The sequence below is a fragment of the Dipodomys spectabilis genome, unplaced genomic scaffold, assembly GCF_019054845.1.
Source record: "Dipodomys spectabilis isolate Male_0828 unplaced genomic scaffold, ASM1905484v1 ptg000349l, whole genome shotgun sequence".
Classification (NCBI taxonomy): Eukaryota; Metazoa; Chordata; class Mammalia; order Rodentia; family Heteromyidae; genus Dipodomys; species Dipodomys spectabilis.
Window position 1 is genome coordinate 443,696 of NW_024871026.1, and position 144,179 is coordinate 587,874.

The following is a 144,179-nucleotide window of genomic DNA, read 5'->3' on the forward strand; positions in this document are numbered from 1 at the left end:
ACTCTTTGATTTATGCATTCTTCCCACTGAGACCCAACCAACTGGGGTACTTTGGAAAAAGGGGCCGTTGATGTGGTTACATTCTCATGTTTCCCCCGGAAAGACGCTGGAGTATTACCCTGAGGAGTTAGCGGACTTAGCTCTGCAAGGAGTTCAACACAGTTTACAATTTTTTGGAGTTTATCCGCACTCCATCATTGTTCCCTACAGTGCCTACCAAGTTCAGACTTTATGTGCCACTATTGATAATTGGTCCATTTTGAGATGCATGTTTCCAGGAGATATTGTTAATCATTTGTCCAAAGACCCCCTACTAAGATTTGTAAAGGAACATCCAGTGATTTTTCCAAATGTAACTGCCTGAAAGCCTATTAGAGGGGCTATAAATATTTTTACGGATGGCTCCAAAACGGGATGCGGGGTATACGTTGCAGGTAACCAAGACCCCGTGCAGCATCAATTTGTCCCCGGTAACCCACAGATTGTTGAGTTGATGATTGTAATTGAAGTATTTAAAGCTTTCTCCTGTCCCTTTAATTTAATATCAGATTCAGCCTATGTAATAAATGCTTTAAAAATATTGGAAGCGGTTGGTACAATAAAGGCTACCAGTTCTGTTCTAGCTCCCTTTACCCTGCTACAGTCCCTTATATGGCAACGCAAGGAACCCTTTTTTCCAATGCATATTCGAGCACATATGGGCCTCCCAGGACCACTGACAAAGGGTAATGCCCTAGCTGATGCACACACTCGTGCTGAGTGGGCGCTCCATGCTTCTTCTGTTGACTTAGCAAAAGATTTTCATGCCAAATCTCATGTAAACGCCAGGACTTTACAAAGTCGTTTTATCACGTCAAGTGATAAAGGAGTGTCCCCGATGTATTATTTACCATAAGCCCCCTACGTTTGGAGTTAATCCACGAGGTTTAAGACCCTTACAAGTATGGCAGATGGATGTAACTCATGTACCTGAATTTGGCCGCTTAAAATATCTACATGTTTCTGTTGACACCTTTTCGGGTGTTGTACTTGCCACCCCCCTGCCAGGGGAAAAGGTTACAGATGTAATATCTCACTGCTTGGAAGCGTGGGCGGCCTGGGGAATGCCAAAACAGCTAAAAACTGATAATGGTCCGGCCTATACTGGGCAGCGCTTTGTTTCCTTTTGCACTCAAATGGGTATTACCCTGGTGCATGGACTGCCCTATAACCCTCAAGGACAAGGAATTGTGGAAAGAGCTCATCGCACTATCAAGGAAATGTTACAAAAACAAAAAGGGGGAGCTGGACCCCTGATGGCTACAGCAAGACAAAGAATAGCCATGACACTTTTCACCCTAAATTTTTTGAATTTGAATAACGCTGGTCGCTCAGCGGCGGATAAGCATAACAGTTCCACTCCTTCGGCCTTAGGATCGGCTTTGTGGAAGGATGTGCTCACGGGGCTCTGGAACGGGCCTGACCCCGTGCTGGTACGGGCATGAGGATCTGTTTGTGTTTTTCCTCAGAATCGTTCGGATCCAGTGTGGGTGCCCGAACGACTTGTGCGGCGAGTCCAAGATGAACGGAACCTGGAAGAAACAAAAGATTGCGTTGCTGATCATACAGCTCCTGATGATCCAACAGGGGCAGCCGGTAGCGAGATGGGGAATACTGTCTGCATTCCCGAGGCCCATGCCTGTGAGACATGACACCTCTCTTTTCCCTAGATTTTTCACCACAAATAAGACTCTTAACCTTCCCTTTTACCCAGAGGATAAAATAATGGCAGGGGTTGGTGAAGCTAGAAATATTAGCTTGATGGGCACGCTATGCTTTTGCTTAAGTGATGTGACCCTTAATGGTAGTTGCATAACCTTGACTCGTTCCCCGGCCGCTTATTTTAGATATTGGTATGGGAATCCGGGATCAACTGAGGTTTGGGCAAATGCTACTGGATTTGTTGGTACTGTTTTAGGCAGAGATTATGAAAGCTTAAAGTTAAGCATCGACCCGTGGAGTGTAAAACAACCTAAATGGGCCCCTTTTTGCTTGCCTGACCGTATGGGGAGGCTTGGCCTTGGACAGGTTGCCAATCACGACAAGTTGTTTCGGCTGATGAGTCTAAGCGTTTTTCTTTCTCCCCTAGTGTTTTGTCCAATGCTAGTTTACTATTTAGGGCTGGAATTAATCCCTTTAATAATTGGCTGTTATGTGGTCTTAATGGAAGTTGCTTGCAGGCCGAACCTATAGTTATGCTGCAAGGGGGTCACTTTTTTTATAGCAAACATGACTTGCAATTTGACTAGTACTACCCGTACTGTGGGTGCCAACTGTCATTTTAGTAAAAATTATACGGTATTTAGCTTTCAGCATACCCCCGTGTGTGTGGTTTCCCCTTTTGTGTTTTTGGTAATTAACAACACCTCTGTATGTTCAGATGATGTGTGTGCTTGTACTAATGAAACCTGCTATTATGCTACCTGCTGGAGTTCTCAGTATCCGTTAGCTATAGTTGCACGCATTCCGCGTTGGGTGCCTGTGCCAATAGATGCTTCTCAAGCTGTAACCTTGTTTAGGCATAAGAGAGATTTTGGCATCACTGCGGCCATTGTAACTGCTACAGCTGTGGCTGCCGCGGGTGCGACGGCTGCCGCTGTCGCCATTTCACATACTGTGCAGACGGCTCAGACTTTAAATAACCTGTTGGCTACTACAGCCAGAGCTCTGGATTTACAACAAGTGACCAATGCACAATTAAAAGGAGGACTGATGCTGTTAAATCAAAGGGTTGACCTTGTGCAGGAGCAGGTTGATATCCTGTGGCAGTTGGCTCAGCTGGGATGTGTTCAAAAATATGAAGGGCTTTGTATTACCGCTGTTCAATATTATAACTATACCCAGGCAGCAAATTTGTCTAAACAACTGTCAAGTTATCTTTTAGGCAACTGGACGGGGGAATTCGACCAATTGATGTTACAGCTACGATCGGCCATTGTCGCAGTAAACTCCACCCAGATAGATGATGCCCTGTTACAAGATGTTTCCTCCTGGATTTTGACAGCTGTGGATCATTTGAAGGAGTGGGCGGGAATGGGCTCCCTTATCGGTATCCTGGCATTGGTGATCTTGCTGTGGTGCATATGCCGGATTAGGAGCTCACAGCGCAGGAGTATGGCTATGGTGGTCCAGGCCTTCACTGCCATTGAGGCCGGACAGTCCCCCTACGCGTGGCTTGCCACGTTAAAGGAATAGCACAGGGTGTAAGGCAAACGCACTGCACTTGGGAATCACTTCCCGGCGTGAGCCCAAGAAGAGCATGTTGGGTTGCAAGTGGGTTGATGCCCAAGATCCCACCTCTGCAAAAAAGGCATCGGACAGGCCTGGTCGTCACTGGGGAAGGCGCCCCTCAGGCGAAGACCAGTGCAGGGTCCTCTCATTAATGTTTTAGACAGAGGCCCAACCTCTACTCTTACCTGTCGTGTAATAAATCAAAAAGGGGGAGTTGTGGAGAGCTGCAGGGGCTGCGACCAAAGATGGCGCTGGCTTCCGCCTTCCGCCTTCCCGATGGCGAGTGCTCTCTGTGAAAAACAGCTCCTTATATGGCTATGGCTTGGCTACTGGCTTGCTTCCGTGTTTGCAACCCTATTAGTATATGCCGCGTGGCACCTCGGGATTGGCCATCCAGGAGGCTTATAACCGGAGCGCGGGTGCGGGGCGGGGAGAAGCTTGCAGACAAGGTTCCTGAATAAACTGCTTTGAGAAGAATCCCGGGTCTTGTCTTCCTTGCTGGTCAAGGTGGTCGTGACACACTCCCATTCCCCCCCCTGCAAATCCCGCCTTCCTTCTTGTGTCCCAACCACGCCTCCCCAGCACCAGGCAGGCCATCCCTGACTCTTCCACAAATGCACCCCAGGAGTGGGGGGTTAGGGAGTGGGTGTTACTCTGGGAACTCACCCCCATCCGTAGTGGCCAGTATCCCTGGAAATGGGGAGATGCAGGAATGGGTGAGAAGGGGTCACCACTGAGCCCCTGGCTGGAGCAGTGGGAGTCACACAGTCTCACATCTGCACCCTTCCTCTCCCTGGTCGGACCTGGTGGCTTTAGTCAGAGGTGGGGAACATCACCTCTGCACCTGCCTTATTGGGTCTTTTCCTTTTTTTCTTGGAGTGGGGGATGTTGGAGGCAAAAGATAGGCCTCCTTTGCTGTGTGAGCCCATGTCCTCTGTGTGCAGTCACCCTTTCATCTGAGGAGCGTCCCAGAAAAGCCCACTAGGGAGGTGAGGGAACTGGGGGTCAGATAGTAGGTGAATATATGGGAGGAACACACGCCCTCAGACACACATATACCCGGCCTATCCCCCACCCCAGGGGTCAACAGTACTCACATGGTGATCACATTTCCCACCTCTGTCAGCATCTGCGGGTGCTCCCTGTCCATCTGGTCTCCTTGTCCTCCCCAAGAATCTTCCCAGTTGCCCAGAAGCATCTAGGCTGGAAGTAGGAGTCTGTCCATGTATGTAGCCTTTAGGACCCCATCCATTTCCTCAACACCGCCCCCACCTTGGGTCAGACACCCCCCTTGGGAACCCATGACCCACTGCTTGTTTCAGTCCTGCTCTGAGGAGCCACCTGTATGGGGATTCCTTCACCCAGCGTCCTGGCCTAGGGTTTTGGTGAATGGGGAGTTAAGGCTGGTTGTTCGCAAGGGGAAGGGTCTGGCCCTGGAGAAGGGGAAAGGCAGGGTCGTGCTGTGTCATTAGAGTGGTGCTCCCCTTGTGTGGGAGCCCTTGGTTCGGACAAGGGAACAGAGAATGGGAAGCCGTGTGCTCTGATGAGGAACCAACAAACTTAGGAGAGGTATTACTCTGAGTCTGTATGTGTGTGTGTGTGAGAGAGAGAGAGAGACAGAGAGAGACAGAGAGAGAGACAGAGAGAGAGAGAGAATCTTTCTCCTTCTACAGCCTGACTGTCCTCAGGTGAGTGATCAGGTGGAAAATTGCAGGTGCTGCATGGAAGAGTCATCTGTCACCATTCTGGAGGTGTGTGTGTGTGTGTGTGTGTGTGTGTGTGTGTGTGTGTGTGTGTGTGTGTGTGTGTGTGTGTTGGGAGAGCAGGGAGATGAGAACAATGAAAATATATTTAAGTCACCATGTCTAAAAACAGCAAAAGCATTATATTTCTCTGTCTCTCCTTGTGTGTGTGTGTATTTGTTGTTGTTTTTCTTCATCAATACCAAGCACAAGCCCACCCACAATTTTCGTTTTCTCCTTCACAGTTCCATGTCTCCTTTATGGAAGATTTCAGTAGACATTACTTTCCACCTCTCTCTTCCCCCTTTCCTGTAGCCCACAGTAGCTGCTGGGCCTGAGTGGGCCTCCCCTAGAAGAACTGTGTGAACCCTGGACTTGAGTGGAAGCCTGTCCTTCTATCCCCTGCCAGAAGTTTGGTGAGGCGAATGAGATCACAGCCACATTCTTCCAGCCAGACACTCTGCTCTTGTGTGTTTAGTTGGAGGTAATTCAAGGGTTGCAAATGTGTTTGCCCAACATAATTAGGGAACGAGATGAGGAAAATGATAAGGCAGGGGCTGTTAAGCAATGAGGTTTTGGGGACTGGCGTGTGGTGTGACATGGCAGATGGTTCATGGTGACAATGGATGAGAGGGAAACCATATATAGGGCATTAACGGTCTCTGTGGGCATCCTGGCACAGGGCTGTAGGCCCCAACTGGTGGTGAGGATACCCTCCTGGGGTAGTGCCAGTGTCAGTCCTCCCTTGAGTCCTGCAGAATCCAATCTGTGTCCCACCTGGGCTGTTTCCAGCTGGGCAGTAGTAGGCAAGTCAATTCCCTCTGCTGGAGCCTGCTCGGTATCAGGGGGTGGCAGTTAGCTAGGGCTCGTTGAATGCCAGTTTCTGTAACCTGCTATAGGCTCTGTGGAAGGAAAAGGGGACCACTGACTTTGGAAACCTTTAAGTTTGATTGGGACAAATTAAACACCACATTTTCCAGGTTTTTTTTTAATTCAAACTGGCAATTTCCACTAATGCCTGGGATTATGGATCAAATTAGATGGATGATTTCAGCCATCAAACAATGATGTTCAAAGCGGCACAGGCAGAGTTCCCAAGCCAGATGGTCTCCTGCTTTGAACGTTGTGCCTTGACTGCCTTTCTTCGGCAGCTATTGCATCTCTCTATGGTGACGACCCCACTCGAGGACATTGTGGGGAGCCATGATTGTGACCTCCCATCCCCAGTATGGCAGCATTAAGCAGAGATGATTCCCAGCAACTGTACTGGACTCTGGGAGATTCAGAGAACCCAGGCTGCCTCAAGAATCCTTCCTCTGCAACATGAAATTTAGGGCCCAGATGTGGTGGATGATCCTGGCTGGCCCCAGGGGGAGTACAGGAGTCCCCTTGAGCCAGGCATTCAGCTCACAGCAAACTCATTCACACCTCCATGGGGTATTGAGTGCCACAGAGCTGGTCAAATGCTGGACAGAGATCTTTGAGAAGATGGCATCCCGGAGGCCCTGGAATGTAGCGAGTACATAGTGGCTAACACCCTCAGAGCCAAAACAGTTAAGTGTTGTGGCACCAGGAGTGGGTAAGAGGGAGGAGGGAGAACTGTTGGAGAGCTACATCAGGCTTTGTCCCCACTCCTCAACAGAGGATTCTTACCTGAATCAGATGGGATTTTTCTGTAGTATTGTCATAGACAGATGCTTATTTATTTAACCAACTAACCAATACAGTGTGCACCAGGCTCTTGGGGGTCATAGACAACGAAAAGTTCCAGGACTGGTTCCACAGCCCATGAGGAAACCTTGGATTGATCTGGATGCCAGTGCTTCAAGCCTGTCATCCTACTTACTTAGGAGGCTGAGATCAGAGGATTGAGGCTTTGGCCTGGGCAGGAAAACCTGTAAGACTCTTGTCTTCAATTAACGACCAAAAAAAAAAAAAAAAAAAACACACCAGAAGAGGATGTGTGGCTCAAGACATAGACTGCTAGCCTTGAGTGAAAAGGCTTAGGGACGGCACCTAGGCTTGCAGTACAAGGCCCAGAACTGACACAAAGAAAGTAAAGAGAGAAAGGGGGGAAGGACAGAGGGCAAACAAGAGGAAAGGAAGGAAGAAGGGAGAACATACAAGCCTTGGTTTGGAGTCCCTGGATAAAGGGAGCCAATTATTCACAATCTCTGTGGGGACAGTTTCAGAGCCTAAAGCCAGTATGTACTGACCACTCAGTAACTTTATGCCATCCAGGAGCTGTGTGGTCACCAACTAAAGAGGGAACCAGCCTCGGGTAGATCCTAAGGCTCAGACTGGGTTACCAGGTTTCAATTATGCCCAGCCTCATCGAGTTTATTTTCTGATCAGATAAGAAGATAGTTTCCAAGGGATAGGGAGGTATTAGAGTGAGAGAGTTTCAAGGCTGGGGGATTCAAAGTATAAGTAGGAATTTGAAGAGAGAGAATGATCCTAGGTCACGTGTGTCAAGACATTGGAGCCATGACCTCGCCTGACAACATAGACTAACAGCCTTTGATCCAGCCACACTGCTATTAAAAGTCCTGCCACCTTGGATTCATCATTGACAACCTGGCTGCCATTCACTGCAGGATGCCTGTGCAGTACATCCTTAAGGACTAGGACTTTCCAGGGCTCAATCTGACGATACCACTCCCGGTGTTCATTCCTTCACCAAAGACTGAGATAAGCATGCCACTGCCACAGGACAGCCTGGGAATGAGGGCAAGAAGTGGGTCTCTTGGCTGGCTCACTCTTTATTATAGATGGCAGATCTGGGATTCAGAGAGGGTAGGCTGAAGGTGGGGGAGAGCTGGGTAGAGGCTGGTGGGAAAATCAGAGGCACTGTGGTCTGAGCAGGGTTGTTTCTTTGATAATACAACATAGGAAAATTTCTGGGATAGAGCAGCCCTTTTCACCTCCCCAAGATGGAACTATATCCTCCCAGTCTCAGTCCCTTGACCGGGAATCCCTTTGGCTCCCATATCATGTGGTGGAAAACTAGACCTTACCTCACTGTCCAGTGTTCAGGCAGGACGAGAGACCTGAGTCTTTGATAAGGACAGGGGATCTTCAGTATGAGATTGTACTTCAATGTCCCAACTTGGTGCATGGTCAGTCCCATCTAAGTCTGCCATGATGTAGGACATAGAATCTAGAGAATCAGAGCTGGATGGGGTCTGTTCTGGGAGTCCTGAGTATTATGTGTTAGCTTTGAGCTCCCGTGTGCCCACTTGCTTCCCTGTCTTCGTTGGGTCTATGCTAGAAAAATGTTGAAACTAGGGCGTGGATCTTGTCTTTTATGCTCCTAGATAGCACTCTACCATTTGAATCACAGCTCCACTTCCAGCTTTTTGGGATGTTTAATTGGAGATAAAGAGTTCTCACGAGGTTTGCTGCTAAGGGGCATCCAACTGCAGTCCTCAGATTTCCATCTCCTGAGGGGAGAGGATGACAGGAATGGAAAAGGTTGTTTGGCTGGGTGCCAGTAACTCATGGCATTTATCCTAGGTACTCAGGAGGTGAGATCTGAGGATCACGGGTCAAAGCTAGCCTGGTCAGAAAAGACCCTGTGTCTCTTACCTAAAAGGAATTGCCAGAAAACCAGAAGCTGTGCTGTGGCTCAAGCAATTGAGTGCTTGCCTTAAGCTGAAAAGCTCAGCGACAGCACCCAGGCCCAGAGTTCAAGCCCCACAACATAAAAAAGAAAGAAAGTAAGACATCTTTGCCTGCAAATGATGGTGGTGGTGTGGGGGTGTGGGGAGGCTACTGTGTTTGGGAGACCAAGTGCTGGCCTCACTGTACAGATATTTGTAAGAACTCCCCAAATTTGCTCCAGTTTGAAGCCACAGCTTTAAGAGGAAGTGTCCTGTGACAAGTAGGGAGTGGGCGACGCGGTGCAGGTGTGATTGTTGTGTCTTTATTTTCTCCATTGAAGGATAGATTTGGATGCTGGGTATCAAAATCTGAAGTGAAGGTTTGCAAAAAGTTTGTGGCCTGACGACATGGGTTTCCTCTGTGTATATGAAGGTGGCTGAAGCAGGAAGCCACGCGTGGCTCACAACTCTCACCTAGGTACTCAGAAGGCTGAGATGTGAGGACGGTGGTTACAAGTCATCTTGGGTAGAATAGTCTGTGAGATTTGATGATAGACCACTAGAGAACAGGTAGTGTTGCTTTGGCTCAAGTGGGAGAGTGAACACCTTCAACTGAATTGCTGAGGGACAGCACCTTGACCCTGAGTTCAAACACCTTGACCAACAACAAAAAAAGAGTTGACTAAGTTTTCCACGAAGCAGTGCGTATGATAGGAAATGCCATTATGGTCTATGAGACATTCCAGATATGTGTGATGCTCAATGTTTTGTCTACCGTGGGTCTGATGTCAATACTGCCACCTTCTAGGGCGTGGAATCTGATCCTAATAGAGGGAGTTCATGTTTCTGTTCTCAGGGACTGCTGAATCCTTGGGCAATCATTTGTGTGTGTGTGTGTGTGTGTGTGTGTGTGACTGTGTGTTAGTCGGACTGTCTGTGTCTGTGTCTGCGTGTGTTTGGAGGTAGAAGAACTGGGACTTGAATTCAAGGCCTAGGTGCTGTCCCTGAGATATCTTGCTCAATGCTAGAGCTCTGACACTTGAACCATAGCTCCAACTGTGGCTATTTGGTGGTTCAGTGTAGATAGGAGCCTCACAAACTTTCCTGAGTGGCTGGCTTTGAACAATGATCCTCAGATCTCAGCCTCCTAAATAACTAGGATGACAGACAGGAGCCACCCATGATGGCTCTGTGTGTGTGTGTGTGTGTGTGTGTGTGTGTGTGTGCGTGTGTATAGAAGTTGGTTGTTACAAGGAGTGCTGGACCCTTTGGTAACTTCTAACCTCTGTCTTGGGGGGTGCATGGACTTTGTGTCTGAGGTCTGGGGGCTTGGAAGGGTGAGACGTTTGAAGGGGACTCAGCACCTTTAAATTATAAGAGCAAGGGATCTTTGTATACCCGGAACTGTCTACTAACTTGGGCCTGGTTGGTGGCAGAGGGAGCACGGGAGGACCTGGGGGTGGGGCCCGAAGGAGTTGTCTCCCCAGGGGACAGAGAGTGTGGTCAGCACTTATTAAGGCTGTGGGCCCTGTTAATATGGACCTTATTGGCATGGGTCAGACTCTGGGTCATCTCATCATGACGTCTGATGGGCAAGGCCAACCCTACTTTAAATCTTGACCTGTGATCCTCAGAACTCAGCCTCCTGAGTAGGTAGGGTTATAGGCATGAGCCTCTGGCACCGGGCCTCAGATTCTTTTTGGTATATTGGGGTTTGAAATCAAGAGCTTAGACTTTCCAATCAGGTCTTCTACCATGGGAGCTAAGCTTTTCTGTCTTGGGCATTTCTGAGATAGAGACTCCATATATGCTCAGGCTTGGCAGGATCATGGTCCTCCTGTGACAGGCAGGTGTCACCATGCCTGGTCCTCTGTAGTTGGGATGGTAGATATGTAGCACCATGTTCAGTCATCAGTTTAGATTACTGTCCCAAACTCTTAGTCCACAGCAGCCGATTTTTGACCACAGTTGAAGCTCGGGGTTGGGCCTGGAACCATTGGTCCTCAGTCTCCTCACAGGACAGTTGTGAGGAAACAAGGGATCAATACAAGGGGAACTCTGGGGCAGAGCCAGGCATAATGGCAACGATAATCAGATAAGTCTCTTGGCAATTCTGTGAGCATATAACAAGAAGATAACTGGAAAGAACTTAGAAGGGGCCTGTTATTTATCATGCCACAGGTATGGGATTATGAAACAAAACATGGCTCTCTTTCATCCTTACCCTATCCCCATGAGGAAGGGGATCCTTCACTGTTCAGCTTTGCAGCTGGGGAAAACGAGGCACGGAAAAGCTGGGTGACCTACTCATGATCCCCAGGTGACCAGAAGCTTGGCCTGACTTCTCGGCCATGCTCCCTAGGACAATGGGTGCTATTCAGTCCATTTCTTGTGGTAGGAAGTCCACTTATTGTCAGTCATGGGGCTTGAACTCTGGGCCTGGGCACTGTGCACAAGCTGCTCAGATCAAGTTTACGGCTCAACCAATTGAGCCATAAAACCACTTCTGGTTTTCTGGTGGTTCTTTGGAGATAATCGTCTTACAGACATTCCTGCCTGGGCCAGCTATGAACCATGATCCTCATATCTCAATGTGTAGTTACCATTGTAGGCCTGTGCCACCGGAAGCCTGCTTAAGTGTAATTCTCTCTCTCACTCTCTCTGTCTCTCTCTCTCTGTCTCTCTCTCTGTCTCTGTCTCTGTCTCTATCTCAGTAACTTGTTGAATTTGTCGTGGAGGAGTTGGCTCAGTGTCCCCATGTGGCTGGGACCCATTGCAACCCTCTCATTCTGGAGGTAGGCTGTGTGTCAGGGTCATTCTCGCTTGGACTGTGGAACTAGCTCCCTTTGGTAAGCCCCTCTGTTCCTGGGGTAGACCGTGATGGTTACTCATTGTCAGTCTGTCCGGTGAGTCCTTCCCCACTACCCTCTGCTAAGATAGTTAAAGGAAAGTGGATGAGCAGGCATCTCATTGCCCAACTGCACAGCACTATCCCGAGCCTCTGATCCTCACTGCCACCTATCTGGCCAGACCCTAATTAGAAGAAACTGAATTCACTCTATGTCTACTTCACGATGCTGTAGTGTGTCGTTTTTTGGGGAATAGACTCAGTGTGCAGAGGAAAGACCCCAGGTCCAGCACCTCTTGGGGGACATTTGTTCTGTGACAGCGCAAAGTCATTGCTCTGAATAAGATGGAAGCCGGCATCAGACTGAGCCAAAACAATGCTCAAAGGTAGGTAGTCTGTTGAAGTACCAAACACACCCAGGTCTGCTTCCCACTCACAACAAGGAGGGTGCAATGCAGGTAGCCGAGCACTGGTCCTAGGGAGCTATCAATGGATGGTGATGGTCAGGTGCCAGTGGCTCTCACCTGTCATCTTGGCTATTCGGGAGGCTGAGTTCTGATGGTCATAACTCAGAGCCAGCCCAAGTGGTAGAGTCTGTGAGATATTTTTTTTTTTGGTCCAGTCATGGGTCCTGAACTCTGGGCCTAGGCACTGTCCCTCAGCTCTTCAGCTCAAGGCTAGCACTCTGCCATTTGAGCCACAGCGCCACTTCTGGCTTTTTTTCTTTTTCCTTATGTGGTGCTGAGGAATCGAACCCAGGGCCTCAGGCATTCAAGGCAAGCACTCTGCCACTGAGCTACCTTCCCAGCCGCAAGTCTGAGATTCATATCTGCCATAAGCTAACTCCCCCCCCCCCGAATAATGCCAGTTTTGCTGCTGTGGCTCAAGTGATAGAGCCTCAGCCTTGAGTAAAATAAGCCCAGGGATGACACCGAGTCCCTGAATCCAAGACCTGGGATTCACAAAAAATAAAATAAATGAATAGTGGGCACTAGTTATCTTACTACCAAAAAGGATGGATACATTCTTCTTTCTGGTACTTGTAGCCAAAGGTAAGGGGCTTCCCTTGATGTTTCTCTCAAGCTCTCCTTCTCTCTATTATCACCCTGTCTTCAGTTGCAGGATAGAATTCAGATCATCCCACTTGCTGTAACCTTAAGTACCCTCCCCTCCCTGCCTTTTTTGGGGTGGGGATCCTGGATGTACTCACCACTGGGTGAAAGAAGCACCAGAGAGTTGGAGGTAGGTATCCCTGAAACTTATACTCACACACACACACACACACACACACACACACACACACACACACACTCACCTAGGTCTACTCTGACTAGCGTTTTCCAAAGATATTTTATCTCCTTGGATTAACTGACCTAGGAGAGGAACTTGATCCCCTATAAATTACTATTTTAACTAGGGCTTGCTAGTTGGCACGAGATAAACAGAAGCTCAAAGGAAAGGTTCTGGAGCCTGTCTAGCTCAGGCTCACACTTGAAATCCTGGCTCCTCGGTAGGCAGAGATCTGAGGATCAAAGATCGAAGCCAGCCATAAGCTGGAAGGCTGATAAGACTCTTCTCTGCATGGATCCACCAAAAATCCTGACGTGGAGCTGTGCCTCAAATGGTAGAGTAGCAGCCTTGATTGAGCATGAAAACTCAGGAAGACAGCTCCCAGATCCTCAGTTCAAGCCCACACAAGAACTGGCACAATTTGTTGCCCCCAGACTGCCTGGGCCTCAAGTGCCCTCTCACAGAGTGTGATACCGCACTGGTTCCTGGGTAGTGTATCAGAGCCTTCAGAAATTGGGTGGTGAAAGCCAGGCCTACGCCTTTGTGCACTCTCAACCCACACCAGCTGGAAGGCAGAGCATGACAAGGCCAACATCCTGCAGATTGGAGAAGATCCGCCTCTGCCAGGGTGATTGGAGCGGGCTTCTTAGAGGCAGCAGTTGAAAGGAGATATTCTTAACAAGGAGGATATGACAGGAAGCATAAAGAGAAGAGATCCCATAGATAAAGGACAACATAGCGGAGCGTGTTCTTTTCCAGCCAGGGCTGCTGGTTAGAAACTCAGTAAAGCTGGCAAGACTGTCTGAGACAGGCCCCAGGAGTCACAGAAGAACAGCTATCCAATGTTGGGATTTTGTCTTAGCAGGAGTGGGATCACCTAGCACACAGGAAACCCTGGGTTCCAGTCCTAGGTCCAACATACACAGAAAAAGCCAGAAGTGTTACTGTGGCTTGTGTGGAAGAGTGCTCACATCAAGCAAAAGACGCTCAGGGATAGCGCCTGGATACCAAGTTCAAGCCCCAGCATTGTCAACGTAAAACTGCACTCCAAGGGACCTGGGTGACAGGTGGATGGCTGTGCCCTGTAGCTCTTAGTAGATCCATCCACGCTTTGTGTCTCCTTCTTTGACAAAGAGAATCTGGACACTCCTTCTGCCCTAGGCACCCCTGGACCCAGTTATCAGCAACCTTCCAACGTCTTCCACTGGGACATGGAGCAGCTTGCCCCAGAAATTCTCAGGTACCAGTTGGATGTGGCGGGGGCTACAGGGCAGGCCTAAGAAGTCCTAGTGGGTCTGATATGCCCCAGACAACCAGGCCATCTAGAGGAAGCAGATGGGAGCTTAGAAAGGGGTAGTGATGTGAAGGGGGCCCTTTAATGCCCATGGCTCTCCCCAGATTCTGAGCCTCCCTTTGCTGTCCCTGAGGGAGGTAGAGGAGGGTCTAGGTGGTAGTGTCTAGAGGAAGACTAGTTGGAAATTGTAAAGAATGAGACACAATAGGCCATGCGCTGATGGCTCACGCCTGTCATCCTGGCTACTCGGGAGGCTGAAATCCAGAGGGTCTTGTTTCCCAGCACATCCAGGGGATTGTAGGTCTCTCCTGCCTCTGGTGGCGAGGGTGACTCATGCTGTGTCCTATCTTTTTCTCAGCTAGGACCCTGGCTGCATTACCCAGCATGCTGGTAGTGGTGTGGGGGAAGGGTGGTTGCCAGTGGCTCTGGCCAACTCGACCTTGATAGCTGACTGAAGGCTCCCCATAAAAGGATAATCTGGGGCTACATGCGAGGTGAGCCCATGGTGGCTTGGATGTATTGTTCGATGTCTAGGAAATGTCAACATACGTTATCGTAGGCAAATCTATCTTTTGGCAACAGCTGGGCCTCTCAGGTCCTTCTAGTCAATTCTGGATTCCCAGAATACAGAGGCATATACTTTAGATTCCAGACCCAGGGAACTGGGGGATGAGAGACTGGTATAGTACCTCAATGTTCTGGGGCAGTACTTTTGAGCTGGATGAGCTGAGCTACAACTGGGGGGGCAGTTCTGAGTCATAGTCAAAGTAAACTCTCAAGCCAGATCAAGTGGTTTCTCCCTAAGTCCTTCTTGGGCTGAGGGGTTTGGGCCATGTCAGTAAGTTCCATGGAACCTGCCCCTCGATCTCAACATGGGGCTACAGGATCAAGGGAAGGACACTAGGGTTCCTCCTTGGTTGTCGGCCCATGATTGCAGACCTTCATCTGCCCCCCTTCCCCAAGCACTGGTGAGGAAAGCAGGGCACCGAGTCCTCCGACTCCTGGGATAGTGACTGCTACAAGCAGCAGCCAGTTGGCTGTGGATTCCTGAGCCTACAAAATTTTCATGAGCCCAACTCAACACCTGCCCAAGGTCTGACTGACAAATTTGCACTCTTGTGATACTCGTGTGACTAGACATTATCTGGTATGACATCTTACAGCTCCTGCCCCTCCTGGCCCCAAACTGTGGTCTGAGACAGTGACTTACTGCTCTGATCCACATTGCACCCATGACAGATGCCATTCTGATGAACTTCATGCCCCACGGCTTGATACTTCTCTGAATCTGTGGCCTGCTCTGTAGGCAATGGCCTCCAAACAGGCTTCTATCAAGACTTGTAGGATACCTAGACATTAGGGGACCCTCAGGGGCCCACTGCAAAGAGCTCTGCCTAGAGCTACAGAGTAAGGTCTAAGCAGGCCAGGTGTTGGTCATGGGGCTTGAACTCTGGGCCTGGGCTCTGTCCCCCAGCTCTTCACCTTACCACTTGAGCCACAGAGCAACTTCCGGTTTTCTGTAGGTTCCTTGGAGATCTGAGTCTCCCAGACTTTCCTGCCTTGGCTGGCTTTGAAAGGTAATCCTCACATCTCAGCCTCCTGAGGAGCTAGGAGGACAGGCTGAGCCACCTGTGCCTCGATGATCTGGCCTTACACCGCAGTGGACTAGGAGCTCCTGAAATCTTTTCTTTAATTTTCCTGTGCTAGTATTGGGGCTTGAACTCAAGGTCTGGGCTCTGGTCTCTAAACTTTGTCCTTCAAGGTTACCACTTTACCACTTGAGCCACAGCTCCATTTCTGGATTTTGGTAGTTAATTGGCAAGAAAAGTCTCATTAACTTTCCTCTCCTGAGCTGGCTTGACCCTCAATCTATATCTGAGTCTCCTGAGTAGCTAGGATTTACAGGGGTTGAGCCACTGGTGGCATTGGGCTAGAAGCTTTTCTAAAGCAAGAGTTTTTCTCTGCGTTTGCCCTGACTCCTCCATGCAAAGGAGGCCTGAGGGTCAGGAGTTGTGAAAACAGATTTCAAGCCACAGGAAATAGCTTTGGGTCCCTGGCGAAAAGAAAAGCTAATCTTCCCCCTGGGCGCTATTCTGGGACCCCACCCTCTGCCCTGTGACTCAAGTCAACGCTGACCCAGCCTTGAATATCCTGCCAGACTTTTCTGAAGCCATAAAACCTTCATACCATTCACACCACCTGCACTACAGCACACCTCAGGACCTTTGCCCATGCTCTACTTTCTTCCAGAGGCTCTCTGTCTTGTACCCACATATGCGAACTACTGTGGAATTTTGGCACTGGGTATATCACTTCCTGGAGAAAGTCTTTCCTTCCCTTCTCCATCTTTATTTTTTTTTTAATATTGAGTTGCTAGAAATGGAATTTGTGTAGGTTGACTGGCAAATGCTCTATATTTGTGTGTGTGTGTCTGTGTGTGTGTGTGTGTGTGTGAATGGCAAATGCTCTATATTGGTGTGTGTGTGTGTGTGTGTGTGTGTGTGTGTGTGTGCCAATCCTGGGGTTTGAATTCAGGGCATAGATGCTATCCTATCCCTGAGGTTTTGTGCTGCAGGCTAGCACTGTACTACTTGAACCACAACTATTCTTCTGGCTTTTTGTGTGTTTAATTGGTGAAAAGTTTCTTAAATTGACTTTTCTGCTTGCAATTAGGATCCTTAGATCTCTTCCTCCTGAGTAGCTTACAGGGGTGAGCCACTAGCACTGCCCTCTACCCTATCTCTTACCTATAACCTTGCCCTCCTCTGAGTCCCAGAAGAATATGTCTCACCAGGCTCAATTTTTTTTGCCAGTCTTGGTGCTTGAACTCAAAGCTCATACTTGGGAGAGACTCTAAACATGTGAAGACTGTGACAAATGTTTCCATTTAATTATGTATCATGTTTCAACACTTAACATAATGTTAATGAAAAATGAGTCAATGTCCTAAATTATTGTGTATAATTTTATAATAGATGTGCAAAATATAATATTATGTGTATAATAATACTAAATACAATAATCAATAAATGAATCAAAGAAAAATAAAATACAAAATCAATAATAAAATTTATAATATGAAATCAACATACATATATAAGTATATATCATGTATTACACATTTATAGAAATATTTCTTCTATTGCAGGGCCATCATTGAGGGCCTGAGCACTCTATCCTTAATTTCTTTTTTTTTTAATTTAGTTTTATTTTTTTTTGTAAACATACTCTACAGAGGGGTTACAATTACATGGGCAGGATAATGCGTACATTTCTTATCAAGCATTGCAGCCTCCTCCTTTGTTTACACTTCACATCTCTTCCCAACCTCCCCCCCACCCCCCACCAATCCTCCCCCTTCCCCCCACCCCTCACCAACGTTGTAAAGCTCGTTTTCGACATGACAAATATGGAACGAACCCAGATGCCCCTCAGTAGATGAATGGATCAAGAAAATGTGGTGTATATACACAATGGAATTCTATGCCTCCATCAGAAAGAATGACATTACCCCATTTGTTAGGAATTTGAAAAACTTGGAAAAAATTATATTAAGTGAAATAAGCCAGGCCCATAGAAACATAGGTCCCATGGTTTCCCTTATTTGCAATATCTAGTATATTTATAAGTCAAGCGAAAAATTCAGATAATGTGATGTTAGGAAAATGAACCCTTAGATATCTATTTTAATGCTTTTTTTCTTTCATGCATTTGTTTCTAACGCATTTATAAGATTATCTCTTTGTTGCTTTGTATGTCCCTCCCCCACAGTATAACCCCTACTTTCACTATATTTGATGTCAATATAAGTTGTGGAGGAGATGGGGAAAAACAAGTCCTTTAAGGATACAGGTGGATCTATCCTGAATTTCTTTTCCTCAAGGACAATGGTCTTCGCTTTCACCCATGGTACAAAAGAATTACCTGGACGGTGAGCTCAAAAACTAGCAATGGCAGAAATACTGGCCCCAGTTCCTAGAAAGTGACTTAATTTTTTTGATGGAAGCAGTTATGATTATTCAGTTCTATACTGAACATTAAAAAAAGCAGTGTAGAATTTTGGACAGCTATTCAAACATCCTTCCCTTACTTCCAAAGTGCTTCTCTGAGAACCGCATTGTTTCTCTCTTTTTTTTGTATGTTTTTTATTGTAAAAATGTTCTACAGAGGGGTTACAGTTCCAGGAGCAACGTAATGAGTACATTTCCTATTGAGCATTGTTTACTCCTCCTGTGTTTTCCCCCTACCATCCCTTCCCTCCCGTCTCCACAACTACCTCCTCCTGCTGAGGTCAGTGACATAGTTTTTCATTTTTGGTTGGCACGGGGTTTGAACTCAAGTAATGGCAACACTTCGCTCACATTGCTACAGATTTACCAAGACCCTGAGTTCAAATCCTAGGCTAGAAACGAAAACTTGCAGAAATTCCAAACCAGTGAGCTTTATTTTTTTTAATTTAGTTAAATAATTATACATATATATATATATATACATATATATATATATATATATATATATATATATATATATATATATATATTGATTTTGGCCAAGCATGTGGCTTGAACACAGGTCGTGGAAATTCTAATTCAGCTTGAATCTCCCTTTGCTGGGGTGTAGTCTCTGGACCCATAGCCGATCCTGGGATCTTGGGCCAAGAGGGCTTTAAGGAAGAAAAAACCGTTGGAAAGCACAAAAAGTGGTAAGCTGCAGAGAGCTGGGGTTTTACGATTTTTTCCTTTGGACAGTGACCATCCTGGGTCTGAATGACAAAGCTGCAATGTGGACCTGACCTGCCATTGCTGGTGGCTGGTGGGCTATCAGTGAAGCCATAGGCCAACCTGTCAACATAGGCCCGGGGTTGAAATCGCAGTTCGGACAGCAATCCCAGGAGATCAAAAGAGCCTCATTCCTATGCATAGGAATACTGATTGAAAGAGTAGTTTATACATCGGTCTACTCTAAAGTTGGATGCAGTAATCCTATAATGCTGATTGAGCTTAATGAATAGTTTATTAAGCATGAAAAGAACAATATTCCTTCAATGGCGGTTTAATAAATACCTAAGAGTTGGTAGGAACATAGTGGGTGTCATTCTGTCATCCATAGACGGCTATGGAATTCTTGTTTTTTTGTTTTTTTTGGTCCAGTCGTGGGGCCTGAGCTCTGGGCCTGGGCGCTGTCCCTCAGCTCTTCAGCTCAAGGCTAGCGCTCTACCACTTGAGCCACAGTGCCACTTCTGGCTTTTTTCTTCTTGTTTATGTGGTGCTGAGGAATCGAACCCAGGGCCTCATGCATGCAAGGCCAGCGCTCTACCACTGAGCCACCTTCCCAGCTAGGCTATGGAATTCTTTACAAATATATATATTTATTTGTATACCTCCGTATGCCTATCCATGTATCGCTGTTTTGGCCACACCTGGGGGTCGATCTCAGAGCCTGGAAACCACCTGACATCTTCATTGGCTAGAGGCTGCCATGCTCAAACTCACCCAATCATGAATTGGGCCTGCTAGGCACTAAGTTCAGATTCTGGCACTGCCAGGCATTATGGAGAAGACATCTAATATCTAGATGTTATGTGACCGGATGTAAACAATGTAATAAATGGTATAGGTGTCATCAGAGTCAAAAAAATAAATTCTAAATAAATGAATGACACAAGAAATAAAATAATCACACCAAACACAATATGGACTGAACATCTGTAAGGAAGTAAAAATACTATCTTTAAAATATATATAAGGAGGGCTGGGAAGGTGGCTCAGTGGTAGAGCTCTTGCCTTGCATGCATGAGGCCCTAAGCTCGATTCCTCAGTACCACATAAGCAGAAAAAAAGCTGGCAGTGGCGCTGTGGCTCAAGTGGTAGAGCACTAACCTTGAGATGATGAGCTGAGGGACAGCACCCAGGCCCATAGTTTAGGCCCACATGTGGACCCCCCAAAAATAATATAAGGAGTATCTTTTCCAGGCCTGAGGCTTGAATTCAGTCCCCCTATGCGGAGGGAATGGTAGGAGATCCTGAGGTACTCTTTTCTGGCCTGGGAAGAGTCATGGAATGTTATTGATCTCATCCTTGAATGAGTAGTTTGTGCATGATGCAAGTAGGAAATGATAGGCAAGACTCATGGGTTATCGATTATTTGTAAAGAAGTTGATGAACCATAAAAATAATCATAACAGTCATGAAATGGAGGCATCAGGAAAGATCCAAGAATCAGTAGTCACGCAGATTGGATTCCACCACAGGTTACCATATATCCTACTCTATACAATTGTGTACTTGTTTGCATACTACCTTCCGCTTATGAATGGATGACTGTTGTGCTCCCCGCTCTCCCCTGAGGGGCAGGCTCAATAGCAGGTTCCAAAGGCTGGTGTGCGCATGTGGACCCATTCGCCACTTGTTCCTGCTAGGTCCCGAGTTCAGATTCCCCGCCCTGCCAAAAGATTCATCTTGACGTCAGAAGTCAATTATTGCACCTGTTTTTTTTTTCCTGTGCAAGTCCTGGATCTCAGCTAGGATGGACAATGCTTGGGCCACCCTGTGGCCATGGAAATAAGTTGTTATCCATGTTATACCTGTCATCATATACTCAAGAAAATACACAATACATCCATGAATAGCATACAAAATAAAGAGAGTAACTACACTCAATGCACGATGCAGTCCACATACGGATGTGAATATACATCCCATGTTTCAATGATCATTGAGTACTATTTTGGCCTACCTGGGGCTCGATCTTAGTTCCTGGGAATGGCTCAGCTCCTTTAGTGGCTCACAGTCTGGTGTGATCACGTGGACCCATTGGGCAGTTGGGCCTCTTGGCCCAAAGTTCGAATCCCAGCATTGCCAAAAATTCACCCTGATGTAAGAAGGCAGTCGTTGCACCTGTTTTCCTGTACTGTGCAAGTTCTGGGGCTCAGCTAGGAAGGAGAATGTATACGCAACTCTATACTCATGGGAATAGGTTGTCATCCAGTTCACCACAGTTATATCTCAAGGAAATACACAATACATCAATTAATAAAACACAAAACTAAGAGAATGACTACACCAAACGCAAGATGCCTCTCACCCATGTTCGGAAATATATATCCACTGTTTACTTATGTATTTATGACTACATTGGCCCCCACCAGGGCTCCATCTCAGGTCCCAGGAATGGCCTTGTTCCTTAGTGCTCACCATTACCCATTCACCAATTGGGCCTGCTAGGCTTTGAATTCAAATTCCTGCATTACCAAAAGATTCATTCTGATTTGAGAAGCCTATGGTGACACAGGTTTTCCTGTCCTGTGAATGTCCTGGGTCTCATTGAGGATGGAGAATGCTATATAGGCAACTCTTAGCCATGGGAATAGGTTGCCATCCATGTCAGCAGTTATATCTGTCACCCCATATGCAATAAAATACACAATACATCCATGAATAAGACACAATATAGAACGAATAACTACACTGAATGCAAGATGCATACCACACCTGTAGGTAAAGAGAAATTCTATGATTTAAAAAGTTGGTCTTGTTATTTTGTCCAGTGCTGGGGCTTCAAATCAGGCCCTGCACCAGGCCTGACATTCTACTCTTCAAAGATGGTGAGCTTCCCCTTTTCCCACAATGCAACAGAGTTACCCAGACCTGAGCTAAAATCCCAACACTGACGAAAGATTCATCCTGATGTCAGAAGCCAGTCGTTGTGCCTTTTATCCTCTCCTGTGAAAGTCCTGGGTCACAAATATGATGGAGAATGCATAGACAACACTGTAACCTTGGGAAAAGGTTGTCATCCATGTCAGCACTGTTATACCTGTCACCATGCTTTTTAAAGTACACAATATCTCCATGAATTAGAGACAAAATAAGGAGAATAATTGCACTGAACACAAGATGCTGACCACACATGTATGTCAATATAGATCCTATGTTTAAATTATGAATTTCTGACTATAGTTGACCACCCTGGGGATCAATGTCAGATTCTGGGATTGGCCACACTCCTTAGTTGTTCACAGGTTCGTATGATCACCTTGACTGATTGGCCAATTGGTTTAGCTCTGTCCTGAGTTCAAATCTCAACACTACCAACAAGTGGATTGTGGAGTAAGGAGAGTGTGAAACTTTTTTTCCTTTTCTCTGAGAATCCTGGGGGCCAGGCATCATGGAGAACATTTCTACAAATCTAGATGTTCTCTGATAGGTTGTCATCAATGTAATAAACAGAATGTGCAAATAAATGAATAAAACAAAAGATACAAGGAACAACCACACCAAACATGTATGGACTGAACATCTTTAGGTAAGTATAAATTCTATCTTTACAATATATAGATATAGTATGTTTTCCAGGGCTGGGTCTTGAATTCAGGACTAGTGAACAGGCCTGACTTTTTTTTATCTTCATGAAAGGTGAGCTTCCCCTTTATCCTTGCTGCAGATTTACCCAGATCCTGAGTTCAAATCCAAAGCCTGTAAGAATAAACTGTGTGAATTGCAAGACAGGGAGCTAATGTTTTTCTCATCATGGGGCTTGAACTCAGGTCGTGGCAACTCTGCCTCAGCTTCGATCACCCTAGGATGGGGTGCAGCCACTGGACACACTGGTGCTTCTGGGATCCTAGACTCCCACGTGTTGCAGGGAAAACATGCACAGAAAAATTGTGGGCTTTTAGGTTTTCTTCCTTTGCATAGTGACCCTTCTGGGTCTGAATGACACTGTTGCAAAGGGTATTTGACCTTGCATTGCTGAAGGCTGGTAGACTATCAGGGAAGCCATTGGTCCACGTGGCAACATAGGCCCTCATTTTGAATCCCCATACTGACACCAACCAATGGCAGGAGGTACTAAGAAACTGGTTCCCATCCAAAGGAATAACAGTGGAATTTTGTCAATGTCCCAGTTGAATGAGTTGATCATGAATGATGAGCCTATAAAATTAAACAGCAGCATTTCAGAAGGCTGATTGATTTTATTTAATATTTATGAAGCATTAAAAGAATATTATTACTTACAGGAACACAATAATTTCAGGACACTGAGTTCTTTCATTAATATTTTAAGGATGAAAACAATAACATTAATTACATGGACGCATAATAAATACCCAGGAATTGGTAGGAATATAGTCTAAATAACTGAATAATGTATAGACATCGCTGGCACTCTATAAACATATATATATATATATATATATATATATATATATATATATATATATATATATATATATATATATATATATATATTAGCATACTGCCATCTGCATGTCAATCTGTTCTTCGGTTAACTGCTGGGGCTCGTTCTCAGGTCCTGGGAACAACCTGTCACCTCAATTTGCCCCAGGAAGGCATGTTTGCACTCACCCATTCATGAATTTGGCCTTGTAGGGCATGAGTTCAGATGTCAGTGCTCCCAAACAATGAATCGTGGAGTAAGAAGCTGATGGTGACACATGGTTTCCTTTACTGTGAATCTTCTGTGTGTCAGGTATGAAGAGGAATACATATGTAGACCTATATCCTATGTAGTCAATGTTCTATGTGCTATAATAGTCAATACAGTAAATGGTCAATATATGAATAAAACAAAAAATAAAATAACTACACTGAACGCAATATGGAGTCAACGTATATATAAAAATATAAAACATATATGTAAATTGTACATGAATAGGGTGTTTTCTAGTGCTGGTGATCGATTTCAGGCCTAAGGAACAGACTTGAATTTCTTGACTTTAAGGAGGCAAGCTTCCTCTTCCCACAGTGCAACAGAGTTACCCAGACTATGAGTTCCAATCCCAGTCCTGGTAGAAAAAAACGTCACCTTTATAGTAATTGTGGCCCAATTCTTAGGTATTTCATCATGCCTCCATTTGATGAATGCGATTGCTTAAATGCTTAATAAAATATTAACTAAAATCGATCAGTGTGGTGTAATATAATTGTGTATAATTTTATCCTAGAATCATTCAAGAACTGTTCATTCAATCATGACTTGCATCACATTACATTTGTAATCATATGGATAGGAATAAGTTTCTTAGGATCTCCTACCATTTGGAGGTGGCACGACCAGGATTCGAATTGTGAGCTCCAGCTCGCACCACCTCAACCGGAGGATTGGGAACTCACCAGTCTGTCCAAGAACGTCAACAAGACCAATGATTAGGCAGGCACCAGTGGCTCTCTGCAGTCCTCCTTGATATTTACAAGGCTGTGATAGTAGGATCATGGTCAAAGTCACCCTAAGCAGGAAAATCCTTGAGACCCTTGTCAAACTTCAATGCCAACAAAGCCAAAAGCCTTGTGGCTCTAGTGTAGAGGACCAGCCTTGAGCAAAAGCAGCTCATGAACTGTGCCCAGACCCTGAGTTCAACGTCTGGGACTGGCAACATACAGAACTGCAAAACAATCTGGGTAGCCATCCAGTTAAAGCAGGTCACCCTCTTGTCTCCAACTGAATTGGAGAGAATTCCCTGGGAAAAGGGCTTGGAGAACTGCTGTCATCTTGACTCCGCCTATGCTGCTTGCTTCACAGGATTCTGGCCACAACCCTATTTTTTCATGCTTCTTTCTGACCAATGGAATACAAGAATGGTGGCCATGCCCACATTCCATGCTGCCAGGTAGCACTGGGATTCCCTCTGTTAGTTTACACCACTACCAGCAGTTGAGGAAGTTAGGGGTGGCTGAGAGGTGAGGAAGAGACTCAAGGTGACTTTGGAGTATAGTAGAAAATTGATGCTCCCACCCCCACCCGGCCACTCCCTTCCCTTCACACAGTGCCAGGTTTCAAACCTCAAGCAATGTCATGCTGCCAGCCCGGCCAAAAACCCTGACCTGGTCCCTGCCCCTATTCTTCTGCTCTGGGCCCATGTGTCCACAATGCTGCTGCCATAGATGCTGCCCCAATTGGAGCAGCTGCCAACAGCTTCTCCCAGCAGCACAGGTGAGTTTCCACCCCAACAACAACCTACCCTGGGTCAAACACCCGTCTGGGGGCAACAGGACCCCCCTGTTTGTTTCCTCTCCTTGGTTTTGATGAGCCACCTTTCTGTCTTGAGGATTTCTGAGATAGAAATAAAAATATTCTCAGGCTGGGCTGGATCGCTGTCCTCCTGTGAAAGATATGCTCCTCCAGGCCTGGTCCTCTGTAGTTGGGATGGTAGACATGTGGTGTCATGCTCAGTCATCAGTTAAGATGGATTATCCCAAACTCAGTCCATAGCAGCGGATTCTTGACCACACCTGAAGCTCTTGGTAGGGCTTCAACCATTGCACCTCAGTCTCCTCACAGGACAGTTGTGAGGAAACAAGGGATTTATACAGACCGATCTCTGGAAAATGGCTAGACAGAGAGGGAGTGGCCTTCAGATAAGGTGTTGGCAATTCTGTGAGCATATGACAGGAAGATACAAGAAAGGGCTCAGGTGGGGCCTGTTATTAATCATGCAACAGGTGTGGGAATATGAACCGAAACATGGCTCTCTTTCATTATTACCCTATCCCAATGAGGACGGAGATCCTTCACTTTGTTCAGTTTTGCAGCTGGGGAAACCGAGGGACAAATAAGCCAGGTGACCTACTTATGACCTCAAGTTCACAGGAAGCTCGGCCTGACTTCTCTACCATGCTCCCTAGGACAATGGGTGCTATTCAGTCCACTTCTTGTGGTGGGAAGTCCACTTCTTTCAGTCGTGGTTCTTGAATTCTAGGATTGGGCACTGTTCCTGAGCTCCTCAGCTCAAGGCTACCGCTTTACCACTTGAGCACACACTGCCCCTTCCACTTTTCTGGTGGTTCTTTTGAGATAAGATTCTCACAGGTGTTCCTTCCTGGGCTGTCTATGAACCATGATCCTCATATCTCAGCCTCCAGTGTAGTTAGGATTAGAGTATTATGACAGTGGCACCCGATTTACGTGTAATTCTGATTCTCTGTCTCTGTCTCTGTCTGTCTGTCTCTCTCTCTCTCTCTCTCACTGTCGTTCTCAGGAACTGGTTGAATGGGTGCTGTAGGAGGGGGGCCAACGTCCCCAGGTGGCTGGAACCCAAGATGGCGCACTCATTCTGGAGGTGGGCTGTGGGTCAGGAGCTGTCTCATTCATCGTGTTGATACATCTCCATGAGGTAAGCCCTCTGTGCCCTTGCAAGACTGTGAGGGTTGTTCATTTTCCATCTAGTCTTACTGGATTTATTATATTGTATTCTTTTCTACATTATTTTCTAGCACCTGGCCAATATTATGGTACATATTTGCTGAATGAAAATGTAATGTCAACTTAAGAAAGTCATTTAGGGATCTGGGAATGTGGCTTCATGATATGGTGATTGCCTAGAATGCATGAAACCCTGAATTCAATTCCTCAGTACCACATAAACAGAAAAACACTGGAAATGGTGCTGTGCCTCAAGTGGTACAGTGATAGCCTTGAGAAAAACGCAAAAAAAAAAAAAACCCAAACCAAAACAAAACCAAAAAACATTTAGTTTGTAAATGCAAAATAAAGAACCCATACTTGGAATATATAATTGCTCCTGCCAAACTGACACCTAACAATAGTCCCTAATTCATGTACTTTTACTTATATTTGGCTATTGTGTTGAAAAAAAGTTTTATTCATTAGGTCACAGCAATTAATGTCTTGCATGTGCTTAGATGTCAGGTGAAGATTAATTCTGGAAATTCAAAGATTCCAGGTTTTTGAACGGACTCTGCTAATCACAATGAGAAGGGTAGTCTAAGTGAGATTTGGAAATCTTTTTGGTTATTCATTGCACCAAAACGGCAGAGGCAAATTAACAGTTGTGACAGAAGAGAAGGAATAACTCCAGAATTAAGTAATAAATGATAGTAACTAAGGTATACCAGAAACAGTTTTAGAGAACCATTTTTGGTTATTGAACAAATAGTTATCAACTAGTCTTGTTCCTCATTACCTTTAACATTCTCAATCTCTTAGGCTACTTCTTAATCTCTGCCTAACAAATGTATCTCCTTCTGTGCTGCTTTTTCTTACTTTAACTTCTTTGCTTTCTAAAAATCTCAGTCTTTCTATATTTCTCTATGAACATTTCCTGATACTAAATACACCTACACAGATGGCAGAGAATGCTAATGTAAGGGTCCCCTAGCTCATGAGTCATTAATGAAACAATGTGGAAAAGGAGGACATATTTATTGTTACTTCAAATTTTCTGAAAAGCTGCAATGCCATCATTTGATTCAAATTTCCATTATTTGTCTTCATAGTGTCATTCAGTGCACATAAACGCAAATATGAGCTGGGTGCTGGTGGATCAGGAGACCAGAGGATTGTGGTTCAAAGCCAGCCTGGTCAGGAATGTCCATGAGACCCTTATCTTCAGTTAACCGCCAGAAACCCGGAAGTGATGTTGTAGCTTAGCCGTAGAGCTCTCGGCTTGAGCTGAAGAGCTAAGGGAGTGTGCCCAGGATCAGAGTTCAATCCCCACAACCAACAAAAAGTGCAAATATTACCTTAAGTTTCCCCAAAAGGAAGGACAAGATCAATAATCTTCCCAAGCAGAAAAAATAATTTCAAAATGATTCAGTGCACCTACTTTTGCTGAGTTATTTAAGTTATGGCTTCTTTGCTAGACATATTGTCTTCCTTTATAAATTGTCAAATACTAGCTTTACAATAAACTTCATCTAATATTTTTTGTTTCAAAAGAGAAGTCTACACAGTTGATGTCACTTAGCTTTCTTACTATCTTAATTCAAAGCCAAACCAGGCAGGAGAGTCTGTCAAACTCTTATCGCAAATTGAACACCAAAAAACCAGAAGTGGAGTTTTGGCTCAAGCAGTAGAGTACTAGCTTTGGGGGCAGGTGGGCAGGAAAGACAACTGTTCAGGGACAGGATCCAGCCTCTGGGTTCAAGACCCAGAACCAGCACCAACTAAACAAACAAGCAAAGAAAAATCCCAGATATTTCTTTGGGACCCTCCTTAAAGGTGTACTGATCAGAGAAGAGGCTTCTTTTGCTGATCATATTGACTGGATCCTGATTTTTGGAATCCTTATTGCTCTGGAGATCTCAGGAGCAGACCACAGGAATTGATAACTGACTCCTGCATCAAGAGAATCATCTCAGGGGTGAAATATCCACCCATAAGACACTTTAAAACCTCCATGTCTTTGTTCCTTTGCAGGAGAACACTTTTAAAACAACGTTATTTCCTTTTGTTCTATGCCGGCCTTCAAATGGTACATTATTTCTTTTTGTAACACTATGAAGTAGAAGCTTAGAGAAAAAATTTATATGAGTAAAGAACACACTCAAAAAAGCCAGGGATAGAGTTTCCTTCAAGGTTTGGGATACTTTTCTTGTACAGTAAAAAGGAAAGCACAAGATAACTTGGACTTTGTTTTTCCTCTATGTTCCATTCCTCTCCTGGGGTCAGTTTCTACATCCAGTAACAGTTACTTCCAGTAACAATCGATGGTGCTGCTTGAGGTGTAATGAATGTTTTCTGGCTTCATTGCAATAACACTAAAACACCTATGGACCTGAGGTAACACGTGTTTCAGAGACATCTTATTAAAGAGAAAATATGAAATTTATATTGCTTATAAATACATTATACACGAGTACATTGAGCTCAAACTTTATAAGTTCTCTGTAAATTAAGGCGAATTTTAAATGGGAATAAGGTTCTCAGAACATTCATTTTGTGAGTGTACATGCTGTTCATTATTTCCCAAGTATACATGTGCTAACAGTAAGGGAAACAATAGCAATAATAGGAGAAAGAAAAGTTCTGTGTTTAAGTCTAAAGGTTCAATACAATATAGAAGACTACAAATAAGGCAACATTGAAACATTAAAGCCAAGTCCAGTATGTGGATTTATGGGAGTGATATATAGAAAGCAAGACTCCTACGTGGAACATGAAGTATGAGGCCACTCCCATTCTAAATCATGCTTGCTAATCATGCAACTTTGTAGAAAGTAGAATGGAAGAATAATTCTGTTTCCAATGCAAGTCAGATATAAGACCATGGATTTAACTAGAAAAATGTCCATCTTGTGAGAGCAGGGATTGTGCTAGAAATGAACTGGAGGCTAAGATCACATTTCTTTTTTTTCTTTACACACACCCACACATACTCACAGACACACACACACACAGACACACACCCACACACACCCACACACACACACATACACACACACACACACACACACACACACACACACACATATATTTGTTGGCGGTGGTCTTGGCACTTTATCTCTGGGCCTGTGAGCTGTCTCTCTGCTATTCAGCTCAAGCTAATGCTCTACCACTTGATCCACAGTGCCATTTCCAATTTACTTTTAGTTAATTCGAGAAAAGAGTCTCTGGGCCTTTCCTACCTGGGCTGGCTTTGAACCTCAATCCTAATATATCACCATGACCCAGCTTGTGATCACATTCCAAACAGTGTACACTCAAAATATGTAATGTGTGTGTTCATCTATCTTTATAAGAATTCTTTAGTGAGGGGTTGGGGAGGTGGCTCAGTGGTAGAGCGCTTGCTTTGCATGCATGAGGCCTTTGGTTCGATTCCTCAGCACCACTTAAGCAAAAATGAAAAAAGCCGAAATTGGCGCTGTGACTCAAGTGGTAGAGTGCTAGCCTTGAGCTCAAGAGCTGAGGGACAGAGCCCAGGCCCAGAGTTCAGGCGCCATGACTGGACCCCCCACCAAAAAAAAAAAAAAAAAGAAAGAATTCTTGAGTTAAAAATCTGGGCGACAGCTTAGACATTACCCTCAAAAAATGTTTGTAGTTTAAAAGTTGATACTCCTGGAGAAACAAAACCTAAGAATGTAAAGGAGTCTGGGAAGTTCAATTTGCATCCAGCCTGGGCAGAACACTCTTTGCAACAATAAATAAAATTAAGCAGTCAAAATCTGGATTGGAACAATGACTCAAGTGATGGAATACCAGTCATGAGCAAGATTGCTGAATAAGAGCTTGATGCTTTTGCCTATATACATACAAACTTATACATACACCCAGAGGCACTTATATGTGCACACACAAATATACAAATGAAACAACTCTCAGAATGTATAGAAAAGTTAGAAAACAATAAATATAGTGCTGAATAAGACTAGAATCAAGTGATAATCTTTAATATTAGAAAGTCCTCAAATGAACTTCCTTCAAATAAGTTTGAGAATATTACATTGGTAGGGATCAGAAATAGTAAGAGAGTCAATAATCATTATTAAAGGGATGGGATCCACGGAGGAATGAATCAGAGATCCGGCAGGTGCATCTGAAAATGTTCATATCCTGTATCAAATGTTAGAACATCTTTGAAAATAGTAGATATAGTCTAAGCAGTCACTCTGGTGTATAATATTACTGAAGAAGTTCAGAATTGGTAGTCTGTATCTAGATTAAATAAAACAAGAAACTATGACAGGGCAATGTCATACAAGCCTATAATTCTAGCACTGAGATTAAGACAGGAAATTAGAGAATGGAATTACATAGTGATACCTTCCCTGGACCAAGGTGTATAATTTTGTCTTAATAAAACAAAACAAACAAGAAAGGAATTTTGTCATTATGTTTTGAGAAGTCAAATTTCCTGTTGAAATGCAACTCATACTTAATCCTTACTTGTGTTTTAAATTCTCTCTTCATTAAAGAACGCTCCTAGATGCAAAATGACTCATGATTCCCATCCAAAATTTGAAAAAGTAAGTTATCATCATTCTGTTGTATCCCAAAGAAATGATGAAAAATTACAAAAGCTTAAGCCTGGAAAAATAGCAAAGTTCGTCTAATGTAAGGTTTTGAAGATCTTGCTAAATTAGAATTTAGATTTAAAATAAATATTTTGGTTTTGTTTGTAATTTTATATTTTATAGGTTTCTACAAAATTCTTTTTAAGTGGAGGGTTTAATTGACATTCACAAACGATTTTGCATTCTATGTGCCTAGAATATTCTTTCAAGAGAGTTATAATTAGAACTTAGCTAATAGATAATTCCAACAGTTCATGTATAAAATGATAATGTGAATGTTGTAGACAGCTGCCAACAAATTGATGATATGAATTTATAAATTTAGAATAAGAGCAATTTTTGGAGTCTTTGGTATAAAATGGTATGAAGAGAATAATAGTGTGACATCTTTTTTCTTCTACATGTATGTAACACAGGAAGCAATTTCCTTAAGTATTTGCTACTGTATACACTGAGAAAAATGTTAGGTTTGGGGTTTGTTTTTATTTTTGTTTTATTGGTTTATCCTAGGGCTTTTACTCTGGGCCTGGACACTGTCTCTGAGCCTGTTTATGCTCAAGGCTTTTGCCCTAACACTTCAACCTCAGTGCCACTTGCATCTGGCTTTTGCTGAGAAGTTTATTGGAGATAAGAATCTAGGGAATCTTCTTGCCTGGGTGGGCTTTCAACTGTAATCTTCTGATCTTAGCATCCAGAATTTATATGATAGCTAAAAAATTATAAATATAAATAATATTTGCAAGTGTTCCGATCTCAAGAATACCAGTGGGGAGGAAATGATGCAACCCAGTTTATTGTGGTGTTCTTATCAGAACATGTATGGCATCACATTAGCAGAGTTGTATTTTTTCACAATAGAGATAAGCTATTCATGATATAAATTAAGGGAAGTTTGAGGTGCACCCTAAAAGTTGGAAAATTTTGTGCTAGGATGACTCTATATCATAAATATTGGTATTGGTGGTCATAAAAATAATAGCTTATTGTGATAAACAATTGCTTACTCTTGAAGAATTAATTATTTCCGATGCTGCATAGTTTTATCCTCTACCAAAATGTGGTTATTTTTCTGTTGACTCTCAATCTGTAACACCCCATTGGAAAATGCATCTATTGCAGAATTAAATAACATGCAAGCCTGTATTGTTTTGAATCTCTCAGGTATGCAATCTTCCGCATTTGAAAATGAGTAGTTACTAGTCATTGGAATGTTGACGAACACATATATTCTGTCTTCTTAACAATTTATTTACTTTTACAAGTTATTGGTTTCCATAGAATTAAACTGTTTTCGCTTTTAGTATGAGAAAGTACTATATTTATTCTTTTTTCAAAATATTGGTAAGTATATTGTGAAAATATTGTCTAGTTGGATAGCATTCAAGTTGATGGTCCTCTGATTAAAAAGGGGTAATTAATTCAAATTAGACACCATACAGTATGGATTTTTAAAAAGTTATTACATAAAGAATAATATGTACTATACCAATACAGTGAAATTGTATTTCATGCAGCTTATTTTTTAAATTTAATTTTATTGTCAAAGTGATGTACAGTGGGGTTACAGTAATTTTAAGGTAGAGAATACATAACTTTTCAAACTTGTTACCCCCCTCCCTCATTTTCTTCACAGTTTTCCTTCACCCCAATATCCCTCACAAATTGTAATGTACATTTCCAACATATTGTCTTGTGAGTATTGCTATTGCATTGGTTTGCCTTTGTCCCACCATTTTGTTGTTCCTCTTCCCTTCCCTAATTAAGGTAAATATATACACAATACACATGTTATCAAAATCAAATACAGCAGGGAATAAAGCTTAGGGGAACACCCCAAAAGAAAATAGAAATCACATAGTACATTAAAAACAACAACTGCAAATAATACTCTCTATTTCCATATCTTGGAGTTCATTTTGCTTAGCATCAGCTTATAAGGTTATATATATGTACAACAAAGCTACTGGAAAATAATAGTTTCATGGACAATATATCATGAAAACAACATGTTAACTGTTTTTGATGACAAAGGTGGAGTTAGGATTGATGAATTCACGGTTCTAATAAAGGAATTTCAAAAGAGTTTTAAAATTATGACAGGTAGGGCTAGGAAGGTGGCTCAGTGGTCGAGCGCTTGCCTTGCATGCCTGAGGCCCTGGGTTCGATTCCTCAGCACCACATAAGCAAAAAGAAAAATAAAGCCGGAAGTGGCTCTGTGGCTCAGGTGGTAGAGCGCTAGCCTTGAGCTGAAGAGCTGAGGGACAGCGCCCAGGCCCAGAGTTCAAGCCCCACGACTGGACCCCCCCAAAAATTATGACAGGTAAATTTTAATTTGTTCAAACTTTTTTTTTAACAACTTAGCCTATTAAGAAAATTTAAAATTGCTTAGGAAAATAGGCTTTCATGCAAAGTAATCAATGGAGACTTAGCCAAGAGGGAGCAAAATGGGTGAAGATGGCTCATTTTCACACTAAACAAACAAACCTCAGAAACCTTGCTATAAATCCTGTAGGTTCCCTTGAGAATTGTCCTTACCCAGGAAATCTACTCACTATGTGAAACAAGGTTGTAGTGGAATGTAAATTCAACGTTCTTAAAAAAAGACAGCAAAATTTGTGAATTGACTTTAATTACCAAAGAGTAATTCTCTGAAAAAGATAATTTGGGTCAAAATACTTAGGGAGAAAGTGCCCTCAACAATGAAAGTAGGTATTAGGTTTACACTTTTCTTTTTGTAATACTTTCTACAATGTCTTTGCATGTGAAGCACTGAACTACACAGAAAAACCTGACTGGATACTTGAAACCAATGATTTCACATTTCTTAGTAGCTCAAAAATATAATATCCTTATTAACATGAGATAGTGAAGACTTCTCTTATTACATAAGCCAAAAAGTTTTGGGATCAGAAACGAATTGAGCAAATTGAAAAGGCAAGAAAACGCGTTCTTAGAAGCCCTAGCTAAGCCTATTGGCTTCAGCAGTGGAGGGAGGCCAAATTTTTTGATATATTGCCTTAATATTTTTGCTACCTAAAGTGATTTTTCTGAGCCTATTTAGCTCACTACAATTTAGAACGGATTGAATGAAGACATGAAAATAAATTCCACATTCAAATAAAAGAGTTTTTAAAAGGGAAACCATGAAGATGTAGCAGTGGGGAAGGACTTATAATCCTTCACCTTCACTAGACTTGAAGCCAAGAATCTGTGATTAGTTGGAAATCAGGCAAGAGCTAAGAGGAGGACAGAGAAATAGGACATAGGAGCATTGTCCTTTTGTAAAAGACACTGTCATCCAAGGTATGGATGATTTAGCTCTATTCTTTTCCATACATCTTTCTGAACAAATGCAAGACCAAGAGAAAGATAATCTATTGAAATAATTTTGGAAAGAATAACTTCACTGATCCTGATATGGTATCTAAAGAGAGTCTTATGAGAGAAGATAAAAGTGAAGTATTCTTCGGTTTCCTCTAAGCATCTTGTTAGCAAAGTATATCTTTGAGATTAGAAGTGATGGAACCAAAAAGTGGTGGAGTACCCATTTTTGAGGGCACTTTAGAGACAAGAAGACTTTCAAGGTAAAAGAAAAAAGAAAAAAAGTAAAGCTAAATATTTGTGATCACAGCTTCTTGGACTGGTATTTTGGAGACAAACTTTTACATTAAAGATTGTCCTCATTAACATTGATGCTGGGTTTCCGTGGCAACCAAATGAAAGGGGGAAGTTTAATGGACTCACTTGGACAAGTAAACAGCATGATAGAAAAAAATGGCAAATAATATTTAGTAAATTACTTTGAACAATTACTTTGCCAGAACAAAGAAGGAAAAAATATAATTCAAAATCACTTGACTTAAAATTATGAATAAAAGTAGTCAAGAGAAATGAGAGAAAACATAGAGGACTGTTTTCTCTCCAGTGGAGTAATGGGTTCTTGATCTTGTTTCTTCCTTTTTATCTTCACAAGCTATCAAGTGTGGCTCAGGACTGGAGTATCCAGTTCAGGCCAAGAGAATTCGCAGAAGAAAATATTTGCAGCAGATGTAGGTGATTTATAACCTTAGACAATCTATTTAAATCTGTTAAAAATACTCCTCTACCCTAAACAGCCTACTTTAAACAGCTTTGTATGCTTTTCCCAAGATTGTCCTTCATTAACTATTTAAAATTTTCAGAGGTCATAATTATACTCTATAAAGTTTGCTGTGTGGTTGTGCTTTTTGTGTGTTTTTTTTGTTGTGTTTTTTTTTCAGTGAATTTCAAAAGGTTGTGCAAATGTGTTACAATTAAATATGTCCTTCTAATTGTCCAATGATCCTTGATCAGAGTCACTCCTTCTATCATTCACAACCAACCCCTTCTACAAGATTTATTTCCGATTTACCACGTTCTTTGTCACATGTGTACATTGAGTATTCTAGCTGTATTTGCTTCTTGTTCCATTTTCATTAATTCTATGTCTTTACTATTATTCCTTTCTGGTTTCAACTTCCTGATAGTCATTCTGATAAACTTGTCTGCTAGTACTTTGAAAGGTTTATATACATTCCATGGAGTTTATATCCTGCATATACTTGAACTGATGTCAGCTTATATTTCCATAATTTATTTATCTGAAGTAACAATTTGTAAGAGTGGAGACATGAAGCACCTAGACATGATTTTATTCCCCTCCATTTGGAAGATTAATCTGTAGTCAACAAGAAAGTTTAAAAATGGCTTAGAATGTATTCCTAACTACCAGTTTTATAAGTGGTATTGTACAATGGTTTTTGATTATTTTATTTTACATGGGATAATATTTTCTATTACTTATAAGTTTTGGGAAAAGAAGAAAACTAAAATTTACTACTGTAGAGGAATATGATAGAAATAGAAGACAGATTTTATGTTTGTCAAATCTCTGATGAGTACCCATATTCAAGACTTAAAGTCATATTTCTTACTATGTTAGACAGATAGCGAAAACATAAAACACCATATGATAAGGCAACAATTCATGACTTTTTTAAATGTACTTATTATGTGATGAAATTTACTTTATTAGCTAATGTTTTGGTTTGAAATATGGGAGGCTGATCTATTTAACAAATTTTAGAAGGCACATACTGAAAAACACAAATGGTGGGGGGTACTATTTCTACACTTTAATGAATGGTTGAACCTGTTTGGCATTAGTGCTGGGTAAATAAATCAACCCTATTGTAACTTGCTCCCTACACTTGAAAAACTTGTAACGTCACTAAATATTATCTACTTGTAAAGTGTTATTTTGGCAAATATGGTTTTAAAAAGTTTATTTGAAAAAGAATACACTTTCAGGAGATTAAATGTAGGTTATCATTTGTTTGAGAATGACAACATTTTTATACTACAGAACCAAGGTTTACTGAAGTACCAGTGTTTTGAAGCACTAAGGATCTTCTCAATTAATGTTTTTCTGAATTATATTTGACCTCTATGTCAAGTTTTCCTAGCCTTGGTAGACCAATTATGGATCTATCGTTCCAGGAACTAGTTTTTGGCCTGATGATGCTGGACTGAAATCATTCATTAATCATTAGGAGAGGGGTATTACAAATAATCTTGTGACATTTGTGGTCTTGTTCACTCACATGGGATGGTCATCTGAAAATTGAAAGTTTGAATTACTGTACTTTCACATTTTGTGATTTCATCTTGCATTTTAAGTTGCCTTGCATTTCCCAATTGCTTACTGCTAATTCCTGCATTTCAAGGAATTGGGGCCCTGAAATATAGGAAATGATAAATTAAGATGGGTCTTCAATTACTTTCTGTTGGCATGTTGCATGGGCCCAGGTAAGAACTCTTGCCCTAGTTATCTGATGATGCAGATAACTGGGACCTGGGATCCTAGGACCCGTGGATCCTGTAGAAGAATAATACCTTTTAGATATCACATCAGCAATATTTGTGTATAATCAGTAGGAATGCTTCAGAAATATGGAGAAAAACAGTTTGGGATCAGTGAGTTAAAACAATGAACAGAGCAGCACAGTAAAATCCCTTATATATTAGAGGAAAACAACATTGTTTTATTTACCATGTGAATTCAGAAACCAAGAACACTTAGAAGGTATCACAGGTTTATACCGAAAACATTGTATTGATACTTTTTATATTTTAATATATATTCTAATCCTGATTGTTTATACTCCAATCTATTTATTGGAATAAATATCAAGTAATTTGTCAAATTATCAATTACTTCCAATAAGATTCACTGTGTGAAATATAAAATCAGCACATATAAATATAAAATATATAAGTTTATATAATATAAGAAAATATTTTACATTGTTCTGTTGTGGTTAGGGTAACAAAGGCAACTGTTTTAAAATATTATTCCATTACTTCTACCTCAGTGTTTGGTAGAATTAGACCTAAATCTTTACCATTCAGAGATGTACAGCCTAGAAGCAAGAGGAAACACTGTGATTAAAACATTACCAATTTAAGGCCTAATAACGAGGAGAAACATATGGACTTCTCCTGGAGCTATGGAATATATTTGGTGATAGAAAATCAGTGGTGTAAATTTCTGCCTGGTTGGATTGTAGACAGGCCAGGACAGTAGGTAATCATGCATATGAACAACTTTCACCTTTTTGGCTTTAGCTACTTTTGAAATGGTAGGGATAATAAATAATTATATTTTGAAAAAATACGTTCTAGTCTGAACAGTTCTGTCTGAACTGTTCATCTCTCTATGACCCCTTGTAACTAAGATTAGTTTTGCTCCAGTAAGACAAGCTATGCTATCAGGGTAAGATATTCTGGTTGGTCTGTTCCTACATAGAGCAAGGGTAATGGGTCAGGCAGACATTTGTGCCAGTAAGACCTCATTTGGGACATTTTGAGCTGGAGAAGTTTAGAAGTAGCTCTTAAGCAAGGCTTACTTTGAATCCACTAGCTCCACAAAGCTAAATCTGTTGATAAATAAGTACTTGAAAAGGCATCACCTTTGGACCTAGCTATAAAGGCTTCAAAGTATGATCAAATTTCAAATGAAAAAGACTTAAAATAACTATTGACAAAAATTGTAAATGTGAGCAATTGAACAAACAATATGAGTTTTTTTCCACAAAAACAGAATTTTTACAGAAATAAGATGAATAGCAATTTAGGTAACAATAAGGTTTCCTTGTTACAAATAGGCAACCAAGGATATATGCCTGTCTTAAGATTGCATCATTAGGGGCTGGGAAGGTGGCTCAGTGATAGAGCGCTTGCCTTGCATGCATGAGGCCCTGGGTTCGATTCCTCAGCACCATATAAGCAAAAAGAAAAAAGCCGGAAGTGGTGCTGTGGCTCAGGTGGTAGAGTGCTAGCCTTGAGCTGAAGAGCTGAGGGACAGCGCCCAGGCCCAGAGTTCAGGCCCCACGACCGGACCCGAAAAGAAGAAAAAAAAAAAGATTGCATCATTAATTATTTAAATTACAGGATACTACATGCTTCAGCAGCACGTCTACCCGAATTACAAGAGCTATGTTAATGATATGAAAATTTGTGAAGCATCCCATATTTTTCATTCTTCAGATGCAAGAAATGAAAAACAGTTATTAAAAAGTTGATTACAAATATACAAGTGTAATAATACATGTATTTCATAGAGAAAAAGTTAGTTTGACATCAGTGTATTCAATCTTCACCTTTTCAGAAAGGCCTTTACATAGTATAACCTTTATAAAACTTTTGAAATAAGATAACATTGTCATTTTATCCCAAAGAAATAAAATTCTATAAGGACCTAGGAATTAAAGGTATCTTAAACTGTTTCTATATGGAATGTTAGCTGAAAGGACATATTTATTAATGAACTTATATATTATAAAACAATGTCGAGTTCAAAGTACTATATCTAGGGGAGAATGAAATAGATTATGGATATTATACAAACAGAATACTAAATATTTTAAAATATACTTTTTTTCAGACAAGCATCAGAAATATCTTTAGTTTCTGTACTACTCATTTCACCAGATAAGTTAAAATTATTTCTTATTAAAAAATCACAAACTCTACAGAAATCATTAGTATACAAATAACTTGAATATATTTTGACATCAAAGTCAGGCAATTCACTTGGAAGAATACCATGCAATCCATGAATTTTTAAAGTAAGATATTGCTGTTGCTTTGTATTGTGAAAATATTTTGTATGGACACATAGGATGGACTGGCAATTTTGAAATTTAAAAAACTTAACCAAACCATTAGGATTTTGGAGAACAATTTGTACAGCCTTCCACAACTTCAAAGAGGTAGTGATACATACTTATTCTTTTGGCAATATCAAATGCAGTTTCTTCCAAGTTGTGCTTCAGACCTGGTTTGATATAATGGTTCAACAGAAGGAGATCTAGCATAACTTTGCTATTTCCATTCCCAGCAGCAAGATGCAAGGGGGTCAAGAGGCCTTTAGTTTGGCCGTTGATATCTGCATCATGATGAAATAAAGAAGCCACTCTGGTATTATTCCATGTATAAGTACTGTACAGGGGTGTCCAGCCATTCACAATTATTACATGAATATCTACCTGGAGCCACCAAGTCATGGACAATGTCTAAGTATCCACTGTAGGCTTCTCGATGAAGGGTATACACATTGTTATCCTTAGTATTCACATGAGTGGCCTTTTTGCAAAGTTGTCTCTGCACTGTAGTAAGGCAATTAATTTGGGCAGAACAAAGAAGAAATTTTCTTGAATCCTTCTCCATTTTTCTTGCAATTGATATCATTTCTCACTTTTTCATCTTGTTCCTCATCTTCATCAGAATTGTGTAGCCAGAGACTTTGAGTGCCTTTGAGAATGAGGTGTCCATGTATTTCCCCAAGAGTTCACATTGGATGAACTGGTCAGAAAAATCCGGTGAATTTTCTGCATCTGTTTTTTTCACTATTATTTATTTTCTCTTTTATCATTTTTACTATTCTAAATTATTCTAACTGGAGAGTCAGGAATTGGCAGAGAGCAGAGGAAAAATTTTCCTCCTTATTCAAAGGTACAGACTGAAAATGAGGACCAGTGGTGTCTTCATGTGCAGCTTACTCTAGGAATGAGAAAATAGGAAATAATGCCTTCTATGTAAATCAGTTGGGAAATGGCAGAGCAGAAAGTGAAATCATGCAACCAAAAATATAAAAGCAAAATAAATTAGGATAATTATGGATCAATCATATTACCTATGAGAACCATGAAAGGAAAAGAAGAAGAGAGAGACAGATGTGCAATGATCTAGCTAGCCTCAAAATCCATCTCTCTGATCAATTTATAGAGCAAAAAATTTTATTTTTTAAAAGAGATGGAAATAGAATTTAAGATCAGTTGTCTCCATTGTTTTAATTATATTTTTATTATCATAAATACTTGGACAATGGAATTTCCATTCAACAAATCAGTTTTTTTAAGTATAATGGATCTTTATATAACTTTTCCACACCCTTCCAAAGCTCACCCCACTTTAATTTTTCCTAGTTTCATACTATCTACATTGAATATTATACTTTCACTCTCTTCCTCCATAACTCTCTTTATTCCTTTCTTTTGACTTCCCCTCACATCTTCCAAGTGATAGTTTCCTGATATATATTTTGTTGGATTAAAAGTTCACTTTTATAAGAAATTACACCTTTGAAATACTCCTCCGCAAATAGCATGCTTTGGTTAATATTTTTGTGTAAACTTGTAATAAAGTTCTAGCTTCCAAATATGAGACAGAACATGGGTCCTTTGTGTGTCTGGCTCTGACTTAGTTCACTTAATATAGTTTTAGATCTATCCATTTCATTGCAAATAATGTAACAGTCTTCATAATGGATGGATGCAATCCAATTTTGTATATGTGCCACACTTTCTCCAACCATCACTCCGCCAAAGGACATCTGGGCTAATTCCATAACTTGGCTACGGTGAATAGTGCAGCAGTGAACACGGTTATGAAAGTGATTTTACTGTAACTTTTTGGAAGAATTCATCACTACCTTTATGAGAGTAATCCTCTTGCCAGTTTTCCAGAATAAGCACATCCTTCCCTTCATCTTCATGACAATGTATTGGAAGTCTTCAGAAACACAATTCCTCCTACAGGTCTCAATAAGCTAAAACCACACTGTGCCCATATTCTTTCAATACATTATTTCATAAATGTACATATAATTTAGTGAGAACCTTCTATATACTTTCCTAGTGTGGAAATGAGGGACATGATAGAGTAAAAGTAAGAAGTATGTAATTTAATTAGGTACTATCACATTTAAAATCATTTTCAGCTCTAATTCATAGCCTCACATAATATTATTTTAATCTTTATTTGATTACTTCAAATAACCCGTAAATTATAACAAGTGAGTTAAAATCAAAGGCAAAAAGTGTGGTTTGATTTTGACACTCATGTGTTAGGTTGCACAATATGGGCAAATAGTTGGAATGGAAATAACACCTCGTATCCATTTTGTTAACGTAGAGATGGTTTGCCCAAACTGATTCTCACAATTCGTATTCCATTCAACAACAAGAAACGTGATAATTTCTGCTCCTTATTAACTTTTGTTTCCATTTTATTTTATAATGGATGATTTTATAAATCTACTGTAGATACAAAAATATGTTAAAATATTTCTATCCATATGCATTGATATATACATACATCCATATATTACACAGGTTATTATGATAATGAATAACTTCAGTAACTGTACAATTTACTAAATTATTAAAACTATCGGCGGCTATTGCCTGGCATCCTGGTTGCTCGGGAGACTGAGATCTGACAATCATGGTTTGAAGCCATCCTGGGCAGGAATGTCATGAGCCTCTTATCACCAAACAACCAAAGAAAATCAGAATTGGAACTGTGGCTCAAAGTAGTAGAGTGGTAGCCTTGAGGGAAAAATTTCAGGGACATCATCCAGGCTCTTAATTCAAGAAATACAACCTACCCAAATAAAATCTATGTAATTTACACCTGTGTAAGTAAAGTATTTCCATCACTCAAATGCACAACCATGCTCATTTGCAAGGTAACTCTGTTTTGTCTGAAGTACCACAAAACATTTTCGCTTAAGTTGAAAGCATTGCACCATGGGTTCATTCTATCTCTCTCATGCATTTTTCCACTCACATACTCAAATGTTACAATCATTCCAATTATTTAAAATCATAGCTTTTTACTTTAACACACATAATACTAGAGTTTGAATTGAGTGTCTTGTGCCCCCTAAATGGGTGTTCTTACCACTTTGTAATGTCTCCAGCCCTAAATTATCCTGATTATTTTTCAGATACTTGTGTATGATCTTTGGCTCATTCCATGTTATGTTATTCGTCCTGGAATTTAGAATAACAGATGCATGGCATTGTGTACATATCTTTCTGTCCAGTCTGGGCTTTAACCTCTGTCCTCACAAGAGTAGACTCCCATGTAGTCAGGATTGTCATAAGCTTGTCATAGCTGATGTTTTTTTAAGTCTTTGCATTTTCTGCAGGTTCTTGAGTACTGAATAAATTTGTTTTCTTGGGTTGTTTTGTTTCATTTGAATGTATGTGTTGAGTTGTTTCTCACTTTTCCTTTTGTTTCTTTCAATCAAGTTCTTACCTAAAGTTCTGAGAAACCAATTCTTATTTTTCATGATAGTCAATGTGAACATGATTCATTCCATAGCAATTTCAGTAGTATTTAAATACCTTCATATCTATGAATGGTATATAAATGATAAGTGCTGCAAAGGCTCTTTTTATTTTCACAGCAGTCTTTGTCATACACAGACAGATCATGAAATATATGAAGATAATAAAACTACAGATGATAGCAAGGAGAAGAAAAACCTATTATTAATTGTTTGACAGAGGCTTCCCTTCTAGTGAAAGAAATACGTTGCTTGATGCAGGATTTCACAAAATTATATTGCTTGGAGGAAGCTAAACAATCATCTAATTCTACAGAATTGAGGGACATGAATCGACCTTCTGAATAATTTACATTTGGATCAAATAAAAGCGTGCTTCCAAAAAGAGAGTTGACTTTAGAGAAACAAGATGAGTTGTATGTAAATAGGTTCTTAGCTGATTTTGTTAATTTGTAAACTAATACAGGAAATAGATTACAGCAAGGTAAAAAAAGAACTTTGCATCGAAATACTCATTGGCGCGTGTGTGTGAGAGAGAGTGTGTAGAGAGTGTGTGTGTGTGTGGGTGTGTGTGTACACATGCACACATATATACACACGGGCATGTGCAAGTGCTCATTCATTCATTCATCATTCCTGAAGCTTGATAGTGCCTGGGCACTCTCCCGAAGCTTCTGTGACCAAGGATAGTGGTTTAACACTTGAGCCATTGTTCCACTTCTGTTTTTTTGGAGATAATCGCATTTATTTTCATGATTGGACTGGCTTTGAATAGTGGTCTTCATATCTCAGCCTCCTGAGTTGCTAGCTAAGCTTCTTCAGCCTCTAAGTAGCTAGTTAAAATTGGGCCTGTCCTCTATGCTTCACTGCTCTTTTATTCTTGTCCTGAGTTGTTCACATGCCTAAGTCATATATATGTCTAGTTTCTTTAAACAACACTCTTACTGCTTGGCACTAGGGGCTTCCATCTGAACTCTTTAACTATTGAGGAGGCTTGAGAACAGAACCCAGGCCAAAAGTTTAGTGGACTTCCTTCTCAATCTATACCTGGGTGCATTGTATTATTTCCACCATCCTGCACTATTTACAGGTTAAGATTGGAAGGGCTGCAGAATACAGGCCGGCCAAGGTAGGAATCTAGACAAGTTGGTGTGCAACTCTTATGCCGTCAGTAATGAGAAGGTTAAAAAGACAGATCAGGTGCTTGTTGTTGTGGAAAGGGAACCCCTATCCTAAAATTAACCAGTCTAACAAAAACAATACCCCAAATTGAACACAATTTCCCACAACAAAAATAAGTATGTACATTAACATACAGAACTTGGTACAATCTGCTCTTTTTTCTAATATCAGCTTCATCTGATTATCTTATGATATGACAGAATAGTTTCTTCATTAAACTTATTATATATTTAAAACGACCTAGAAAATTCTTTCTCACTTATTAAGTGCAAACAAATGGCAAATTGCCTCATTTCTTATATATTTGACTACCACTATAAATTCATCTTGTGATTATTATTAATAGTAATATATTCTGATTTATTACTTTACTTTGTAACAGTTTTTAAACTTTTCACTTCTCTGCTGAAGTTGAAGTATATAAATAGTATCATCAAATTATATTACTTGGGTACTTAGGACAGTTTTCTGAAAAGTTTTTAACCAATGGCTTCGGGTAATTCTGTTTTTTTGGGGGGGGGTTCTGGTCCTGGAACCTGAACTCTGGGCCTGGGCGCTGTCCCTCAAGGTTAGCTCAAGGCTAGCACTCTACCACTTGAGCCACAGCGCCACTTCTGGCTTTTTTTTTCTGTTTATGTGATGCTGAGGAATCGAACCCAGGGCCTCAAGCATGCAAAGCAAGCACTCTACCACTGAGCCACCTTCCTAGCTCTCTACAAATTCTTAATTGGTATATTATTTAGTTTACTTTTAATTTCAATTTAATTTTATGGTAAAGGTAATGTACAGAGGGGATACAGTTACTTAAGTAAGGTAATGAGTACATTTATTATGGAAGGAACATTGTTATCTGTTCCATTGATTTTTTTGAACACAAAAAACCTACTGATGTTTTTCCTGTTGTTATTGATCAATGGGTATTTTCTTTCTTTGTTCTTGCATTTTTTATTATAAAATTGATATACAGAGGGTTTACAATTCCTTAAGTCAACTAAAGAATACACTTTATTATCTAAATATCAAATTTTGAACTTATTTTGTTTTGTTTCTTTAGGGTAATTCTTTTTTCAGAGTTGTAGGATTAGTTAAGTTAGTTTTGCATAATTTTAACACATGTAAATTATTCAGACATATATTTTGCTTTCAAAATAGTTAACATGTGAATATGTAAAAAATTATTTTCTTAAATTTTATATGGTTGGTGAATTTAAATAAATTTATTTTGTTATAGTCCTAAACATATTTGTCCATGTAACAAATACTGATTTTCAAGAAATACATAGTTTATTTAAAAAGGATTTATTACCTGGTCAGTTTTTAGAAATATTTGTACTTGAATTAAAAAAAAAATGTTTGAGCTGGGCATAGTAACTTGTGGTTTCCATTTTCTAACAATGGTGAGAAGTGTAAATAGGGTTTGTAATTCGGGAGAGATGGAGAAATTATGAGACCTTATCATAAAATTTCCAGAGTGAAATGATTAGATATATAGCATCCCTAGCAAGATATAGAGCACTTGGTTATCATCTTCTAAATCTTGAGTTAAAACACCAGTAACATCAATCTTTTGTCAAACTAAAAGGACACATGTTTCAAAATGTGTATTATTTAAAACTTGTTTGTAAAATTCTCATGTCTTTTATTTCTTAATTTTCAATTTACTCAATCTATAAGAATCCAAGTATCTTGTGACTATTTTATTTCTACTAAACTTTTAAATAGTATGAGCAATATTATGATTTCATATATTAAAATACTTTTACTATTTGTGATAATTTCCTCTGTTTAATATGATAATAACAATATTCCAAATGTGTGTATGTGGTATGTGTGTGTGTGTTTATGTGGGTTTTGTGTGTGTGTGCTTTGTGTTTACTTTGCAATGCTTGGGAGATCACACAATTGCTTCACATATGTTAGGCTAATGTTTTACCACTGAGCTATACTGTCTAGTTATAATATAAATTGTATTTTAAATTATGACTTTTAAATTTTCATTCCTAGTGTACTTTTTCAAAATTATATGATAAAATGTGATCCATCTTCTATCCACGTTAGCAATTGTTATTTTTATTCTTTCTCTTATTTCTTTGGAAATAAATTATATTCCTATTACAATATCTTAACATTGTAACAGCTCTATACAATGCTTAATTTTCTATTTTATTTTTCCCATGTTATCTGACTTTCAGTCCAAACTATCAGGTGGATTAAAAAGAAACTAGATTCAGGACACTTTATTTTTCTCCTTGTCTTCTCTGAAGTCTTTCTGTTTTTTGAAACAATACCAATGACATACAGCTCCTATGTGGTCCACCATTCTTCCTCCTCTCACTCTATTCTGCAGTACAGCTCAAGTCGTTATCATTCAGCTTTATTATGCTGAAATGTTATCTAAATCTTATCTTATTCCTAAATTAATTTTAGTTACATTGAGCAGTCTCTAAAGACATTTTCTATATATAATATCAGGGGTTTGTATTTTCACAAGGTGTGAAATATGAGTGACTATCAAATATTTAGATATCTCTGTAGAGTATTGGTCCACCTGCTCAATAATCTCGTATGTAAATTCAAGGAATACAAGTCAGTCAGAGCAATCTTGTAAAATGGTGTAGCTTGAGCCTTCATACAAATTTGAATAGTATTACCATGGTTAGTAGTGAAGACAACATAGTTCAACTATAAGAACAGACACATAGAATAAGGTAACAGATTTATCAAAAATAAATTCTTAGTTTTATGGTCCACAGATTTTGAAAAGAATGCTATAATTTTATGAAATAAAAACAGAATCTTAAATGGTTGTATTGGCACTATTGCCTCGCTAGATTTAAAGAATGATCTTAGACTACTGCCTCAATCCTTTGTTTGTTTGTTTGTATGTCTGTCATGGGGTTTGAACTCTTGGCTTTTGCGCTATCCATGTGCTCTTCAGCTCAAGGTGAGCACTCTACCGCTTGAGCAACAGCAAAACTTCCGGTTTTGTAGTGGTTTATTGGAGATAAGTGTCTCATGGACTTTCCTGCCCGGGCTGGCTTTAAACCACGATCCTCAGATCTCAGCCTCCTGAGTAGCTGGGATTACAGGCATGAGCCACTGGCACCTGGCCTATCTCAAACCTTATAAAGAATGATTATCAAATTAAATGTGAGATGTTAAAACCTATAAAACATAAATGTAAAAATTCATGACATTGATCAGTAAAAGTTTCTAAAAATTTGACATGGAAAACATTAGTAGCTAAAGAAAAGCAAGAACTGGATTATATCAGTGATAACCTTTCAAAATTGAAGGGACACTATAACAGAAATGAAAACATATCTAATAGAGGGCACACATTTGTTACTGCTCTAATGTTAATGCTACAATGATTCTGAAACTTAAGTATTTTTATATCTTCTAATTCTATATAAATTTTTTCCTGAATAGGATATTTCTTTAAATAACATATGTAAATTAATAGTCAATAGGAGGAGCATATGAAATAAGCTCCTCTTTAGTGTCTAAGAAATAATAAAAAGAAAACTCACTAGTATGACCATAATATAAAAAGAGGAGGCAAAATATAGTAATGCATTTGTGGAGAAATTGATATACTTCTCATAGAGATCAATTTGTAAAATATTGCAATCATTTTAGCAAACAAGTTTTAGTCTTCAAAAGGTGAAAGAGAATTGTATAGGATCCAGGCATTACACTTCTATGAATGTATTAAACAGAAGTAAAAAACTTCTTTGGACAGAGAATGTAGTTAATTGACAGTGAACTTGAATAGTATGTGTGAGACCCTGGAAATGATCCCCAAAAACAAATTTTGAAAAGACACACTATAGAGGATATATGCTGGGCAAATTCCGGTAACTGAATTTTATATCTATTTAAATGTCTGTTCTAAAATTACAGCATTTCTATTTGAAGAAATGCAAGTTTGTGAAAATTAGGCTTTGAAAACCTATGAAGTTACAATTCACTTCGAAAGCACTAAAATGTATACAATAAAAGGTGATAATATAGAGTTCCAGGAAGATGGCGGAGGAAAAGCTGGAATCTGAAGAAGCTCTCACATAGAAAGTAGTTTTAGAGTTCCAGTGAACAGTCCTAAGCCAGAGAATCACACCAAGTGTGCAATCACAGGACAGAGAGTTAGGCCAGAGAGGGAAAACCCAGGCAAGGAGACACATCTGAGCACTTGCCAGCAGCCGCGTCGGCGGGGGCAGCGGGGGTGACGGAGACCACAAGGCACCATACATGAGCCACAGAGATCACGGGACAAAGGAGCCAGATGCAGCTGGCGAGCAGACTCTACTCAACACCAGCAAGGACCAATAGGGAGCAGACATCTTCATCCTGCAGTTCGCAGACCAGAGACGACCCAGGAACCAAGACTCGGTGTGAGTAGAAGTTTGATGGCCTCGATCCTTCTCAGGGAGCAGAGGAGGGAAGGCCAACCCCCCCCCCCCCCAGTGCGGAGATCTCCATCTTGGATACCGACAAAGCTCAATGGAGCGGCTAGCTCCAACTCAGGCCTTGGAATAAAACGAGTCATTTAGCAGGTCACAAGTACTTAACGGCAGCGTGACCTACCAGACTCAGCTCCACCCAGGGAAAAGTCACCCAGCTCAGGCACCAGCCCTAGGAGTGGCTTTCTTCACTGGGTAATCAGAGCGAGAGGCTGCCCCTCCCTCTAGCAGCATCAACAATAAATTGAAATTCAGTAAACAGAAACCCTGAGAATGGCTCCAGGCTGGGCTCTGTGAGTTTTTCACAAACTAGACCCAGGGAAAAGCTACTGCTTGTTGAAATGCCTCAACTCTAACCAGAATCTAGCCTCATCACTGCATCGGCCTCTTTTGTGATTCTCAAAGCAGATCAGCCTCCCATTAAACTAACCTGGAAGGAGGATCTCAAAATCCTGGGTAAAGCAGAGCATTTTTCTGCCTGTTCAAACAAACTGACTTAAGAAACCAATTAAGCCACAGGACCACAAGCCGACCAGAGACTCCAACAAGAGGCTGGTTACAGACACAAGGGAGATACAGGATTTTTCCCACCCCTCCCCCCAAAAAATCAAAGAACATTTTTTTTTCTTCTTTTTCTTCTTCTACTTCTTTTTCTTTTGGTACCTTATATAAAAAAATTTTCTTTTCTTTTCTAAAACTTTTTATAATCTTTAATTTTTGCCTTTTTTGAAAAAAAAATTGTTTTCCAGTAACTTTTTTTTCCTCTTATAATTTTTATTTTAGGGGTACGTGAATGTGCGTTTTTCTTTCGTTTTTTTTTTTGTCTTCTTTCTCTTTTTTTTCTTTTTTAATTATTTTTTTGTTTTTTGATTAGCTCTACTGAACTTCTGATCTTTTTTTCTTCCTTTCTTATCCTTTTCACCTTTTCCTCTCTTTTGTTCTTCTTTATGTGACTTAACTCTTGTCCTGCACATCCTCAGATAAACCCGTAATTAATTAGAAGACCCTATACCCCATTGTGTACACACTTAATCCACAAATTTATTACTCAATTCAAAACCTCTGAGACTTAAATTCCAAAATAGCAGTACTACTTCCTTATACCTATATAATATTATAAGCATTTTTATTTTTAAGTTTTTCACACCTCCTCTATGTCCCTCCTCTTCTCTCATTATTTTCACTTTCTTCTCTAAATAGATTGTTATCGATTCTACATAATATTATTAATTTTTACTTTTCTATTTTTTCTGGTCTCTTTTCTTTTCCTATTCCCTTTCTTCTTTTTTTCTCTCTCTCTAATTTCATCCTACCCAACTTATTTCCTGCATTGAAATTAGGACTTATTTAACTCTCCCTATGCCTCCCCACACCAATCTATTCCTATTTTTTACCCACATCTCTCCCTAACCCTAATAATTTCTGGTTTTCCAAATTCTCTGCGGTTCAAGGCCCTTTAATATATAGTTGTTAGATGTTGTATAGATGTATCTGTTGAACTAGATTGTATCTGTAGACTATTGACTGTACAAATTCAGACTTTGGTTGATGGTTGCCTTAAGAGAGTGTTTGAGCACAAATCTGGTGCTATTTACATCTCAAATGGGCAGAGTAAGCCAGAAAAACACAAAAAAATGGCAAATCCAGGTATATCAACTCCCAATCTTGATAATCAGGGGACAGAACAGATAATGAATAATCCAGAGGAGAGTTCCCAAATAGCTCTACAAACACTGCTGGCAAACATGATAAATGAAAAGATGGAAAGCATACAAAGGACTCTGTATGAGCGTGATAGGGAGAGAGAGGAGGCAATCCAAAAGTTTATACAGGAATATCATAAGTGTGAGGAAGCTACTCAAAAACTGATACAGGATTTGTGTGAGCAGCTTGAGAATACTCAAAGAGAAAGGCAGGAATGGCATGAGCAGGCTGAGAACACTCAAAGAGAACTACAGGAATCCCACTAACAGGAGGAAGCTAATCAAAGAGTAATGCAGGAATCAAAAGAGCAGGAAGAGAATACACAAAGATCACTAAAGGCATTCATGGAATCCATTAACAAAGAGCTGAAGGAAATCAGGGGGACCACAAAGGGAATGCTGAATGGAACCCAACAGAAGGAATGGGAGTCCAAGGAAACCATAATCAATCAACTAAGTGATTTGAGAATAAACAATGAACACCAAATTATGGAAGTAAAGAAATTCATACAAGAACTAAAACAGAGCTTCAACAAAGAATTTGAAGTCATCAAAGCTGACCAATTAGAAGGAAAAGAGATCAAAAACCATGTAGAAAGTCTTGACAGCAGGTTAGACCATGCAGAAGATCGAATCTCAGGGATTGAAGAGAGCCTAGATATAATAGAGCAAGAACATACAACCATCCAAGACAAGTCCAAGAAATATGATAGATCTATCCAACACTTGGAAGACACCATCAGAAGGCCAAATCTAAGGATAATGGGTGTAGAGGAGCCCCTAGAAACAGAAGTTAATGGCCTAGGAAATTTGTATAACAGGTGCTAACAGAGAACATCCCAAACATAAAAAAGATAGGCCTATTCAGATACAAGAAGCTTTTAGAACTCCAAACAGACCAGACCAGAATAGGACATCCCACTATCACATTATAATCCACACAGGATCAACTCAGAAAAAGGAAACGATCCTTAAAGCTGTCAAGGAGAAAAGATTAATCACCTGTAAAGGAAAACCAATTAGAATCACCTCAAATTTCTCAGCAGAGACAATCAAAGCAAGAAGAGCCTGCAATGATGTATGCCATGCCCTAAAAACTATCAACCAAGAATACTGTACCCAGCTAAACTCTCCTTCATAACTGAAGGCCAAATAAAAACCTTCCATAGCAAAGAAAAATTGAAACAATACATCTCCACCAAACCACTCCTACAAAAGAATCTTAAAGATGTCCTAAACATAGAAAACCAACAAGACTACAATAAAGGTCAAGAAACTGCACCCAAACTGAGAATCCAAGAAACATAGGAAGAAGCCAGTTTGCGCAGCCACCAAGAAGGTGGATGATATGGCAGGAACTCCCAAATACCTCTCAGTCCTTTCTCTTAACGTTAACGGAATGAACTCTCCAATTAAGCGACATAGACTGTCTAGTTGAATTAAAAACAAGACCCTTCTATCTGCTGCCTTCAGGAGTCACAACTTGCCCATAAAAACAAACACATTTTCAATGTTAAAGTTGGATGAAAATCTACCAAGCAAACGGCCCCCATAAACAGGCGGGAGTTGCAATCCTAATACCAGATAAAATAGACTTCAAATTAAAAGTAGTGAGAAAACATAAAGAAGGTTGCCACATACTCATTAAGGGATCTCTCCTTCAGGAGGATAATACAATTCTAAATATTTATTCACCAAACAATGGAGCACCCAAATTTATCCAAGAAACACTAATTTACCTCAAATCCCATATAACTCCAAAGACATTAATTGTTGGGGATTTTAACACACCACTCTCCCCACTAGATAGATCAACTGGGCAAAAACCCAACAGAGAACCACAGATCTAAACAGCTGTATAGATCAACTAGACTTAACAGACATCTACCGAACATTTCACCCAGCAGCATCAGAATACACATTTTCCTCAGCAGCACATGGAACATTTTCTAAAATAGACCACATTTTAGGCCACAAAGCAAACTTGTGTAAATTCAGAAACATTGAAGTTATATCTTGCATTCTCTCTGACCACAAGGGAATAAAATTAGAACTCAACACCAAAAGCCACCCAAGAAAGTCCGGTTTCACATGGAGGCTTAACAACACACTGCTGAATCACGAGTGGGTCATGGAAGAGATTAGAAAGGAAATTCAAATGTTCATACTATTCAACAAAAATGAACACACAAATAACCAGCTCCTCTGGGACACAGCAAAGGAAGTACTCAGAGGCAAGTTTATAGCTCTGAACTCCTACATCAACATATTGGAGAGATCTGAAACCAACAATTTAATGACACATCTAAACCTCCTTGAAAAAGAGCAGCAAGATAAATCCCAATCCAATAGCCGGAAAGAAATAATTAAAATTAAATCAGATTTAAAGGAATTAGAATCCAAAAAAACTATAGAAAGAATCAACAAAACAAAGAGTTGGTTCTTCGAAAAAATTAACCAAATTGACAGACCATTAGCAAATCTTATCAGAAAAAGAAGAGAACACACCCGAATTAATTAACTCAGAGATGAGACTGGAAACATCACCACTGAAAAAACCAAGGTTCAGAACATTATAAGGGAATACTTCTCAAAACTTTATGCTAATAAGTTTGAGAACATGACAGAAATGGACCTTTTCCTGGCAAATATTGACCTGCCAATACTAAACCAAGATGAGTTAATCCATCTTAACAGGCCCATATCAAGCATTGAAATAGAAACAGCAATAAGAGATCTCCCAGCTAAGAAAAGTCCAGGACCAGATGGTTTTACAGCTGAATTTTACAAGGCCTTCAAAGCAGAGCTCACAGCAATTCTCCTCCAACTCTTCAATGAAATTGAAAAAGGAAGTTCACTCCCGAACACATTCTATGAAGCCATCATAACCCTCATCCCAAAACCAGGAAGGTACTCAACAAAGAAAGATAACTATAGACCCATTTCTTTGATGAACATTGATGCATAACTTCTCAACAAAATTTTGGCCAATAGACTTCAACAATTCATCCAAAAACTCATACACCACGATCAAATAGGATTCATTTCAGGGATGCAAAGCTGGTTCAATATACACAAATCAATTAATATTATCCATCACATCAACAGGAGCAAGAATAAGAACCACATGGTTATCACAATAGACACAGAAAAAGCATTCGACAAGATCCAACACCCCTTTAACATGAAGGTTTTAGAAAAATTAGGAATCCATGGAACATTCCTCAATACAATAAAGGCTGTATATGACAAACCTACAGCCAGCATTATACTTAATGGTGAAAAACTAAAGCCATTTCCTCTTAACTCAGGAACAAGTCAAGGATGTTCACTCTCTCCACTTCTCTTCAACCTAGTATTAGAATGCCTAGCTACAGCAAAAAGACACGATGCAGACATAAAGGGGATCCAAATAGGGAAAGAAGAAATAAAACTCTCCCTCTTTGCAGACGACATGATCTTGTATTTAAAGAATCCCATAGACTCCACTCCCAAATTACTCAAGCTGATTCAAAACCTTGGCAAAGTAGCAGGTTATAAAATTAACCCCCCAAAAGCAATGGCTTTTCTGTATGCCAACAATGAGAAAAGTGTGGCTGAAATTAGGAAAGCAATTCCATTTTTAATAGTCCCACAAAAAATAAAATACTTACAAATTAACTTAACAAAGGAGTGAATGACCTCTATGATGAAAAGTTTAAAATCTTGAAAAAGGAAATCAACACAGAACTTAGAAAATGGCAAAACCTCCCATGATCGTGGATTGGAAAGTTTAAAATCGTGAAAATGGAAATACTTCCCAAGGCTATCTACAAATTCAAGATACCTATCAAAATTCCAACCTCATTCTTCAAGGAAATAGAAGAGGCAATCCAAAAATTCATATGGAACAATAAAAGACCCCGAATAGCAAAAACGCTCCTCAACGAAAAGAACACTGCTGGAGGAATATCAATACCAAATTTCAAACTTTACTATAAAGCCATAGTAATCAAAACAGCTTGGTATTGGCATAAGAACAGACCTCAGGAACAATGGAATAGAATTGAAAACCCAGAAATGAACCTTCAGACCTATAGCCATCTAATCCTCGATAAAGGAGCTAAAACAATAGAATGGAACAAAGACATCCTCTTCAGTAGATGGTGCTGGTAAAATTGGTTAACTACTTGTAGAAAACTAAAGGTAGATCATTATATATCACACTGCACCAGAATCAACTCCAAATGGATCAAAGACCTCGATGTCAAAACAAACACTCTGAAAACATTACAGCATGGAATAGGAGAAACCCTAGGTCTCCTTGGCTCAGGCCCGAAATTTTCTTAATAGAGACCCGGAAACAAAACATATCAAAGAAATCTTGCACAAATGTGATTGCGTAAAGTTGCAGAGCTTCTGCATGGCAAAGGACATAGCTAGCAAGATCAATAGAAAGCCCACGGATTGGGAGAAGATCTTTACTAGCCATACAATGGACAAGGGTCTCATATCTAAAATATATTTGGAACTCAAAAAATTAAATCCCCCAACAACAAATCCTCAAAGAAACAACCGCCCAATAAATAAGTGGGCTAAAGATTTAAAGAGAAACTTCTCTGAAGAAGAAAGAAGGATTGCCTATAGACACAGGAAGAAATGCTCAACATCCCTATCCATAAAAAAATGCAAATCAAAACAACATTGAGATACCACCTCACTCCAGTTAGAATGGCAAAAATCATGAACTCTAACAACAACAGATGCTCGAGGGGATGTGGAGAGAAGGGAACCTTACTTCATTGTTGGTGGGAATGTAAACTTGTTCAACCACTTTGGAAAGCAGTTTGGAGGTTCCTCAAAAGACTTCACATAGAGGTCACCTATGACCCAGCAATCCCACTTTTGGGCATTTACCCAAATGTTTACAAACAAGACCACACTACAGCTACCAGCACAACTATGTTTATTTCAGCATTATTTACCATAGCTAAGATATGGAATAACCCAGATGCCCTTCCGTAGATGAATGGATCAAGAAAATGTGGTATATATACACAATGGAATTCTATGTCTCCATCAGAAAGAATGACATTGCCCCATTTGTTAGGAAATGGAAAAACTTGGAAAAAATTATATTAAGTGAAGTAAGCCAGGCCCAAAGAAACACAGGTTCCATGGTTTCCCTTATTTGCAATATCTAGTATGTGTATGAGTCAAGCAGAAAAGGTCAGATAATGTGATGTTAGGAAAATGAACCCTTAGTATTTTAATGTTTTTTTTTTCATGCAAGTGTTTCTAACCCATTTATAAGATTATTTCTTTGTTGCTTAGTATGTCCCTCCCCCACAGTTTAACCCCCACTTTCAGTACATTTGATGTCCGTATAACTTGTGGAGGAGATGGGGAAAAACAAGTCGTTTAAGGATTCTGGTGGACCTGTGGCAACAATGAGAAGTACAAATTGTCATGTCAAAAACGAGCTTAACAATGTCGGTGGGGAGGAGAGGGAGGAAGGATTGGGTGGGGGGAAGGGGGAGGCTGGGAAGGGAGGTGAAGAGTAAACAAATGAGGAGGCTGCAATGTTTGCTAAGAAATGTATTCATTATCCTGCCAATGTAATTGCAACCCCTCTTTACAGTAATTCACAAATAAAATAAAATAAAAAAAAAAGCGGTAAAGGTCAGATAATGTGATATTAGGAAAATGAACCCTTAGATATGTATTTTAATGTTTTTTTCTTTCATGCATGTGTTTCTAACGCATTTATAAGATTATTTCTTTGTTGCTTTGTATGTCTCTCCCCCACAGTATAACTCCCGCTTTCACTATATTTGATGTCAGTATAACTTGTGGAGGAGATGGGGAAAAATAAGTCGTTTAAGGATACAGGTGGACCTGTTGCAACAATGAGAAGTACAAGTTGTTATGTCCAAAACGAGCTTTACAACGTCGGTGCGGGGCGGGGGGGGGGGGGAGGATTGGGTGGGGGGGAGGATTGGGTGGGGGGGAGGGTGGAGGCTGGGAAGGGATGTGAAGGGTAAACAAAGGAGGAGGCTGCAATGCTTGGTAAGAAATGTATGCATTATTCTGGTCATGTAATTGTAACCCCTCTGTACAATATGTTCACAAATAAAACAAAATAAAATTAAATTTAAAAAAATAAAATAAAATAAAAAAAGGTGATAATATATGTAAGTGAATTGCATGTCAGGAAAAAAACACTATTGTTAAAACTTCTTCACACAAAATGCAGAATAGCTAAAAAGATGTTTTTGGTGTTGGCTAAAAATTCTTTGTAAACTACTGCATTTAAAACAAAGATGTGGGACTGGGAAGGTTTCTCAGTGGTATAGCGCTTGCCTTGCATGCTCAAGGTCCTGGGTTCGATTCCTCAGTACCACATAAGCAAAAAGTAAAAAGCTGGAATTGGTGCTGTGGCTTAAGTGGTAGATCGCTAGCCTTGAGCAGAAGAGCTGAGGGACAGTGCCCAGGCCCAGAGTTCAGGCCCCAAGACCGGAACCCTCCATAAATAAAGAAAACAAAAACAAAAAACAAAGATGTGATTTCTGTTTATTTTGAAGGTATTTTGTCCATTTGAGTTTATGCAGAGATAACTTAATCCAAAAGTATATGTGATAACTGGAATACCTATACCTAGGGATTATGCATCTCTTCTAAGTAATTTTTTATTATTTTTATTTTTTTATTATGAAAATACTGTACAGAGGGGTTACAATTACATGGGCAAGATAATGAGTATATTTCTTATCAAGCATTGTAGTGTCCTCCTTTGTTTCCCCTTCCCATCCCTTCCCATCCTCCCCTGCCGCCCCACACAATCCTCCTCCATACACCCCCTCACACCAAAGTTGTAAAGTTCATTTTTCGACATAAGGACTTGTACATCCTCATTGTTGCAATGGGTCCACCAGTATCCCTATTTCTTTCCCATGGTTTCCCTTATTTGCAATATCTAGTATATGTTTGAGTCAAGCAGAAAATTTCAGATAAGGTGATGTTAAGGAAATGAACCCTAAGATATATATTCAAATGTTTTTTTTTTCTTTCATGCGATTGTTTCTAACACATTTATAAGATTATTTCTTTGTTGCTTTGTATGTCCCTCCCCACAGTATAACCGCTGCTTTCACTGTATTTGATGTTGGTATAATTTGTGGAGGGAAAGGAGAAAAACTTCTAAGTAATTGAGAAACTTTTCTGGAAGAAACTTTTAGGAAATGACAGAAGACACAAATCTATGCATCTGCATTTTATGTAAGTCATATGTAACTTGCTCAATCCAATTGCTTATCTCTACCTTGCTAGGAAAAACGTATTCTCAAGATAAGAGCCAAAAGCAGTGAAAAGAACAAAATACACAATCATCTTGATTTATTTGTGAAAGTAACAATTGAAATAAAAAAATTCCTCTTAAGGGACTCCTATATTAGTGTATGTGAAGATGTTCCTGAATGCCAATGTCCATTACATTTTTGGAATTTTAATTTCTACTAACATGTGAAAACTAGAACAAGAAAACGTACATAGACTTAGAGTGAACCAGCCTTCAAATCATTTTCTTAATTGTTTTGAAATTACAAAAGAATTGATACTCCTTTGCTTTGGAAATAATTTAAAAATATTTATCACATGATAATTCAAATACCAAGCAAGAGTAATTTTATATAATCATTATAAATATCATTTTATTACTATTGTAAAATAGAAGAAAAAAAACCAGTCTCAATATATGACCTACCTATCATTATTCTTAACTTCTAATCATTACCTAAATATCTTAATCTAACTAGTCATGTCTTTAACATAGACGTAAATATTCTATACTTGTTTACTTAAAATTTTCCAGGGGTATGTATTCATGTTTCTAAGAAATGTTCAAAGCAGTTAAAAGATGCTTTTGTGAAATTAATGTGATACAACTTCTTGTTGTGGGTGTTGTTTGCAAGGCCTGGGCATTGTCCCTAAGCCTTTTTATTCTCACAGAAAGCACTCTATAACTTGAGGAAAAGAGCTAATTCCTGTTTTTAGTGGTCAATTGGAGATAAGAATCTAACAAGTACTGTTCGGTCTGGGCTTGTTTCGAAAACAATTCTAAGATCTCAGCACCCAGAATAGCTTGTATTATAAGGGTGAGTTACCGGCACTTGGTTTCATGAAGTTTTTTTTTAATTTTAATTAAGTTTTAAGATGTTTGTTTAACTATGATATATATCATGTATATATTTCTGATGACAAATAATCTCTAAACATGTACCATTCTACACATAACATATATATATATATACAGACTCCCTCTAAAAATTTTATGTTACTATTTTTACCTTTTTCATTTCAAAGATATACAGTCTATTTTTCTAAAAGTTTCCTAGAATAAAATAACTCATATTTCAATAGAAAGTAGAGTTTATTACTTTCAAGGGAATTTTAGATATACACATGATATTGTAGTAACATTTACAGTATATTACTTGAAAAGGTTCTGCCGAAACTCTTAAATATTTGTTTGTAGTTAAGGAGAGAGAGGAAGTTAATTAATACTGATTAGGAATTTGCAATGCTTCAAAAAATCTATTCCATAATTTGTTATAAGCACATAGTCAAGCTACCTGATATGGTTTAGTTTCTTTGTTTATTTGTTCAAAATTTCAAATGGATGCATGCACACTGGTAACATTAAAATTATTAATCAAAAGACAAATGATAGTAAAATCATAGACACATATCCGACGTTCAATAATTAGCACCTATGATGCTAATAATAATTTGGATGGAGAGGATGATGACCACAGTGTAGCCTGACAATGACGATGTTGTGATTGAAAAGGAAAAAAAAAACAAACTTTAATTATCTTTGAAGCCATAGTTATAAACAGCGGTGGATTACATACAATAACAATAATAAGAGGAAGGCTGGGAAGGTGGCTCAGTGGCAGAGTGTTGGCCTTGCCTACATGAGGCTCTGGGTTTGATTCCTCAGCACCACGTAAGCAGAAAAAGCGGGAAGTGGCACTGTGGCTCAAGTGGTAGAGTGCATTGAGCTGAAGAGCTGAGGGACAGTGCCAGGCCCAGAGTCCAGGCCCCAAGACGAACCAAAAAAAAAAACAAAAAAACAGAATAAAAAGAGGATAGTTTCAATATCAAGAAATACAATCACATAAACAGGTAGAGACAGTAAAAACCCTAATGTTATTCCAGCAGTCTTTCTAATGTATACTCACTGTTCTTGGTGATATTATTTTCTTATAAATAAAATCTTTTATTTCCATATTTTGATCGACTAAGATGTAGGTTTCAACTTAGTGTGATTAGTTCAAATTACATTGTCATATATATACTACTCAATAACCAATGTTTTCCAATGATATATTAAGAGTATGTTTTTGACTACAGCTGTAAATACATGATACAATTTACATAATACCACTTACTTATCTGCAGTTACCATAAAATGACACAAGCTGCAGAGCCAGGAGTTAAAATTTATTTTTATTTCTGCATGAAACTATTTCTGACTTTATACCAACAAACTGAATTTGACTCTTTCCTTATTTTTAAGCTAAGGTAGAAAATTTAAGGACTGTTTACTTTCTTTTTCCTTGCTCTAGAAGTCAACATTTATATTCTTCAATATTTCTAGTAGATTACATCCATTTACAGATGAGAAATGTAAGACCAACAGTCAATGTGGTGAGTAAATAATGGTACTAGAATTTTTGTCTGAGTTCTTCACTCTGTGTGCTTACAAGGAGAGCCATTTAGTGTTGGAGAGGACCAATATGAAAAGAGTATGGGGAAAAATGCATACTTTGTAAACAGTTGTTTTAGGACTGAGTGACTGGTGATGAGTATTTGCAATAGGCTGGTGTCAGGGGCATAAAAAGGAGTATATAGAAATTACATTAGTGACAGAAACTGAGAAAATCTTGGTCATTCATTTATCTAATGAATGGGGGTAGGGTAAGAGGAAATCTAAAGTGTTTCCACATCTCTGTCTCCTAACTATGTTAGTTACATTCTTGGTGATAAGGACTACATGTGGAAAAGATGGATTTAGAGGAAAAAACTCTCTGATAGTTCTAAGGTTAATGTAAACAGATGCAAAGATAGGTCTGTTTGAACATCATCAAAATATCCACGAACATGAATATGAAAAAAATAATAAAATCAGGGACATTATTAAAGGGAAAAGGAAAAGGAAAGTTCTGACGAAAGTGAACAATGTGAGTATCAGTGTGGATAAGATTGGAGGAAAGATAAATAAGGAAACAAAAAAGTAATAAACACAGATTTACAGAAGAAAAGGAAGGAAAGCATTTTCAGGAAGATATTGAAGGAAATCTACCATTTGGATTTGAAAAGTAAAAGGACATAGACAAGTTCAATAAGAACAGTGTTTTGATGAAAGTCATATTGATAAAATGTTGAGATATGAATGTGAAGACATAAAATGCTGGATCCATAAATTCAACATGTCCTGTTGATTCTAAATGTTGGGAACAAATGCTTTAATCCTGACCTTAGAAATACAGATATAACTCATGAACTTTTTTAAAGGTATTCTCTGAACATTTTTGAAAACTTTATTTAGCCAGGAGGTTATAGATTGAACTACAGCACAAACAAGCCTAATTTGTCCTACAGTTCCAATTAGTGACCCATCTATCCATATCAGTTTGGGATTTTATTGAAATATATTTAGATATGTTTGGATATCTTATCAGCCTACTCATTATAAATGTAGGACAAGTAACACCAAGTATTAGGTTGAACATACAGCTTTACTGATGTGACTGAAGACTACTCGAATTGATTCTTCTTTAAAATAGAAAATAGAGACCAGTTATGATGTGTCAATGGCTATTGGCCTCAACATCATTTTGCTCAACATCATTTTATGTGGTCATTTATACATAGCTATTGGGCCATTCTGTTCATCTGCTAGGACTATCCTAGATATTTCCTAGTTATTACAAATGAGGGAAACCATAGAATCTGTCTTTGTGTCTTGCTTATTTTTCTTAGTAGGATTTTTCCTCAATAGCCATTGACACATCATAACTGGACTCTCTTTAACTTGGAAATTATAGATTATGTCTTTTTATACTCTAACTTGGGACAATGATCTGCTGTCAGTTACTACCTTCTTTTACCCTTCTTTTGCCCTTCCACTTACATAATTATTCTTTAAAGAGACATAATTGAGCTTGCATTTCTAAATTCTTCAAAATTATCTGAAATACTTCATACTTCTGGCAGCCTCCTATATCTTTCTCAAAGGAAATATTTTGTCACTACCATTTTTATCCTATATGATAATGGATATCTTCCTGCCTAATTCAGTGCAAGATATTCATTAGACTCATCCAGATATCTCAACACTTGTACCACCATAAAATACTATCTTACTTGGAAATCATGATATTAGTATATCTGGTGAGGTGGCATCTGTCATTTTTGAATGGCTTTCAGTGATACTTACATGCAATCATGTTTTAAACCAATATGCCACTCAGTAGATGAACGAATTGACAAAATGTGGTTTATATACGTACGGAGGAATTCTATGCTTCCAATTCATAAGGAAATGGAAAGACTTGGAAAAATCCTACTAAGAAAAACAAGCAAGACACAAAGACAGATTCTATGGTTTCCCTCATTTGTAATAACTAGGAAATATCTAGGATAGTCCTAGCAGATGAACAGAATGGCTCAATAGCTATGTATAAATGACCACATAAAATGATGTTGAGCAAAATAAACTCCTAGATATGGAAAGAGAGGTTTTTGTTTATGGTGGTTGTTTTTAATGTACTATGTGATTTCTTTTTTCTTTTGTGTTTTCCTCTATGGTATGTTCACTGTTGTATTTGATTTCAGCATCCTGTGTATTGTATATACATTTTTCTTCATTTGACAAGGGAAGAGGAACAATAAAATGTCGAGACAAAGGACAAAAGGCAAACCAATGCAATACACACAAGACAACATGTTAGAAATTTACATTATGATTTGTGAGGAGTATTGGGGTGAAGGAAAAGTGTGAGAAAAATGAGGGAGGGGTAAAAATTTTGACATTTTATGTATCCACTAACTTACAATTACTGCAACCCTTCTATATATCACCTTGACAATAAAATTAAGTTAAAAGTGAGCTGCATAAAATATAATTTCACTGTATTGTTATAGTAAATATTATTCTATGTGTATTACCTTTTAAAAAATGAACATTTTGGCTGCTAATTTGAATTACCTCTTTCTTTATCAGAGGGACATCAACGTGAATGTTATCAAACTTATTTTCAGAATATGCTTTTCATTATTTTGAAAAAAAAACATTATTTTAGTATTATCTCATACTAAAACAGAAAACAGTCCAATTCTATGGAAACTCCTAACTTTGAAAACTGACTAATTGTTAAGAGGACAGAATATATGTGTTCCTCAATATTCCTATGACTACAAACTACTCATTTTCAAATTCTGAACATGCCATACCAGAGACAGGCTTGGCTTACTTCTCTTAATATAATTTTTTCCAAGTCTTTCCATTTCCTAACAAATGGGGAAATGTCATTCTTTCTGATGGAGGCATAGAATTCCATTTTGTACATATACCACATTTTCTTGATCCATTCATATACTGAGGGGCATCTGGGTTGGTTCCATATCTTAACTATAGTAAATAATGCTGCAATAAACATAGTTGTGTTGGTAGCTTTAGTATGGTCTTGTTTGTAAACATTTGGGTAAATGTCCAAAAGTGGGATTGCTGGGTCATATGTCAGCTCTATGTGGAGGCTTTTGAGGAACAACCATATTGCTTTCCAAAATGGTTGAACAAGTTTACACTGCCACCAACAGTGCAGTAAGGTTCTCTTCTGTCCACATCCCCTCCAGCATCTGTTGTTATTAGAGTTCTTGATTATAGCCATTCTAACTGGGGTAAGGTGGTATTTCAATGCTGTTTTGGTTTTCATTTCTTTCATGGCTAGACAGGTTGAGCATTTCTTCATGTGTTTACTGGCCATCCTATCTTTCCTCTTCAGAGAAATTTCTCTTTAAGCCTTTAGCACACTTATTTATTGGGCAGTTGATTCTTTGAAGATTTTTGTTGAGGGATTTAATTTTTTGAGTTCCAGGTATATTTTAGATAAGAGACCCTTGTCTCTTCTCCCAATCCAATCCGTGAGCTTTCTAGTGATCTTGCTAGCTATGTCCTTTGCCAGGTAGAAGCTCTGCAATTGCATGCAATCCTATTTATCTAACCTTTTTTTAATTAATTTTTTTGTGTTTCTGGGTCTCTATTAAGAAAATTTCGTCCTGTGCCAAGGAGACCTAGGGTTTCTCCTATTACATCCTGCAATATTTTCAGAGTGTCTGCTTTGACTCCGAGGTCTTTAATCCATTTGGAATTGATTCTGGTGCAGGGTGATAAATAAGGATCTAGCTTTAGTTTTCTACAAGTAGTTAATGAATTTTGCCAGCACCATTTACTGAAGAGGTTGTCTTTCTCCCATTCAATTTTTTAGCTCCCTTATTGAAAATTAGATGGCTATGGGACTGTAGGTTCATTTCTGTATTTTCAATTCTATTCCGTTGGTCATCTTTTATGTTTTACTTCATCTTTCCCTATTTGGAGTCCCTTTAAATTTGCATCTTGTCTTATTGTCCCAGCTAGCATTCTAATACTAAGTTGAAGAGGAGTGGAGAGAGCAGACATCCTTATCTCTTTCCTGAATTAATAAGAAATGGCTTTAACTTTTCACCATTAAGTATAATGCTTGCTGTAGGTTCGTCAATTCTTAGTAGAAAGAAGAGCACTGGAGCAATATCAGTTCCAAATTTCAAACTATACTAAAAAGCCACATTAATAAGAACAGATTGGTACTGGCACAAGGACAGTTCTGAGGACCAATGGAATTGGACTGAAGACTCAGAAATAAACCCATTGACCTATAGCCACCTAATCTTTGACAAGGGAGCTAAAAACATAGAATGAAAGAAAGACAGCCTTTTCAGTAAATGGTGCTGGTAAAATTGGTTAAACACCTGTAGAAAACTAAAGCTAGATCCATATATATATATATATATATATATATATATATATATATATATATATATATATGTATACATATATATATATATATATATCTCATGCAGGGTGATATATATATAGATATATATATCTTAAACAAACAAATCAAACAAAACAAATCAAAGAGAGGTTAGACAAATGGGAATGCATGAAACAACAGAGCTTCTGCAAGATAAAGTTTATAGATAGCAAGATCAATAAAAAGCCCACTTACTGGGAGAAGTTCTTCATGAGTCATAAAACAGACAAAGCCTTATATCTAAAATATACTTAGGACTCAAAATCAAATCTCCGAACAACAAATCTTCAAAGGAATAACTGTCCAATATCTAAGTTGGCTGAAGACTTCAAGAGAGACTTCTTTGAAGAGGAAATAAAAAATGTCCATTAGACACATGAAGAATATATATATATATATATATATATATATATAATTTTGGGAGTGGAAGGGATATAGCAGAATGCTTAAATGGGGATTCAGGTTGACCATTGTGACAATGAGATGTACAGGGCACTGTGTCAAAAATGAATTTACAATCTCATGCAGGGGTCAAGGAGGGAGGAGTTGGAGATGTGGGGAAGGAAAGGATGGTAGGGGAAAAACAAAGGAGGAGGTAACAATGCTGTATAGGAAATGTACTCATTACCTAGTCCTGTAATTCTGAGCCCTCTGTACAGTATTTTTACAATAAAAATATATTTAAAAAATCTCTGCCTCCTGTAGATTTCCAGTGCTGCTCTCGGAATTGCATTTTCTGCTTATTCTGGCTATGGTTAGGTCCACCTTTCCAATGGATCAGTATTCTCAAAGCATCTTGGTCCTGCAGTGGGACTTGGATTATACAGTGGTGGTTGGAACCAAGCCAAGGACAGGACAAAACCACTTCCAGGACATGGCTTCGTCATTGCCCATGCAACTAGGATTTTAAGCAGAATTTCTCTGTATTTGGTTTCAGAAAACAATGAACCAAAAGGCAAGTCCATCAAACACCTCACTCCTCCCCCCATTTTCTCTTTTCTCCCTCCCTGGGAAAGTATAAAATAATTTTGCAGGTTTTGACACACACACAAAATGCCCACCATCTCCCCTGGTAAACTTGGTTTCAAGTCACTAAGTCATGTCAACGGATAATGCTGCATTCATTATTCTGGACAACATCTTCAGGTTGTTTGATGCTTTAAATTTGTTGTTGTTGTTGTTAGGGGGGGCCTGAACTCTGGGTCTGGGTGCTGTCCCTGAGCTGTTCAGCTCAAGGCTAGCTCACTACCACTTTAGCCACAGTGCCACTTCCAGTTTTTTCTGCTTATGTGGTGCTGAGGAATTGAACCCAGGACCTCATGCATGCAAGAGAAGCACTCTACCACTGAGTCTTCTTCTAGCCCTAATGATTTAATTCTTTAAAATTTCTTTTTGTCAGTCATGGGTCTTAAACTCAGGGCTTGGGTATTAACATATCCCAGAGTTCTTCAGCTCAAGGGGATCCCTCTCCCAATTGAGCCACAGTGCCACTTCCTGTTTGGAGATAAGTGACTCACAGACTTTCATGCCAGGATTTGCTTTGAACAGATGAATTTTTAAATTACATTTCTCCTAGGTATTTATTGGAACATTACAGTTTTTCTGGAATTTAAAGTTTTCTGTAAACCTTTGTCTTCAAGTAATCCAAAAGCATTAAATATTACATTTCGAAGCTATCCTTTAGCACATCCATTTTGAAATTATTATCTTAAAATGAAATTCTAATTCTTTGTAGAAACAACCCATTAAAGTCCAAATGGGAAATATGCTAATTTCAGCAGCCTTGACAATCCTTCCTCTTTTTTTTCTCTCCAGTATCTTTTCTTGTTTTGGAACAAGTGTCATGGACTGTCCAACCATTCAAAAGGAAGATTATTCCATTAATTTAATAGAAAAGGAATCCAGCCTACCTGCATCTCAAGGCAACTTTGAGTATAATGTTAATATAATAATTCATGTAAGTGGATTTTCAGTCATTTCGATAATTTTTTATTTAACTACTCATTAAAGAGGTTCCAAAAGGCAAGAATCAAAAATCATGTTCTGCTTTCTAAAAATGTTTAAAAAGCTAGTAATTCAACAAAGATTCCATGGTGAAGAATTTCTCTTTTATCATAGCCCTTACCACTGATCCCTTCCCTTCAAACTTGTAGCTTTGTTCAGTTTTCTTGTTCCAGCTTTCATTTTGGTATTCGCCTCAGTAATATCCTTGTAGTATTTGACAATGAAATTCCATTTATTGTTAGAGAGCTCAATTCATATTGCCAAAGGCAGACTCATTATCATTTCATAAAACATAAACTATTAAGTATCATTAACATGGTCATATGCAAATATTCCATAAATTAATATAAGTACCACATAAATGTGCATCTTCATATACTTTTAAAAATGCAAAGTAGTTACATATCTATGTCATAAAATAATTCAGACCACTGGTAGAAGAGATTAAGCTAAAATTTTTGTTTATATCATCCCCAATATTTTGTCAAATTTTCTTTTCTCATTAACTTTCACCTTAGGGCCTGCTTTTCCTAGCAACAAGTTATAACTTGATATCCTTGGATGTTAGTCCCCTCTGAGTAACCTCTTTTCTTTCCACCACTAGTTAGTCCCTGTTGTTAAATATCTGAGGAATAACGTCCCATTGTGCCTGCAAGAGAAGTACCCAAGTCGACTGTCTGTGACTACTCTTGCTTTGCTTTGTTTGGGAATGTGGTAGCTGAGACAGAGGTGGCAGGGATCAGGTGGCTGGAACCATGGTGTTAAGAATTATGGGTAGCAAAATGAGTAGCAGAGAATAGGATACCAGGGAAAGGGTAATTGTGACTGTAATTGCTGAGTTGCACTTGCAGGAAATTGGGTAGCAGCAACAGCTTTGCAGGGGTTGGGGTAGCTAATACAGGTATCCAGAACAATTTAGCAGTGACAAGGAAGCACAGACAAAGTGAAAGATAAAAGTTGTGAGACATTGTGGGAATTCTTTGACTACCCATTCTGAAAACATGAAGGAGGGGAGGGTAATTTTAAACTAAAACTACAAAAGAAAATTTAAGTCTTGGTGCTAACAAATCTGTCCAGGTGTTATTACATTAAATAGAGAATTCAAAATGGTTTTTCTTCATGATTACAGAGATCAAAGATATTAAAATTCTTATTTCAAAATGCAAATTAAAGGGGAAAATTAGTCAGGAGGTAAAATTCATATTGAATGTTAATATTTAAGAGAAAAAGGAGATCCTAGATGGCAGACTACAGACAAAGCAATATCAGAGCATTATATGTTCAATAATAATTAAGAAATTTTAATTGAAAAATTGAGCTAGAATGTTCACATCAGGCAAAGGCAAGCAATCAGAGTCTACCACCAACAAAGAAACACCATAATGTATATCTCAGAAAAAGGAACCAAGTTCCTTATCCTTGATTTCAATGATACACATAACCACCTTTACAAACACACACACACACACACACACACACACACACACACACACACACACACACGAATTATGCAACAGCTCAAGCTACTCACATCCAATCAACATGAATCAAAGATCTTCCTGTAATACTTAAAACTTTAAATTTTGAAGTCTTACTCGGAAAACATTACAGGACGGAATAGGAGAAACCCTAGGTCTCCTTGGCACAGGCCGAAATTTTCTTAATAGAGATCCAGAAATACAAAAAATCAAAGACAAATGGAACAAATGGGATTTCATGAAATTGCAGAGCTTCTGCATGGCAAAGGACATAGCTAGCAAGATCATTAGAAAGCCCATTGATTGGGAGAAGATCTGCACTAGCCATACAACGGACAAGGGTCTCATATCTAAAATATACCTGGAACTCAAAAAATTAAATCCCTTAACAACAAATCTTCAAAGAAACAACTGCCCATTAAATAAGTAGGCTAAAGGCTTAAAGAGAAACTTGTCTGAAGAGGAAAGAAGGATGGCCAATAAACACAACCTCTCTAGCCATAAAAGAATTGCAAATAAAAACAACATTGAGGTACTACCTCACCCGAATTAGAATGGCTATAATCAAGTACTCTAATAAGAACAGATGCTGGAGGGGATGCGGACAGAAGGGAACCTTACTACATTGTTGGTGGGAGTGTAAGCTTGTTCAACCACTTTGAAACACGCTATGGAAGTTCATCAAAAGACTCCACATAGAGCTCCCCTATGACCCAGCAATCCCACTTTTGGGCATTTACCCACATGATCACAAACAAGACCATACTTAAGCTACCAGCACATCTATGTTTATTGTAGAATAATTTACCATAGCTATGATATGGAACCAACCCAGATGCCCGTCAGTTTATGAATGGATCAAGAAAATGTGGTATATATACACAATGGAATTCTATGTCTCCATCAGAAAGAATGACATTGCCCCATTTGTTAGGAAATAGAAAGTCTTGGAAAAATTATATTAAGTGAAGTAAGCCAGACCCAAAGAAACATAGGTCCCATGGCTTCACTTATTTGTAATAAATAGTATATGTGTGAGGCAAGCAGAAAAGTTCAGATAAATTGATGCTAGGGAAATGAACCCCAAGATAAGTATTCAATTTTTTTTTCTTTCATGCATTTGTTTCTAACATATTTATAAGATGATTTCTATATTGCTTTTTATGTCTCTCCCCCTGCTTTCACTGTATTTGATGTTGGTACAAATTTGTGGAGGGGAAGGGCATAAACAAATCGTTTAACTAGGGGTACAGGTGGACACATTGCAACAATGAGATATACAAGTCATTATGTCGAAAAATGAACTTTACAATTTTGGCGGGGGGAGGAAGTGTTTGGCCATCTATTTTCCAGCTGATCTATAGGTGTAGAAGCAAAACGTAATACAAAACAATACAAACCAGTTCTTACTATAAATAATTTTTCGCTGAACATCTTAAAAATCAATTCTGACAACATGTAATAAAAAATCCCTAAGTTTAAAACATTCTTCTAGACAAGTTAAAGAAATACCGAGAACAAGTATTTTAAGAATAATTGCAGAAAGCTTGTACTCAGGGCCTGGGTTCTGTCTCTGAGATTTATTACTAAATACTAGTGATACCACTTTGAGGCACAATGCCACAGTAAAGACTCACCAATTTTCCTCTCCATACTGGCTTTGAACTAGGATCTAGATATTTCAACTCTCTGAGTAGCTAGGATTATAGTAATGAGCCCTTGCACCTGGGTAGAATAATTGCAGAGGCCAGTTAGTATTACATGTCAATCATGTTTAACTTTGTAACATAAAGTTAACTGAAATGCCTTCCAATAGAAATAAGGAATTAAATGTGTAGATGGGTTACAAAGTTCTTACCAAAAGCTACATATTTTCCTTTTTTTTTTCTTCCAAAATTGTTTGCTTTCCAGAATCATATCTTATCTTTCCGTGCTGGTTTCTTTAGTTTATTTCATACATACCCACAGCTCCTTCAACTATCAATTCTTTTGTGAAGACCTTGCAAATATCTATTTTCAGTCCAAACTCGTTTTATGCACCTCTCATCCATATATTCAACTGACATAATCACTTGTGAAACAGTAATCATCTCTTATCATTACTGGATATAAAGTATAAGTAAAATTTAAGAAAATAAAGAATAACATAAATAAACATAACATGATTTTAATAGTAATGCTAAATATAAATACAACATCGATTATTTTCTGGAGCAATTTAATAAAAAACTCAAGGAAAAGAAATCAACTTTTTTGAGTGCTGATATTATAGTTTAATCTTAAGACCTTACCTTGTCACTTAGGCTTTTTCCCTCAAGGGTGGTGCTCTGTATTTGAACGACAGCTCCCCTTCCAACTTTATTTGGGGGATTATATAGAGATAAGAATCTCATGGAATAAAAATTATTTGTGTCCCTATCATGGGGTTCATTTCACATAACATCCTCTTATATGGTACCATGTACAAGTTACTCCAAGTAAGATTAACCATGGGACCTGTGGTTATTTGAGCCTGGCTTATTCACTTAATATAATTGTTTCTGCGTCTTTCTATTTCCTAGCAAATGTGACGATGTCATTCTCTCTGATTGGTGGCATAGAATTCCATTGTGTGTGTGTGTGTGTGTGTGTGTGTGTGTGTGTGTTTGTGTGTGTGTGTATCACATTTTCTTGATCCATTCATCTACTGAGGGGTCTCTGTGTTGGTTCCATATTTTAGCTATGGTAAATAATGCTGCAATAAACATAGTTGTACCGGTAGCTTAGTATGGTCTTGTTTGTGATCATTTGAGTAAATGCCCAAAAATGGGGACTGCTGGATCATAGGGGAGCTATAAGTGAGGTCTTAGAAAAAGTGAAGTAAGGCAAAACCAAAGAAACATTGGTCCTATGCTTTTCCTTATTTGCAATAACTATTATATGTCTGGGACAAGCATAAAAGTTCATAAGCTATGTCCATATGACCACATAACATGCTGCTAAGAGAAATGAACCCCAAGATAGGATTTATAATCTACCATGTGTTTTTTTTCTTTTTATGTTCCTTCCCCCCTTGTTTAACCCTTGTTTTTACTGTATTTAGTGTCGGTGCCCTGCATTTGTATACACCCTTCTCTAGCTTGGGGTGGGGAAGGGACAAAACAAAATAGATAAATAGTGATACAGGCTGACCCATTGTAACAATGAGATGCACAAGACACTATGTTGAAAAAGTATCTTTACAATTTAGCGGGGAAGAGGGTAAGGGAGTAGAGGGGAGTGTAGTTGTGGAGGTGGGAGGGAAGGGGAGGGGAAAAACAAAGGAGGAGGTAACAATGCTTGATAGAAAATGTACTCATTAACTTGCTCATGTAACTATAACCCCTCTACAGAGCATTTTTACAATGAAAACCTCTTTTAAAAAATAGAAGGTGTGCCGGGCATCAGTGGCTCACGCTTGTAATCCTAGCTACTCAGGATGCTGAGATGTGAGGATAACAGTTCAAAGACAGCCCAAGAAAAAAATCCGTGAGACTCTTATCTCCAATAAAACCACTAGAAAACCGATGCTGGTGCTGTGTCTCAAGCGGTAGAGCATTCCCCTTGAACTGAAGAGTGCAGGGACAATGCCCAAACCCAGAGTTCAAGCCCCAAGACCGACACACACACAAAAAAAACAGAAGGTGTCATGTACACCAAGTATAGTAGCCCATCTGTAATCCCAGCTGATTGGGAAGCAGAAATGACAAGGATCTTGGTCTCAGGCCAGGCCAAAGAAATAACTGCCCAGACAGCCATCTCAACAAATAAGCTGGCCATAGTGGTTCACATCTGTAATCCTAGATAATTGTGTGGGAGACATAAGAAGCAATCTAAGATCATTCAGTCAATCTAAGATTAGACCCGGGCAAAAATTCAAGACCTCAAGTAAATAAAATTGACCAGAAGTATGGCAAAAGTAATTGAGCTGCTTGTTGCTATACAACTAAAGTCCTATCTAGCAAGCAGAGAACACCTGAATAGAACCCTAGTAGTACTCCTCTCTTCCACCAAAAAGCTTAAATAACTTTGTCCTATTTGAACATCTAATTTCAAGGCCACTGACAGATCAGAGATGGTGATATTATCTTAAAAATTAGATATTCAAAAGAGACAAAGTTCTTTGGGTTTTGAAAAAGTTGAAAAGGTAGGAAAATGCATGTGATTTTTGTTAGCTCCATAATTCTTGAAAACATAAAATGAACTCAAGTATTAAATATATATCCATATGTGTGCATATATCCATGTATGTATATATATGTGTGTATGTATATAATCATATATATATATATATATACATACATATATATGTATGGTTCATCTCTTTTCTGTGTAGCAAATGGTTCAAGTGAATCTGTACAATCAATACTCAAAGGCATGAATAGACAAAGAGAATGAGCAGAGAACTCGTACTCCGGAATCTACGGTTAGCCCATAACCCCGAAAATTTTTTACATCAGTTTGCATGTGTCAGCTACTGCAGTACAGGGACAATACGATGGCAATGAGATACCAGGCAGATGAAATGAGAAATGAGAGATACAACTGGTACAATATTCTTTCTGATGGGTAAGCAGAATTTCCAGTGTGTGTGTGTGTGTGTGTGTGTGTGTGTGTGTGTGTGTGTGTGTGTGTGTATTACATTTACTTGATTCATTTCTCTCTTGAGGGCTGATTCAGTAAACATGGTTGTGCTGAAACCATTACTATATCTTGGTTTGTAATCTTTCGGGTAAATGCCCAGGAGTAGAGTTACTGGATCATATGGAAGTGGGTAGTCAAAAGAGGAGTGAAGTGGGAAAAGGTAGAAGATTGAATAGGAGAAAAGGGGGAAAATGCAGAGAAGAATCCAGTAAATATCCTACAAAATTAAGAAGAGTGAAGGAAGAGGTGTATAGGGGAGGGATGGATGAGAATGTTGAAAGGGTTGGCACTGATCAAGGTATATTGTACGCATAAACTGCTTTGTTTAATGATAACTGCTTTGCTACTTAAAATAATAATAATAAAAATCATGTCCCTAAATTGTTATGCAATTAAAAGCAAAGCATGAGAATCTGCTCAGATAATCTCTAGGGTCAATAAATCTTTTTTGATTAGGATAAGTTTTAGAACAACACTAATGATACATATCATCTGAAGAAAATTTAATGATTTCCAGCTATTTAAAATAATCATTTTTGAAGATATGGCTCAAGTGGCAGAGTGCTACTTAGTGAGCAAAGCTGTCAGATAATGAATTCAAGTCTCAATCTCGAACAAAAGTAAAAACAATCAGTATAATTCAGGCACTTTCCTGGGCACTAGTAGCTCATGCATTAATCCTACCTTAAATGAGAAGGCAGAGATCTGGGGATCTCAGTTCAAAGTCAGCTTAGATAGGAAAGTCTGTGAGACTCTCATCTCCAATTCACTGTCAAAGAAAGCTGGAAGTGGACTCATGGCTCAAGTGGTAGAATGCTAGCCTACAGCAAAAAGCTCAGGGGCAGAACCCAAGCCTTGAGTTCAAGCCTTAGAATAGTGCATATACATACACAAAGGAAGTAAGTCACTAAATTTCTCAACCTTCCATTTCCCTAATCCTAACTCTAACAGAACCCTAAGAGTAATCTTGATGATAATAGTAACCCAATTCTAAAATTAATGGAAAATACTCGAGTTTAGACACATTCTAACAGATACTCATTGTCTTGAAATGATTTGCAGTTTGTTCCAAATCCTACAGATTCCCTGACTTGGACTCTGAAATTGTTCCCTATTATGAATCATTAACCTCAAATCTTCATATCATGAAAATTATCACAGTTTCCACTGATCTTAACGTTTACTGAACTCCTATATCTCTAAAAAGAAGTTGCAGGTTTATTTAAAATATACTTTAGTATCTAACCCTAACTATATATAAATCTTACTAGAAACCTAACTCTTAATTTAATCCTATTCAACCTGGAAGAGGAAACTTAGTAAAACTCTGTAGTTTTTGTTAAATCTCAAACTTATTTTACTTCAAAATATTAGCAGAAAACTCATTTTTACCGTAAAGCTTACCCTTCCTTAAGCCTAAGTCTAACTTGAACTAGAACAGTAACCCTAACCCTAGAACTAATAGCCTTTGGATTCTAAAAGCCAGACAAATACATTAGTTTTTATTCATCCTAACTTTGATTCAACTCATCTTTCTAAAAATAGTTTGTAGTTTTATTCAGTATCTTGCCATTTTGTAACCCGAACCCTAACTGGAATATTGAGGTTAACCCTCACACTAATCATACCCTAATCTTAATATTATTAGCAGTTTCTTATTTCACATTCATCCTAATTCTAACTAGACTTGTTATTCGAAGATTTACTTTCAGTTTGACCCTAAACTTTCCATTTCCCTAAGGCTAAATCTAACTCCAGCTGGAACTAAAACCTAACTTTCACTCTGATAGTCCAATTCTAATGTTTAAGAAAAAGACTCTAGCTATTAATCATTCTAATGGATACTCCAGTTTGCACTCTGAAAATGCAATTCAATTTGCCCTAATTCCCACAAATTTTCTGACTCTACCTCTGAAGTTATCTTGTTCCTTAACATGAAGTATTATATTATTTGTCCTCAAATTCTCTTATCAGGAAAAATACTGTAGTTTCCAATGATCCTTTGTTTTCCTGAACCCCTGTACCCTAAAGCAATTTTAGATTTACTTACCATCTAATCCATTACTTAACACTAACTCTCAAGCTAAACCTGGCTGGAAAACTCTCATTAATCATTACAAGAATGATCACTGAGAAATAAATATAATGATAATGCTCTAGTTACTATTCAATCTCTCATTTTTGTTCCTACTTGTTAGTGAAAACTGAATATTTTTTGGTCAGGCATGGGGCTTGAACTCTGGGCTTGGGCACTATCCCTCAGCTCTTCAGCTCAATGCGAGCCCTCTACTGCTTGAGCCACACCTCCACTTCCAGGTTTTTTGGATGTTTAATTGGAGATAAAGAGTTCTCATGCACTATGCTTCCAAGGGTGGCATCCAACTGCAGGCCTCAGATCTCAGTCTCCTGAGAGGATAGGATGACAGGCATTGAAAAATATGTTCTGATGGGTGCCAGTAGCTCATGGCTGTCATCCTAAGTACTCAGGAGGTGAGATTTGAGGATCACGGTTCAAAGCCAGACTGGGCAGGAAGGACCCTGAGACCCTTATCTCCAACAAACCAGTGCTTGCCTTGAGCTGAAGAGCTCAGGGACAGCAACCAGGTCCAGTGTTCAAGCCCACAATCGAAAAAAAGAAAGAAAGTAAAACATCTTCGCTGCAAAGATGTAGAGGTGTGTGTGGGAGGGTGCTGTGATTGAGAGACCAGGTGCTGGCCTCACTCTACAGACATTTCTAAGAACTCCCCAAGTTTGCACCACTTTGAAGCCACAATAGAATGCATGGTGCCTTACCAAGAACTGGAGTGGTCGAAGCCTATGGCAGGCAGGGAGTGGGCAAATGGGTGCATGGGTGGGATTGTTGTGTCTGTATTCTCCCTAATGAAGGATGGATTTGGATGCTCCATGTCAAAGTCTGAAGTAAAGAGTTGCAAGAAGTTTGTGGCCTGATGAATTTGGTTTCCTCTGGGTATATGAATATGGATGAAGTCTCGCGCCTCTTGTGGCTCACAACTGTCATCCTAGCTACTCATAAAGCTAAGATGTAAAGACCACGGTTCAAAGCCAGCTTGGGCAGGCCAGCTTGGGTCTTGATATCCAATGAGCCACCAGAAAACAGGAAATGGCACTGTGGCTCAAATTGTAGAGTGCTCAACTTCAGCTGAAGAGCTGAAGGACAGCGCGCTTACCCAGAGTTCAAACCCCGTGACCAACAATAAACAAAGAGGTTGGCTGAGTTTTCCACATTGCAGTGTGTACAGTAGGAAATTCCATGCTGGGTTATGAGACATTTCAGATGTGAGAGGCTCAATGCTATCTCTACAGTTAGTCTGAGTATGATAGTGCCATCTTCTCACGGGTTGGATGTGATCCTAATAGAGGGAGTTCATGATTTTGTTCTCAGGAACTGCTAAGGGCTTGGAATATCTGTGTGTGTGTGTGTGTGTGTGCGCGTGCGCGCGCGCACGCGCATGTATGTGTAATTTTCCGTCGTCTTTTTCTGTCCCCTTCCTGGTTGCTGGTCTGCCTCTTTCTGGCCTCAGATGGTGCCCCTCCTTCACACCAACCTTGCCTTTAGCCCCCTATCAGGGTCTACAATGAGTCCTAAATTGCCACAGGCATGTGTTCCAACTTTTCTCTGGGGCACAAGTCTGGCTGTCCCAATATTTGGCCGCATCCAGGGGATTCTGGGTCAGCTGGAATAGGGTTTCCTCTGCATGAGAGGCAGGGCCTCAGTCATGCGATGTCCTATCTTTTTCCTCAGCTGGGCCTCGGACTGCACATCCCTCTCAGCAGGCTTGCAGTGGAGAGGGGAATGGGGGATTGCTGGTGGCTCTGGCCAAGTGGAGCTTGAGAGCTGCCTGAAGGCTGCCCAAGCAAGGAGGATCTAGGGCTACATGGGTTGTGAGGCCAAGGTGGCTTGGAAGTATAGGTCAGTGTCTAGGAAATGTAAATGTACTTTATCATAGGACAGTCTATCTTCTGGCCCCAACTGGGCCTCTCAGGTCCTTCTAGAAAATTCCAGATGATCAGAATACAGAGGCACAGACTTTAGATTCCAGGACCAGGGAACTGGGGGATGAGAGACTGGTATGGCCAATACCTCATAGTTTTGGGGTATTAGTGTTGACCTGGCTATGCACATTCTTATGTACTTTCATTTCTTAACCCAGTGTTGGCCACACACCAGCCACTTGTGGCAGTACTGTGGAAGTGGCAGGAGTGGATGTGAGGTTTAGGATGACCAAAATTTATGGCCTTTGGGGTGGCAAAGGATGTCTTTAAAAAAAAAATCTTAGAGCTGGGACTCAGGGCCTAGGCAATGTCTCCGAGCTTCTTTTGCTCAAAGCTAACATTCTACCACTTGAACCAGAGCTCAACTTTCATCTTTTTTTAGTAGTTTAGTGGAGATAAGAGTCTCAGGGACTTTCCTGCCTGTTCTGGCTTCAAGCTGCCATCCTAAGATCTCAGCCTATTGAGTTGCTAGGATTGCTAGTACAAGCCACTAGCACTTGTTAAGGATATTAGTGTGTGTGTGTGTGTGTGTGTTTACCGGGACTTGAACTCAAAGCCTAGGTGCTATCCTTTTGCTTGTTTTCACAAGGTTGGTGCTGTACCACTTGAACTACAGTAGCTCTGCTTCCCAGCTTTTTGGTGATTCATTGGACATAAGAGTCTGCCCAGGCTAGCTTTTAATTTTGACTGAGCCTCAGGTCTCAGGCTTGAGTACCTAGGATGACAGGTATGAGCCACCGGCACCCAGCTAATAATGGCCTTTCAACATAGTGGACTGGGATCTCCTGAAAACATTCTATTTTTTCTGTGCCAGTACCGGGGCTTGAACTCAGGGTCTGGGCTCTTGTCTCTTAAATTTTTCCCTCAAGGCTGGTACTCTACCACTTAAGCCACAGCTTGATTTCCGGATTTTGGTAGTTCATTGGCCAGAAGAGTATCACTAACTTTCCTCCACTGAGCTAGCTTTGACCAACGATCTCTGATCTCAGACTTCTTTTTTATTTCAGTTTTTTAAATTTTATTTATTTATATAATTTGTAATACGTACAGCAAAGGGTTTTTAAAAAATGTATTATGAAGGTGATATGTAGAGAAGTTGCAGTTATGTAAGTCAGGTAATGAGTATATTTCTTTTACAACAGGGGTTTAATTCAGCATGTCAATTGATAAGTAAGAAGAATCTTGATCAATTTACCCCTTCCATCATTCTCCCCCAAACTATATATGCAGAATCAACTTGATAATAATGTTACTTCTTTCTGTATGATATTGCCTCCAAGAGACTTTACTATTTTTTAATTTTATTTTATTGGTGAACATACTGTACAGAGGGGTTACAATTACATGGGCGGGATAATGCGTACATTTCTAACCAAACATTGCAGCCTCCTCCTTTGTTTACTCTTCACATCCGTTCCCAGCTTCCCCCCTCCACTCCCAGTCCCAATCCTTCTCCCCCCCACCCCCACACCGACGTTGTGAATCTCGTTTTGGACATGACAACTTCTATTCCTCATTTTTGCAACAGGTCTGCCTGTATCCCTAAACGACTTACTTTTGTCCATCTCCTACACAAGTTATACTGACATCAAATATAGTGAAAGCGGGAGTTATACTGTGGGGGAGAGACATACAAAGCAACAAAGAAATAATCTTATAAATGCGTAAGAAACACATGCATGAAAGAAAAAAAGCATTAAAATGCTTATCTAAGGGTTCATTTTCCTAATATCACATTATCTGACCATTTCCGCTTGACTCATACATATACTAGATATTGCAAATAAGGGAAACCATGGGGCCTATGTTTCTTTGGGCCTGGCTTACTTCACTTAATATAATTTTTTCCAAGTCTTTCCATTTCCTAACAAATGGGGCAATGTCATTCTTTCTGATGGAGGCAAAGAATTCCATTGTGTATATAAACCACATTTTCTTGATCCATTCATCTACTGAGGGGTATCTGGGTTGGTTCCAGATCTTAGCTATGGTAAATAATGCTGCAATAAACATAGTTGTGTGGTCTTGTTTGTAAACATTTGGGTAAATGCCCAAAAGTGGGATTGCTGGGTCATAGGGGAGTTCTATGTGAAGTCTTTTGAGGAACCTCCATACTGCTTTCCAAAGTGGTTGAACAAGTTTACATTCCCACCAACAATGAAGTAAGTTTCCCATCTGTCCACATCCTCTCCAGCATCTGTTGTTGTTAGAGTTCTTGATTTTTGCCATTCTAACTGGAGTGATGTGGTATTGCAATGTTGTTTTGATTTGCATATCTTTTATGGCTAGGGACGTTGAGCATTTCTTTATGTGTCTATTGGCCATCCTTCTTTCTTCTTCAGAGAAATTTCTCTTTAATTCTTTCGCCCAATTATTTATTGGGCAGTTGTTTCTTTGAGGATTTGTTGTTGGGTGGTTTAATTTTTTGAGTTCCAAGTATATTTTAGATAGAGACCCTTGTCCATTGTATGGCTAGTAAAGATCTTCTCCCAATCCGTGGGCTTTCTATTGATCTTGGTAGCTATGTCCTTTGCCATGCAGAAGCTCTCCAACTTTATGCAATCCCATTTGTCCAACCTTTCTTTGATTTTTCGTGTTTCCGGGTCTCTATTCAGAAAATTTCGGGCCTGAGCCAAGGAGACCTAGGGTTTCTCCTATTCTATTCTGTAAGGTTTTCAGAGTGTCTGATTTGACTCCGAGGTCTTTGATCCATTTGGAGGTGATTCTGGTGCAGGGTGATATATACGGATCTAGCTTTAGTTTTCTACAAGTAGTTAATGAATTTTGCTAGCACCATTTACTGAAGAGGCTGTCTTTCTTCCATTCTATTGTTTTAGCTCCCTTATCGAGGATTAGATGGCTATAGGTCTGTAGGTTCATTTCTGGGATTTCAATTCTATTCCATTGGTCCTGAGGTCTGTTCTTATACCAATACCAAGCTGTTTTGATTACTATGGCTTTATAGTAAAGTTTGAAATTTGGTATTGATATTCCTCCAGCTGTGTTCTTTCCGTTAAGGAGCGTTTTTGCTATTCCGGGTCTTTTATTGTTCCATATGAATTTTTGGATTGCCTCTTCTATTTCCTTGAAGAATGAGGTTGGAATTTTGATAGGTATCTTGAATTTGTAGATAGCCTTGGGAATTATTGCCATTTTCACAATGTTAATCTTTCCAATCCAGGAGCATGGGAGGTTTTGCCATTTTCTAAGTTCTGTGTTGATTTCCTTTTTCAAGATTTTAAAGTTTTCATCATAGAGGTCTTTCACTTCTTTGGTTAAATTAATTCCTAAGTATTTTATTTTTTGTGGGGCTATTACAAATGGAGTTGCTTTCCTAATTTCAGCCACACTTTTCTCATTGTTGGCATACAGAAAAGCCATTGATTTTGGGGGGTTAAGTTAATACCCTGCACTTTGTCAAAGTTTTGAATCAGCTTGAGTAATTTGGGAGTGGAGTCTATGGGATTCTTTAAATACAAGATCATGTCGTCTGCAAAGAGGGAGAGTTTTATTTCTTCTTTCCCTATTTGGATCCCCTTTATGTCTGCATCTTGTCTTATTACTGTAGCTAGAAATTCTAATACTAGGTTGAAGAGAACTGGAGAGAGTGGACATCCTTGTCTTGTTCCTGAGTTAAGAGGAAATGGCTTTAGTTTTTCACCATTAAGTATAATGCTGGCTGTAGGTTTGTCATATACAGCCTTTATTGTATTGAGGAATGTTCTATGGATTCCTAATTTTTCCAAATACTTCATCATAAAGGGGTGTTGGATCAGGTCGAATGCTTTTTCTGCATCTATTCAGATAAATATGTGGTTCTTATTCTTGCTGCTGTTGATGTGATGAATAATATTAATTGATTTGCGTATATTTAACCAGCTTTGCATCCCTGAAATGAATCCTGTTTGATCATGGTGTATGATTTTCTGGATGAATTGTTGAAGTCGGTTGGCCAATATTTTGTTGAGATGTTTTGCATCAATGTTCATCAAAGAAATGGGTCTATAGTTCTCTTTCTTTGATGAGTCCCTGTCTGGTTTTGGGATGAGGGTTATGATGGCTTCATAGAATGTGTTCAGTGGTGAGCTTTCTCTTTAAATTTCATTGAAGATTTGGAGTAGTATTGGTGTGAGCTCTGCTTTGAAGGCCTTATAGAATTCCGTTGTAAAACCATCTGGTCCTGGACTTTTCTTAGATGGAAGGTCTCTTATTGCTTTTTCTATTTAAACGCTTGATATGGGCCTGTTAAGCTGGTTTAACTCATCTTGGTTTTATTTTGGCATGTCAATATTTGCTAGGAAGAGGTGCACTTCTGTCAAGTTCTCAAACTTATTAGCATAAAGTTTTGAGAAGTATTCCCTTATAATGTTCTGAATCTTGGTTGTTTCCGTGGTGATGTTTCCATTCTCGTCTCTGAGTTTATTTATTTGGGTGTGTTCTCTTCTTTTTCTGATAAGATTTTCTAAGGGTCTGGAAATTTTGTTAATTTTTTCGAAGAATCAACTCTTTGTTTTGTTGATTCTTTCTATAGTTTTTTTGGACTCTAATTCATTTAATTCTGATATAATTTAAATTAGTTCCGTCTACTGGATTGGGGTTTATCTTGCTGGTCTTTTTTAAGGAGGTTTAGATGTGTCATTAAATTGTTGGTTTCAAATCTCTCCAATTTGTTGATGTAGGAGCTCAGAGCTATAAACTTGCCTCTGAGTACTGCTTTTGCTGTGACTCAGAGGAGCTGGTTATTTGTGTGTTCATTTTTGTTGAATAGCATGAACATTTGAATTTCCTTTCTAATCTCTTCCATGACCCACTCGTGATTCAGCAGTGTGTTGTTAAGCCTCCATGTGATACCAGATTTTCTTTGGTGGCTTTTGGTGTTGAGTTCTAATTTTATTCCCTTGTGGTCAGAGAGAATGCAAGATATAACTTCAATGTTTCTGAATTTACAAAAGTTTGCTTTCTGTCTTAAAATGTGGTCTATTTTAGAAAGTGTTCCATGTGCTGCTGAGAAAAACGTGTATTTTGATGCTGCTGGGTGAAATGTTCGGTAGATATCTGTTAAATCTAGTTGATCTATGCAGCTGTTTATATCTGCAGTTTCTCTGTTGAGTTTTTGCCCAGTTGATCTATCTAGTGGGGACAGTGGTGTGTTAAAATCCCCAACAATTAATGTCTTTGGAGTTATATGGGATTTGAGGGAAAGTAGTGTTTCTTGGATAAATTTGGGTGCTCCATTGTTTGTCGAGTAGATATTTAGAATTGTAATATCCTCCTGAAGGAGAGATCCCTTAATTAGTATGTAGCGACCTTCTTTATCTCTTCTCACGAATTTTAATTTGAAGTCTATTTAATCCCGCCTGTTTATGGTGGCCGTTTGCTTGGTAGATTTTCTTCCAACTTTAACATTGAAAATGTGTTTGTTTTTACGGGCAAGATGTGACTCCTGAAGGTAGCAGATAGAAGGGTCTTGTTTTTTAATCCAACTAGACAGTCTATATCGCTTAATTGGAGAGTTCATTCCGTTAACGTTAAGAGAAAGGACTGAGAGGTATTTGGGAGTTCCTGCCATGTCATCCACCTTCTTGGTGGCTGCGCAAACTGGCTTCTTCCTATGTTTCTTGGATTCTCTGTTTGGGTGCAGTTTCTTGACCTTTATTGTAGTCTTGTTGGTTTTCTATGTGTAGGACATCTTTAAGAATCTTTTGTAGGGCTGGTTTGGTGGAGATGTATTGTTTCAATTTTTCTTTGCTATGGAAGGTTTTTATTTGGCCTTCAGTTATGAAGGAGAGTTTAGCTGGGTACAGTATTCTTGGTTGATTGCTGTTTGTTTTTAAGGCATGGCGTACATCATTCCAGGCTCTTCTTGCTTTGATTGTCTCTGCTGAGAAATTTGAGGTGATTCTAATTGGTTTCCCTTTACAGGTGATTAATCTTTTCTCCTTGACAGCTTTAAGGATCGTTTCCTTTTTCTGAGTTGATCCTGTGTGGATTATAATGTGATAGTGGGATGACCTATTCTGGTCTGGTCTGTTTGGAGTTCTAAAAGCTTCTTGTATCTGAATAGGCCTATGTTTTTGCATGTTTGGGAAGTTCTCTGCTAGGATCCTGTTAAACAAATTTCCTAGGCCATTAACTTCTGTTTCTAGGTGCTCCTCTATACCCATTATCCTTAGATTTGGCCTTCTGATGGTGTCTTCCAAGTGTTGGATAGATCTATCTATCATATTTCTTGGACTTGTCTTGGATGGTTGTATGTTCTTTATCTATAATATCTAGGCTGTCTTCAATCCCTGAGATTCGATCTTCTGCATGGTCTAACATGCTGTCAAGACTTTCTACTTTGTTTTTGATCTCTTTTCCTTCTAATTGGTCAGCTTTGATGGCTTCACGTTCTTTGTTGAAGCTTTGTTTTAGATTTTGTATGAACTTCTTTACTTCCTTAATTTGATGGTCAGTGTTTATTCTCAGATCACATAGTTGATTGGTTATGGTTTCCTTGGACTCCCATTCCTTCTGTTTGGTTCCATTCAGCATTCCCTTTGTGGTCTCCCTGACTTCCTTCAGCTCTTTGTTAATGGATTCCATGAATGCCTTTAGTGATCTTTGTGTATTCTCTTCCTGCTCTCTCAATCCCTGCATTACTCTTTTAGCTTCCTCCCGTTCATAGGATTCCTGTAGTTCTCTTTGAGTTTTCTCTGCCTGTTCACGCCATTCCTGCCTTTCTCTTTGAGTATTCTCAAACTGCTCATGCAAATCCTGTATCAGCTTTTGAGTAGCTTCCTCATGCTTATGATATTCCTGTATAAACTTTTGGAATGCCTCCTCTCTCTCCCTATCATGCTCATACAGAGACCTTTGTATGCTTTCAATCTTTTGATTTATCATGTTTGCCAGCAGTGTTTGTAGAGCTATTTGGGAATTCTCCTCTGGATTATTCATGATCTGTTCTGTCCCCTGATATTGGGATTGAGAATTGAGATACCCGGATTTGCCATTTTTCTTGTGTTTTTCCCGCTTACTCTGCTCATTTGAGATGAAAATAGCACCAGTTTTGTGCTACGACACTCTCTTAAGGGAAGCATCAACCCAAGTCTGAATTTGCACAGTCAATAGTCTACAGATACGATCTAGTTCAACAGATACATCTATTCAACATCAAACAACTATACGTTAATTGGCTAAGAACAGCAAAGTATAATTTGGAAGACCAGTAATTATTAGGGTTAGGGAGAGATGTGGGTAAAAAAATAGGAATAGATTGATGTGGGGTGGCTTAGGGAGAGTTAACTAAGTCTTAATCTCAATGCAGGAAATAGTTTGGGTAGGATGAAAGTAGAGAGAGAAAGAAAAAATAAGAAAAGGAACAGTAAAAAAAAGAGACCAGAAAAAATAGAAAGGTAGAAATTAACAAAATTATGTAGAAGCGATAACAATCTATTTAGATAAGAACGTGCATTTACTGAGAGAAGGGGAGGGATAGGAAGGAGATGTGAAAAACTTAAAAATAAAAATGCTTAAAATATTATATAGGTATAAAGAGGTAGTACTGCTATTAAGGAATTTAAGTCTCAGCGGTTTTGACTTGAGTAATAAATTTGTGGATTAAGTGTGTACACAATGTGGGATAGGGTCTAATAGTCAACTACGGGTTTATCTGAGGATGTGCCGGACAATAATTAAGTCACATAAAGAAGAATGAAAGAGAGGAGAAAGGAAGAAGAAAAAGATGAGAAGTTCAGTAGAGGTAAACAAATAACAAAAAGATAATTTAAAAAGAAAAAAAAGAGAAAGAAAACCAAAAAAGAAAGCAAAAACGCACACTTCCGTATCCCCAAAATAAAAATTATAAGAGGAAAAAAAAGTTTCTGGAAAACAATTTTTTTATCAAAAAAGGTAAAGATTAAAGATTGAAAAAAGTTTTAGAAAAGAAAAAGAAATTTTTATATAAGGTAGCAAAAATAAAAATTAAAAACAAAAGAAGACGAAGATGAAGAGAAAAAAGAAAAAAACAAAACAACAAAAAAACTTCTTTGAATTTTTTTGGGAGGAGTGGGAAAAATCCTGTATCTCCTTTGTGTCCATAACCAGTCTCTTGTTGGAGTCGCTGGTCTGCTTGTGGTCCTGTGACTTGGTTGGTTTCTTAAGCCAGTTTGTTTGAACAGACGTAAAATTCTCTGCTTTACCCAGGATTTGGTGATCCTCCTCTCAGGCTAGTTCACTGGGAGACAGATCTGCTTTGAGTATCACAAAAGAGGGGGATGCAGTGATGAGGCTAGGTTCTGGTAGCTTTTCAGGGCTGGTTTGTGAAAACCTCACAGAGCCCAGCCTGGAGCCATTCTCAGGGTTTCTGTTTATTGATTTTCAATTGCTTGGCGAGGCTGCTAGAGGGAGGGGCAGCCTCTGGCTCTGATTACCCAGTGAAGAAACCCACTCCTCGGGCTGGCTCCTGAGCTGGGTGACTTTTCCCTGGGTGGAGCTGAGTCTGGCAGGTCACGCCGCCATTAAGTTCTTGTGACCTGCTAAATGACTCATTTTATTCCAAGGCCTGAGCTGGAGCTAGCAGCTCCTCCGAGCTTTGTCGGTATCCAAGATGGAGATCACTGGTGCTGGGGGTGGGGAGGGGTGGCCTTCCCTCCTCTGCTCCCTGAGAAGGAGTTAGGACGTCAGGCTTCTACTCACAACGAGTCTTATTTCCTGGGTCGTCTCTGGTCTGCGAACTGCAGGATGAAGATGTCTGCTCCTTGTTGGTTCTTGCTGGTGTTGAGTAGAATCCGCTCGCCTGCTGAGTCTGGCTCCTTCGTCCCGGACTCTCTGTTGCTCAGGTATGGCGCCTGTGCTCTCCGCCACTGCCACAGCTGCCGCCGCCGCTGCAGCTGCTCGCAAGGGCTCAGAAGTGTCTCCTTGCCTGGGTTTCCTTCTCTGGCCTAACTCTCTGTCCTGTGATGGTACACTTGGTATAATTCTCTGACTTAGGACTGTTCACTGGAACTCTAAAACTGCTTTCTATGTGAGAGCTTACATAGACTCCAGCTTCTCCTCCGCCATCTTCCCGGACTCTCTGATCTCAGACTTCTTAATAGCTAGGATTTACAGGGGTTGAGCCACTGGAGGCATTGGGTAGAAGCTTTTCTTGAGCAAGAGTTCTTCCCTGCATTTTCCCTGACTCCTCCATGCAAAGGGGGCCTGAAGGTCAGGAGCTGTGAAAAATAGTCTTCCAGCCACAAAATTGGATGAGGTCTTTGGTAAAAAGTCAAGCTAATCTTCCTCTGAGCCCCATTCTGTGACGCCACCCTCTGCCCTACCTGTGACTCCAGTACAAACCTTGACCCAGCCTTCAGTGTTCTGCCAGACTTGTCTGAGGCCACAGAACCTTCATTACACCCACACCACCTGCTCTAGAACACCCCTCAGGACCTTTACGCATGCTCTGCACCTTCTGCCCTAGGCCCTCTGTCCTGTTCCACATCTTAGAACTCATGTGGTATTTTGGCACTGGTTGTATCACCTCCTGGAGCAAGTCTTTCCTTCCTTTCTCTCACTTTTTTTTAATACTGAGTTGCTAGAGATCGAACTAGTGCAGGCTGACTGTCAAATGCTCTATCTTGGTGTGTGTGTGTGTGTGTGTGTGTGTGTGTGTGTGTGTGTGTGTGTGTGTGTGCCAGTCCTGGGGTTTGAATTCATGGCCTGGATGTTATCCCTGAGTTTTTATGCTCAAGGCTAGCATTCTACTACTTGTACAACAGCTCTGGATTTTTTGGTGCTTAATTGGAGAAAAGAGTCTCATATAGACTTTCCTGCCTGCGCAGGCTTGCAGTTATAATCTTCAGATCTCAACTTCCTGAGTGCTATTGTTACAGGGGTGAGCCACCAGCACCTGCCCTCTACCTCTTACCTACCTCGGCCTTCCTCTGAGTCTCAGAATTGCATGTCTCACCAAGCTCACATTTTTTTGCCAGTGTTGTGGCTTGAAATCAGGGTCAAGGCATGTGCCTGAGCTGCTTTTGCTCAAGGCTACATTCTATCACTTAAGCCACAGTGACACTTTTGGCAGATTCTGTTTATGTGATACTGAGGTATCCGACCCCGGGCTTCATGCTTGCATGTTAAGTACTCTACTACTTAGCCATATTCACAGCCCAAGGCTTACTTCTAACAGGAACTATGAGGGTGGTATTTATTGGCATACTCTTTTCAGCACAGAAATCACTGGGCATTTCAAATCTTTGCAGGATTTGGGACCAGAGTGAAACTCAGCAAGGAGGAATGATGAATGAGTGATAGCCACCAGGCCCCAGAGATCTAGGCTCACGTCCTATACAGGGATAGGGAATATTGAGCCAGAACCTTCCACAATACCTATAGCCTAGGAAAAGTGGTCTCCCTGGAGGCAGTGGCTGGCTGCTAGATGTCCCAATGGGACACCTCAGCCAGAACATAATGAACCCGTTGCATACACCAGCCAAGAAATAAAAAGGAAAAGGATAAAACGGAGAAATTCAAGAAGGTGGTTTTACATTTTTTCCCTTTGCATTGTGACCATCCTGCGTGTAAATGACAAAGCCCTGAAAGTGTACATGACATTGCATGCTGATGTTTGGCTGGCTATTAGGGAAGCCATAACCCAAAGCATAACTTAGGCTTGGAGGTTGAATCCCAGGGCTGCCACTAAGTATTGGCGAGAGATTCCAAGAAACCCATTTCCATGTACATCCATATGAATAGAATTTTATAAAAGTAACAAATTAGTAGTTAGTGTATGAGTATATTATAAAATTATACATAACAATTTTATTACATTGATTAATTTTCAATTAATAATTTATTATGTATTCAACCATGACACTTAAAAGTGGAAAGAATAATTTGAATGTCAATAATGGGTAGTAATATACTATATGTAATTTCATAATATACAGACACATTTCTCTTGTCTTATACATATGTATATTGTCTTATATATATATACATATATATACATATGTATATGCATATACATATATGCCTATCTACACATTTATCTGTTCATACGCTTGTCACTCCTGGGGCTCAGTGGTATAATGATAGCTAGTACATACAAAGCCCTGGATTCGATTCCTCACTACCACATGCACATAAAAATCCAGAAGTTGTGCTCTCGCTCAAGCAGTTGAGCATTAGCTTTGAGCATAAAAGCCTAGCGACTGTGTCTAGACTGTTACTCAGGTCCAAGATGGGCATGAAAAAATATTGAATGTTGTGACTGTAACTCTATAAGGATAGGACTTCAAATACCTCATCACAGAGCAAGCCGGGAGTCTGGTGCTGACAGCTGTCATCTAACCTGACTTAGTCAGAGGTATACGACTGCAACTCAGCCCCACAGAAACAGATGCTCCTGGCTTGCTCACTCCTGTCATCCAAGCTACTCGGAGGCTGAGATCTGACACTGGTGGATTTAAAACCCAGTCCTGGCGGGATGTCTGTGAAACTCTGAGCTGTGGATCAAAGTGATAGATCTCCAACCTTGAGCAAAAGATCTTAGGACAGTACCCCCAACATTTTAGTGCAATCCCTGTGGCTGACTCCCCCCCAAAAAATGCTCCTCTGAATCATTAGATGTGAACTTTGTGCAGTTTGTGATGTGTTTCTGAAAGAATGGTGATATTGATGAAAGCACCCCAATACTAATTAGTGACAGCTTGTGGGATGCATCTATGTGATGATTCTTTCCTGGAGTCAGGGCCCTCACGGGGTGCTGTGTGCTGAGTCCTGCACAGGATGCTATGTGCTGAGTCCTTCACAGAGTGCAGTGTCCTGAGTCCTGCATTGGGTGATGGGTGCTGAGTCTTTCACAGGATGCTGTGTGCTGAGTCCTGTAAAGAGGGTTATTTGCAGCCAGGCACCAGTGGCTCACGCCTCTAATCCTAACTACTCTGGAGGCTGAGATTTGAGAATAGTGGTTCAAAGCCAGCCCAGGCAGGAAAGTCGCTGAAACTCTGATCTCCAATAAACCACCAGACAACTGGAAGTGTCACTGTAGCTCAAGTGGTAGAGCACTAGCCTTGAGCTGAAGAGCTGAAGGACAGTGTTCAGGCCCAGATTTCAAGCCCCATGACCGACAAAAAAAAAGTGTTATGTATTTTGTCCTTCAAAGGGTGCATACTTTCATCTTGTCCCTGTAAGAACTCCAACTGACATGACTATGCAGAAAAGAATATTGAGGCTCAGATGTGTCCCCATTGCAGGGACAAAATTATGTATTACTGAAGACTAGTGAGTTGTCTACAGTACACAATTGTTTTGTATTGTTTTTTCTAAGTCATGAACCTTGAACTCAGGGCTTAGGCACTGACCCATACCTCTTGGGCTCATGGCTAGCACTCACCACACAGAGCCAAGGACCTCCTTGCAGCAGGTGCCATGGCTTAGGGTTCTATAACCGAGGTCTGTCATCCTTCCTTCTCAAGAAGCTGAGATCTGGGTTCCAAACTATCCCTGACACAAAAGGTACCATGAGACTATTATATCCTATTCACCACTAAGAAACCTGAAGTGGAAGCTAGGTGCTTGCGTCTCATGCCGGTCGTCCTAGCTACTCAGAAGGATGAGATCTGAGGATCATGGTTCAAAGCTAGCATGGACAGGAAAGTCCTTGAGACACTTAGATCCAATGAACCACCAGAAAACCGGTAGTGACTCTGTGGCTCAAGTGGTAGAGCACAAGGTTTGAGCTAAAGAGCTCAGAGACAGCACCCAGGTCCAGATTTCAACTCCTACAATGACAACAACAACAAAAAAGTCAGAAACATACTAACAAACTTGAAGTAGAGGGGTGGGAATGTGCCTTAGGAGTAGAGTGCTTTGCATATATGAAACCCTGAGCTTGATTTCTCAGAAACACATCACTAGGAAAAAGCTTGAAGGGGCTCTGTGGTTCAAGTGGGAGAGGGCAACCATTGTACAAGAGAAACTAGGTACAATGCTCATGTCTTGAGTTCAAGCTCCAGGAATAGTGTATGCACACACACATGCATGTACACACACTCACACACAGAGAGAAAGCAGAAGTGAAGCTGTGACAAAGTAAAGCAGTAGACTTCGGCTCTGAGCTCATGGTCAGCACCCAGGCCCTATGTTTAACCCCCAAACCTAGCCAGCCAGGGCCTAACTAGGAGAGGTCAAAGGTTTCAAAACCTGATGAGCTTCACCAGTCCTAGATGACAGGAAGCTTTGTGATATCCAACATGTGCTTGGATTTTCCAAGCTCCTGGAAACCTAGGAGAGGCAATATAGGCCCATCATTGGCGGCAATGAAACGTTTCATTATGTTGAGTGCCCTAGTTGTCTGCCTGAAGGATTCCTGAATTATATTGAGCACTGTATCTGAACACTGGAATATAGTCTCATAAAGGCAGGATAAGAGCACAGAACTTGGCCTGCAATGGGAGTTGGCAAAAATGAAGGTCTCCTGTTAAAACAGAGCACTGGGAAGAGAGATAGCTAAGGTAAAAACAGACCTTTTTCTCCTGACCTTCAGAGCCTGCCCACACATCCTCACTAATTAGCCCAGATGGAGTTATTTGGTACACAGCTGTACAGGAGTGAGGTCTTTTGTGTTCCTGTCCAGACAGAGATAGCTAAGGGTAAAAACAGGCCTTTTTCTCCTGACTTTCAGAGCCTGCCCACACATCCTCACTAATTAGCCCAGATGGAGTTATTTGGTACACAGCTGTACAGGAGTGAGGTCTTTTGTGTTCCTGTCGAGACAATGAGGGAGACTTCCTCCAGCAGGCCTGGGATGAAGAGAAAACCTCAGGCTACATTGGGAGCAGTGAAGGGAGCCCTGGAACATGAAATACCATAAAAACAGTTTCTGTGTTATGAACTCATTGTATTGAATACAATTTTCTTGCTTGGTGCCATTCATCATAGCTACTCACGAGTTTCACCTAGAGGAATACATCCATACATACACAAAGAAATTGAGGTACAGGTTTTTTTTTTTTTTCTGAGGGGGCAGTCTTGGTGTTGAACAATGAGCCTAGGCCTGGCCCAAGAGCTCCTTTTGCTCAAGGGTACTGCATTAAGCTTGAGTCACAACCCCACTTCTGGGTTTTTCTGTGATCTCTTAGAAATAACATTGTCAAGGACTTTCTTACACTGGCTGGTTTCAAACTCAAATTCTCTACATCTCAGCCTCCTGAGGAGGTGGGATTACAGTCAGCAGACACTTTCACCTTCTTTCTTTTCTTTGTTTTATAATCTGGACTGACTTCTTAATAAGGTCATCCCTATGGTTGGGACTTATAAGTAAACTACCCAATGTTTTTTATAGCTGCTTTCTCTGAGAGTATTTTCTCTCTTCATCTTACCCTCTGGTCACAAGGTTGAAGCCAAAAGTGAGAAATGAGTGCTACAGGATTTAGGAGCAAATGTCCACAGGACATGCCAGTTCTGTCACTTAGCATTGAGCTGCAGTGAATTTACTGTCTCAGGATATGAGGACCGAAAGCTGGAGTGATCCTCATACTATCTGCATTGCTCCTTTTGCCTATAAAATGATACAATGATTATGAGTGTTTTGTATCTCCAACCTTAATTATCTAGGACACACTAGAAGCATGTCCCTGTTTCCGTTTTTCTCTAGTACTTCTCGAGATTTAGACTAAAGGTTTGGGTAGAGCGGCTCCTAGGAGAATACCTGAGGAAATCCACTTGAAGCTTCCTCAGGAGATCTCCATTCAAAGCCAGCCCTAGCAGGAAAGGTTTATTGTCTCCAATAAACCACCAGAAAACCAGAAGTGGAGCAGTGTCCTAGAGGGTAGAGCTCCAGCTTTGAGAGAGAAAGACAAGCAGGCGATACAGGCCAGACCAGGCAGGAAAGCCTGGGAGATGTTTATGTCCATTGAAAAACCAGATGGCTGGAAGTGGAGCTGTGGCAGTGATAGAACCTCAGTCTTGTGAAAAACAGCTGAGGAATGCAGCGCGTCCTCAGTTTAAGCCATGGGGTGGCCACAAAAGAAAATTCGAAAAGAGAAGGCCAAGTTTATGTATCAGTGTCCTACTTACTTACGTTTGTATATTACTTCCCTGAGTGCAAAGAGGCTGTATGCAAAACTTCTGCTTTTATTTACAGATTTATGTTTTAGATATGCTCATTGTACATACTGCATCATTCTCTTCATTTCAGCCCCATTGATTTTCTCTTCCAGTATTCTAGGCCTGTTTCCTTATATGGTGCACACCGAAGCTCTCAACAGCCTTTATTTACATTTTATTATGAGGCCAATGCAGGAGCAGTCACAAATCAGGCAGGGGAAGAGATCAGAGTTCATGGAAATAAGCAGTATTCAGAAAATTATACTTGGGGAAGCAAAATGGTAGCATATATATGTAAAAACTACAATTAAGAAAAAAGATGAGGGGGCTGGTAATGTGGATTAGTGGGAGAGTGCTTGCCTAGCATTCAAGAGGCCCTGGATTTGATTCCTCAGTAACACATACACAGAAAAATCCAGAATTGGTGCTGTGGCTCAAGTAGCAGAGTGCTAGAGACAGTGCCCAGGCCTTGAGTTCAGCCCAAGAAATGTCAAAGAGATAACTAAGTATGTAGTTAGGTGGTTAGGTAGTTAGGTAGGTAAGTAGGTAGGTAGGTAGGCAGGTAGGTAGGTTGGTACATACATAGATAGATACAAAGAAATAAAGGAAGAAAGGAAGGAAGGAAGAAAGAAAGAAAGGAAGGAAGGAAGGAAGGAAGAAAGAAAGAAAGAAAGAAAGAAAGAAAGAAAGAAAGAAAGAAAGAAAGAAAGAAAGAAAGAAAGAAAGAAAGAAAGAAAGAAAGGAAGAAAGGAAGGAAGAAAGAAAAGGTCAATAGATAGATAGATAGACAGTCAGATAGATAGATAGATAGACAGACAGACAGACAGACAGACAGACAGACAGACAGATAGACAGACAGATAGATAGATAGATAGATAGACAGACAGACAGACAGACAGCCAGCCAGCCAGACAGACAGACAGACAGACAGACAGACAGACAGACAGACAGACAGACAGACAGACAGACAGACAGATAGACAGATAGACAGATAGACAGATAGATAGATAGATAGATAGATAGATAGATAGATAGATAGATAGATAGATAGATAGATAGATAGATAGATAGATAGATAGATAGATAGATAGATAGATAGATAGATAGATAGATAGAAAAATGATAGCTGAATCTGGTCTTGGACTTCAGGAGGAAAGAAGGGAACAATTCCCAGTCATGAGGCTTCTGCAGTGTTCCAGGACACCAGCATCACCTTCACACAACCACAGAGCAGGAAAAATGTCTCTTTCCCACTTCTCAGGCAGCCGAATGCCCCAGAGGAAAGAGGGCAGAGCCAGGTTCTAACTCAGCTTCTTGGACACAAAGAGAAATGACCCTGCCTCACCTTGGACTGGGGATTAGCATTAATGATGTGGAGAATGAAGGAAGGAGAAAAGACTGGCAGAGGTAGAAGAAGGGCCTTCAAATCTGATAGATGGAGAGTAAAAAAACCCACTCCCTAAGACCAGAGAGCAGGGCTTTTCTACTTTGTTCCTCCCCTCTCCCTCACTAAACAGGCTCTCTATTGGTAACCTAAAGATAGCTTGAGGATCTCTTCACCTGAGGGAGGAAGGTTAGTCATTGTTTGAGGAAGCTGTGAAAAGCCTGACCCTGGTGTAACTCTAACAAATGTTTCAGGTTTCCCCCCATTGCTGGCTGTCCCTGGAATGAATGAAGTGGTTTTGCAGCTCACTTCCCTTTTGAGTGTGTATATTCTGCCTCCTTGTTCTCTTCACCTAGCCTGGCTTTTGAAACTGTTTTCTGTCCTTCAAATACAGTGTTACACTGGAGTTATTCCTGCTAACTCTGCCAGGGCTTGGGTCCTGAGAACTTCATTTGAACCCAGGATGGGTCAATGGGTCAAGAACACTAAGAACATTTAGAGTAACTTCTCATCACCAAGGGAAAAACAAGAAGCTCTTCAACATCTGACCTTTCAGACGTGGAAGTCAGAGTGTCATAGACTTTCCAGCCCTGGCTGGCTTCAGTGTGATCCTGAGACCTCAGCCTCCTGAGCTAGAGTGATGAGCAAGAGCTACTGGTGCTCTGCTAGGTTCAGATGAGTAATGACATTGACAATACAAGTCAACTGCTTATCACAAAGGGTTTGGGGAGCATATTAAGCCTTTCAACATTGGACTTTTCAGAACCCTGTGGACACAAGGTTACAATGCTAGAGTCTGTGAGGTTGGGAATGTGTAGCTGCTACACTTAAGCATGGAGGTCTGACTCCAATTCTGGTGTATATCAGCGTTGATTTTCCAGAGAATGTTCTCGTAATTAGCAAATAGGAAAGTACTTTGATTAACCCTCAATTTTTTCCAGTTGTGTGTCTTTATTTTTTTTTAATTTTATTTTATTTTACTTGAGAACATACTGTACAGAGGGGTTACAATTACATGGGCAGGATAATGCATACATTTCTTACCAAGCATTGCAGCCTCCTCCTTTGTTTACCCTTCACCTCCCTTCCCAGCCTCCCCCCTCCCTCCCACCCAATCATACCCCCCCCCCCGACATTGTAAAGCTGGTTTTGACATGACATTTTGTACTTCTCATTGTTGTAACAGGTCCACCTGAATCCTTAAACGACTTGTTTGTCCCCATCTCCTCCACATGTTATACTGACATCAAATATAGTGAAAGCGGGGGTTACACTGTGGGGGAGGGACATACAAAGCAACCAAGAAATAATCTTATAAATGCGTTAGAAACACATGCATGAAAGAAACAAAAACATTAAAATACATATTTGAGGTTTCGTTTTCCTAACATCACATTATCTGACTTTTTCCGCTTGACTCATACCTATACTAGATATTGCAAATAAGGGAAACCATGGGACCTATGTTTCTTTGGGCCTGGCTTACTTGACTTAATATAATTTTTTCCAAGCCTTTCCATTTCCTAACAAATGGGGCAATGTCATTCTTTCTGATGGAGCCATAGAATTCCATTGTGTATATATACCACATCTTCTTGATCCATTCATCTACTGAGGGGCATCTGGGTTGGTTCCATGTCTTAGCTATGGTAAATAATGCCCAATAAGTAAGTGGGCGAAAGACTTAAAGAGAAGCTTCTCTGAAGAAGAAAGAAGGATGGCCAATAGACACATGAAGAAATGTTCAACATCCCTAGCCATAAAAGAAATGCAAATCAAAACAACATTGAGATATCACCTCACTCCAGTTAGAACAGCAAAAATCAAGAACTCTAACAACAACAGATGCTGGAGGGGATGTGGACAGAAAGGAACCTTACTTCATTGTTGGTGGGAATGTAAACTTGTTCAACCACTTTGGAAAGCAGTATGGAGGTTCCTCAAAAGACTCCACATAGAGCTCCCCAATGACCCAGCAATCCCACTTTTGGGCATTTACCCAAATGATCACAAACAAGGCCACACTAAAGCTACCAGCACAACTATGTTTATTGAAGCATTATTTACCATAGCTAAGACATGGAACCAACCCAGTTGTGTGTCTTGTATCAACCCTGGGCACTGCCCCTGAGCAATTCAGTCAAGTCTAACTCTCTACCACTTGAGCCACAGCTCCACATGGGATTTTTTAGTGGTTCATTGGAGATAAGAGTCTAACAGACTTTTCTTGCCTAGGCTGTCTTTGAGCAGCCTCATGAGAAGGTAGTTTTCCAGGTGTGAGCCACCAGCATCTGGCCTATTTTTTTTGACAGTCCTGGGGATTGTTCTTCTCAAGGATAGCACTCTACCACTTGCGCCACTCCACTGCGTCTGGCTTTTTCTGAGTATGTGGCACTGAGGATTCAAACCCTGATATTCATGCATGTTGAGTGAGCTCTTTAGCACAAAGCCACATTTCTAGCCTCTCCCTTACAATTTTATCCCACAACTTGCCTGTCCTCAGGAAAAGGCTTCTCAGTATAAATCATCTAAAGAAATCCCTATAGGAAGGTGTCCAAAGATAAATAAGACAAAGCTCATTCTTGGGAGAGACTGTGACAAATGCCTCCATTTAATTATGTATCATGTTTCAACACAAAAACGTTTTAATGATAAATGAGTCAATGTCCTAAATTATTGTGTATAATTTTATAATAGATGTGCAAAATATATATGGGAATGAAAATATAAATAAAATAAACAATAAAAAATAAAACAAATACAAAATCAATCATGAAAATCATAACATGTAATAAACATACTTATGTAAGTATATATCATATATTACACATGTATAGAAATATTTTTCCATTGCAGGGCCTTCATTCAGGCCATGGGAACTCTAGCCTGAATTTCTTTTCTTCAAGGACAGTAAATTTTTCCTTCACCCATGGTACAAAAGAGTTTACCTGGACAGTGAGATCAAATCCCAACAATTGTAGAAATACTGGCCCCAATTCCATTAATCTCTTAATGGAAGCAGTTACGTTTATTCAGTTCCATACTGAACATTAAATAAAAAGCAGTGTAGAATTTTGTACATCTATTCAGACATCCTCCCCTACCCCCAAAGTGCTTCTCGGAATGCTACATGGTTTCTTTTTTGTATGTTTTTTTATTGTAAAAATGTTGTACAGAATGGTCACAGTTACATGAGCAAGGTCATGAGTATATTTCCTATTGAGCATTGTTACCTTCTTCTTTGTTTTCCCCCTACCATCCTTTACCTCCCATCTCCACAACTACTCCCCCTACCAAGCTCAGTGACTTAATTTTTTAGTTTTGGCTTGCCACGCGTTTGAACTCAAGTAGTAGCAAATCTGCACTTTCCCTCACATTGTTACAAGTTCCTGAGTTCAAATCCCAGTATAGGAAAGAAAACTGGCAGAAATTCCAAACCAGAGAGCTTTATTTTTTTTAATTTAGTTAAATAATCAATTTTTTTTCTTTTTTATGGGTTTTTTAAGGCTTGAACTCAGGTCGTGGCAACTCTGCCTCAGCTTCAATCACCCTAGGCTAGGTGCAGCCTCAGGACCCATACCCAATCCTGGAATCCTAGGCCCAGAGGGCTTGCAGAAAGAAAAAATGAGTGGGATAGCACAAAAAGTGGCAAGCTGCAGAGGGATGGAGGTTTATTTATTTATTTTTATCTTTGCACGGTGACCATCCTGGGTCTGAATGCCATGGGTGCAAAGTACACCTGACCTGCCATTGCTGAGGGCTGGCGGGCTAGCAGGGAAGCCATAGCCCAACCTATCAACATAGGCCCTGGGTTCAAATCCAGGTCCTGACAACTACCAATGGCAGGAGATCACAAGACACTCATTATTATGCATAGGAATATCACTTGAAAGAGAAGTTTGTGCATTGGTCAAGCCTAAAATTGGATGCAATAACCCTAGGACACTGATTGATCTTAATTTCATGCTTTATCAAGCATGAAAAGAATAGCATTCCTTTAATTGTGGTATAATAAATATCTAAGAGTTAGTAGGAATGTAGTAATGTCATTCAATCATAGATAGGTGGCTATGGTGCTTTTTACCAATATATATTTATTTGTATACTATTGTCTGCCTATCCTTGTACCGCTGTTTTGGCCAATCCTGGGTCACGATCTCAGCACCTAGGAACAACCTCACAGCTTCATTGGCTAGAGGCTGTTGTGCTCACACTCACCTATTCATGAATTGTACCTGCTAGGCCCTGAGTTCAGATCCCAGCAGTGCCAAAAATTTAATCTTGGAGTAAGAAGCCAAGTGTGAAACCGGTTTTCCTTTTCTGGGAGAGTTCTGGGAGTCAGGCATGATCGAGAACACATCTACAAATCTAGATGGTATGTGATAGGATGTAAACAATGTAATACATAGTTAGGATGCATCACAGTCAATAAAATAAGTGGTAAATAAATGAAAAAAATAAAAATATAATGTATAACCACACCAAACATAATATAGACTGAACATCTGTATGGAAGTTCAATCCTATATTTAAAATGTATATAAAGGAGTACATTTTCCAGGTCTGGGGCTTGAATTCAGGCCTAGGGAATAGGCCTGACTTACTGGTCTTCAAGCAGGGCGAGCTTCCCCTTCCCCGACAGTGCAATAGTGTTACCCAGACCCCGGGTTCAAATTCCAGGACTTGCAGACAAAAAATGGCACACATTCCAAACCAGGGAGCTTCATTAGCATTTTTAATATTTTTAAGTTCACTTCGCCTTTATTTGATACATATTGATTTTATAACATGAGAGTTTTTCAAAAAAGGGGTCTAAACTTTTACATTTCAGCATAGCACATTGGTGTTTCTATTTTGACCATCTGCCATGAAGAGTGAGAATGAAAATAAGGACATCATTTCTCACTAGAAGGTCGGGACAGTTGAATTTATTTCTATTTAGAGTTATTTCTACAATTATAAACTCTCTGCATTTGCGTCCTATGAGTTTTCCTCAGTGCCTTCCACTAAATACACTAGGGGAGGCCTCATAGCACAAAAGGTAGGGTTTCTGAATAAAACCTCATTTCTGTGAGGACAGTAGGTACTTCTAAGCATTTTGGGAATAAACTGGATTGTAAAATGAAAAATGAAAATAATGGGACTGTGATGTACTCAGTAGTGGAGTACTTTCCTAATGAGCATAAGACCCTGGCAGAAAAGTTTCCTAAAGCTCAGAATGTTAGAATTTTATGATCTGCATGAACAAACTTCTTTTCTTTGGGGGGGGGGGCTCCTGCGGCTTGAACTCAGGGGTTATCCCTGTGCTCTTCAGCTCAAGGTGAGCGATCTACTGCTTGAGTCACAGTGCCACTTCGGTTTTCTAGTGGTTTATTGGAGATAAGAGTCTCACGGACTTTTCTGCCTGGGCTGACTTTGAACCACCAAACTCAGATCACAGCCTCCTGAGTAGCTAGGATTATAGGCATGAGTCACTGGTGCCAGGCACATGAAAAAACTTCTTAAAGATTGATTCTGAGAAAAGAAACTTGGAAAACACTTTTAGTATAAATAATTTATAATGCCATGGTTAAGGCACTAATTCATTGGCTGGTTTCTTAGTTTATTTAAATATATATGCATTATTAATACATATGTATATATATTATTAAAAACATAGCTCTGAAGTGTACCTAAGAGCATATGTGCTCATGTAAAGTTATACAAATGAAAAAACTTCATTTTTCTTTTCAGTTTGGTTGGTACCATAAATTAGGTCGGATTTGTGTATTGTTTTGTTCTCTTTTTCCCCTACCTCCTCTCCTCACATTTGAACTCAGCTTGCTCTTACTTGGCTTCGTTGTTCATAGCTGATTTTTTACCACTTCAGCTATACCTGTAGCCTGGCATTTTGCCAGTTAATTGGAGATGATGTCTCTCAGGCTTTGCTGCCTTCATTGGCTTTGAAATTTCATCTTCCAGTTCTCAGCCTCCTGAGTAGCTAGGATTAAAGATGTGAGCCACTGGGGTGCCTAGGGATGCAGAAGATAGACCCCCCCCCTTGCTGTGTGAAACCTTGTCTTCTGTGCTTGGTCACCCTTTTCAACTGAAGAGGGTCCCAGAAAACCCAGTATGGAGGTGAGGATGCTGGGGGTCAGAATAGAAGGTGAATATCTGGGAAGACCCCCCCCATACACACACATACAATCGGCCTATCCCCCGCCCCCAACTGTCTATAGTTCTCACAAGTTGATCACATTTCCCAGATCTACCAGCTTCTGCTGGTGCTCCCGGTCCATCTGGTCTCCAACAAACTCAGGAGATACACAGCTGTGTGTGTGTGTGTGTGTGTGTGTGTGTGTGTGTGAGAGAGAGAGAGAGAGAGAGAGAGAGAGAAAGAGAGAGAGAGAAACAGACAGACAGACAGAGACAGAGAGACAGAGACAGAGACAGAGAGAGTCAGAGACAGAGACAGAGAGACAGAGGCAGGGAGAGACAAAGAGAGACAGAGAGATCAGAGAGACAGAGAGACATACATAGAGAGACAGAGAGGGACAAGGAGAGGTCATCTTTCTCTTTGTACAGCCTGACTGTACTAAGGTGAGTGATCTGTTGGCAAATTGCAGGTGCTGCAAGGAAGAGTGTTCTGTCACCAGTCTGAATGTGTATGTGTGTGTGTGTGTGTGTGCGCGCGCGCATGTGTGTGCATGTGTATGTGTGTGTGTATGTAGAAGTGGGTTGTAACAAGGAGGCTGGATGCTTTTGGTAACTTCTACCTGCTATCTTTGGGGGTGCATGGGCTTCACAGCTGAGGTCTGGGGGCCTGGAAGGGTGAGAGGCTTGAAGGGGACTCAACATTGTTAAATTACAAGAACAAGGGATCTCTGTTCCCTGGAGCTGTGTACTCTCTTGGGCCTGGTTGGTGGCAGTGGGAGCTTGGGAGGACCTGGGAGTGTGGCTTCCCAGGGGGAAAGAGAGCATGGCCAACACTTAGTAAGGATATGAGCCCTGCTAGTATGGAGTACAACAGCAAAGCTCAGACTCCAGGTCTTCTCATCATGATGTCTGAAGGGTGAGGCCAACCCTACTTTATATCTTGAGCTGTGATCTTCAGATCTCAGCCTCCTCAGTAGCTAGGATTATAGGCATGAGCCTCGGGCACTGGGCCTCTGTTTATTTTTTGTATATTAGGGTTTGACCTCAAGGCCTTAGGCTTGCCAGTCAGGTCTTCTAACATTCGAGCCAAGCTTTTATGTCTTGGGGATTTCTGAGATGGAGACTTAATATATGCTCAGGCTGGGCTGGATCATGATCCTCCTATCTGTAACAGGCATGCGCCACCAGGCCTTGTCCTCTGTAATTGGAATTGTAGACATGTGGTGCCATGCTCCGTCATTGGTTTGTCCCAAACTAAGTCCATGGCAGCCAATTCTTGACCACAGGTGAAGCTCTGGGTTGGGCCTCGACCATTGGACTTCAATTTCCTCATGTGACAGTTGTTAGGAAACAAGGGATTAATACAGAGGGATCTCTGGAGCAGAGCCAGGGACAAAGGGAGGGGCCTTAAGATATAGTTCTCAGCAATTCTGTGAGCATATGACAGGAAGATACCCAGAAAGAGATCAGCTGGTGTGTGTTATTAATGGTGCGACAGGCATGGGATTATTAAACAAAACATGGCTTTCTTTCATTATTACCCTATCCCCATGAGGAAGGGGATACTTCACTTTGTTCACTTTTGCAGCTGGGGAAAATGAGGCACAGAGTAGCCGAGTGACCTATTCATGACTCCCAGCTGAGAGGAAGCTCTGCCTGACTTCTCTGCCATGCTCCCTAGGACAATGGTTGCTATTCAGTCCACTTCTTGTGGTGGGAAGTCCATTTCTTGTCAGTCATGGGACTTGAAGTCTGGGCCTGGGCACTGTCCCAGAGCTCCTCAGCTCAAGGCTAGGGCTCTACCACGTGAGTCACAGCACCACTTCCAGTTTTGTAGTGGTTCTTTGGAGATAACAGTCTCACAGTCATTCCTGCCCGGGTTTGCCATGAGCCATCATCTCATATTTCAGCCTCTTGTGTACTTAAGATTATAGGTATGAGACACCTGCACCAGGTTTAAGTGTAATTCTGACATTCTTTCAATCTCTCTCTCTCACAGGAACTTGTTGAATGGGTGTTGGAGGAGGTGGCCCAGCATCCCCATGTGGCTGGAACCAAGGTGGCCCTCTCATCCTGGAGGTGTGCTGTGGGTCAGGAGATGTCTTGCTCAGTCTGTTGTACCACCTCCATGAGGTAAGCCCTTCTGTGCCTGGTTAAACCAAGACAGTTATTCATTGTCCATCTAGCCTTACTGGACTCAGTATTGTGTTCATTGTCCTTTTCTAGCAAAAAAATTCTGGCCAAAATTGATACATAGTTAAAGAATAAAAATGTAATGCCATCTTAAGAAAGTCATTTAGGGCTATGGGAAAGTGGTTTCATGGTATGGTGATTGCCTAGCATGCATGAAACCCTGAGTTCAATATCTCAGAACCACATAAACAGAAAAAGAAACACTGGAAATGGTGCTGTGCCTCAAGTGGTACAGGATTGGCCTTGAGGGAAAAAAAAGCTGAGGAATAATTCCCTATCCCTGAGTTTATGCCCCAGGACTGGAAAAACAACAACAACAACAAACATTTAGTAAATGAAAATAAAGAACCCATACTAGGAATATATAATTGCTCATTCCATACTAATACCTGACAATAGTCCGTAATTCATGCACTTTAGCTATATTAGGATACTGAGTTGAAAAAAAAATGTTTTCTTCATAAGGTCATGGCAATTAATGCCAGGAATGTGCTTAGATGTCAGGTGAAGATTAATTCAGGAAATTCAAAGATTCCAGGCTTTTGAGTGTTCACTGCTAATCACAATGAGATGGGTAGTCTAAATGAGATGTGGAAACCTTTTTGGCCAGTCATGTCACCAAAATGGCAGAGGCTAATTAACAGTTGTGACAGAAGAGAAGAAATGACTCCAGATGGAAGGAATAAATGATAGTAACTAAGGTATAGCAGAAACCATTCTAGGGAAGCATTTTTGGTTATTGAAGAACTAGTTATCAACTAGGCATATTCCTCATTGCCTTTAACATTCTAAATCTCTTAGGATAGTTCTTAATCTCTGTGTGATAAATATATCTCTTTCTATGCTGTTCTTGCATACCTGGTCTCCTTTGCTTTCTTCTTTTTATTATTTTTTAATTGTGAAAATACAGTGCTTTCTAAACATATGTCTTTCTCTATTTCTCTATGAATATTTCCTAATAATAAATATACCTACACAGATTGAAGAGGCTGCTAATGTAAGGGTCCCATAACTCCTGAGTCATTAATGTAACAAAATGGCAAAGGAAGACATATTTATTGCTACCTCAATTATTCTAAAAACTGCAGTGTCACATCATTTGATTCAGATTTCCATTCTTATCTACTTAGTGTCATTAACTGCACTAAATACAAATAGTAGCCGGGTGCTGGTGGCTCATGCGTGTAATCCTACCTAGTCAAGAGGTTGAGACCAGAGGATTCTGGTTCAAAGCCAGCCTGGTCAGAGAAGTCCATGAAGCACTTATCTTCAATTAACCACCAGAAATCCGGAAGTGGTGCTGTAGCTAAAATGGTAGAGCACTCGACTTCAGCTGAAGAGCTGAGGGACAGTGCCCAGGATCAAAGTTCAAGCCAAATGACCAACAGAAAAAGTGCAAAAATGACTTTAAGTTTCCCCAAAAGGAAAGACAAAGTCAATAGTAATCTTCCCAAGCAGAGAAAATAATTCCAAAATGATTCAGTGCACCTACTTTTGCTGAGTTACTTAAGTTATGGATTCTATGCTGAACATATTCTCTTCTTTTAAAAATTGTCAAATATTAGCTTTATTATAAACTTCATCTAATATTTCTTGGTTCAAAAGAGAAGTCCAGAAGTTGACGTCACTTGGATTTATTACTATCTCAGTTCAAAGCCAACCCAGGCAACAGTGTTGATCAAACTCTTATCTGTAATTAAACACCATAAAAGGCAAAAGTGGAGTGTTGGCTCAGTCAGTAGAGTACTAGCTTTGGGGGCAGTTGGGCAGGAAAGACAACTGTACAGGGACAGGGTCCAAACTCTAAGTTCAAGCCCCAGAACCAGCACAAACTAAACAGACAAGCAAACAAAATAAACCTAGGGTATTTCTTTGGGACCCTCTTATAGGAGTACTGGTCTGAGAAGAGGCTCCTTTTACTGATCATGCTCACTGGATTCTGCTCTTTTGAAATCCTTATTGCTATGGAAAACTCAGGACCAGACTAAAGGAATTCATAACTGACACCTGCAACAAGAGAATCATCTCAGGAGTGAAACATCCATCCATAAGACACTTTAAAACCTCCATGCCTTTCTTCCTTTGCAAGAGACCACTTTTAAAACGAAGTTATTTCCTTTGTCCTATGCTGGCCTTCAAATGGAATATTCTTTCCTTTTGTAATACCCTTAACTAGACTAGAAGTTTATAGACAAGTTTTATATGAGTAAAGGACACACTCAAAAAATCAGGGGCAGAGTTTCTTTCAAGCCTTGGATTCTTTTCTTGTATTGTAAAAAGGAAAACAAAAATAAAGTCCATTAGATTCTGATTTGCAAGAAACCAAAAAGCTATAACTGGAGCTGTGGTACAAGCAGTAAAATGATATCCTTGAGAAAACTAAAACAAAACAATAAATTCTGGGACAGAGACAGGCCCTGAGTTCAAGCCTTAGTATTAGCACCAAACAAATGATTGAACTAATTAGTTAATTAAGTAATTAACTATAAATTAAGTGGTCATATGTGGGTAGGGAGGTAAAATGTAACATCTGTGGTGACTGGATTGTGTATTATTTTGTAGTAAGGCAAATTATCATTTGTACTAATCATTAATTTTTTATTTGAACTTTTTTTGTACAATAAACCCTGAATTTAGCATGCATGTATAGGTGTGTGTACATGTGTGCATATGTGTGTATGTGTATATGTGTGCATGTGCTGTTGTAATGTTGCTTGCCAATGTGGACAGGGTGAGGCTGAAAAGAGCTAACTTTGTTGCAATGTTTTTATTTATCAGTATTCTGTCATGTCATTTCAGTTGGACCACCCTTTTGTACATTTTATTTGTGAAATAATATCATCAGAATAAAAGGATTTACAATATTAAGTTAGATAAAAGAGACTGCTTTCAGCTCTTATTATATGTTAGGTGAGAAGATTCAGACATATTTAGGTAGTAAATTAGTGCTGTAAGATGACTGTCGGTACAAAATATGTATTTGACCTCTTAAATTTGTTATACTTTTAACATACACTCATGGAGTGAGTTTGACCAACTGGACCAAATAGGTATTGCTCTCTAGTTATTCCCATGAAACACAAAGTGGATAAACTCTTTCTGGCTTTCTGTTGAAAATAACTTTCTTTGTAAGATCATATCTATTCACACTAAGAGGTAATCAACCAAATATTTATCAAGTTTGAACATCCCATCATATTGACTGAAAATCAGTATTGTTGATATGCTTGTTAGCTATTACTTTCAAAAACAAACAAACAAAAAGCATGTGTCATCTCTAGATAGTGGATGTATCTGAAGTTGTTTTGTACATGCAAAGGCCTAATGGACCTTTTGTGGGAGTAACTGTCGCAACTTAACAAATAAGGCTTTTCGAATACCTTTTCCAATATAAATAACATCCCAGAGCGAGTCTTGCAATTTCTGAAAACCCTTTGAATATTTTAGTATTATTTCAGTTCATTGACTATAGAGCTAAAGACATTTCTGAAATAAATATTGTTAAGATCAGAAAATGTAAGTGGGTATATAGGCTTTTGTGCATCATCTTATGAAAATCCAGTTTTTATGAAACTAAATGAAATAGAATAAAAGAATGTAAGTGAATTTGGTAAGCTAATTATTAGTTTAACTTTGTTTTCTATTAACATAGTCATTTGAATGTAGATGATGCAGTTAAATTACTTCCTTTGTGTTTCTGTACTTCAGTTATTTTTGTATCATCATAGTTATGGGAGTGAATTTGTAGTATAAATAAAGGTCCTTTAAAATGATTAGGATTAATCTTATGCTTTGTGTCCTACTCCCAAGAAAATGAGTTATTTTCAAGTGTTAATAGTTTATAATTGAATCTTCATAAGAAAATTTTAAAAATGCAGTAGCATTGATGACTTTTTCAACCAATTGTATTGACAAGTTGGAGAGTCTTTAATTCATGCTTCGGTCTTGGTGTCTATGATTTTTAACCTCTTGTTCCTAACATTAATGATAGTTCAGATGGCATTTTGGGGTATATGAAAGGTAAAATATTTATCTGGGGTCAAAGGTGATTTTTATATCAGTCTTGCTTTAATAACATTTTAAAGCAGTATATTTCTCTCAGAATGTTGGGTATAAAAATCAATCAAAATACTTCTAATGTTAAACAACCTAGGTGAGCTACAATGTGGAAATGATTGGTCCATAACACCTGCAGTCTGTTTCCATAAGCAATTGGGCAGGACACTCTTTCGTTATGACTGTGTTAAACAGAAATGGGGTCCCCAGGCAGTACAGTGTTGAGTGTAGCAATAGAATATGATTTCTACTATTTGGAGCTAGAAATCAAGAATGTTATACATTAGCAGTTCCTTTCACCAGGGATGTATAAATTGATTATGAACTTGGAGTTTTCATATTACAGCTACCTATTTTCTAACAAAGATAAAGTCAAATATAATTAGAGTGTACACAATAATTCTGGGAAATTTTCATAGAATTAGTAGACTAAGTGCTGGTATTTTAGTCATAAAATAAAATGAGGTTATTTGATACAGTGGGAGATGGTCATCAGGCTAGCACTTACCATGTGTGCAATGCTCTACTAGTAATTCCAATTCTGAAGATGTCAATAACATCATCTGAGAATTAAAAATGGAAGTAGTTCCACTTTATGGGATTATTGTGAGGATTAAGTTAGATACCACAGGTAAAGTACTTGGAAAAACTATCATTCAGCATTTGATACTTTCTACCTGTTATTTTATCATGTGATAAATTCTAACAATTTTACTGTGATTTTTATATTGTGTCTATTTACAATCTGCAATGTGATATATTGATATTTATTGCATTGGTCAGTTTTTTGACATTATGATGAAAATACCTGCAAAGAAAATTTCTGAGGAGGAAACTATTATATTGATTCATGGTTTAAGAGAATGCAGTTTACGATCAGATGTCTCCATTGTTTTTAATTATATTTTTATTAAATAGTTGTTCAAAAGAATTTCCATTCCCAAATCAGTTTATAAGTACAATGAATCTTTAATAACTTTCTTATACCCTTCCAAACCTCACCCCACTTTCATGTTTTCTAGTTTCATACTATCTGCATTGAATATCATGCCTTCACTCTCTTCCTCCACAACTTCCTTTATTCCTTCCCTTTGACTTCCGCTCACATCTTCCAAGTGATAGATTCCTGGTATTCATTTCGTTGGATTAAAATTCAATTTTATAAGAAATTACACCTTTTATATACTCCTCTGCAAATAGCATGCTTTGCTTAATACTGTCGTGTAATTGTAACCCCTCTGTATGGTATTTTTCACAATAAAATATCTCAGTTTTGTGGTCAATAGATTTTGAAAAGGATGCCATGACTTTATGAAATAAAAATAGAATCTTAAATGGGTGTAGTGGCACTATTGCCTCCCTCGATTTAAAAAAAAAATTTCTTAGACTACTACCTCAATCCTTATACAAAAATTTAAAATTTTTAAATCAAAGATGATTATCAAACTAAATGTGAGATGTAAAAACATATAAAACATAAACATAAAAATTCATGGTATTGGATCAGTAAATGTTTCTAACATATGACATGGAAAGCATTTAGTGGGTAAAGCAAAGCAAGAATAAACTGGATAATATCAACTTATAATCTTTCATAATTCAAAGGACAATATAATAGAAGTGAAAACATATCTAACAGATAGAAGACACATATTTGTTAATGATACAATGTTAATGCTGCAATGATTCTCAGTCTAAGTATTTTTATATCTTCTAATTCTATATAACTTTTCCCAAAATAGGATATTTCTTTAAAGAACATATGTAAATATTAGGAGCATATGAAATAGGTTCCTCGTTAGTATACAAGAATAAATAAAGAGAAAACCCACTAGTAGGACTATAATATAAAAAGATGACACAAAATATAGTAATGCACTTGTGGAGAAGTTGATATACTCCACATAGCAAATGAATTTGTATAATACTTCAATCATTAAAGCAAGCAAGTTTTCAAAAGGTCAAAGAGAATTGAATAGGTTCTATCCATTACACGTCTATGTGTGTATTAAAGAGAAGTAAAAAAAAAACTTGATTCCACAGAGAATGTAGTTCATTGAGAGTGCACTTGAATACTTTGTGTGAGATCCTGGAAATAATCCCCAAAAACAAATTTGAAAAGGATCACTATAGAGGATGTATGCTGGACAAATTCCTGTAAATGAATATTATATCTACTTTAATGTCTGTTCTAAAATTTATAGCATTTCTGTTTGAAGAAAAGCAAATTTGTGAAAATTTTAGGCTTGGAAAACCTATGATTGTACATTTCACTTCCAAAGCAATAAAATGCATTCAATAAAAGGAGATAATATATTGCAGGTGAATTACATGTCAGCCAAAAAAAAATCTATTGTTAAAATACTTGACACAAAATGTAGAATACGTAAAAAGATATTTTCTGTGTTTGCTTAAAAACTTTGTAAATTGCAACATTTAAAACAATAATATGATTTCTGTTCATTTTAAGTATTTTTAATTGTTTATTTTAAGTTTATTCAGAGATAACTCAATCAAAAAGTGTATGTGATAACTGGAATACCTAGGAATTAAGCAAAACCTATAAATAATTGATAACCTTTTCTGGAAGAAACTTTTGGCAAGTGACAAAAGACACAAATCTATGCATCTGCATCTTATGAAAGCCATATGTTACTTGGTCAATCCAATTGTTTTTCTCTACTTTGCTAGGGAAAAATATTCTCAAGATAAGAGCCAATAGCAGTGAAAAGAAACAAAATACACAATCATCTTGATTTATTTGTGAAAGTAACAAATGAAATAAAACAATTCCACTTAAGGGACTCCAATATTAGTATCTATGAAGATGTTTCTGAATGCCAACATCCATTGAATTTTTGGAATTTTAATTTCTATGAACATATGACATTTAGAACAAGAAAAGAAATATAATCTTAGAGCAAACCAGCCTTGGAATAATTTTCTCAATTGCTTTGAAATTATATAAGAATTGATATTCCTTTCCATTGGAAACATTTAAAAATGTTTATCATTTATTATAATTCAAATATAAAGCAAGAGTAATTTAATATAATCATTATAAATATCATTCTATTACTATCATAAAATAGAATAACAAGCCAGTCCCAATATATTACCTACCCATCATTATTCTTAATTCCTAATCATTACCTAAATATCTTAAACAATCTAAGTAGGCATGTCTTTAACATAAACGTAAATATTCTATACTTTTTCTTTAACATTTTCCAGGGACATGCATTCATGTTTCTAAGAAATGTTCACAGCAGTTAAAAGATGCTTTTGTGAACTTAATGTGATACATTTTGTTGTTGTTGTTGTTGTTGTTGTTTGAAAGGCCTGGGCATTATCCCTAAGCCTTTTTATCCTCAAGGAGAGCAATCTACAACTTGAGGCACAGAGCTAATTCATGTTTTTAGTGGTTAATTGGGGATAAGAATCTAACAAGTACTTTTCTGTCTGGGCCACTTTCAAACACATTTCTAAGATCTCATTACCCAGAATAGGTCGAATTATAAGAGTGAGTTACTGACACTTTTTGATGTATTTTTTATTTTAATTATGTTGTAAGATTTTTGTTTCACTATAGTGTACATCATTCTACACATAAATTTAGATATGTATATATTTCTGATGACAATCTCTAAAAATGTCATTCTACACATAACATTAATATGTATATATATATATATATATATATATATATATACATGTACATATATTTCTGAAGACGGACTCCCTCTAAAATTTTTTGCTACTATTTTTGACCTTTTATATTTCAAAGATACACAGTCTATTTTTCTAAAAGTTTCCTAGAATTAAATAACTAATATTTCAATAGAAAGTAGAGCTTTTACTTTCAAGGGAATTTTTGATATACTTATGACATTGTAATAACATTTACTGTATATTACTTGAAAGTGTTCTGTCCAAACTCTTAAATATTTGTTTGCAGTGAGTGGGGAGAGAGGAAGTTAATTCATACTGGTTAGGAATTAGCAATGCTTCAAAAATCTATTCCATAATTTGTTATAAGCACATAGTCAAGCTACCTGATATGGTTTAGTTTTTTTGTTTCTTTATTTGTTCAAAATTTTAATATGGATGCATGCACAGTGTTAACATTAAAATATTAATCAAAAGATAAATAATAGCAAAATCATAGGCACATATAAGACTTTCATTAATTAGCACTTATGATGCTAATAATAATTTTGATGAAGATGATGATGATGACCACAGTGTAGCCTGACAATGATAAGGTGATTGAAAAGGAAAAAAACTCTACACGTCTTTGAAGCTAGAGTTCCCACATGGATTACAGTTATAAACTGAATTGGATTACATACAATAATAACAAGAGGAGAGTTTCAATACCAAGAAATAAAATTACATTAATAGGTAGAGACAGTAAAAACCCTAATGTTATTCCTGCAGTCTTTCTAATGCATACTCACTTTTCTTGGTGGTATTGTGTTCTTATAAATAAAATCATTTACTTCCACATTTTGATGGACTAAGATACAGTTTTCAACTCAGTGTGATTAATTCAAATAACATTCTCTTATAGGTAATATTCAATAACCAATGTTTCCAATAATTTATTAAGAGTATGTCCTTCAGTACAGCTGTAAACACATGACACAATTTATATAATACCACTTACATATTTTAAGTTACCACAAAACGACATAGGCCGTAGTGCCAGGAGCTAAAATTTATTTTTATTTCTGCATAAAACAACTTTTGACTTCATACCAACAAACTGAATTTGACTCTTTCCTTATTTGTAAGCTAAAGTTGAAAATGTAAAGACTCCTCACTTTTTTTTCTTTCTCTAGAAGTCAACAAATATTCTTCAATATTTCTGGTAGATTACATGCATTTACAGATGAGAAATGTAAGGGCAACAGTCAATGTAGTGAGTAAATAATGATACTAGAATTATTGTCTGGGATCTTCACTCTTTGTGCTTACAAAGAGAGTAATTTGGTAATGGAGAGGACCAATATGAAAAGACTATGGGGGAAAAAAGCATACTTTGTAAAAGGTTGTTTTAGGAATAGGTTACCAGTGATGAATACTTGAAACAGGCTGGTGTCATGGGCATAAAAAGGAGTACATAGAAATTGTATTAGTGACAGAAACTGAGAAAATCTTAATCATTCATCTTATCTAAGGGGAGGGTAAGAAAGTTAAGAAGAAAGGTGAGAAGAAATCTAATATGCATCCACATCTCTGGCTGGCAACTGTTAGTTATATTCCTGGTGAAAAGGACTACAGGTGGAAAATATGGACTTAGAGGAAAAAACTCTCAGTTCTAAGGTTTATGTTAAAGAGATGCAAATATATGCCTGTTTAGACATCACCAAAATATCCACGACCTTGAATATACAAAAGTATAATAAAATTGGGGGCATTATTAAAGTGAGGAGGAAAAGGAAAATTCTGACACAAGTGTGAGCAATGGGAGCACCAGTGTGGACAAGATTGGATGAAAGAGATAAGAAAGGAAACAAGAAATAAACACAGATTTACAGAAGTAAAGGAAGGAAAGAATTTGCAGGAATATGATGAAGGAAATATGCTAATTGGATTTGAAAAGTAAAAGGATATAGACAAATTCAATAAGAACAGTGTTTTGGTGAAAGTCATATTGATAAAATTTTGTGATATGAATGTGAAGCTATAAAATTCTGGATCCATGAATTCAACAGATCCTGTTGATTTTAAATGCTGGGATCAAATGCTTTTATCCTGACCTTAGAAGAATTATACAGATATAACTCTCGTGAACTTTCCTTAGAGGTATATTGTGAATATTTTTCAAGACTATTTAGACAGGAGGTTAGAGATTAAACTACAACACAGACAAGCTTAATTTGTCCTACATTTCCAATGAGTGACTCATGTATCCACATCAGTTTGGGATTTTATTGAAATATATTTAGATTTGTTTGGCTATCTTATCAGCCTAATCATCACAAATGTAGGACAAGTAATACCAAGTATTAGGTTAAACATACAGCTTTACTGAAGTGACTGAAGTCTCCTTGGATTGATTCTTCTTTATAACAGAAAATGCCTCAATAGACATTAACAAATCATAACTTCCATATACCCTATTGAAATCTAACTCTTGTTAGGGATATCTTCATGCTTAAATAACCCTGTCAATCAACCTGCCACAAATTCTTATATGTAGGAAGTACTATAATAAACTTCAAGCTTTTATTGAATGGAAGAGTTCAGACATTACCCTCACCTTTTAATCCAAATCTTTAATTTTCTCATACACGTTGGCAAATAGGGAAGAATTCTGATATAACAATAATACAATGGTGATTTGAATTAACACGCCTTCTAGGATCTAGTATTAAATTGGTTACTTACTAATTAGCTCCAAATTTTGTGGATATTTATATTTCTCCTGGGAAAACTAATGAGCTCCAAGAAAATGTCCCTAGGGAGGGTTTCACTTCTAATATCACTGTTTGTCTCAAAATACTTTAAATTCTACACCCTCTAATGTGGGCATAGGGTTATACTGTGGAACTTTTCTCCTCAGAGAGTGAGTACTACCCTATTGTTTAACATAGACAAAGTACCTTGATACATACACTGGGTGTGTGCAAACAAGAAGTGGTAGTTGAACAATGTTCTTAGTAGTTTATAAAGATGAAATTAAAATAGAGCAACTATGAACTCAAAAGGAATGTGCAAAAAAGAAAAAGGCACAAAGTAGAATATACCAAGGAAATGCTGAAGTATAATTTAAAATTATGTACTCACGTTTGAGGGTGTGTTCAAAGTACAGCTTCAGACAGTGCAGTTGGATATCCTGGGGGGAAAACTGCTTTAAACTATTTTGGGGTAATTCTACAAGTAGAAGCCCCTAGCTCTGACTCTAATCAGCCACAACATCTTCAACTTAGGGACTATTTTCCAAGTTCAAAGTGAAAAAAAGAGGGCTCGTCACAGTTAGTTTTCTGGTTGAAGTAATGACAATCACATAACTTTTCTACAAGTCTTTATTTTGGAGCATTAAAGTAGGAAAAAGCCAAGTAAATATTTTGCATGTACCTAAATTAAGTGGGACATATTATATTGGTCTCTTTTTAACTGGAAAGTTATAGATTATTTCTTTTTATACTCTAACTTGGAACAATGATCTGCTATCAGTTATTTCTTGTCTTCCTCTTCTTTTGCCCTTCCACTTAAATGATTTTTATTTAAAGAAACATACTTGAACTTGCATTTCTAAATTCTTCAAAATTATCTGAATTTCTTCATATTTCTGGGAGCCTCCTAAATCTTTCTCAAGGGAACATTTTGTCACTACCATTTTTATCCTATATGATGTCTTTCTGCCTAACTCGGTGCAAGAAATAAATTAGACTTATCCAGGTATCTCAACACTTGTACCACCATAAAAATTATCTTACTTAGAAATTGTGATTTTAGTATATCTGAGGAGGTGGAATCTGTCATTTTTGTATGACCCTAATGATACTTACATGCATGCAATCATGATTTTAACCAATATGCCCCTCAGAAGATGAACGAATCCATTAAACACACACGGTGAAATTCTATGCTTCCAATTAATAAGGAAATGGAAAGACTTGGAAAAATCCAACTAAGAAAAATAAGCAAGACACAAAGAAACAGATTCTATGGTTTTCCTCATGTGTAATAATTAGGTAATGGCTAAGATAGTCCTAGCGGATGAGCAGAATGGCTCAATAGCTATGTATATATAACCATATAAGAAGATGCTGAGAAAAATGAATTCCTAGACATGGAAACAGAGGTTTTTCTTTGTTGCTATTGTTTTTACTGTACTATGTCATTTCTTTTAGGACAAAGGGCAAACCAATGTAATAGTAATACTCACAAGACAACATGTAGGATATTCACATTACAACTTGTGAGGGATATTGGGGTGAAGTAAAAGTGTGAGAAAAATGAGGGAGGGCATAAAAAGTTCGACTTGTTAAATATTCACTACCTTACAATTACTGCAACACCCTCTATATATCACCTTGACAATAAACTTAAATTTAAAAATAAGCTACATAAAATATAACTTCACTGTATTTCTATAGTAAATGATAATCTATGTGTATTACATTTTTTAAAAAAATGAACAATATTTGGCTTCTAATTTGAATTAATTGCCCCTTTCTTTTTCAGATGGTCATCAACCTGAATGCTGTCAAGCTATACAAACTTTTCAGAATATACTTGCCATTATTTTTTTAAAAATCATTATTTAATATTGTCTCATAATAAATAGAAAATAGTTCAATTCTCTGGAAACTCCTAATTTTTAAAACTGAATGTTTGTTAAGAGGACAGAATATATGTGTTCTACTTACCACTCATTTTCAAATTCTGAGTATGCCATAACAGAGACATTTAAAACAGTGACTGTATGCATTTTATTTAATTCTGCAAGAGATGCAGTTTCCAATGGGGCATTACATATTTAAAGGTCAACAGAGAAACTAGCCACATTCTGGTAGAAGATAAAACTATGAAGTATCTATAATAATTAATTCCTCTAGAGTAAACATTTGTTCATCATAGTAAGCTATTATTTCAATGACAATCAATCCCAACATTTTATGCAGTAAAGTCATTCTAGCCCAACAGTTTCCACCTTGTAAGCTGCCCCTTAAAATTTCATAAATTCTCAGCATGACTAGCTTATCACTATTGTGAAAAAATTCTACAATTCTGCTAATGTCATGCCCTTTTTATTGTTGAAAGAACACTACACTAAACTTTGCTACACTGTTTTCCCTCAAGTGGTATTCTTGAGATCAGAAAACTTGAAAATATTATTTATACTTATCTTTTCATCTACCATAGATATTCAAGAGGTAAAGATCTGTGTATTATGGTTCAAAGCCTACCCATGCAGGAGGGTTCCTTAGATTCTTATCTCCAATAAACTGCTCAGGAAAAGCCAGACACAAGTAGCACTGAGGTTCTAGTGGTAGACCTGTATCTTTGAGCAAAATACAGGCTCAAGACAGTGTCCAGGCCCAGACGTCAAGCCCTAGGACAAAAAATACCACAAAAACAAAATGAAAACAAACCCCAAACCTAGCATTTTTCCCATTGTATACAGGGGTATATAATTAAGGAAATTTCTTCGTATGTCATGTACAGGTAGAAGAAAAATGATTTCAAACACAAAAGTCTCAAAACATTTCTCTTTTTCTAAATTTATAAATTAATAGCATCCCATTTATTGTCAACTTTTCCTAGATTATTCACATTATCATGATATACATCTACTGTTGGAATTGTCTATAAACTAAGTCCTAATTACAACTCTCTTGAAAGAATATTCTAGACAAATAGAATGCCAGAATCATTTGTGAATTTTTAAATTAAAACTTCTACTTAAAAAGTATTTTGTAGTATCCTATTGAATATGAAATTACAAGGAAAAGATATTTATTTTAAATCTAAATTCTAATTTAGTAAGGTCTACAAAGTCCTACATTAGATAACTTTGCTGTTTCTCCTGGCTTAAGCTTTTGTATTCCTTCATTATTTCTTTGGAGTCCAACAGAATGATGCTAAATTTTTCAAATTTTTGGTTCAGAATCATGACCTATTTTGCATCTAGAAGTATTCTGTAATGAAGAGAGCATTTAAAACATGACTGAGGACGATATATGAGTTGTATTTCAATAGGAAACTTGTCTTCTCAAAACATGACAAAATTAGCCCAAACTTCCAACTGTGAATTCCTTTCTTGTTGTTTGGTTTGTTTTATTGAGGCAAAATTATACTACCTAGTCTAGGGAAGGTATTACTATTTAATCCACTCTCTAATCTCCTGTATTAGTCTGAGTGCTAGAATTCCAGACTTGTATCGCACTGCCCTGCCATAGTTTGTTGGTTTATTTAATCGAGAAACATACTAGCAATTCTGAACTTCTCCGATGATCTTATCCACGACTGACTGCTCAAACTGTTCTAACATTTGACACAGGATATGAACATTTTCAGATGCACCTGCAGGGGTCTCTGATTCATTCTTCCATGGATCCGATCCCTTTAATAATTATTACTTGGCTCTTTTACTATCTCTGGTCACTACCTAAGTAATAGTCTCATGCTTTTGGGGGGAAAGTTCACTTGACGACTTTCTAATATTAAAAATTATCACTTGATTCTAGTCTTAAACAGGACATATTTTCTATTATTTTCTAACTTTTCTACACATTGTGAGAGTTGTTTCATATGTGTGTTTGCACATATAAGTGCTTCTGTGTGCATGTAAATGTTTGTATGTATGTATGCAAAAACCTCAGGCTATTATTCAGCACTCTTGCTCATAACTAGGATCCCATCACTTGAGCCATTCATCCAATGCAGCTTTTGGCTGGTTAATTATAGGTAGTGTTGCAAAGACTGTTCTGCTGAGGCTGGATGTAAAATGAACTTTCCAGCCTCTTTTACATTCTTAGTTTTTATTTTTTCCAGGAGTATGGTTTTAAACTGCAAACATTTTTGTGAATGTAAAGCCTAACGTGTAGCCTCATTTTTAACTCAACAATTCATACAAAGATAGATGAACATACACATTACACATCCTGAGTGTACACTGCTAGAAATGTGATCTTAAGCCTGGTACTGGTGGCTCAAACCTATAATCCTAGTTACTCAGGAGGTTGAGATCTGAGGATTGCAGTTCAGATCAAGCACCAGTATGAAAGTTTTCTGAGGCACTTAACTCCAATTAACCACCAGAAAACTGGAATTGGCACTGTGGCTCAAATAGTAGAGTTCTAGCTTTGAGCTGAAGAGGGGAGGGACATCGCCCAGGCCCAGAGTTCAAGACAAACAACCATAAAAAATAAACAAACTAAAAAAGAAAAAGAAATGTGATCTTATCCACCAGATTATTGCTACTATATTTCCTGCTCTCTCAACATTGCCTTCTTTTTCAGTTAAGTCCATGCTCTTATATGTGACTTGTTTTGGAACCAGAATTACTCTCCTTTTCTACTTTTTACAAATTTGCATGATTAGCTACCATGATTTAGATCTAGTAGAAAACAAGAGTGGCCTCATCCTTCATGTTTCACTTAGTAGTAATGCTTTCCCTATATCACTCCCATAGATCTACACACTGGCCTTGGATTTATTGTTTCAAAGTAGTCTTATATGAAGAGTCTTCTATAGTGTATTGAACCATTATAATTAAGCACAAAACTTCTTTTTCTCCTATTATTCCTATTGTTTCTTCTACTGCTAACTTATGTACACTTGGGAAATAATGCACAACACACACACTCACAAAAATGTTTCTTAGAATATTCTTCCCACATAAAATTGTTCTTAATTACAGAGCCCTTAGGAAATTTGAACTTAAAGTAGTCCAGGATGTTTTTTTCATGTTTTTTTATTGTAAAAATGGTTTAAAGAGGGGTTAGAGTTACATAAAAAAAGTTAATGAGTACATTATCTGGCAAGCATTGTTACCTCCTCTTTTGTTTTTCTCCTACAATCCTTTTCCTCCCCACCAACCCATCTCTGTTCTCCCCTCCTCAAGTTGTAAAGCTAATTTTCTACATAGTGCTATGGACAACTCATTGTTACAATAGGTCATACTGTATACTTGTTTAAGCATTTTGTTATTTCCCTTCCCCTCCCCGCATTAGAAAAATGTATATGCAAGATGCAGGTAGCTGACAATAAATATAGTGAAAACAGTGGTTATACCATGGAGGAAGAAAATAGAAGAGAAACAATAAAATCAAATACTACATGTTCGATACATTAAAAAATAGCAAGAAAGAAAAAGCAAGTTGTGTCCCTATCTTGGGTTCCATTTCACTTAACATCCTCTTATATGGCCTTATGTACATGAATAAAGTTTTATAAACCATGCAAATTCCATATTTTCACCTTATGAAATTATCTCTGAAACACATGTTACCTCATGTCCAAAGATATACTTGTGCTATTTCAATGAAGCCAGAAAACATTCATTTTACCTGGAGCAGCACCATAGATTGTTACTGGAAGTAAGTGGAAGGAACTGTTCTTGCAAGTGGAAACTGATCCCAAGAGAGGAATTGAACATAGAGAAATGACAAAGTTCAAGGTAAATTGTGCTGTTCTTTTGATGGTACAAGAAAAGAATCCAAGGCTTGAAGGAAACTCTGTCCCTGACTTTTTCAAGTGTGTCTTTACTTATATAAAACTTGTCTGTAAACTTCTAGTTGAGAGTATAACAAAAGGAAACAATATGCCATTTGAAGGCCAGCATAGAATAAAAGGAAATAACTTTGTTTTAAAAGTTTTCTCGTGCAAAGAAACAAAGATTTGGGAGTTTTAAAGAGACTTATGCACTGATATTTCACTCCTGAGATGATTCTCCTGTTACAGGAGTCAGTTACCCAATTCTTTTTTTTTTTTTTTCTATCTTGGTATTGTTTCTTTTTTTTTTTTTCTTTTTATTTTTTGTGAACACACTGTACAGAGGGGTTACAATTACATGGGCAGGTTAATGCGCACATTTCTTATCAAGCATTGCAGCCTCCTCTTTGTTTACCCTTCACATCCCTTCCCAGCCTCTCCCCCACCCCCCCACCCTATGCTCTCCGCCTTCCCTCCCCCCCAGCATCAACATTGTAAAGCTCGTTTTCAACATCACAACTTGTACTTCTCATTGTTGCAACAGGTCCGCCTGCATCCTTAAATGACTTGTTTTTCCCCATATCCTCAACAAGTTATACTGACATCCAATATAGTGAAAGCAGGGGTTATACTGTGGGGGAGGGACGTAAAAAACTACAAAGAGATAATCTTATAAATGTGTTAGAAACACATGCATGAAAGGAAAAAAAACATTAAAATACATATCTAAGTGTTCATTTTCCTAACAACATATTATCTGACCTTTTCCGCTTGAGTAATACATATACTAGATATTGCAAATAAGGGAAACCACGGGACCTATGTTTCTTTGGGCCTGGCTTACTTCACTTAATATAATTTTTTCCAAGTTTTTCCATTTCCTAACAAATGGGGTGATGTCATTCTTTCTGATGGAGACATAGAATTTCATTTTGTTTATATACCACATTTTCTTGATCCATTTATCTACTGCGGGGCATTTGGGTTGGTTCCATATCTTAGCTATGGTAAATAATGCTGCAATAAACATAGTTGTGCTGGTAGCTTTAGTGTGGTCTTGTTTGTAAAGAGATTTGGGTAAATGCCCAAAAGTGGGATTGCTGGGTCATAGGGGAGCTCTATGTGAAGTCTTTTGAGGAACCTCCATACTGCTTTCCTAAGTGGTTGAACAAGTTTACATTCCCACCAACAATGAAGTAAGGTTCCCTTCTGTCCACATCCCTTCCAGCATCTGTTGTTGTTAGAGTTCTTGATTTTTGCCATTCTAACTAGAGTGAGATGGTATCTCAATGTTGTTTTGATTTGCATTTCTTTTATGGCTAGGGATGTGGAGCATTTCTTCATGTGTCTATGGGCTATCCTTCTTTCTTCTTCAGAGAAGTTTCTCTTTAAGTCATTAGCCCACTTATTTATTGTGCAGTTGTTACTTTGAGGATTTCTGTTTGGGGGATATAATTTTTTGAGTTCCAAGTATATTTTAGTTATGAGACCCTTCTCTGTTGTATGGCTAGTGAAGATTTTCTCCCAATCCGTGGGCTTTCTATTGACATTGCTAGCTATGTCCTTTGCCATGCAGAAACTCTGCAACAGGACTGAGAGGTATTTGGGAGTTCCTGCCATGTTATCCACCTTCTTGGGGGCTATGAAAACTGGGTTCTTCCTATGGTTCTTGGATTCTCAGTTTGGGTGCAGTTTTTTGGCATTTATTGTGGTCTTGTTGGTTTTCTATGTGTAGGACATATTTAAGAAACTTTTGTAGGGCTGGTTTGGTGGAGATGTATTGTTTCAATTTTTCTTTGCTATGGAAGGTTTTTATTTGGCCTTCAGTTATGAAGGAGAGTTTAGCTGGGTACAGTATTCTTGGTTGATGGTTGTTTGTTTTTAGGGCATGGCATACATCATTCCAGGCTCTTCTTGCTTTGATTGTCTCTGCTGAGAAATCTGAGGTGATTCTAATTGGTTTACCTTTATCGGTGATAAATCTTTTCTCCTTGACAGCTTTAAGGATATTTTCCTTGGTCTTAATTGATCCTGTGTAGATTATAATGTGACTGTGGGATGTCCTATTCTGGTCTGGCCTATTTGGAGTTCTAAAATCTTCTTGTATCTGAATAGTCCTATGTTTTTGCATGTTTGGGAAGTTCTCTGCTAGGATCCTGTTAAACAAATTTCCTAGACCATTAACTTCTGTTCCTAGGCGCTCCTCTATACCCATTATCCTTAGATTAGGCCTTCTGATGGTGTTTTCCAAGTGTTGGATAGATCTGTCATATTTCTTGGACTTGTCTTGGATGGTTGTATGTTCTTTCTCTATAATATCTAGGCTGTCTTCAATCCCTGAGATTCGATCTTCTGCATGGTCTAACCTGCTGTCAAGACTTTCTACTTTGTATTTTATCTCTTTTCCTTCTAAATGGTCAGCTTTGATGGCTTCAAATTCTTTGTTGAAGCTTTATTTTAGATCTTGTATGAACTTCTTTACTTCCTTAATTTGGTGTTCAGTGTTTATTCTCAAATCACTTAGTTGATTGGTTATGGTTTCCTTGGACTCCCATTCCTTCTGTTGGGTTCCATTCATCATTCCCTTTGTGGTCTCCCTGACTTCCTTCAGCTCTTTGTTAATGGATTCCATGAATGCCTTTAGTGATCTTTCTGTATTCTCTTCCTGCTCTTTCGATTCCTGTATTACTCTTTGATTAGCTTCCTCCTGTTTGTGGGATTCCTGCATTTCTCTTTGAGTGTTCTCAGCCTGCTCACGCCATTCCAGCCTTTCTCTTTGAGTATTCTCAAGCTGATCATGCTAGTCCTGTATCAGTTTTTGAGTAGCTTCCTCACGCATATGATATTCCTGTATAAACTTTTGGATTGCCTCCTCTCTCTCCCTATCACGCACATACAGAGTCCTTTGTCTGCTTTCCATCTTTTCATTTATCATGTTTGCCAGCAGTGTTTGTAGAGCTATTTGGGAACTCTCCTCCGGATTATTCATTATCTGTTCTGTCCCCTGATTATCAAAATTGGGAATTGAGATACCAGGATTTGCCATTTTTCTTGTGTTTTTCCGGCTAATTCTGCCCATTTGAGATGAAAATAGCCCCAGTTTTGTGCTAGAACACTATCTTAAGGCAAGCATCAACCAACGTCTGAATTTGCACAGTCAATAGTCTACAGATATAATCTAGTTCAACAGATACATCTATTCAACATCAAACAACTATATGTTAATGGGCTATGAACCGCAAAGAAGAATTTAGAAGACCAGAAATTATTAGGGTTAGGGAGAGATGTGGGTAAAAAATAGGAATAGATTGATGTGGGGAGGCTCAGGGAGAGTTAACTAAGTCCTAATCTCAAAGGAGGTAATAATTTTGGTAGGATGAAAGTAGAGAGAGAGAAAAAAAGAAGAAAGTGGAAGGGAAAAGAAAAGAGACCAGAAAAAATAGAAAAGTAAAAATTAATAATATTATGTAGATTCGATAACAATCTATTTAGAAAAGTACGTGAATATATTGAGAGAAGGGGAGGGATATAAAGGAGATGTGAAACACTTAAAAATAAAAATGCTTAAAATATTATATAAGTATAAAGATGTAGTACTGTTATTAAGGAATGTAAGTCTCAGAGGTTTTGAATTGAGTTATTAATTTGTGGATTAAGTGTGCACACAATGTGGGATAGGGTCTAATAGTCAACTACGGGTTTATCTGAGGATGTGCAGGACAAGAATTAAGTCACATAAAGAAGAATGAAAGAGAGGCGAAGGTGAAAAGGATAAGAAAGGAAGAATAAAAGATGAGAAGTTCAGTAGAGCTAAACAAAAAACAAAAAGTTCATTAAAAAAGAAAAAAAAGAGAAAGAAACCAAAAAAAGAAAGAAAAACTCACACTCACGTATCCCTAAAATAAAAATTATAACAGGAAAAAAAAGTTTCTGGAAAACAATTTTTCTTCAAAAAAGGCAAAAATTAAAGATTAAAAAAAGTTTAAAAAAATTTATATAAGGTACCAAAAAGAAGAAGAAGAAGAAGAAGAAGAAGAAGAAGAAGAAGAAGAAGAAGGAGGAGGAGGAGGAGGAGGAGGAGGAGGAGGAGGAGGAGGAGGAGGAGGAGGAGGAGGAGGAGGAGGAGGAGGAGGAGGAGGAGGAGGAGGAGGAGGAGGAGGAGGAAGAGGAGGAGAAGAAGAAGAAGAAGAAGAAGAAGAAGAAGAAGAAGAAGAAGAAGAAGAAGAAGAAGAAGAAGAAGAAGAAGAAGAAGAAGAAGAAGAAGAAGAAGAAGAAGAAGAAGAAGAAGAAGAAGAAGAAGAAGAAGAAGAAGAAGAAGAAGAAGAAGAAGAGCTCTTTGATTTTTTGGGGGAGGGGTGTGAAAAATTCTGTATCTCCCTTGTGTCCTTAACCAGCCTCTTGTTGTAGTCTCTGGTCTGCTTGTGGTCCTGTGGGTTGGTTGGTTTCTTAAGTCAGCTTGTTCCAACAGGCAGAAAAATGCTCTGCTTTACCCAGGATTTGGCGATCCTCCTCCTAGGCTAGTTCATTGGGAGGCAGATCTGCTTTGAGAATCACAAAAGAGGGGGATGCAGTGAAGAGGCTAGGTTCTGGGTAGTGTTGAAACCTTTCAACAAACAGTAGCTTTTCCCTGGGGCTAGTTTGTGAAAACCTCACAGAGCCCAGCCTGGAGCTATTCTCAGGGTTTCTGTTTACTGATTTTCAATTGCTTGTCCAGGCTGCTTGAGGGAGGGGCAGCCTCTGGCTCTGATTACCCAGTGAAGAAACCCACTCCTCGGGCTGGTGCCCGAGCTGGGTGACTTTTCCCTGGGTGGAGCTGAGTCTGGCAGGTCACACCGCCGTTAAGTTCTTGTGACCTGTTAAATGACTCGTTTTATTCCAAGGCTTGAGTTGGAGCTAGCAGCTCCGCCGAGCTTTGTCGGTATCCAAGATGGAGATCACTGCTGCTGGGGGTGGGGAGGGGTAGCCTTCCCTCCTCTGCTCCCTGAGAAGGAGTGAGGACGTCAGGCTTCTACTCACGCTGAGTCTCGGTTGCTGGGTCATCTCTGGTCTGCGAACTGCAGGATGAAGATGTCTGCTCCTTGTCGGTTCTTGCTGGTGTTGAGTAGAATCCACTAATCCGCTGCATCTGGCTCCTTCGTCCCGGACTCTCTGTGGCTCAGGTATGGCTCCTGTGCTCTCCGCCGCTGCAACAGCTGCAGCCGCCTTGGCAGCTGCTGGCAAGAGCTGAGATGTGTCTCCTTGCCTGGATTTCCCCTCTCTGGCCTAACTCTCTGTCCTGTGATGTCACACTTGGTGTGATTCTCTGGCTTAGGACAGTTCACTGGGACTCTAAAACTGCTTTCTATGGGAGAGCTTGCTTAGACTCCAGCTTCTTCTCTGCCATCTTCCCAGAACCTTACCCCATTCTTTAGTCTGGTCCTGAGTTCTCCATAGCAATAAGGATTCCAAAAAGCACCATCCAGTGAGTACAATCAGCAAAATGAGACTCTTCTCAAACCAGTCCTTTAAGCATGGTCTCAAAGAAACGTGTGTTTTTTTTTCATTTGCTTGTTTGTTTGTTTAGTTTGTGCTGGTTTGTGGGTTTGAACCCAGAGGGTGGACCCTGTCCCTGTACATTTGTCTTTCCTGCCCACCTGCCCCCAAATTTAGTACTCTATTGCTTGAGCCTTAACTCCACTTCTCCCTTTTTTAGTATTTAATTACAGATAAGAGTTAGACAGACTCTCCTGCCTGGGTTGGATTTGAACTGAAATATTAATAAATCCAGTTGAATTCAACTGTATGGACTTCTCTTTTGAACTAAGAAATATTAGATGAAGTTTATTATAAAGCTAATATTTGACAATTTTTAAAATAAGAGAATATGTCCAGCAAAGAAGCTATAACTTAAATAACTCAACAAAAATAGGTGCAGTGAATCATTTTGGAATTATTTTTTCTACTTGGGAAGATTTCTATTGACTTTGTCGTTCTTTTTGGGGAAACTTAAAGTCATATTTGCACTTTTTTTGTTGGTCGTGGGTCTTTAACTCTGATACTGGGCCCTGTCCCTCAGAGCTTCAGCTCAATTTCAGCACTCTGACACTTTTGGTACAGCACCACTTCTGGGTTTCATGTGGTTAATTATAAATAAGAGTCTCATGGACTTTCCTGACCAGGCTTGTTTTGAATCACAATCCTGTGATCTCAAATTTCTGGGTAGCTAGGATTACATGTGTGAGCCACCAGCATCTGTCTTATATTTGCAATTATGTGCAATTATTGACACTATGTAGTCAAAGAATGGAAATTTGAATCAAATGATGACATTGCAACTTTTCAGAAAAATTGAGGTAGCAATAAATTTATCCTCCTTTTCCATGTTGTTACATTAATGATTCATGTGTTATGGGACTCTTACATTAGCATCCTCTGCTGTCTGCATTTGTCAACTTAGTATCAGAAATTGTTCATAGAGAAATATAAAAGACTGAGATTTTTAGAAAGCAAAGGAGTTCAGGTATGAAAGTACGGCATAGAAGGATATACAACTTATCACACAGAGATTAAGAATTAGCCTAATTACTAGAATGCTAAAGGCAATGAGGAATAAGCCTAGATGATGACTAGTTCTTTAATAACTAAAAATGGTTCCCTAGAACATTTTGTGGTATAACTTAGTTATTATCATTTATTCCTTCCATTTGGAGTTATTCCTTCTGTTCTGTAAAAACTATTAATTAGCCTCTGCCTTATTGTTGCCATGACTGACCAAAAAGATTTCCAAATCTCACTTATACTACCCGTCTGATTGTGATTAGCAATGACCACAACAAAAGTATGGAATCTTTGAATTTCCAGAAATAATCTTCACCTGACATCTAAGCACATTCTTGGCATTGTTTGCAGTGATTTAATGAACAAAAGTTTTCTTTTTTTTCCCCAAAATTGTATACTAATATAGGTAAAGTACATGAATTAGGGACTATTGTCAGGTATCAGTATGGAAGGAGCAATTATATATTCCAAGTATGAGTTGTTTATTTTGTGCTTACTAACTAAATGTTTGTTGTTGATGTTTTGCCAGTCCTGGGGCTTAAACTCAGGGATAGGGAATTATTCCTCAGGTTTTTTTGTTGTTGTTATTCAAGGCTAACCCTCTACCACTTGAGACACAGCACCATTTCTAGTGATTCTGTTTCTGTTTATGTAGTACTTAGGAACTGAACCGAAGTTTTCATGCATGCTAATCAATCACCGTACTGTGAAGCCACATTCCCAGAGCCCTAAATGTCTTTCTTAAGATGGCATTACTTTTTCATTCTGTAACTATGTATCATCATTTTAGCCAAAAATTTTTGCTAGAAAAGGACATTGAACACAATACTGAGTCCAGTAAGGCTAGATGGACAATGAATAACTGTTACGGTCTAGCCAGAGCACAGAGGGCTTACCTCATGGAGCTGGAACAACAGACTGAGCGAGACAACCCCTGACCCACCGCCCACTTCTAGAATGAGAGGGCCACATTGGTTCCAGCCACATGGGCCACCTCCTGCAGCACCCATTCAATAAGTTCTTGAGAGAGAGAGAATGAGAGAGAGAGAGCGTCAGAATTACACTTAAGTCAGGTGCTGGGGGCTCAGGCCTATAATCCTAAGTACACGGGGGCTGAGATATGAGGACCATGAATTATAGACAGCCAGGGCAGGAACAACTATGAGACTCTTATCTCCATAGAACCACCAGAAAACCAGAAGTGGTGCTATGACTCAAGTGTTAGAGTGCTAGCCTTGAGCTGAGGAGCTCGGGGACAATGCACAGGCGCAGAGTTCAAGCCCCACGACTCACAAGAAGTGGACTTCCCACCACAAGAAGTGGACTGAATAGCACCCATTGTCCTAGGGAGCATGGCAGAGAAGTCAGGCCGAGCTTCCTGTCAGCTCTCTTATTTTTTTTTTTATTATGAAGGTGATATTCCAAGGGATGGGTTACAGTTACATAAGTAATAAGTACTTTTTACATTGTTACCACTTCCTCATTTTTTCCTGCTTCCCCCAACCCTGATATCCCAATTCCCCAAAGGTGTGAAGTTCATTTCTAACATAGTGTTTAGTGTATATCACTGTTGCTTTGGTTAATCTTTGTCCGACCATTTCTGTGATTTCCCTTCCCTTCCCCAAATCAGATAAACTTGTGTATGTATAAGACAAAGGGTACAGAAATCAAAAACAGTGACTACAGGGAATAAACCAAAGGAGAAAAAGTAAATAGAAATAAATAAAAGCAGTTCACTATACAATCATCTTGTATCCATTTCTTGGAGCTCATTTCAATAAGCATCATTTTCTATGGTGACATCCATATAGCTATTGAGCTGTTGTGATCTTTTATAAGAATATCCTAGACATAGTCTAGTTTTTTTAAATGAGTGAAAACATGTGGTCTATGATTCTTTGGATGTGGCTTGTTTGCCGTATTATGTTTTCCAAGTCTTTCCATTTCCTTACAAATGGGGCAATGTCATTCTTTCTGACGGAAGCATAGAATTTTGTTGTGAATATATATGACATTTTCTTGATTGATTCATCTACTGAGGGGCATCTGTGTTGGTTCCATATCTTAGCTATGGTAAATAATGCTACAACTGACATAGTTGTGATGGTAACTTTAGTGTGGCTTGTCTGTGGTCATTTGGGTAAATGCCCAGGAATGTGATTGCTGGGTCATAGAGGAGATCTTCTGAGGAACCTGTATACTTCTTTATGGAGTAATTGAACAAGTTTACTTTTCAACCAATAGTGCAATAACATTCCTTTTTGGCTATATTCCCACCAGACCAGCATCTGTTATTATTAGTTTTCTTCATAATGGTCATCAAACTGGGGGGGAGGTGGAATCTCAATGTTTCTTTTATTTGTATTTCTATGGCCAGAAATGTGGCATATTTCTTCATGTTTCAATTGGCCATTCATATTTCTTCTTCAGAGAGGTCTCTCTTTAAATCTTTAGCCCACTTATTAAGAGGGTTGTTTGTTTGAAGATTTGTTTTGGGGGGGAGTTAACTTTTGGGGCTCTAAATTTATTTGAGATGTAAGGCCATTGCTTGTTGTAGAGCAAGTAACTAACTTCTCGCAACCTGTGGGCTTTCTATTTATCTTTCTATCTATGTAAGTTCTCTTCTTAGATTTGGTAAGTGTCTGTCAAATCTGTTAATTTATTGAAACAACCAATTCTGTTTTGTTGATCTTTTTATGTTTTAGTTCGTCTTTATTTAGTTATTTCTGATTTTTTTTATTTGTTTCTGTCTTCTGCTTTGGGTTTGGGCTTGTTCCTGTTTTCTAGAATTTTGAGGTATATAATTAAAATACAGACTTCAGATTTCCCCAATTGCTTGATGTAGGCACTTAGAGCTATAAATTTTCCTCTAAGTATTGCACTTACTGTTTCGAAGGGGAGTTGGTATTTTGTGTGTTCAATTTGTTAATTTTCAGAAACTTTCAGATTTTCATTCTAATGTATTCAGTGCCTCACTGGTCAATCAGCAATGTGTTGTTCAGTCTTCATGAGTTTGGGAATTTTTTTTTCTTTAGCTTTTTAATTCTAAGTTTATTCTGTTGTGGTCTGACAAGATATGGGAATTCAAATAATTTTTCTTTCAATTTGGATAGAATTTCTATGTGACATATGATATGTTCTATTTTGGAGATTCTTCCATTAGCTGCTGGGAAGAATGTGTATACTAATGCTGAATGTATATTCTGTAGATATCTGTTAAGGCAAAGCGTTCAATGTAGTTATTTAGGTCTTCAGTTTCTTGGTTGAGTTTTTCCTGGATAACCTGTCCATTCATTTCAATGATGTGTTGAGATGTGTTTTTCGGTTAAGTAGTATTTGGTTGATGAAGTGGGGTGCTCCAGGATTCAGGACATTGATACTTAGACTTGATATATCAACCTAATGGAGATGTGCCTTTATCAATATATAATGTCTCTTCCCAGTAATTTTATTTTGAATTTTATTTTGTCTTATGTTAGTAATTCTACTGTTGCCTGTTTATGGTGTTCATTTGCTTGAAAATTTTCCTTCCAGCCTTTCAGTTTGAGTATGTGTTTGTTTTTGTCAATAAAATGTTTCTCTTGTAGATACTACATGCATGCGTCTTGTTTTATTATACTACTATTTAGTCTGTTTTCTAATTGGAAAGTTAAGTCCATTGATATTGAGAGTTAAGACTGTGAAATATCTCATAATTCCTGCTATGTTATTCACCTGCTGTTAGGTTCAGTGTCTAATCTACTCTTAATATATTTACCTTGTTCACTGGTAGGGAGCATTTTATATAACCAGTTCCTGTTCTTCATGATCTTCTCTATGTAGGATATATTTGATTAACTTCTATCCTGCTGATTTGGTGGAAATACATTGTTTCAAGATTTCTTTGTCATGAAATATTTTTATATATCCTTTTAATGTAAAGGAGAGTTTGGCTTGGGACCATATTCATGGTTGGTAGTTGTTTGCCTTTAATGTTTGTCATATATCATGCGAGGCTCCCCTTTTTACCATATCAGCTAAGAAATTTGTATTTATTCTGACTGTATATCCTTTATAAATAATCAGTCTTTTCTCCTTATAGATTTAAGAATCCCTTCATTGATGTCTAATGATCCTCTAGTGGATTATGATGTGATGGTGGTTTGTTTTGTTCTGGTACACTCTGTTTGGTATTCTAAAGACTTCTCGTAGAATGAGCCTATTTCTTTGATTTCCCTGTCTTACAATTTGTTATTGTTTTAGGGCTTCTATCTCTTTATTAAAGCTTTATTTTAGGTCTTGTATGGATTTTCTTTACAAATTTTTATTGCGTGGGGGCTTGGGAGGTATGTGTTTTCGCTTTGTCTTCTCTCATATCTTTTAACTAGGCATCCATTTTTCCCTTGGACTCTCTTGCCTTCTCAGAATTTATTTTTCTTTGTGTTTGGAGTCTCCATGAATTATTTTGCTGATCTTTGCTTGGTCTCATCTTGTTCACAAATTTCCTTGTAGAGGTTTTGTATCTTTTCATTAATCACATTTTTCAGCAGTATTTGTAATGTATTTTGAAAACTATCTTCTAGGTAATTGATTCTTCTAATGCCTGTTTATTTACTGTGTGAATTATATTAGCTTGGCATGACTTTTGTCATATTTTTTGATTTGTTCTGTCCATTTGAAGTATTTCTTGGCTTTCATTTTGGGGATATATGATCTTAATAGGTGACTATCTATGTTCTTGGTTGATTTGCCAGGTGTTGCTTTGGTCTTCTGTTGTGATTTGCTTTTCTGGAATTAGGTTTTTGTCTAGACTATTAAGTGTAGGAGAAGAGATCACTAGTGAGTGATGTTGTCAAATTAATACTAATGGTTCCAACGACAGTTCCTACTATCCAATGGTAAGGTGAATTGTGTCTGTGTTTATATGTGAGTGTCTCTGTTTATGATTTTTTTTTCCCAAGTGGCCTTTGGTTTCCACACTGCAGTTGTGTTTTTGAATATGTTGGCCAACACAGTCACAGCAGTCACCTTCCTGGCTCGTAACTTTTCATAGATTTCTGTTTTCTTGTGAAGACAGTATAAAATATTCTTTTGAATTTTGTATCTATATATAATTATACCTAACTTAGTGAGTCACTCTAGAAATTGAGTACCTTCTAGGATTCTAAATCTCTGTTTCATTAGAGAAATCTAGAGTAATTTTCTGTTGTTATTCTGCCACTGTTTTTCCTCTTCCTCTGGTTTATTTATGATATTGTGGATTTCTTTTCACATAATTTAGGATTTGTGATGGTTGTATCAAGTTATTTTTGTTTTTCTGTTTGTGTTACTTTGAAATAGTGATTTCAGGCTTGTATGAAGAGACAGTAACAATATGAAATGTGAAGAGCTTAAAGCTTAAAGAGGCACAATGAAGGCCTAAGTAACTCCATTACAAGCTAGCCACCATCTTCTGAGGTATGAATTATGAAAATAACCATGGGTTAGACCCAGAAATGACACAAAAAGGAAATCAATTCCTGGACAACTGAGACATAAACAATCCTTGGGAAAGCCACAGGAATTTTCTCCAAATGCATTTACCAAACATTGGGTGGCCATGCAGGACATGGTAACCCAGTGGCCAGACACTTCCTGTCAATAACACCTCAATAATATTAGCCAGTCACATATGTATAGCTTAGTTTGCTTAAAATTTTAATCATGTAATTTCTCATGTAAATCTTCCTTAAAGTTGTTTGTTCAATACTATAAAAACTGTGCTGATTCTATGCTTGGGGTCTCTTAGTGTCATGGGTTACCGATTGCACAGAGTACCAGCCTGGATCTTGCAAATAAAAAACTCCTTTGTTATTTGCATTAGTCGATGTCTCTGGTGGTCTTCGGGGGGTCTTGAGTCTAGGTAAAACAAATGTAAGTTATTACATTGAAAGAAAGAGAGCAGACATTTTAACCTATTTGCTACAAGTAAATTAATATTAGGCAAAGCTAATTAACTCTTATTTACTCTACAGAGCATGAGTATAGTACTCTTAGATGTCTTGGAGGAAAAGACTTTAGACTGATTACAATTAATGCCTTTCACAGAAATTACTGGCTAAACATTCTTCTTCAGAAAGGCAAATGCTCCACTTTTTTCATATTAGTATTATAAAATCATAACATCTGCATGTTGAATTGTTTTCCTCTGCTATTTTCAATACCATTCTTCATCCATTAGGTATCTAGGGCTTGGAATGACCCATTCCTTAAAATACCTATATTGCTTATATTGTGATATAAATCTCAGTAATATTAAAATGAATTTATCTCTGAGTCTCATCTTGAGCTACATTCATATGTAATTTATGCAGTCTCAAGCAAGAAACCTATTTTACTCTTTTCTGTTCTTTAAACAATAAATCTATTATCTTTAGAAATATGTTCTAAAGAAAATATGTTCTTTTATATTGTTCCAGTAAACATCATTTATTTCTAGTACTTTTACTGAAATAAATATAAAGTATGGAACATGGAGACAAGCTCCCCTTATCACTTTAAAATATATCCTTCGGGACTATTTTATATATAAAAATAAAAAAGTGCAATGCACATGTTTATACATGAATCATCTAATGGTTAAGTCAATTAGACACAAGAACTATCATACCACATCAGGTCTCAATTTAATTAAAGCCACATTGTTCATGAATATCACTCATTTTTAGAAAATGATTTGTCACAACAAAGTGTATATTTCAAATTTAAAAAATAAAAATTATACCCAGATTTGATGTGAATATCCTGTTTCCAGGAATACATTTATTCAGCAAACAGAGAAAGAAAAAATAAAGGCTTGTCATATAGAAAGAAAGATGTAAAGCATACTGTCTTTCCTTAAGATGATACATACATGCAAATCATGTCATTTATTCAAAGATACTATAGAAATTCATGAGCGGATTTTGATCAGAAGTGATGAGTAAGCAAAGTAACTGGAAAACTGTATTTTTAAATAGTGCTTTCAATATATGATGATGTTTTCAATAAATAAACCTATAGATGATGATTTTGTATCTATAACACATCCAGTATTCTACATTTTAGACATACTCCCATTCTCTTACCTAAGTTCTTGATCAATATTCTTCTACTTTCATGATGTCAATTGCTACTGAAGTAACAAGATGAGTGTTCTATTGGTTACTACATCCAATAAATTTTAGTATTTTGCAACGGTGTCTAAAGTCATGGAGTTTGACTTGGATGTGAAGTTTGAGGGCACTGTATTCAAGGTATTAATTGGCCTGTAGCAGCCAGGAACCTATTGTGAATACACAGAAACACGATATACTAAGAATTAGGGATTTGATGTCGGGGAAAGATAAAGGTCCAGGCAAGATCTTGAAGCTGAGATAAAGCAATGCAGCAAACATCAATCAACTATCATTACAGGGGAATGGAACTTATCTCTGATGTGTCTGGATGGCAGTTGTGTGTATGTGTGCGTTTTTGTGTGTTTGTGTTTGTGTGTGTGTTTGTGTGTGTTTGTGTAGAGAATTTTAGTGTGGCTTCTATATTTACAGTCCATAGAGCACTACTTGTTATGGAGAAGGTGCCCTTACCAGACCTCCGATACCACTGTCATCACTTTTTACTGCAAAAAAAAAAAAAAAAAAAAAAAAACACTTGCTTAATCTCTAATTAAAAAGGGAAAAATAAACTAACATCTTACATGATTGCTTTGAAAATTAATTGGCAAAATGAAGGCCAAAGGGAGAAATTGGAGATTAATATAATCTTTTTCCTCTCTTCTGATTATTAAACCGCAATAGCTGTGATTTTCATGAATCTCCTGTAATGTACTTACTGCTGAATTACTTAAATGTTTAATAATATGAAACATATGATAGAGAAATAGATCAGTTTGCAAGCACAAAGAACTAGTGATAAGATCGAGCTTTTGAGTAGGGTTGCCACATTTTTAGGAATGCAGTTCCTTCATATGAATTTCAAATTTCATGGCTTTCCCTGTGTGATTAAATGGCAAGAAAGTACTGTAGAAACAAAAATTCCTGTTCAGCCAAGTAGAAAGTGCTTATGTTCGCATCCTCATTTTGCAAATTTCCATTCCATAAAGAGTCTTTGTTAGAATGCTTTCATTTAATAAACTTCAGCACATCATCCTTCCCTGTTGGAGACAGGGAAAAAAGATAATTTTGTTTGAATATTATCTTATGTAAGTTAGTGTGTACTGGCATGATTCGTATAATTACAGAAGTTTGTAATAAATATAAGTAGGGATCATGTCGCAACTATAAAATATAATCAAAATCACATATAAGACTAGAAGTCACAGAATTTTGTGCATGAAAACATACATTAGATTAGTTGCAGAATTTCTATTTTGAGACAGACTTTATATTAAAGTATAAAGCACTTTACTAAGGGTTGAAACATTTTATTGAAAAAAATATATTTCTTAGAGATATTTTTGCTTCATATTTTAAGAAGAAAAATGGTACCAAAGTAATTATTTTTTAAAAATTATTTTCCCGTTTCCATGTGATTAACCTCCAAATTAGAAATCCAGATATTTAATTCAAATTAGCCAAAAATATTTATTGAGTATAAGAACCTTCTGCTCTCTACATTCTTCAAACTAACTTTACCAAATATGATGAGTCTGAAATAATCAGTCTCTTTGTGACCTGTGTGATATTATTTACAATGAGAGCAAAATGTTTAAAAAGTAGTATTTAGTTTAGCTTAATTGCTCTGAAGAGATAATAAATGGTATAATCAAAGGCTAAAACTGATTAGATTTAAAATTTAGAATTCAGGAAATGTTTTTGACCACACTGGTTACTAACCATTACTTAATCTTAACTGGAACATTGATAATAACCATAAGCCTAAGTGTAAGTAGATTCTAAAATTAATAGCAATATTCTAGTTCACATTCATTTTAATTCTTATGTGGCTTAATCTGACATTTACCTTCAATTTGACCCTCATTTTTTTCTCCTACACTCTAACCCTAACCATGACTAGAATCCTAACCATAACCTTGACACTAATGGTATCTCAAATCTAAAATTTATGAAAAATGCTTGTTTGTGTCATGCTAACTGAAATTCCACTTGTAATTCTTGAAATAAATTGCAGGTTTTCCTAAACCCTATATATTTTCTCACTCTTAACTTTGAACTTATCTTGTTCCATAAGAGGAATCATTATTCCCATTGATCTCAAATCCTGATATTATGAAATACATTGTACTTCCATTATCCCAGCTTTTCCTGAATTTCTAGAACCTAAAATAAGTTCAGATTTACTTAATATTTAACCCATTCCTTTTTTTTTCTTTTTGTTGTGGGTGCGGTTTGGTCTCTGGGCCTGGCCACGATCCCTGAGCACTAGGCATGGGCAAGATCCCTGAGTTCTTTAGCTCAAGGTGTGCACTTTACCACTTGATCCACAGAACCACTTTCAGGTTTTCTTGTGGTTAATTGGACATAAGAGTCTCAAAGACTTTCCTGCCAGGGCTGGCTTTGAACTGCAGTCCTCAGAAATCAGATTCCTGAGCAGCTGTGATAATAGGTGCAAGCCACCAGTTTAACCAAATTCTTTACTCTTTCCTCAACCCCCTTTAACCAGAAAGCTAATTCTAATCACAATCTGAATTAACACCAAATGGTTAATGTAAGGAAAATTGTCTGGATTTTATTCAAGCACACATTTTATTGCTTCTGTTTCTTAGTGAAAAACTAAATTTTACCCTAATGCTTATCCTTCACTAACCCTAACAAGAACTAAAACAGCAATTCACAATTTAAACCAAATCATATCTGAATGTTAAAAGTAACACAGACGTTGGTTTTCATTCATTCTAACTTTGATATCATTCATTCTTCTTAAAATATATTGCAGTTTTACAAAATACCTTACATCTTTTTCTCATCCGAACCCCAGCTCTAACTGGAACACCTTGCTGAATCCTAAACCTACAGATAACTGAATCAAAAATTTATTAGCAAGCCTCTATTTCACATTTATCCCAACTCTTGCTAGGCATGTAGGTCTAAATTTTACTTGCATTTTGAACCTAAAGTTTTTAAAGTGTTTTCCTAGTTCCTGTCAGGTTTTATTTTATATTTTTTTTTAAATTTTAGTTATTGTAAAGAGGCTTACAGAGGGATTATAGTTATATGTGTAAAGTAATGAGTGCACTTCTTGTTGAACATTGTTACCCTCTTCTTTGTTGTTCTCCCACTATACCTTCCATCTCCCACCTCTCTCACTCCTCTGTCCCAATGGTGTAAAGTTCATTTTCAATATAGTGTGTTGTGAGTATCGTTGTTGCAATGCGTCATCTTGTGTTGAACCTAAATTTTATTTTTCTCTAACCTTAATTCTAATTCTGTCTGGGATCCTAACCCTAACCATAATAATAATAATAGCCCAATTCAGAAGATAAGAAAAAATATTCAAGTTTTTATTCATCCTGTAAATCCACTGTACATATTGAATTAAGTTGCAGTTCACCTTAAATCTTCCAAATTAGATTATATGTGCATATTTAAAGATGTAATTTTATTTGAAAAACAGAAATCTTTGGAGGAAGGAGTAATGAAAAGGAAATAGAGGCAGTATAATCAAATGCTTTAAATATATTTTGGAAAGAGCATAAGGAAACTGCCATTTCTGACAATTAATAACCATTAACAAAATAACTAAAAACTAATAAGTAAATAGCACACTGCCATCTAGTGTTCTTTAAGAGAGCCATAATATGTCTTGTGAATAAAATACTTGTGTTAGATAAACTTTGTTCATGCCTAATTCATACTGCTATTGGCCAATAATTTAACTTAATCAATAAAAATATATCAAATAAAATTCCATGATAAAAAATATAAATCAGTTAGTAATTGTTTGAGAAAAAGTAGTCATGACTTTAAATAAACTAAATTTCTAGTTTCCTACAAAGCAATGATTTAGGTTTACTAATCTAGTATTTCTAGAAAGTTTAGAGAACATGATTGGCATAAAAAACAGCTAAATGCACATCTTGTTTCTTGAATGGGTGATGTTTTAAACATTTTCTTTTATTCAACTGAATACTTATGTTTACTTTTCAAAATAAATGCAATTTTATCTCCTTTTATCTCTCTGCAATTAAATGTATTACTATATGCAGGTATTTAAAAGCTAAATTTTTCTATGTTTGTTATGTAACCCTACATATTCAGAATGACATGGTTTTTCTATTCGTAAATGTCTAACCTCTGGGATTTTTGCATCAGTAATATAACATCTAATAAGGTTGTTGTGAAGGTTCCAGTAAACAGTGTGGTCAAAAATATTTGCTGAATTCTAAATTTTAAATCTAATCATTTTTAGGTTTTCATTATGTCATTCATTGTCTCTTCAAAGCAATTAAACTAAAATAAATACTACTTTTTAAACCTTTAACTCACATTGTAAATAATATTAACATAGTTCACACAGAGTCTAATTATTTCAAATTCAAAATGTTTGGTGATCTTCGTGTGAAGATTGTGGAGAGTAGAAGGTCCTTATACTCAATAATATTTTGTTTAAATTAAATCAATTCATATATTTGGATTTCTAATTTGGAGGTTAATCACATGGAAACAGGAAAATAATAAGAAAAATGATTACTTTGGGAGCATTTTCTTCTTAAAATTATGCAGCAAAAATATCTTAAAATATCTTAAATATATATTAAACATATTATATGTGTTCAATATATTAAAATATATTATTAATAAAATGTTTCCATCCTTAGGTAAAGTGCATTATACTTTAATATAAAGTTTATCTCAAAATAGAAATTCTGCAACTAATCTGCAACTAATCTAATGTACGTTTTCATGAACAAAATGCTGTGACTTCTAGTCTTTTTATGTAATTTTAATTTTAGTTGTGACATGATTCCTATTTACACTTAATACTAACTTCTGTAAGCATACAAATCATGCCTGTACATACTAACTTATGTAAGATAATATTAAAAAATCATCTTTTTCCTGTCTCCAAAAAGGAAGGGTGAGGTGCTGAAGAATATTAAATAAAAGCATTCTAAAAGAGATATTTTATGAAATGGAAATTTGTAACGTGAGGATGGGATCATGAGCTCTTTCTACTTGGCTAACAGGAATTCTCATTTCTACAGTAATTTCTAACCAATTAGTCACACAGGGTAATCCGCAAAATTTGAAGTTCATATGAAGGAATTAAATTCCTAAAAGATGTGACAACCCTGCTCAAACGTTCAGTCTCATCACTAGTTCTTTGTATTTGCTGGCTGATCTAATTCTCTATCATATATTTCAGATTATTAAGCATATTGGTAATTCAGCTGTTAAGTACATAGTAGGAGACTCCTGAAATCACAGTTATTGCTGGGTAATATTCAAGAGAGAAGAAAAAGATTATATTAATCTCCAATTCGTCCCTTTGGCCTTCAATATATCAGTTAATTCTCAAAGCAATCATTTAAGATGTTAGTTTATTTTTCTCTTTTTAAGTACAGATTAAGCAAGTGTTTTTCTCAGTAAAAAGTGATGAGTGGTATCAGAGCTCTGATATGAGCACCTGCTCTTTAACAACTAATGCTCTATGGGCTACAAATATGGAAGCCACACTAAAATTTTCTCTCTCTACACACACAGACACAGACAAAGACACAGACACACACAGACACAGACACAGACACAGACACACACACACACACACACACACACACACACACACACACACAGCTGCCACCCAAACATATCAGAGATCAGTTCAGTTCCTTTGTAATGATAGTTGATTGATGTTTGTACCATTGGTTTTTCTTTTCTTTAAGATCTTGCCTGGACCTACATGTTTCTCTGAAATCAAGTCACTTGCTCTTAGTATACTGTTTCTATATATTCATAGTATGTTCCTGGCTGCTTCAGGCCAATTAACCGTATCCTGAATACAGTATCCACAAACTTGACATTCAAGTCAAACTCCATGAATTCATACTACTATTCCAAAATACTAAAATTTATTGGATCTAGAAACCAAAATATACCCACCTTGTTATATTATTAAGAATTGACATCATGAAAGTAGAAGAATATTGATCAGGAACTGAGGTCAGAGAACAGGAGTATGTGGGAAAGTGTAGAACACTGGATGTGTGTTAGAGATACAAAATCATCTTCTGTAGACTCATTTATTGTAAACTTGTGATCTTATAGTGAAATTTCAATCTACATATACAGTTTTCCAGTTGCTTTGCTTACCTGTCACTTCTGATCACGAATTCTCTTATAAATTGCTATAGTATCTTCGAATGCAAATATTTATCATCTTAAGGAAAGACAGTCTCTTTCTACATCTGTCTTTCTATGTGAAAAACCCTTATTTTTTGTTTCTCTACTGAATAAATATATTCCTGGAAACAGGATATTGACAACAAATCTGGTGGTAATTTTCACTTTTTAAGTTTGAAATATAATATAAACTTTGTTGTGACTAGTCGTTTTTTAAAAAATCAGTGATTTTCATGAACACAAATATTTTGGTGCCTTTAAGTAAATTGAGACTTGATGTGGTACGGTAGTTCTTGTTTCTAATTGACTCAACCATTAGATGATTCATGTATAAACATGTGCATTGTATTGTTTTATTTTTATATATAAAATAGTCCCCAAGGATTTACTTTAAAGTGATAAGGGGAGGCTAGTCTTCATGTTCCATTCTTTATATTTATTTCAGTAAAAGTACTAGAATACATGATGTGTACTAGAGCAATATAAAAGATGAGAGCATATTTCTAAAGAGAATGGATTTATTGATTAAAACAGAAAAGAGTAAAACTGTCAGGTTTCATGCTTGAGACTGCATAAATTTCATATGAATGTAGCTTAAGATGAGACTCAAAGGAAAATTCATATTAATATTACTTTTCTGCTTGATTCATACCTATAATAGTTATTGCAATGAGGGAAATGATATTTTCACAATAAAAAATCTATAAGTAAAAAAATATTACTGAGATTTATATTACATCATAAGCAGTATAGTTATTTTAAGGAATTGGTCATTCAAAGCCCTAGATACTTAATGGATGAAGAATGGAATTGAAAATAGCAGAGAAAAACAATTCAACATGCAGATATTATGATTTTATAATATTGATATGAAAGACATGGAGCTTTTGCCTTTCCGAAGAAGAAGGTTTAGCCAGTAATATCAATGTAAGACATCAGTTGTAATGAGTCTAAAGTCTTTTCCTCCAAGATATCCAAGAGTACTATATTCATCCTTTGAAGAGTAAAGAAGTAATTATTTTAATTAGCTTTGCTTAATATTAATTTACTTGTAGTAAATAGGTTAGTGTGTCTGCTATCTTTCTTTCCATGTAATAACATACATTTAATATTATTACTGTCTCTTCATACAAGCCTGAAATCACTATATCAAATTAACATAAACAAAAAACAAAAATAACCTGATACCACCATCATATATCCTAAATTATGTGGAAAAAATCAACAATAAATAAAATAAATCAGAGGAAGTGGAAAACCAATTGCACAAAAACAACAGAAAATTACCCTAGCTCTCTCTAATGAAACAGATCTTTAGAGTCCCAGAGGGTACTCCACTTCTAGAGGGTCACATCAAGTCAGCTATAATTACATATAGATATACAATTCAAAAGAAGATTTCATATGTCTTCCAAGCAAACAGAAATCTTTGAAAAAGTGCCCTCCAAGGCAGGTGGCTGCTGTGAAAGTGGTGGCCAACATATTCAAAATACAGCTGCAGTGTGGAAATAAAAGGTCCACATGGGAAAAAAAGCAGGAACAGAAGTGTACAAGGGAGACAGCCAAATCCATACTCACAGACAATTCAAGATGGCACTGTACAACCTGAACTGTAACTAGAACCACAAGTATTAACATCACAACATCTTCCCATAATTGATTTCTACTCCTACACTTAATGGTCTAGACAAAAACCTAATTCCAGAAAAACAAATCAAAACAGAAGATCAAACCAACACCTAGCAATTCAACCAAGAACATAAAGAGCCACCTATTATATCATAGATGCCCCAAAAGAAATCCCCGAAGTGAACAGAACAAATCAGAAAAATACAAGAAATGTGATGTGAAAGTAGTATAATTCACACAGTAAATAACCACGAATTAGAGCACACAATTAAGGACGTAGAAGACAGTTTTCAAAATTCATTACAAATACTGCTGAAAATGTAATTAATGAAAAAATACAAAACCTCTAAAAGGAAATTTGTGAGCAAGGTAAGACCAACTATAGATTAGCAAAATAACTCATGGAGACTACAAAGAGAAATAAATTCTGAAAAGGCAAGGGAGTCCAAGGAAAAAATGGATGCCTAGTTAAAAGACATGAGAGAAGGCACAGCTAAAAAAAAAAAAAAGCAAAACAAAACAAAAAACCTTCCAACCGCCCCCCCACCCAAAGAAAAGATGTAAGGAAAGTCCATACCAGACCTAAAACAAAGCTTTAATAAAGAGATAGAAGCCATAAAATAACCAAATAGAAGACAGGGAAATCAAAAACAAAGTAGAATATCTCCACAGCAAATAGATGACATAGAAGATAATCTCAGGGGTCAAAAACCAAATAGATCTAATAGGAAAGTGGAAGTAATCATTTAGAACAAATCCAAAGAATAAGAAATGATCTTGCCAGAACTTCAAGACTGAGAAGATCAAATTTGGGGAAGATTGGTATGAAGGAGAAGAGCAGGACACTAAATGGATGGGAAACGTATTACAGAATTCTAGCAAAGAACATTCCAAACATCCAAAGAGATAGATTCATTCAGAGAAGAAAAGCCTTTCGAACACCAAGCAGAGAATTCTAGAAAAAACAACCCACCACCACATCATAATCCATTAGAGGATCATTAGAAATCAAGGAAAGAAGCCGCGCGCTGGTGGCTCACGTCTGTAATCCTAGCTACTCAGGAGGCTGAGATCTGAGGATCGCGGTTCAAAGCCAGCCGGGGCAGGAGAGACCGTGAGACTCCTATCTCCAATAAACCACCAGAAAACCGGAAGTGGCGGTGTTGCTCAAGTGGTAGAGGGCTCGCCTTGAGCTGAAGAGCTGAGGGACAGCGCCCAGGCCCAGAGTTCTAGCCCCATGACCGACAAAAAAAAAAAAAAAAAAAGAAATCAAGGAAAGGATTCTTAAAGCTGCCATAGAGAAAAGATTGATTATTTATAAAGGATATGCAGTCAGAATAACTACAGATTTCTTAGATGATATGGTAAAAAAAGAAGAGGCCATCATGATATGTAACAAATATTAAGGGCAAGCAACTATGAACCATGAAAATGGTCCCAAGCCAAATATTCCTTTACAATTAAAGGATATATAAAAATGTTTCATGACAAAGAAAACTTGAAACAATGTATCTCCACCAAATCAGCAGGATGGAAGTTAATCAAAGATATCTTTCACAGAAAAGATCAAGAACAGGAACTGGTGATATGACAAGCTTCTTACCAGAGAACAAGTTAAATATATTGAGTAGACGATTCACAACTCCTAAGAGATCCTAAGAGGACTCACCCAAATAGATAAAATTAGAGAAGAAAAATGAGACCACAACATAAATTAGCAAAATTGAGACTGTTATATGAGAGTACTTGAAAAACATATGCTAATCACCTGAGAATCCTGGAGAAATTTATGATTTCCTATACTCTAACTGAACCAAGACGTGATACCTAAGAAGTAATGAAAATGAAATTTCAATAAGCAATTTCCCATAACAGAAAAATGTAAGACTCAATGGATTTACCATGAAATTAAGGCCTGCAAAGAACTTACAATACTCAGATATATCTCTTCAATGGAATAGAAAAGGAATTGGAATTATCAAACATATTCTATGAAGCTGGAATTAGACTCTTCCCCAAATCAGATAAGGACTCATCAAAGAAAGAGAACTATGAACCCTCCTCTTTGATAAACATTGATAGAGAACTTCTCAATAAAATTCTCACCAACCAATTTCAGCAACTAACAAAAAAATCGTATGCTATGATCAAACAGTATTCATCCAAAGCTACAATTGGATTCAATATACTTGTCAATAAACATAACAGACACCATCAGCAGAAGCAAGGAAAAGAACCACATGATCATCTATATGGATGTAGAAATAGCTTTTAAAAAGATCCAATACCCCTTTATGATTAAAAGGTCTGAGAAGCTAGGAACACGTGGAATTTTCCTCAGTATAATAGAGTATGTATATGACTAAGAGATAATAAGCACGTACCTAACAGTGGAGGCATGAAGACATTAAAATCAGGAATGAGAAAAAGATGTTCACTCTCTCTACTACTCTTCAATATAGTAGTGGACTTTCTAGCAAGGGAAATAGGCAAGAGAAAAACAAAAAGAGGATCCAAATAGCGAAGATGAAATGATCCTGTATTTAAAGGACCCTATAGCTTCTCAGTCAAGTTAGTAAAGGTGATGCTAACCTTCAGCAATGAAGCAGGGTATAAAACCCACAAGAATCAGTAGTTTTTCTGTGTTACGAACAATGGGAAGATCAAGGCTGAAATCTAAAAAACAACCACATATGTATTAGCCTCAAAATCAAATCAAATTTAAGCAAAAGAAAACAACAACAACACTAGGAATTAATTAATTTAACTGAAAATGTGAAGGGCCTCTACTGTGAAAATTTTAAAAATCTAAAAACGAAAAATTGAGGGAGATTCAAGGAAATGGAAAATATTTCAATGCTCCTGGTTGGAAGAATTAACATTGTGAAAATTGCAATACTGCCCGCAAACAATTGGCAATGCAATACCCATCAAAATCCCAACAATATTCTTCAATGCAGTAGAGAAAGTAATCCAAATTTAATATGGAATTACAAAATTTCAGTTGGAGCTGAAGGCTTAGAAATGAACTCATGGGCATATAGTCATGTTACACACACACTCACAATGGAACTCTATTCGCCCATCAGAAAGGATGATTTTCACCAGTCTTAAGGACAATGAAAGGCTTGGGAAAATTATAATAAGAGAAAGGAATGCACACTAAGAGCAATATAGGTTTCATAGATCCATTCATTTATGGTAACTCAAAGGTGCCTATATATCTACAAGTAAACAAGTAAACAAGACAGATTCAAGAAAATTAACAATAGCAAATGCTGACGTGGATGTAGCCAAATGGGAACTCTATTACACTGTTGGTGGGAAATTACACATGTTCATCCCCTCTGGAATGCAGTATGCAGATTCCTCAATATTCTAAACATAGATCTCCCTTAAGACCCAGTAATTACCCTCATGGGCATTAATGCAATAAATAAAAAAATCTAACTCACATTAAATATATCAGAATAACCATGTTCAGGGCCCAGAACCAGAGTTCAAGGTCTGGAAAAAAAGTTACCACTGCTGGTATTTGTTTCCACAAATATGAACCTTTTGACAAAAGATACCTAAACATTCTATTTGCAGCATCTAGGACAGGTGGACCCATTGCAACAATGAGATATATAAAATGTTAAGTAGAAAAACAAAATTTACAAATTTGGCTCTGAGTGGAGGGTAGGGTCAGGAGGGGGAAATAGAAAGGGATAGTAAGGGGAAACAAAGGAGGAGGTAACAATGCTTGATAAGAAATGTACTCATTACCTTACCCATGTAATTGTAACCCCTCTGTACGGTACTTTTACAAAAAACACCTTAAAATATACTAAGGATATTTGTAAAGTATATAATGAAGGAAGAATTTCATCCTTTACAAAAATCTGTGCTAAACTATTGATATTTTACTGTACTTTTCCTAAAACCAGTTTGATTTAGTTTAATATTTGTCACGCCAAGTTTCTCTATATTCTACTGGAGATTTAATTTTTCATGTATGTATGTATATGTATATGTATATTTATCTGTATCTGTATATGTATCTATCTATGTATGTTCCAATGTGGATCATCAGACTTGAAACATTGCTTTGTTTGCTGTTCAGCAATTAACGTAGTTGGCTCATTTTGTAACAATATCTGTGCTCATTCTCATCATTCCTTTATTTCACACACCATCAGCCTTCTAAAATCAGCTTCATTTCCTGGAGAAGATTATCAATCAGTCCAACCAATATTCACTCATAGGGTTTTAATAAAGCAAGCCTTAAGGAAGGAAATTAACTGAAGGGACAACTACAGAATTTCTACAGAGACCTGACATCTTTCACATTTCTGCCTTCTTCCTCATACTTGAGAAAGCATTGAATAACACTATAAATATACTTCATTTATAACTTAGGATCAGTGTTTCTTTTCCAACCTGAAGCCTTCTTTTCAATGATTTTTGACATAAACGTTTGGGAGATTTTTTTTTGATTGTGATGGGCTTCCATCCAAAACAAAGCCATGTATATCAAGAAAGCCAACGTTTTCAAATCAGAGTACTAATAAACAAGAGGGAGAAAATTAAGGTTAGCTATATATGTTAAGCACAGATATAGGTAATATTAAGATATTTTGTAATTGTATACTTTTAATGAATACAGTGGCTCAAACTATAATATTATCTACTTGGAAAATAGAGATTAGAGAATTCCAGTTTCAGGCAAGCCCAGATACAAAAAGAAGTTTCAGAAACTAACCATTTGCTGGGTGCAATGTTTTATGCTCGTGTTAGGAGGACCACAGTTCAAAAAGGCCAAGGCATAGTGATACTACCTCAAAATAAAAAATGCAATTATAATCTGCAAGTTTGGTAGTAATAGAGATGCTTTTTCACAAGTACAGGGTTTTGGGTTCAATCCTCCAGTACTGCTAGGAACTTAGTGTGTGCCAGGGTAAGAATTTGGCATGTCTGAGGTGAAGACTTCATACTCATTTTACAAGCTCTAAAGAAACATTTACCTCTTTTGCTATTTTTTAAAAGTATAACCATAACTTCCATGTCCAAAACAATTTCCAATGAGATTTTTTCTATCCATTAAGTAATACATTATGTGTTGTTTACCGTCCCACTGAAATCATGCTAGAGAACAAAAACCCATTGTCTTAGAAAGTGACTGCATATGGAAACAGAATCTCAAAGGTAGCAAGTTAAAGACTCCTCCAAGAGAAGCAAAAGTGTTGGGTCTTTTTCTGTCCTGCAGAAGACGTACGTGTTGCCAGGAAAGGTAAGTGCATGGCTCACACATTCAGCAGCCTCCATTAGCGTCGGAGACAGACACAGCAGGGGGTCAAATCAAGCAGGAATTGGTTTATTACCACACAGCAAGCAAAAAAACTATGTGGCATGGAAGGGGAGGAAAAGGAAAAAACCAATCATTGTAGAGGTCACCCTGTCATGCGTGGTGCTATTGATGATTTCTCCATTGCCATTGCTGATCACTGCCCAGGTTACCTGTTGAGGTTGATGTGGATTCCGTAGGGCCATTGCTGGGCCTGGGAGTGTCAGGAGAGGCAACAGCTGGAGTATCATCATCTGCAATTGTTAGCGAACATA